Here is a 140,054-nt window from a genome sequence, read left to right on the forward strand (position 1 = left end):
TCGACCAAAATTTTATCCGTCTGCACATCACCCTAAAAGTTTTAATAGTCAAAAACATAATTCATTTCTCCCGAGTAATTTTGTTTTGGCAAATTATTTTTCTTTTTTCTAACAGAATATGGAGAAGATATTCATGTTTTTATGTTTTCTAAGAAAGCTTATGCCTTAAGCTATAGTTTCGTGTATTTGCATTTCTGGTAATTAGTTTTCATTTCATTATATTTAAATAATTCGATAAAAATTACTCTTGTGGTAGTTTGGCAAATTTTTTGGTGGGTGAGTTTTCCCATTTACTTAATATTGTCTGCTAGCTGCGGTAAGTTGGCCCATTATTTTCGTCAGCTTCTACTTTTCTCTTGACGGTCAACTTTCCCATAGTAGTGGTGGCGATTTTCCCCAAAAGTAAAGTGATGAATCCCTCATTATCACTATTTATGAGTAACTTTATAGCATATTTTTCTTAGCCACATTTGAGCTAAGATAATCAGCTTTCATTATTTTAAAATATTTCACCATTCTGGTAAAAATTACGGAATGCAGGACCAGGTGTGTAAAAAGTGAGCCAACTAACTCTGGTCTCCCCTATCATTCAATTTCCCATTAGTTTTATAACATAGATATTTTATCTTTATGACAGTCTAAAACAAAATATAAAATTTAAACCTCTTTTGTACACAAAATAGAGTTAAAAGAGAATTTTATTAAAGATTGAAATATTAAAAAGATTTCCTTATCCAAAGATTTGAACCTCTTACCTTGATTTGATTCTAGTAGGTCAAATTGTTGAATTACTATTTACTTACGTCAGAAATTCTTCAAAAGGGACAATAGTTTTATTAAAAATTAGTAAAAAAAATCCTCAGCTATGCAAGTTTGCACATTTCAGTACACTCAGGCATGCGGAACTACGAACACTTGTTCAGGCCCACACATATAGAGTTTCTTTCACCCGAAGCGCGCTAACCAATACACTCAAGGATGGTTTTAATATTTTTATTTCATCAATTATTGTTCACTAAAAAAAAACAGTACCTTATTTCTCTTTCAGAACTCACTAGATAAAAGTTTCACGGCACAGAGCAACTGAAATAAAATAAACATTTATTTAAAAAAGATTGTTGCGCATATCATTCAATTTTCCCATTAGTTTTATAACATATACAGTAGCTACACAAAGTTTCCGCACAGCTGAGAGAAGCTTATGGGAAAACGGGTATTTTGAAAATTCGCCAAAAATCGAGTTTTCGTTGGACGAAAACGATTTTTGGACAGGGGGTTCTTAGACTTAAGGTTTATAGCATATATTTTTTGGGTATTTTTTCGTTCACGCGAACGTCCCTTTTAAATTGGAAGTAAAAGTTTCCGCACAGTCGAGAGGGCCAATAGTAAATCGTACTACTTTGGCTCTCTTGTACTGGACGGAAAATAGGGCTAGGAGAGTTCTTTAGGGTTTAAAAAAAAGCATCATTAGCTCTACAACCTCATCTGCAATGTTGACCCCCATGCCATTTGAGAAATCACTTTAATTTCGATGTGAAAATGAAAAGTTTTCATTTCTCAGTTATTTTCCATTTTTTCCCCCCTCCCGTAGTTGCCGGTTTTCCAAATACCAAGTCTAAAAAAAAGGTCCTAGAGATGGCCTGTCTTTTTTCTCCCCCTGCCCCTAATATTTAAAATCTCGGTATTTGGAAAAACCGGCAACTACGGGAGGGGGGAAAAAAGGGAAAACCTGGAGTACAGCAGACACAGAACAGAAACATATTGTACTCGGTAATACAGAGTAAACACATGCATGTGACATACCTGTAATAAAGAAGAAAAACCGAATGTCTTTCTACAGAGTAAAAACAGACAAGTGACAAACATGGGAAACAGAGCTAAATCAGAAACAATTTTCTCAAGTAAAACACAGATCTGTTCCAGATCTGTGAAACAAACTTTTACCAAATCCTGTAAAACAGAGCAATTCCAGACCAATTTCATGTAAAACAGAGATGTAACAAGCCTGATACGGATCTGTTTCACAAGTATGTGCAACAGATCGGTTACAGGAATCTGTAACAGCTCTGTGTGCTACCTGGGATAATAATATATAAACTGTGCCTTAATATTCAAGCAGGATATTCAAATAGGTAGTTGCAGTCTGGATATCAAAACTAACAAGTACAGAACCAAACCACCAGCAAAGACGTGTATATAGAGGAGGAAGAGGATGTTATTTGGGTAGAAGAAGACATTATCGTGGTGTAAGAGATTGGACGAGTGCTAAATCAACGAGAGGCATACTCTGGAGTCAACAACAAATACATGCGATGCGTATTTGTTTATCATGAAAACCTTTATCAGCTGAACAACTGGATATAACACCAGTTGCTGTTTGACGGCTAATGTTCGAATTTGTATTTAGTTTTAAGCTATTCTTAAGTGTATAAAAGCCTTCCAAAGCCTTCCAGAAACCCTAAAAAAAGCCGTCCTCTGATTTAAGCAAATTGTTTAAAAATTATGAGTTATCTTTTTTATTTGAAAATGCCACCGCATCGTGCAGTAACACGATAGCAAAAAGATGAGAAGAATAGGAAGACTATGGAAAGAAAGTAACGAAGACACAGAGGCAAGGGAAGTGCGATCGGTGACTAAAAGGGAAAAAGCCAAGATCGCTCGTGAAGAGAAGCGTCGTGGCTCAATCCCGAAGAAAATCAGGAGGCCAAGAATTTGAAGGAACGTTAGGCTAGAGAGCCCGTCGTCTGACAACATCAGAGAGATCATCAGACATGACGAGAGAGCTTTGAGGTAGAGGTTAGATGTGGAGTGTAAAAGAGTTGCTCGTGCAAATGAGAGGAATCTAAACATCCCGCCGCGGTCAGCAACTCCTTCAACACTAACAAACTGAAGAAGAAAATCCTTCTCGGCTGTTAGCCGAGGCAGAGCGGCAAGCAGTTTTTCGTCAACAGGAAGCGGCTATTATTCTTTGAACAATGAACTGAAGAAAAGAATCTGATCGTCCAAGAGTTTCTTTGCTATTGATTCTGTGGAAGATCGCCTAACAAGGCAACAACATCAGGCAGGAATGGCAGCTGTTAGCAACCGAGAACCTCTTGAAGAATAATGACCTAGGTTTCAAGCGCAGGCATTGCGGAAGAAATCTCTACGGAAAGATAAATCGGGCGCAGAGGAGTCAGCTAGGCTTCGTGAAGAGCAGGCCATGTGGCAAAATTATCTGGGAAATGAGAAAATTGAAACAGAAAAAAAGTTAGACAACTAAAATGGACATTGATGCAAAATGATCGATTACGAAAACAGGAAACTGAAATAGAGACAGCAAATAGACAAATGGGAGAAAGTGTTCGTCATGAAGTTGCTCGTTCTCAAGCAACACCTGAGGAAAGACTTGTGGGCGCTATCACTGATAGATTTCTTCATCAGGTTAATATCTCCTTGAAGAAACTGAGACGGAAGCTCGCGTAATGAAAATCGAATGCAAGACTGATTACAGAGCTACTGAAAAGGACAACTAAGAGACGTGAAGAAAATAGGACGCGTGTGGAATTACAGGAAGTACTTCTTTACTCTGTATTTATTTCACAAATTTTGAACGAATTTTACATGTTTTAATTGCCTTGTACATTATAGCCCCGTGTCCCATACAGCCCCGGTCCAAGGAGTAAAGGAGTAGGCACTCCATACCTAGACAGGGATGCCATGCTCGGTCCGCTTGGCCAAAAAACGCCCAAAAAATTGAATGAAAAAAACCCCTTTCTCAAGGCTTTAGAGCTGAACGCCAGATCCCTCGCCATCTCGTGGGATAGCCAATGGCAATATTAATGAAGATTACACATATTTAGGTTTGGCATCTGTGTCACATATAACCGGGATTTACGAAATCGATTGTTCACTAACGTCATATTGCCATTAGCTATCCCACCAGATGGCGAGGGATCTGGCGTTCAGCTCTAAAGCCTTGAGAAAGGGGTTTTTTTCATTCAATTTTTTGGGCGTTTTTTGGCCAAGCGGACCGAGCATGGTATCCTCGTAGTCCCATAAGGCTGTACAAGAGTGCCTACTCCTTTACTCCTTGCCCGGTCCATCCATCATATGTCTTTTCGATTTTTTTGTAATTGTAGAATGGGGAAACCTTAGTGTTCCGAGTTTATTTTATTTATTATTTTATTTTATTCAATTTCTATAGCGCACTTTACATCTACATTATAAAATGACGCTTTAGGTAGAGTCACTCAAGGAAAATGTGCAATTTGGGTCACTTATAACATTTGCTGAACATTGTTGAACATTTTAAGTAATTCAATTTGTTATTTTGTTAAAGTTAAGGGGTATAAAAGAAAAAAAAGAAAAAAAAACGGCAAAATTTCCCGTCTCTGAACAAGAAGTTGTTACCACTAGAGAAACTCATCATTCGGAGAAAATTTTGAATTTTCTAAGTTGAATTTTAAGTTGAAAAACGAAATTTTTTAATTCCACTTTTTTCCGCTCCCATCCCTTTGTTTTCCCTTTGGCGCGAGAGAAAACAAAGGGATGGGAGCGGAAAAAAGGGGAACTATAAAATTTTGTTTTTTAACTTGAAATGAAACCAAGAAAACATCAATAAAAAAAATTGAAAATCAGACCTGAAAAAAAGCAAACGCAGTTCTATTTTTTTTTTTTAAGTCGCGTTTCGCTAGCCCTAGCCGTTCAACTGCAAAAAAGGCCAAAGTGGACTAATTTGCATAAGGTTTCCTCGGCTTTCCAAAGACTTTTAGAACGGGCCAAAAGTACTTTGAAAAATAGAAACAAAAATCAGAAAAAAATCAGAGGTGTTCTCACTACCTCTACCTATGTACACACCAAATTTGAAAGTATTTGGTTAAAAACTGTATTACTGAGAGGACTGCAAAAACAGCATTTTTGCATAAGGTCCTCTCGGCTTACGTAAAAAAGTTTTGTTGGGCCCCCGTACCTTTTATCCCCCCGGGGCCTTTCAATCTTTCTGATTTTGTTTTTGCCTCGCTTTGTCTGGTGGGTTTTCGATGGGGTGGGGTATGGTTGGGGGGTCGGATCGGATGGGTCAGACAAAGCGGGCGCCTGATGCTCTCTAGCAGATAAAAAATTCCAACGACTGCTGCGTTGCCGCGATGGATACAAATGTTAAAAGAGATGTTGAACAGCCCTATTATTAGCTGTAAGAGTTTTCATATCAACCCAATGATTTTTTTTTATCTTCAACATGTTAAAATTGAAAAGAAACATTCATCGAACATTGTCAAATTTGTTTAATTTATTTTTACGCGTGATGGTCATTTCAGGAGCAACAATAAACGATGTATTAAGCCAATTTATTATGAGAATGCTAATCTTTAGAACTTTGGGTAAAAATTTTCACTGAATTTAAATCAGAATTTCCACGTTATCTAGCGCCCATTGGTCCCAGTTAGATCCCCCGTGTTGTGGTTGCCACCATCGAAATTGGATAGTCGAAGAATTCATTTGCATGGGAACATTATAAATCATTCTTTGAGGCTATTTTAATTTGAACAACAGTTTGTAAGTCTCGAAAAAATTTTAAAAAAATTGATTTTTTGGTAGGCTAAATTACCTGGATGAAATTGCGTATTCCGTGAGAAGCAAGTAAAAGCCAATCTACACCATTGTAACTGTATTGAAGAAGTACGGTTCGATCAAAAATATCTGATCTGTTTGAAGGTTGAATCCTACACGAAGGGATCTGTTGTGGGGTTCCTATGCGGATTACGAAAGCTACACGCCTAACAAATAAACTATGATTATGCTTTTCAGTCCTTATTGTAAATAAAAATTGAGAATTCAGAGCAATATAAACACATATTATTGATGCAGTTCTAAAGCATTTTTGCGTTGTTATTATTGTTACTGTTATTTAGGCCTACATACCTTACGATACCGACGTCCATTGGTACAGTAGAAGCCATCCTTGTTCCACATCCATCGAAATGTAGATGATTTCCGTGAGCAAGAGGAATAAGAGATCCGCAACCAATTTTAATACTCCCTCCGTTGATGCTTTCCCACAAATTCGGTGGATTGACGATATCGTCGAAGTGATCCATTACAGGTAATAAAGAAACGGAGAGCACCGTATTTGAGCTCGCGCAGCTTAATAGTTTTTTTATAATTAGAATGTTGAAAAAAATATTTTTATCGGTGAATTAATTACGGTATAATAGCACAAAAGTTACCTAAAGCCTTCATAACCATTGTCGCATAAGCATCGTCCACGAAAACAGTCTCCATGGCCGTGACAATGAGACGGACACATTCGCCCAATATAAACATCTTTAATAGCCCACGTGTTTTTCTCTCCTCTTCCTATACCATTTTTTTTGGTTATCCAACGGAATTGCCACGTACTAGAAAATAAGAAAACATTAACCTATTACACTGAAAAATCTAATTTTGTAATAAAATTAACTTGGAAAACGGTATCGATTTCAATGGAATGATGACCCGTTGCCACGTTGGAAAATTATCAAACGTATAAGCAGTAGAACTGTGATACATTTGAGGATCACATAGCGAATTAGTTGAACTAGGAAAACAATTGGGTTTCGCCAAGGACCAATAAGGTTGTTCGTATCCTTGTCTCATTTCAAATCTTATTTGACTTCGATTGTTGTTAGCATGGCAAGGTATTAGTCCGCAAGAGGTTCTAATCTGATTAACACAATTCAAAAACACACTTAAAACTTGGATTTTTTAAGATATGTTTTAAGTGACTTATTTAGCCTAGTAACTATCACTTTATTTTATGAGTACCTTAAAGTAGACTGCGTAATTTTCTTTAACATGGACATGTCTACTTGTGATTCCTGCAATCCGATTATTTTCACTGGATATGAAATTCAATGAGCTTTCCACTTCAGGTGTGCCACAAATATTATTTGAAATGACGCCATTCGGATGAAATTGCCACTGGGTTTGATTTAGTGGTTCAGTACTTTAAAGTCATAATATCGTTAGTAATTTTCTTTTTGGATATTGCACAGTAGTATTATTATATTACATACCCGAATGTATCTAGGGAAAGTTTTCATGAATAATAAAAAAAATTTGAATGATTTAAGGTTAGATAATTAATTTTTATTATTTAATTAATTTCTAGTATAATACCATAGATTTCAGTCAATTGTTCTCTGGAATATTCGATGGCAATATTATCGATAAGCCACATTGGGGATTTTTTAATCATTTCAGCCTCAGTCCCAACAGGTTGCCACCACCGCAAAATAGAATGAGAATTTTGACAGTCTTCCGGAATAACCGCATGAACTGACGCGGGGTTTATGTAATGTTGAGGAAAGTAGTCTTGAATTAGAATCCATTTGAAACCTTAAGGCAATTCAATTTTATAAGCGTCCTGATTATAAAAATAAAATAAAAAAATTTTCTCCTCAAACCATTATCAGGTGAACACTGTAAAAATACGTTTTGTGTCATATCTTCATTGTCTCTTCGTCCTTTGTTCAACTGAAAGTTAAGAATAAACTCAACGTTTCGACCAAAAGTCAAATCAAGCGCCACAGTTTGCAGTAGTTTTATCCCAGGCCCTTGAAATAATCCTGCCGTCCCATCACCGAGTCGTTCATTAGGATGGACAATTTTTCCACCACTGAAAAATCTCCAATGCGGTTTTACTGTCGTCCCATTATTGAAGTCATCAGATAATGTTTGCTACAAAAATGAAAGAAGCGACTCTTATTATTTTAGTTAAATTCAATGTATGCACAATTTATTATTGTACCAATCCAACAAAAACTGGATTCTTAATGTCGGCTCCCATATCGAAATCATTAATTGCCCATGAAACAGAGACAGAAGATTTCGGATGCCTCCAACGAAATCGAGCAAATCTTAAAAAATATATATTATATAATGAAAAAAATATATGAATGATACGTATGAAAAAGATAAATAATGTTTTAAATGTAAAATTAAATTAACCTTGCTCCGGATATAAGTTCAAGTGAGTATTGGTAAGTCTGCCATTTATCAAGTTTCGGGAAAACGCTTGGTATTTGAGGACCCTGGCCTTTTTCACCTCGCACTTTTAGGGGATGAAATAACTTCCATGTGATGCCGTGATCATATGAAACTTCAAATCGAACGGGAAATTTAAGTGGAGTATTAGACAGCTCTACGGAATCAGATCCATGGCCGCAATCACCGACAATCAAATCAAATGATAATATGTGACCTTTAGCGCTCACAACCCAAAAGTCTGAAGTTTCCAGAATTGATTCTTCCACTGCATTGGATCTACCACGCATGATATGTCCTCGCTGACCACAAAAGGAATCCTGTTGTTCAACATTGATCTTTCTCCACCACAATTTTTGTCCGAAATGACCGTCCAGTGATTGTCTCATATGTGTAGGATTTACTGGCTCCTCAGGCTCTTCTGCTTGATAGTCCGGATCAAGATCGCGTGAAGGAATGTTTCTTTGTTTAAGAATTTCTAACGCAGTCAACGAGATATTCAAAGGACGGTCGATGATAAAGCTATCGATTGCCCAGTCTTCTGTCATCCGTCCTGCTGGTCCCAGTTGCCACCAACGTAGCTTCACTGCATTCGTTTGAGCTTCATCGGGCACAAAAAAGCTGACGAGCCTGTTTTAGCCAAAGTAATAGTTCAGATGCCTAAATCTTTGATGGCTGATTGCTCTTAAAGAAAAATGCGAAAAATACTCACTTTGAATCTTGAAATTGACTGAGAGAGATGGTCAAACCAGGCTGCCATTTAACACCTCCGTTCAACGAAAATTGGAACAGTAGTACTCCGTGGTTTGGGCTACTCTGCACTTTTCCACAGGCAGATCTCAAGTGAAATTGTACCACTATGACTTCGCGTAGATCCAGTTCAAGGGTTTCGGCGTATCGGTCACAAGCCTGCCGTGTTAAAATTCTTTGAAATTATTTCACACTCCCTTAATTCTCGTTTTTCTGCGTTTTTCATTATCCATTTGTAGCCAAATTTTTTCTCGTTACAACACTTGATTATACTTATTACAATTATTTGCAATAGTTATGTATTCAAATTTCTTATCCTCGATAAATTTACCTCGTGAAAATGCAAAGCTGGACCGGAGTCCAGATTTCCACAAAGAGACGATATAGACCCGCCGTTGATCCTCGACCACAGTATGCTTGAATTCCAACTGTTGTTGAATGTTTCCCGTACGCTTGAAAAAAGCTTGGTAGACGATATTTCACAGCTCTCTCCTACGAAAGAAAAATACAAACAGACGGTCTTGTGAGGTATTGATTTAGGGATGACTTACCAGTCCAATTGCGATGACACTGGCAGGATCCTTCCCAGCAGCGACCTCGTCCGTTACAGTGCCCACATGCAGCTCCGATATAAACCCAATGCAGTGTCCAGTCAACTGATTCATCGTCACTTATCCATCGGAAACGGATTACGCTGTAGTTTTTTTTTAAATTGAATTAATGAGATGTAAAATTGTTTGACTAATATAGAGGGGAAAGTCCCAATCTCAACACTTATAATACCCTTTATTTACTGGGATTGGTACAGTAATGGAACGTTGATATCCTGTGGCACGCGACAAGAGTTCCGTGTGGTATTCAAAAGCATTGCAATCGACTTCTTCTCCCGGCAGACATTCATCTGGGAGATTTCGCCAAACAAGTCCATAATTATCGGAATATTCCAGCCGCACTCCTGTGTGGCGGTACATTTAAATGAATTTGCATTCCAAAATTATGAACACCTTGTAAATTTAATCTGCAAGTATAAAACTTACGATTGCATGCATTGGGATGATCACATCCTGAGGATGTTGCGTATTGTAAATACATGTGATCAACTACTTTGATGTCTTTTGTCATAGCCATACTTTTGCCATTGGGATCTTTCAGAAAATAAAAGATTAAATGCCAAATTTAAAAGAAAATGTGCGACTAAATTACTGGGGAAATGAAGAGTTGAATTAGATGAGCCACAAGACGGTTCCAGTGTTCCTCCAGAGAAAAAAAGCCAATTGCTTCTAGTCATTTCAATCGATGTAAAGTCATCTTCTAAGGAGCTCTTGGCATAATATTCTCCTCCGATAAAAATCTGGTTGTCGCATTATTTTCTTTTACATTCTAGAATTATTTTGTAATGAATCTAATAATAACTGTTTGATTCTTTACCTCGTCAATAGCCCAGGTGGTGTGAAAGTTTCCGTTCCGTCCTCCCAATTGAGACCATTTCAACCGGGTGGCTAAGCTAAGCGCTCGGCTAGGAAGAGGCTGTTATTGAGGCCATGTTGGTGGTTAGAATATTTTCTGGTTTTTATTTGTTGTAATAAATTAACTGAACAAAATATAAAGTACCACTTGGTGAAGCTGTTGAATTGATAAGCCATCAAGTGGGAAAACTTCGAAGGTAGTCCATTCGATTCCACCATTAATAGAATAATCGAGGATCACGAAAGTTTCATCTTCCGAAGGTATTGATTCGGACGAGTCGAGATGAAATTGGACGAAACTATTCAATTGGGTTAGTATTTAAGATATTATCAAAAACTGATTTTAGGTAATATTTCTTTTTTTACTTCGCATTAGACAGATCAAGGTCGCGTGTTTCTAACATTCTGACTCCCACACGGTCCATGACGAAGACTCCTCCAATACCGATATTTCTTGATGATTGATCTCTGACTTCACCTCCTATTCGCCGAATCCAATTAAAATTTTCTAGCGGATCTTCTACAACCATTAGTAGAAAAATATTATGGAAGACGATAGATTTTAATCATTTTTCTTTACAGTCATTACCGGCAGTGATAAACGATTCGTGAAAGTCATGAGGATTGAGAGTCGAATGTGTCACCGTCTCACAGGCATCACCCTGATATCCGCCATCACATTCACAAGATCCTTCTTCCGTGCACCTGCCATGCCCGTTACATAGTTCTGGACATTGCGGACTCAGAATAACGTTGCGTATAGCCCATTGGGGAGTTAAATGTCCGTAAGTTCCATTCAAGTATCCCTGATACCATCTGAATCGTATCGCCCTGCAGGGGAAAAAAAAACAAACATTATTTTTTTATAGCACGAATCTACATTAAATCGCTTTCAATTTACTTGCTCGTTTCCAACTGCGAAAGCATAACGGTTTCCCTTTTCCATGCATTTGTTGTTTTGGAAGAATAGACAGTGGGCATTTGATGTGGCATCCGGTCGTAAGGATTCCAACTTGACTCGTTATCATTTACCACAAGGTGCCAATCTTGACCACCGTCGTTGGAATATTCCAAACGAATAGGATATTCTAGATTTGAGTCAGCTGTTCCACACCCAACATTTACCTGTTATTTTTTTTTTTAATATTTATTCCATGTGAAAAAAGTTAATATAGATATTGTCACAGCCTTATAACAAACTTAACTTATACCTCAAATTGAAGGACGGATTCTGGTGCAATCACGGCATCGCCCGTGAAGACTTGCTGCTCTCCTAATTCTCCATGGAAAACAAGAGCGTCATCTCTATAAAAACACGGGAAAATGTGATCGCGAGTCAAACGTAGTAAATTTACAAAATAAAAATGTCAACCTGGAACAAAACGACTGAACCTGACCACCAAACCAAGTCAGCCATGTAGAACTGTCGTTGCTAGGATTCTGGAAATTGTTCGTCATGATTACACCCAATGGAGTTGTGCTGTGCAGAACCAAACCGTCAATAGCCCATGTATCCCAGCCTTCTCCTGTTTGTCATATTCGGTACTCGTATTATTCATACTGCATGAAAAATTAAACAGATTGTCTATAGATAAATGACGACGTATACCAGCGTGAACGGGTTGCCACAATCGCAGGCGTGTACAGTTGGTTAAATCCGGAATACGCATCAAATTGATAATCAGGAGTTGTGGGTCTTGTTGCGGATGAACTTTGACTTCCTAATAATGTTTTTTATAGTTGCGTCAAATAAAATGTGCCTGAACTATGCAAAATTGAATTGAAACTGATTGAACATTTTATCATACTTGGATAAGAATCCAAGTAATTCCACCGTTAACTGAATGCTGTAATAAAAGTCGCTGGTGTGAGGGTTCCAGTGAATTGGCGTAACTTTCCAATTCCGCCCAGCAGTTAAACTTAATAGACATTTGAGCATAAGATGCTGCTGTCAAGTCCAAATCTATTGACTCAAAGTAGCGCAGTCCGTCCTACAAATAAATTTTTTTTTTTTTTTAAATCTTATTGCGTCTAAGTATAGCCTACAAGTGACACTAACCTTATGAAAAATAGCGGCCGGACCAGACATCAACACTCCGCATCCAGTTGAAATGCCTCCACCAGAAATTCGTACCAAATTGGAATCCCCGTCAAAATGGCTCGTAAGTCTCCGAGGAAGAGGTTCGATTGGAACACAATCCAAGTTACCATATCCGGCATCACAACTTTAACAACACATTATTATTAATCTGACTGATATATGTATTGCACAGAATACCTGCATTGTCCGTTTTTGCACGTTCCATGACCAGAACACATCCACGGACATGTGCCGCCAATGTAGACACGTCCAACACCCCACACGGTCGGCCCACGATCCTGTCCATTTTCGCTGATCCATCGGAAACGCGTCGATTCAGTTCTAAAAGAATTTAAACAAGAAAAGAAATTTTTTTTTTTTTTCAAATATTCGGAAGTCAGCTGATGAAGCTCCAGTCTCACATGGAACGCCGTGGTAAGTGGACGGTGATTCGAGATGCGTTGTTCTGCACATTTAAAAAATATCGACTGGGCGGATGGAGGTATTCACACTGTTGGCTCAGTTGGTGCAACATGTAGCATTCCAGTTCGACCAGGCTCCAATGACGACCCATGTCCGTGGAATATTCAAATCGGACCTCTACATTCCTCAAGGTGTGCTCTTCTGGTAATATCAGCTGAAACTGAGCGAAGGTAGGATCGGTGATTTCCATGTCCCATGTTTCCGCATACGACAAGGAAGATCCGTCCTCTAAATCAGCCGGTCCTAGCAAAGTGTCGACGGGATCGAGCGGCTCATGAAATACCAAGCCTTGCCAACCCATCCAATCCGTGATAGTGCCATCCTTCACACTACCATCAGTGCTGTCGCTGGACTGATGTTCTTGGACAGGTTCATCCGACTGATTCTCATATTCGAAAACGACTGGGTTGGTCATGTTCAAATTGACGAGTACGTCATCCAGGTACCACTGCAGACCGTCTAATTAAGGCATGGAACCGATTGTCAAATTGTTATTCATCTCGTATAATTATAAATCTGTAATCAATAAATGCCTCGGTTATTGGCGTTCGGGTAGGTGAGTTGCCACCATCGAATTTTGGTTCTTGCCGTTCTAGCGGAATCTGGCAAACTGAACCCTATCCTCTTCTCATCGATTTCCGAATTCAAGGGCCAGGTTTCCAGGGGGTTCCAGGTAAGTCCGTTGTCGTTACTGTAGTCAAGAACTAAAAGACTGGCAGCGGGTATCTCTACCGACAAAGATTTACGTTTGGCAGCCAGGCGACAGTTTTGCTTGTAAATGGAGACGCTAGTGACAGCCAAAGTGAACTGCACCATTCTGCAGAAGTTTTAACGCGTGATTTAATTCAATTTAGATTAGTTTCAGTGATATGATATTAGTTAAAAACAAATTATGGGCAAAAACCTCAAGTTTCTGGTATCAATTTCCAAAGTTTGTAAAGAGCGCGGCCCCCGACTTGCGAAGAAAACAACTCCATCTGTCGAGCCATCGCAGTAATTCGGCATCAATTTCCCGCCGACGATGCGACCCCAATAGGGACGCAATTTTGGTGAAGAATTCGTGTGTTCCTTGTAAACAAAAGTGTCGTAGAAACCGGCTATTTTAGTCTCTTTCGTCTCCGAACAGTCATCACCTGGTACGAAAGGTGAATTGGCTAATTTTTTTTCAGAAATAAAAAACAAATGAGCTAAATTCACCGTGACGTACCCGAATAGCCAGCCTCACAGGAGCACACCGAATTCCAACATCTGCCGTGTCCAGAACACGAGGACGGACATGGATTTCCGATATACAAGTTCTGTATTTGGAATCCACGAAGTGGATGGTGTTGTTGATCTCCGAGTCGGTGGTGCAACCAACGAAGAAGGATCGGCCTATGAATCGGTCAAATGTCAATATCCATGAAATTACGTACTAGCTATAATCAATGAAACGTTTACTTGTTGGCCATGGCTTCGCTAGTGCGGAAATGAAATCGATTTTCATTGGCATCCTCCGATGATGTGAAACTACGATAATCTAATCGGCTAGACTCGTAAAATCCAAGGCAGTTCGACCAGGTGTGAAGGCATTCCGGTTGAACCAACTGCCAATCCACTCCACCGTCGGCCGAGTACTCCAGAAGAATTTGTTCGGCAGTGTCGGGAAAAGTGGTCGAATCGACGGGCTGGACGACAACGTCGAACTGAATTGTATCCCCGACGTCGAGAAATAATTTTTGGGTTAGGGCGCCGTACCACGCGATCTTGCTGAGACAACTCGAGTCGAAGACTAGACAGGACGACTTGGGATCCGGATCATTTCGCACCAGCCAAAAGTCCGTGTTGTCAATCAATGGCGATTCCAGTTTACCAATGTCAAGCCCAGTCAATACATCCGCCTGTGACGAGCTGGCCAATCCGGCCACGCTCCACACGTTTCGATCCTTACCGTGGATGCCAGTTTGAACGAAGCGGATTTTAAACGGCGGCGGATGCGTTTGGGATCGTATGCTCTTGGACGGTAAGATTTCAATTTGTTCAAACTGAGGCTGCGAGAAAAATGGGCTGCGGTACTCGCGGAGCAGTTTCCAGTCGATCCCGTTCCAAGAGATTTCCATCTGAACAAAGACGTCGTGATGGGACCCAATTTGGGACGATTCGCAGAATCCTAACCGTAGGAAGAACATGACGACGATGCCCGGTGAGTAGCTGATTTCCTTCGTCTCCAAATAACGCATGCCGAGCCCGTCGAGCATGATATTGTGCGTTCCGCGCACCAGACATCCATCGCGATCCATCAGATAATCACGTCCGCCAATCGTCAATGCTAAGGACTGGTCGGAGGCTTTGAGCGTGGTGAGCGGAGAATCGGGTAGACAACTCTCGCCGCTGAACCCGTCGTCGCAAACGCATCCGGACAGGGCGCAGCGTCCGTTGCCGCGACAGAGCTCGGGGCATTCGTCGGGCCCCGCGTAAAAATAGTCGACGCCCAGCGCGCTGCGATCGGAGGGACGGCTTCCAGTCTGAGCGATGCGAAATCGAGTGGCTTCCGACCACGAAGCTGGCGGAAGTTTGATTCCGATCCTTCTCCAATCCTGCAAGAACGATACGTGTCGCCGGCTGTCGTCCAAATCGTTCCAGTGCTTGCCGCCGTCGACAGAGAACTGGACCACGATGCTGTTGTTGTTGAGTAGCGGAGTCGATAAACTGCAGCCAACCGCCAGCTCTAGCTGGATCACGGAAAATGGCTCAATCCGAACCGGATAGGTCTCTTCCCCCTCGTCGGCTTGAAGAACCATGACGCCGTCCCTGTTGCAGAACGATTCGGGCGTATGACGGCCGACGAAAGCATCCGCCGTAGTCGGAAAACTGATGTCGGAACTGCTGTTTCGGGTCAATGTCTGAGTCAAATTAGGACCGACGTAGAGATCGTCGACAGCCCAAACGTCCTTTGCGGGTCCGGAATGTTGAGCCTGCCAAATTCTGAACCGACAGCTCGGCCCTTGAGCTTCCGGCGTCAGTTGAATTCGGATTAAACGAGTTGATTCTTCTTTGGTTTGATAGGGCTCAATAAATTTGAGCAGAGTCCACGTTATGCCTCCGTTGCAAGAGGAGTGAACGTAGATGGTCTCGACTAGCCTGTCGGGTCCTGGGCAGTGCTGGTGTAGTTGACTTCCGGGTCCGTTCATTCTGAGAGCGAATCGCAAAATGTAACTCTCGGTGGTGTCGAGGTCGAGGGTCATCAATTGGCGACTACCAGGTTGATCGAAGACTGCCGCTAGTCCAGCTCCAACTTGTCCGCATCGGGCACTCAACTTGTGTCCAGAAAATCGAGCGAATGAATTCGAAATGCTCGTCTCGTCTTCAAAGTTGTCTCGCAAAGTTGGCGGAAGCTGCTGGACTGGATGCTGACACCATTCACCGTGATAGCCATCGTCGCAAGAGCAAAGGCCTTTTTCTATGCACGTTCCATGGCCGCTACACCCCATCAAGCATTCTTCAAGGTAGATGTCATCGACGGCCCAGTGCTTTACATTGAGACTAGACGTACTGCGACCCTTCTGGATGAAGCGGAAGCGCACGGATTCGGCCAGCGAAGCAAATGAAACGGGAAGAGTAATGCGATCCCACGGACGCGCTGCCATTTCTTGGCTAGACCAAGTCGTCTACAGTTACAAAGAAAACATTTCAAATTAGAGATATTTTACATTTTTTGTCCAGCCTAGTCATGAATGGGTTAGGTTGAATCACCTGGATAACATCTGATAGGGCACCAGTACACGTTGGAGGTAAACAAAGATTGTGCAGATTGTTCCAGCTGCTTCCCTGGTCGGTTGAATACTGGACTAGCACATGGAAATTGTTTTCTTCTTTATCAAGCTGGCGGGTATTATAACTTAGTGAGGAGGTGTTTCCGCCAGGTAGATCGCATGCCATATTCAAACGAAATTGCAAGATGTGTTGGATGGGTGACGGAAGCGTTGGAAGCAATTGAATGTCGTCCACGGACCAAGGCGATAACTCCTTTTCAGACGCTGGCTCACCCAGCAGTTGCCAGCAAATCTTTGCGTCTTTTTCTTGGGCTTCGTTAGGTATCGATATGGAAGGCGTAACAGGCACCTTGTAAAATTAATGGGACACATTTTCTACCGTATTATTTCTGATTAATAAAATGTTTTGAAAAAATTTATCCTACTTACATTGTCAAGGACAAGTCCTGACAGAATGACCAGTTTCTTTCTATGGCCGTCGAAACGCTCAATCCATACGTTCAGCTTAGATGGAGTACGCTTCGCCGATTTGGCAGCTGTTTTGGTATTTTTAGTTTGCTTTATTTCACACGAGTTAAAGGGCTTGAGGTGGAAGCGCAAATTGCCAGCTAAAGACAAATTGATCGGTGGGGAGCAAACCGAGAAAACGGAGCTGTTGGACGATTGCTGGAGAATCAAAATTTTTTTCTCATTTTCACAGCCGGCATCAGTCCGAGCATTCTGAAACTCCCAACTGGGAGATTAATGTACAACTAAGTTAGTATTTCAGTCAGACCAATCATGAAACAAATATAAACGTATACTGTTCGTCCAGGAGTAAAGCGTCAAAGTCAGCTCTCCATAGGATTTGGTCAGATGATATGGGGCTATCATTTGAAATGAGCTGCAAATCTCGAGTGGATGCCCAATTTGGGCCATGCTGGTTAGCATTGAACACCAACGCTCCACCTTTGCTATTTTTACAGCCACTCTGCATGAGGAGATAAAATTTAAAAAAAATTATTGCGAATTTTATTAGATGGGAATAACTGTACGTGGATCTTTCCGCCAGGTAAGGACAGCCAGTCGGCCGTGTTGAGGGGATCAAAGTCTGCGTGTAATTCGGAAGGTCGATCGGCCGTGTTGGTGACGATCACATCATCTACTCCAAAGCAAACAGTTTGGTTTTCGACTATTTCAACCGACCACCGCAAGCATGTCTCCGGTTGTCGAACAGGTGACAATAGAGGAAAAACGTAAGAAGCCAGTTCTCTGGTTTTGGGTAAACTATCAAATCAGAAAGTAAACAGAAAACAGAAATTAATCAACTAGGCAAGTTCAGAGGACGACGATGCATCAAGCGTAAATGAAATTTTTAACTTAGTTATGCCGTGCTTTACATTTATCCAGTATTATACTGATATTTATGGCCTATTATTATTCATAATATGTGTTATTTAAATTTACATGTGTACTTGTATCTATAATACTTATAATTCAGAAATTAAATAAGAAATACTGAAGACGGTGTTGGGAATGTGAGTTACCTGGCAATGGTTTGCAACGGTTTCCAGTTAGAACACTCTGTGTCATAAGGTGAAGCTAACTGACCATAGAAGATTGTGATTTTGGTATTCAACCCCATACTGGCTGTCATGTCTTGATCGCCAATAGTGCAGGACGTTTGTCCGATGGTGAAATGTAGAGTTCCGGCGCTAGTCAAATTCAGCGCAACAGTAGACACGTGAAATTCGGTAGTTTCTGCATTCGAATCGGGAGATTCTCCCGGCTTGTTGCACACCGTTGCCGACAATCCATGAAAAATCGGCTGACAACTATTGCTAACTTGAAATCCTTTAGATTCGGTCCTATTATATGATAATAAATAATGCAAATAATTTTTAAAAATGCCACAGTTTTTACATATGTGCTGTAGTATAAATATAGCAGTACCAAAGAGATGGGGTGAAATATCCGGTTTCGAAATCGTCACGGAAAATAACGCCTCCCTCCTGGTTCACGCCAGATAGCGTCACGCTCTCGGAGTCAAGTTCGTCTAAAGGATTCACTAGTTATCAAAAAATATATACAAATGGACAATTCTTGATGAATAGCATTACCGGAGTATTGTGGACATAGGTGAAAAATCCGTTCATCTTTTAACAGAATGGTTTCTTGGCGTGTAAATGTCCCTCTAATTTGACGATATTATAGAAATATTATTGATACATTTTTTTACATACGTCAAACTTGACTGCTATTATAGATAGTCTGCAATGTGAAATAAAAAAAAACAATCAATGGATTACACGAAATCAATGCAGCCCATGTCTTCTGGTGGTGCCATCCAACGGAAATCAACTCGGCGTTCATCGGTGGGTCGTCGTTTTGCGTAAGAATGCAAAATGGTGCACATTTTTCGTTGACGCTGAGAAGTCTTTTGTTATTGAGAAGAATGGAAAACTTCATAGATGGAATCAAACCAGCTTAATAGCAAGTTATTGTTAAATTACTTGTTTGACGATGGAGCCACTTGGAGTTGCAGAATAGACTCCCGTGATCATTGCTGAATCAAAATCCTCGAGTAATCTGACAGTAACTGTATAACATGAAATCGTTTTTATGCAAAAGCTATACGGTAATAGTAAATAAATTAAAAATTTTCATTCTGATGGACCAACAAATAATAACACAATGTATGGAGTGTAGAGCTCAAATATCATAGCTCGTTGCAAATTTAAAAAATTAAACATTCTTGTAGCTTAATAGTAAATATACCTTTGTATACTTGGCCACCAATATAGGAACGTGGGTTTCCACCCAGCTCCACCTGGGCGACTTTCATGGAAGACTCATTGCTGGGATCCCAATTGTCCGGCAATCGGTCAAACTGTTTGCAATTGAAAAAGAAAGGTGATGCGTCGACGGCATTAGATTGGCCGGCGATCAAATTCACAAAATCAAGTAGAGAGAAAAACAGCAAGCCACAAATCGGACGCATTGCCGCTATGTGGAGCCGTCTACGCACTGAACACCCCAGTTAGTTTTGAACGAAACGCGTTAACTCAACTAACCAAAGACAAGGGTAACAACTGCTTTTATGAGAGCCGAATAAGTTTGAAAATGAGGCGTGATGAAAACATCTAATATTATTCAGCATAAATATTTCTCGGTACTGAAGACTGATACACAGAAAGTCTGGGCGGATGAGTGTTTTATACGATATCGAATAGACTAGCCCCTTCCGGTGACGTCTAGTAGCCTAAATGTGACAGTACGTGTAACCTTTAAGCCGAACTCGTCAGTGTTTCAAATAATTTCACATTTCACAGTATGTTTTCCAAATAAATTAATTATACAGTAGAAGACTAATAGATTTATTTTGTATGCATCAACATTTAGCAATGGGTGGCCACTACAGTTTATATAATATCGTTTTGCCGTCTTTATTAGTAAGCCGCTCAGCCTAATGGCCTACCAACGTCATGCCGCTAAGCCTATCTGCCTATCTATCTTAATAATAAGCCAATTCTATAATACTAAGCCAAAGCCAGTATTATACGAATATAAGTCTCAGCACTCTATGTGTTGCTTAAACTCCAATAGATTACATGTGATTAATTACACACATTTTTCTGTATCAGTCTTTATTATAGTTTGAAAATGTGAATTTTTAACCAATTAAAATTTCATTTAAAAATTGATAATTTTCCCTGCATTTGAGCTTTCGTAGCCAAGTCAGCCAATCGTTCAGCTAAATCTTGATTGGCCAACTCGAGGTCACGCTTCTGTGATTCCAGCAAAGCTACACGAGCTGAAAGGGATGCGACTTCTTGCTTCAGCATTGATACATTACATGCTTCACTGAGGTCAACTTCTTGAGCATCAGTTCCTATAATAAAACCAAGTACGTATGACAAGTATTTATCAAACTTGCTCTAACAAAAAATTATGCTTTATACCTTCTGAGTGGGCTGGTGTCTCCACAACTTGTGCATCATCTGCCAAGACTTCCAAGCGTGTGTCAACTGGCAGAGATAAGCTGATAGCTGGTGTATTTGACAAATCTAAAATTACAACTATTAATATTGTTTGCTAACTATTTCAAGTTGTGTATAACTTTTAATATACTTGTTTCTCTCTTCCTTTTTTCAGGCTTTGGCAGGTTAGAGATTTTAATGAAGCGTTTGGCTCGCTGAGCCACTGCATCTCCTTTTGATTGTGGCTCAAGATTCTTGTTAGGAGCCCAATCGACATCCTTTTTCATCAGGTGATAACTTGGACCTCCTGTTAATCAATAGTGAATATATTTATATCTAACTATTTAAACTAAAAATATGTCTTGCCTGACTCAAAATGTGCACAACAAACTTTTATTTTAGGTGTTACACTACTTTCTGACAGATTCAATCGTTTCAGCCATTCATTCCTTCTCAATTGGGTTAATGGGTCGCAGGGTTTAACGATTGGGATTGAATAGAACTTAGGATTATTGTCTTTATCGTTTCTTTTATACTTGCGTCCACATCCAACTACACAACACACCCTCATTTCTCTGCATAAAACCAAAACAAGGTTTTACATTTAAATTTTTAGCCCAAAACAATTTTTTAGTCCTAGTAAATTATACATCAAATTAACGACCGATATCTTACCTAGAGCACTGTGTAATTTTTTTGAAGAAATATTCCGAATTAAAAACACTAGATTTTTTTTATTGAAGCCACTTAGATTTCTTATGGCCTTTGCCATGTAAACGGAAAAAACTACAAAACGCATGCGTTGCCAGATTTCTGGAAGTCGGATTTTCGCGATCTGAAAAAGCCCTATAAAGCGGGTGGCTTGCACCACCAACGCATTTGATTTTGTAATGCTACGTGATCATCTTTTTTAAGGAGGGGTGGCACGTTGTATAATTTTTTTTTAGCCTAATAATAGACGCACAACCCTACATAGCTATAACGAAATCGCCTTGTAGATAATGTAATATCTATAGCCTACTACATACCAATTCTACTCATATGTATTTATAAAAAGCCACTGATTTTCCTAAAGATCAATTTTAAATATCCCAGTGCACTTGTTCTTGGAAATGTTGCTTGCGCAATTTCTTCCATTAATTTCTATTCGACGAAATCCTAAAGCTGATCGATTTCTTGCTGGTTACGTACATTATTCTCATGTACCAGTAATTTGTGTATAAACACGTCCATAATAAGAAAATACCCACATTCTACTGCAGCGATGCTGTTGTATTAAAACATACATATACAATTTTACCTGCAGAAAATGTGTGTTCAATGACTAAAAATAAAAATTCTTTGATTTAAATTCCTGTTTTTGGATACACTATGTTGGGATTTTTAAAAATTTTAACATTCGCTGGTTGACAAAGTAATCACGACCCATGTCAATATGTTTCCTTCCGAAACAACATACGATCACAAGTAAATTGATAATGCCAAAATCAAGAATAAGAACAGTATGAATGGACAGTCCATAAGGAAGACAATGAAACAATAGATAAGCAGCAGTAGGGTGACGACCCAAATAGCCAGAAAGTCCATTATAGTATTTATCGTTTCTGCTATCGGGGGCATCCGCCGAGCGACGCCTGGGATAATGAAAAGACTCATTGGTGAGAGCATTTTTTTATTCACTGTAGAATTCACAACTGGTTCAGTAAATCTGAACTTGGTGTTATTGTATCTAATATATAAATTCAGAAATCAGTAAAATCATGTTTGATGAATTCATTTAGAATCAGTGAGTATTGAGTAAACTCACTTGGCTTAAAGTCCTTGATAATTCCGAACTAAAAAAAAGTATCACAGCTTCTGCTGGTGAGAATGAAATTTTGCTGATCCACACTTAACTGTAATTAGAGTTAATATTATTATTTTAACCAATTGAACTTAAAATGCTTTAGATACGTACAGTAGGCAATTTTAGTTTTAAGCTCTTGGGATATAGGCGCACGTTAAAACCCGTCAGTAAAAGTCGCAACTCACTGCTGAATGAATCTAAGGCCGTTCCTCATGAGTTATAAAACCCGATCAACGTTGACCCGATGTGGCCGATTGCTTCTACGAATTGGCATTTCCAGCTATTTAATGACCTTCATGGAACAACGTACGTCCCCACTTAAAAGAAAAATGCAATAATCGGATCAGAAGATTCACCGTTATTTCTTTTATTCCCTATTTTCTGGCAGTGTATTCACAAATCCTTGACGCGGTATATCGTGATTTCCAAGAAAATTCTTGGCACTGGCCAACGATCTACTGGAGTCAAAGAAACAATTAGTCAAACGTCGTCGACATATTTCACGAGTATTTTTTGTTTGTTTAAGGATTTGGATTAGAATTGTGTATGACTATGAAGTGTCATCCTCCATCAGTTATGCTGTACTTTGAAGACGGTCGTCAGTTATTAGAGCCATGCAGTTTGGAAATTAAGAAACAAAACAAAAATTAAAACGTTGCGGAGGTAATGGGATTCTGAAAAGTGCGGAGGGAAATATTATGTCATTGGGAAATGTTAGAGTGAGAGTTCTCCGGATGTTTCTAGTCCACCAGTACTGCTGCCGCTCTGTGATTTGTTGTCGTCTTCGCTATGGCTAGGGCGATTCTGGGTATGCGGTTCCTCGCGAATGGACAGTCGAGTCTTCATGTGGCGCGATAGGGGCGGAATGTGTTTTCGCGGCAGAATAAACGTCGACAGGTTGAACAAGTCCAAGAACACCTTGTAGCGATCACTGTGAGCGAGTTGAAAAGAATTAGTTAATCATTTTTTGAGTTTAAATGTGCGTGCGTGCACAATCACCTCAAAGTTGATCGCAGGTATTGATAGCCGCTTGATCCACCTGTCCCGATACGCTGAGACCCAATCATCCGCTGGACCAACATAACGTGATTGTCTGAGTTAAGCCAAAAAAATTAATTCCGTCAAATAAAAGAAAATCCAAGCAACTCATTTCTGAAAATGTTTGGGTTAACTTACAGCGCCATTTGGTAATTAGAGAATCGATATCCATCAAAATGCTGAGAAGTTGGTGCGGCTGATTGAAGCGCGGTTCGTCCCGGTAAAAAGTGATCATGATGGCTCCCTATAAAGTCCCAAGTTTTCAATGACATCAACTGACAAAAGTTCGTAAACTAAAAATGTTCACACACCTGAAGAGCCTTGTGGCTGAAACGCCTCTCCCCGCGCGCAACCAGAGCATTGTGAATGTCTACATCGAAGATGGAGTCGAAAAGCTCCTTCTTCTTCTGGCACTCGTTCAGCAAATGCACTTTCAACGGTTCATCCGTCGTCGCCTGATACACACGACCAAATAATTAATTTTAAAAGGCGATCCAAAATTGAATAATTGTGTTTTTAGGAAAATGAAATTAATTCATTATTTTCATTTTGTCCTTCAATCCGAATGCTTACCTCGGCTTCTTTTTGCTGATCTCTGATCAAAGCTTCAACAGTTTGTTGATATTGGGTCCAGAAATTACTGGGGTGCTCTTCGTCCAAACCAGGTGTCCTCTCCAGCCACTTTTGAACCAATTCGCAGAGTGAAGGTTCACTTTCCGATCGCTCCAGCTCGATCATGGCGGCTTTATCGTTACCAAATACTTTGATGTAATTTGATTGATTATAACGCACTCGATGTTCCTGAAATTAATGAAAATCAAAAAAAAAATTAATCTTTCAGCATGACAGCACCCGACGGGAAGATTGACATTTGTAAGTCTGAAGGATCAGCTGACGGCCGTTCTATATACCTGTCGTATTCCTAGTTTGTTCTCAAGCAGCCGGAACTGGAGGCTTTGGAAGCCTGAGCTGGGCGTTAAATATTCGCGGAATTCCATGAAATCCAGGGGCGTCATCGTCTCGAGAATCATTACTTGATCTCTCAGCAACTTCGCACCCAAGGAAAATAAATAGGCAAATACTTAAATATCTCCAAAATTTAACGAGCGAGCGATTTGTTGAGTTTTTTTTTTACCTTCCAGATGAGAACGATACGATTCATTCTCTTGAGGACTTCTAGCATTTTGCGTTCTTCAATTTCCTGTTGTCGTTAAATTGTTTAAACATTTGAGAAATATTGTACTATATTTAAGTATATATATACCTCGTTAGAAAACATTTCGCGGACTGAATCCAATTCGTACAGAATCTGCTTGAACCACAACTCGTAGGCTGGATGACAGAATTTAATTTAGTGAAATTAGATTGCGCTTGGTTAAATAAATCAAGCTTCCTTTACCTTGATGTGTAACGATGAAAAGGTGTTCGTCGTGAACGGTTTCACTGCCAAGCTGTTCACTCATCAGTCGTTGGCCGTCTAAGATCTTGTCCAACTGCAAATTCATTTGCCACATAATTGTGATTATTATTGTTTTCTGTGTTGAGTGATTAGGATAGGGATGTAACGTTTTCAATCAACCGTTTTATTATTTACCTGTAAGTATTCGCCGTACATCATCCCTGTAGAATGTTCGGCCATGTTGATTCCTTCCTGGGGATCAGTCGACCTGCTCAAATGGGGGCCACATAACAAAATTAAAAAATAAGAAGAAGAAGAAGAACAGAGAATTAGTATGGACACTGAAAGCATGCTTCTATTGATTTTTTTACGCGCCATTGATTAGTAACGAACTCATAAAAGGATAACAGCAGTCTAATATAATCACCTAAATCCGTTGTTCATTGGACATCCGTTGCCACTCATTTTGACAAAAATATGTCTGTTTCGCTTACCGAACCAAATCAAATAACTTGATATTTTAATGATATTTTTTTTTTCCGAACCCAAATTTTTGTGTGACTGGGGAATAAAAACTGGGGTGGAGAGCGTCAAAGTAAAAAAAAGAGCTAAGACACTGCGCGCAAAGGACTGACGAGGTCGACACCGATCGCCTCCGCTTTTTATATAAGAGAGCCCTGAGCTTTCCTGTTTGGCTATGGGCCCTCCTTTTTTTCCACTGGAATAGATAGAGAGGGGGGGGGGGGGGGGGTTCGGGTTGCTGGTGGGCTGGGTTTTTGACAGCCAACAGAAATACATAAGTACTGCTTCATACGCCATGGACGTGTCTTTTTATTAGCCGGCAAGACTCAAAATGCCACGCAAAATTATTTTAAAATTCCCTTTTTTTTTCGTTTTGTCGATTCTCTCAGTATCACATCATTGAACTTGTTCAAATTGATTTGCAACGCACTTGTTTCAACATGTTTATTATCTGTAACCCTTTCCCAATACCGGCAATACGTGACGTCCGCCCAGTACTTAATAGTTAGCATATCGACGTATTACCAAATGTCATTTGTCGGATCACTGACCGTCGCGCGACTCCTTCAATCCAACGGTGCTCGACTCGCCGGCACACGCGGCTTTTTCCCGGAAAATTCAAGAGCACCGGCACCTGCCGCCGGTAAGGTATTATTAATGAGGCGAGACTCCATTTTTAGCCCGTCAAACTGGTTTTTTTGTTTTGTTTTTTTGTTTTTGAAATAAAAGGCGAATGACGTTCTTTCTCTTTTTCTTTGCGTCATTTCAGAAGTTGGTTTCATCATTTTGTGTTTGTTCGCATCTTGTTTTTACACTGGCGACTTGGACAACAAGAAAGATAAGCATGGCTATAACTTTGAAGAGTTTTAAATTTCTTACGAGTTTTTTGTTTTTGTTTTTTAATGTTATTAAAATGCAAAAGATTAGTTGGTAATTGAAATAATCACGTGATTGAGGCGTGGTTCCACTCCCACGGCTGTTTCCAACTCCGATGTCCAATCAGGAGAGTTTAGAATGCTCCACTTCACGATTTCGCACCAAATGGTCGACGGGATACTCTTAGTCTTACGACGAAGATAGCGTCTAATTTGTGTGTGTCGTAAAAATTATTGCATCGCACTCGTGATAAAATAAAAACTGCCGATGCGCATAGATGAATATTGCAAGGATGAAATTGCTAATTTTAGAAAAGAAACGGGATTTTGGGGTTTATATCAAGATTGGCACCAGGTTACATTTTTGCGTCAATCAGCAGTCACCACCCAGATGTGATCGCAACTCATTATTGATGCACCAGCCGCTAATTTCTAAGACAAATATCCGGAAACCAGTGTTACGCATCATTTTGCGTTCCTATTGAAGATTATATAAGATGTCAGTCGTAACATTTTGACAAGCTGTTCCGGTATTCCTCAGCACTCTCGGCTTGCGTGCGGGCACAGTGTGATCACGTGAGCACGTCATACATATTCTTCTTACAACCCAAGTTCTTAGCCATATTCTGTAGCAACCTGATGGCAAAACAACCTGACGGTAACTACCTACCTACCCCAACGGGTGGGTGGCACGATGGCTATATGTACATACGTAATAACGCAGACGGAAACACCCAGACAGGTTATAGGGTGGCTATATGGCGATCTAGCGATATAGGTGTTGTATGTGCACCTCTATTGTATGCAATCCCCCCCCTCTTCCTTGTACACTCATAAGAGTTCCGTTGTGTGTATTTAGACGCTTGCATAGACGATCTATAGCGCCGTAATCATATCTTCCTTTCGACGGGCAGTACTAGTAAGTCTTCTGTGCTGCAGACTTCCACCAGAGCAGCTTAAACAAAAACAAAAAATGGGTTCTTTTTTTTAAAACATGTATTTCGTTTTTCTCTCTTTATAATGTACGGCATTTCGACGGCGCCACTCTTTTTTTTTCTTCATCTTTTTCTTCTTATATTGTACGTGACATCGAACACGAAGCGCATCGAGTTTTGTCGCATTCACATTCGCTCATTGTCGTTTCTTTGAGTCAATTTGCCCTTTTGTTTTTTGTTTTTATATAGGCGGAGTTATAGGCTGGTCGGCTGAAATACTTTCACCAGTGTTTATCTCTAAATCCGGCACGGTCGTGTACCACTGTACTCCGTGTCATGGAGTCCGACGGCTCGACAGATATAAATGGACACAAAAAGGCGGTTTCCATCGGATGGACAAACGCCAACTACTGTAACAAATCAAGTTGAATAGGTCAGCAGCTCAATAACCCAGCAGCAGCCATGCCAGCCCAGCGCGGAGCAGCGCAGCACGCAGTCCATATTAATAATATGGCCGAGTTGACGAGACTTGAATAAACAGTCGGATTTATTTCACAAAACGCGTGTTCGTGAAATTGTTGTTGGCCAGCAGAAATCCAGACTTCATCAGAAACGAGAAAGAAGGCAAAGAGATAACAACACGAACCCGAGACAAGCCCTCGTGAAATCAGCCTCACCATTGGTTGGTTGAGGACGTGCCATTAGGGCATGTCTTCTGGACAATCGCCCGTTGCCGGCCCAAATTTTTACGCAAAAGCAAATGAATAAATGATATGGCGACACAACCAGACACATGTATATTATATACACACACGATATTTACAGATAAAATGGAAATTAGCTCGGGGATTGAATATCTTTCCCCTCATTAATTCCACCTCCTGCGAGAAGAAGGGCTTCGTCTCGTCGTAGCTTGGTGGGCCAAATTTTTTCCGTTGCGACATCTATACACCACAAGAGACGCAATTTCTCCGTTTGTTTCTTCCACCAAAAAATGGGAAACCGGGAGCGAAAAACATTCTTTCGCCAGAAGAGACACAACATATGTATCTTGTCAACAAGGCTTCCAAATCGTGTACACACTTCTTGCAACTCTCCATAAAAAGAAAACAAGAAAACACAAAAAAAAAAAAAAAAAATACAGGTTGACCATTTCGGCTTTATTTATATGTTCCAGTTATCAAGTTTGGGTTTCTAACTGATGGTGCGTTGATGATATTTAGAAGGAAAATAAAATAAAAGATGAAATCAGCTCAGCTGATAAGATCAAAGTTCATTTGACAGATTGAAAGCGCGTTGATAAACTCTTAACATCGCCGGGTTTCCATCCGGTTGTTTGATCTCGTTGAAATGTTTCCATGGAAGGCGATGGAAGGTACGTTATTGGTTCATACAGGCAAAACTTGATCGTTGATCGAACGATGTCCTGGGATCATACAAGTACATAGCCTCAAAAAATCAACAAGGAAATGTTGAAAGTTGAAACACAACGATATCTTTTTGTATTGGGTTTGTGTTTATCCGCGACCTTATGTTTTAGTCTCGTCATTTTATTTGATTTGTTTGTTTTCATTTTTCTCAATACACAAAAATGTTTTTACCGCCGCCAGCTATACAGATATATTGCGTTCTATTCTTTGAAAGAAAACAGCGAAGTTGCGTAGGATATGCGCAGTTGCTCCAGCCTCGGCGCTTCATTAGCATGCATCGCCAAATCGCTAGCTGAAAAGAAATGCATTCGCAACTTCCAATTTTGACTTTCCACACATAAGTATAGCCTACATGGATTCGAGGTAATAGCGCGTAATTACATTGCTGGATAGCACAATCCAAAAAAGGCAATGTGCGCTAGAAATCTGTTCCAGGAATTGCACTTTTTTTTAAAATTTGAATCTTCTTTAATTTACAAATATTTTTCTGCGCCAAATATCAATCTGAATTTTCGTTATTGAAAATAATTTGTGTTCCGTGAAATTCGAAGTTTTATTTAGAGAACTTACTATTACATAATTCCTTGGCCTGGTTCGTTCATGTCTAGCGCGTCTAGCGGGACAGATTAACCCCATCTGCTGCTACTGTCCCCCCTACCCAGCTACTGTCACTTTCGTCGGAGAGTGTGTGAACCTTTAGTGATGCTTCGTTTTACTTCAGATTCGACTCGAGCGAAAGGGTTTCCCTTTATACAAGCAAGCAAAGCATTAAGTGTCACTGTGCAATGTCTAGTCTACCTTTTTCCCATGTCTCTATAGTCTAGATGTACATGTATAAAAAAAAGCTCATTGTTGCTCATGAGTTGTAATAATAACGCTCCATCGCTGTATATATAGTGTCACCGTAGTATATACTACATCACCAAGTATATGAAGACTGTTTGAAGGCTTCTTTTTCTCCCTCTCTTTCTTCCCAGCCAGTCTATATCTCTACTTTTAAGGCGTATCGCATTCTTTCCCTCTTGCATGGTTTATTTTTTGTTTTACTTTGGGCTGTCCACAATTCAAAGACGGAGAAAAAGAACGCCGTCCTATATTACGTATGTTATTAATTCCTACCCAGTCCAGCAAAAGTAAACGAATGATTTTTTTGGGATTTCCCCCCTATTTGCGTTGCGTAATGACTAATAAAATAGCGCTCCCAGGTAATGGAATATCTATATAAAGAAACCTTTTACTTTATAGACCAACATTTGTCTTGGATTAAATAGATATGATGATGAAATCTCGTAGACTTGTACGCATATACGGCATATACGGCGGTTTTCTGTTTGTTTGTTTGTTTTTTGGTTTCGGTTTCTATTGATCGTTTTTCGTTATTTTATTTTACTGCCCACTTTATTTTTTCCCCACAAAATTGCACTTATCAAAATTTGTTGAAATCAACGTATCTCAATAGCTGGAAGTAAAATTTACTACAAAAACACTACAAGTATTATAGCCTTCTTTGACGCCTAGTCTACTTGTATCCTTTATTGTTACAATTTTTACTGCCTACTAAGTAGTTCAAATTCATAAAGCGTTCAAGGGTGTATACGTAACTTAAAATACATCACCATTCAAAGCCTATGTTATGATGTTATGAGCGCCTATACCGTTTGTCGATACTATGGTACTTATATAATCATTGGAAATAAAGAAAATGTTTAGCCAAAAATTCAGGTTGTTGTCAGTTCTTTTACTGCGCGATGCTGATTGCAGACTTTTGTAGTTAAAAAAAAAATTAAAATGGCATTATTAACACCAATATTGATTATACCCCCCCGTCTTGTTTATATAGTTTAAGTGGTTTAAAATGATACCTTTCCCTTTGTATTAGGTGCGAAGCAACAAGCCAGTCGACCTACTGTGTAAGAGCTATTTGTCGACAGTTGGCCCATTTGGGCAGTCCTCTTGAATTATACATACACGGAAATGGCAAAAACCGGTACCGGGTAGCTAATCAAAATTAAATCAATTCCAAAATAAGGAAAAAAACAGGGTATACTTAGTTTGTAAATAAAATCATTCATTTGGTACAGATTTCTTACTCGGCATTAATTTCGGCAGAGGAATCCTTGTTTTTTTTTTTTTTTAGATTTGAAATGTGAGTTTGCGCAATGGCTATAGCAACGGGTCTGAATGACTCTTACAAGTTACAATGACTTCGCCAAGGACGTCATTTTATTTTCAATTAGGCAAATAAATGCACTAAATAAATTCAAAACATAATAATGAGTATACGTTAAGCAATTTAGGAATCAAGGGGTGGTCCAGTGCTTGGTCGGTCTTAAAAGGATACCAAAAGAGATAAAGGAGTGCTGAGATGAAATGTTTCCCCGAATCGCTCGACCTTCCATTTAACAGTTGCGCCAAATTTAACACTAACACTATAAGGCCATTTCAAGTTATTAGCAATAATATAGTATGACCCAAGACATTTTACTTCGCTTCTGTAATGATGTATGCTGTTCGCGCTTTCTTTTCGCGTTGTAAATTCTAAACGTATGTGAAAAGTTTTCATTTTTTTTTTAAGTTAACCCAACTATGGAATAATTGCGATAAAAATAGCTAAATATTTCGTTTTGCCCAACATGTATCACGAATCATATATGAAGTTGGTTCCACTTGAGGAAAGTTAAAGAAGTCATGAGCAGGTGTGGTTCAATCCCAAACTCAAGCTATCTACATCTACATATATTAGGCTCGGCCATGTGTATGACACCTTATTTATCTTGCGGGGCTGAAGGGAGTAAAACGCCTTATTCAAAAAGCTTAAAAAATTTAACCCACACAGAGTGGGTTACATAACCAATCGGATTCGCTTACATTTCAGGAAGAAGAAAAAAAATAATCGGGGAAAATAAGTTTTAGCCGGTTTTGACTTACTGTGTAAATAGTACCATATGCAAATGGGACCTTGTTACTTGTGTTCTGGCTTATAGGGCGTCTAACACTATTTTTTAATTGAATGTTTAAACTAAATCGGCCTGGGCCGTGCTATAAACTAGATAATCAATAAGATTCTCGGGGGGTAGTAATTTTGTAGTTTAATGATCGATCTAAATCAAGTTCGGAATCGAGAGTATTAGCGTGATGAAATAATGGTTTAACTGAACGATGGCTGCCATCGCCGTTAAAAATAAAATTGACAAGCATTGAATAACACTGGTGACAGCAGTGTGATGTACTGGATTAGCTATGTTGCATTTTTCAAGCCATTCCCTTGATAAAAGTATTGAATCTGGTTTTACATAAGACATTATTGGCTTTCGTATATGGTGTGTCATGCCGGCTCCACAAATCCAAATAGCAGAACAACTGAAAAAACTCAAAATTAAAACAAAAAAAAAAGTTATTATGAAGGCACACAAGTGGTTGAGTGAGTGAGAGGGGGAAAGTGGTCAAATAAGATAAAAGGCTATATGTTTAAGCGTCCTGTAGGAGGGTATAAATGCTTTCCACCGCTGAACAAGAGTATACAGAAAACAAAAGGTATACTTCTGGTGGATCTGAGAGATAATAAAGGAGGAGGGAGATGAACGAAAAAAAGCGCGGGAAAGAAGGAGAAATTCAAACGCGCTACAAATTCGAATTGAATTGAAAACGAGCAAAAAAATTTTAAAAAAGGAAGAATAAATGCGCGTTTTTTTTTATTAGAGTGAGCTCTGTCTCCTTCTACTGGACGAGAGGTTCGGCCTCCTCCTCGTCGATTTCTGGCATCAAGACTTTGTCGATAACGTGGATGACACCGTTCGTGTTCATCAAATCCGTTTTGATGACCGTGGCTTCCTTCACCTATAAAGCAATAGTAAAAATACAGAAAAGCATTACAGACAGTTCATTTTCCATTCGAATAAGGGAAATTTACTTTGAGGACTGTCTCAATCCGTTGAACTGCTAGTGTGCCAAACATCGATGGCAACTTGTAGATCAGATGCGGTCTGAAGGAGTCGGAGTTGAAGAGGCCCGGGACGACGTGATTGGCTACAATCTAATACACGGATGGAATTAGATAATGCAGATCAAACGGAGAGCGCCATCTTTTAGAGTTTTTCTGAGTTGAAAGCTAAAAACCCCAACCAAATAAAAGAAAAACAAAAAAAAAAAAACTGACCGTTTTCAATAAAGAGCGATTCTTCATGGCATTTGCAACCGCCGCCGTTCCTAATTCCTCGAAAGCGGCATCGGTGGGCACGAAGAATGTGGCCGATATGCCACCCGAAGCGAAATCAAGAGCGTCGCTGCCCGTCATCACCAATTCCATCGCTTGGAGGAACGTCCTGTATTGAGTTTGAGAAGAGAAGATTCAGAAAGGATGGTTTGGCTTTCGGCATTTAAAATGAATTTTCGAAGGTAGGTGTACTTAAAATTTCCTTCGCGTCGCAGTAAATCGCCAGCCGAAATGTTGGCCGGAATCATGACGCGGTTGATGATGTGAATGACGCCGTTCTGGCCTTCCATGTCGGCCTTCTCGATGACAGCGCATTCGACTCCGATGGCTTTGCGGTAGACGCTCAAACGGAGAGGATTCTCTTCGTCGAGGGACATGACGATCTAAAAAATTGTGAATTCAACCCGAAAAAAAAATATCTTTTAAAGATTGGTCAAAAAAGATGTCGGAAACATTAAATGATACCTCGCTATCCTTGATTTTGTTGGTGAGAACCCTGCCCTGGGTGGCGTGGTAGAGGATGGCCGCTTGAGCTTTTTCCTGACTTGAACGCATATCTTGTAGAACTGCATCCGGCAGAGCTGTAGACCAAAATAAAAATTAAATTTCATTTTCGAGAAAGCTAAAAAAATAGAGTTAAATCTGATGTACAGTAGAAAGCTGCTTCGGAAGGGATGAAGATGGTGTAGGCACCGAATTTCGAAAATGCCTCTTCCACTCCACCAATTTTGACCAGTTCCATGAAGGTAGTGAGTCTTTGCGACTCGGCCAGCTCAAGAAGATTTTTAGCTTTAATGGCATTCATAAAATTTTAGAAAGTGTCAAACGGTGATATTATTATGTCGTCAAACCTCGGTTGGGTAGGAGGACATCGTCGATCATGTGAACTAAACCGTTGGAACCGAGAACGAAATCATTGCGCATACGAGACCCTTCGACGCTGACGCCCTGCGAGTCGCATTCCAAGCGCAGTCGATTACCGGCGAACGTCCGCATGCTGTGATCGTCGATGATGGCCGTTGTGCATAACGGGTGCACCAGTACGTGGTTCTGCAACAAAGCTTTGTAACAGGGAAGAAGAGTATAAAGCGGAGAAAATACCGAAATCAAAAACACGTCATTTTTGTAAGGTTTCATTTGAGAAAAATTAATCAATCTTGATTTATCTTGATGCCAAATATTTCCCTTAATATTCCAAATTCTAATATCAATCCTATATTAATGTCAGTAAAATTCTATAATATCCGGTCTTTAAAAAAAGATTTAAAATAACGATTGTAGGAAGGTGATGTACTAGCATGCAAATCAGGGCACAAGCTGCTAATACGACCGTTACCCAATCGAGCTTCCTTATCCTTCATGATGGCATCGAGACGGGAAGCCGGAATTTTTTGGAAGGCCTCATCCGAGGGTGCCAGAATGGTGATGGCTGCATTTCCGGCGGACCGCAGTTTATTGAAGAAAGCTGATTCTTCCATGGCTTTGGCCAGAACCGAGAATCGGCCGTCCTATTCAAATGGGATTATTTTTTGTAATGAATTTTGCTGACGAGAATTTAAATTTGGATACCGATGTAACAATCTCCGAAACGTCTCGACTGAGGACTGCACCAGGGTCTAGCAGACTGTCGATGATGTGGACAACACCGTTGGTGGCTTCTTGATCCTTTCGCACTATCGTGCGGCAGTTGACGGTCAACATCTACACAAGTTTATCGAGCAAAGATGAACTCATAATTTTAACCACTGTTCGGGCTTTTAATTGACTTTGAATTGTGTCATATAAATATGATTTGTAATGGTTGTTTTCTATGACTTGCATGGTTTACTCACGCCGCTGGAATATTTGTTGATACGCAAGCGATTGCCGTTGTAGAGTGTCGGTATGGTCTGATCGGCCTGGAAGGTATCAGACGTCACTTTGCGATCGGAGACGTGGTAACGAAGGATCGGATTTTCGATGTTGCCGCGGAAGGAGTCGACACGGGCGCGCAATTCACGCGGTATGTTGGCGAAGGCTTCGTTGGTCGGAGCGAACAACGTAAATGCCTGGCGGTCAATGTTAAAGAGAGATGATCGACTGCTGATGCACACGAAATGCAAATTGAAAAATAATAATAAAAAAAAGGGGTACATACTCCTTCGCGGGCCCATTCTTTCTGCAGACCGGATTCTTCGACGTATTGAACGAAATCCGTGGCTCCCAGCTCGCGTGCCGTTTCCAAAATGTTCTTCAGTGGCTTCACTGTCGAATGAGATTGACGTTATTTTTGTTTCTTTCCCGTTTTTTCTTTTTTTTTTGCGAAATTTTTCTTGAAAATACGGAAATCAATTTCTTTCACACTCTCACATACCTCCTGCGCATCCTTCTTGACCCGGTACGCGATGGAAGCCTTCACAGCACTCGAAACGAAGTACCCTGTCAAAGTAATTTCGATCGACATTTAGAAACTATAAGTAAGGCATCAATTTCTTCATTTTGCATTTGAAACGCAAAACCTAAATGAACACAGACACACTGCTGTACAGACACTCAGACAGACATAATAATAAAAAAAACGGACTATTAAAATATTAAACCTAAAACGAAAATGAATAAATAAATACTATACTACATGAAAAAAGAAAAAAAAAAGAAAACAAGCACTAAACAAAAATAGAGTGCGGGTTACAAAAATATCGGCCACCGAGAATCGACGACAACGGGAACATTGCGAGATGAGCGCGCTGGGAGCCGAGGTAATCAGATCTAAACACATAAACCACCACCATGATAACCCTAGTTGAACGAACGCCATCAAGCAACGGATGAGATTGCTGCGTTCATCGTCATTTTTTTCTCGGCCCCTAAGCGTTCGCGGTTGCCGGACAGAACGCGCATCGTGATGGTGTACACAAGCTGCACTATATATAATGTTAAGGAAGAGTCACACGAACCCAAAACTTTGGACTAATAAAAAAAAAAGAAGAAGAAAACACATACACACCAAAAAAAAAGCGAGAAAATGTTGACATAGATATACGACTATATACACAAGAAGAGTTGGATAATACGCGTGCGTGAAGACTGAAGAGCCAAATAAGCCAAGCCAAGTCAAGCCAAGACAGATGATGACGACGAGACGAAACGGAATGGGAGAATATGGGAATAGGGGGAGGGGAGATTGGCTTACGTTTTCTGGCCACAGATCTTGCGGGGCAGATAGTATTTACACTCTGTCCAGATTTTCCATTTGCTTCCAGGCACTTCTTCCACCACGCAGGCGTTGGGTCTGTAAAAATCAAATGAAACATTTTTTTGGGGTCACATCATCGGCATACAATACACCAGTAAGTTCGAGATTGATCATCACCACCTTCTCATCCATCTCACTTACATAATCATCATCATCATATTTTAAATAAAAAAGACGCAAATTCTAAGGTTGTTCGCCCTTTTTTTTTCGAAGCAAGTTTTGTGATTTATTTATTTAGCTTTGACTCTCCGACTCCGATGACGCGGCGTAAAAAGCAAAAAAATCCCCCCTAGTGATGCAGCACTATGTTGTTTTTTGCGACGCGGCAAGTCACACGGACGACGAACGCTAACGACTCGGGCAGATTTTTCTACGCTGTCTTAATGAATATTGTGCGCAGATACTGGGAAAGCATATCAACATCCAAGCATGGAAGAGCAGTATAGTGTACAATTTACTTGACTATGAAAAGGAAAAAATCGTGACGTAAAAAAAAAATGTAAAAATGTAAATTTGTGTGTGTCGTGCATGGCTGGATTCAAAGAGGGCAAGTCCTTTAATATGGTGATAAAACAACATGGATGAATAACCCATTTGATAGATCAGCGACGGAGATGGATGAACGCGGTGCTGTAGTGATGAAAACTTCCGTACATGGTAGCAAGTGCGCGCCTGTTTGTCAGTCGTATTCAAAATAAAATGTTGTTTATGCGATCGAGATCACCAAACCGTCTAGGATGGGAAATTATACACGACAAGGGAGGTCTACAAGCTGTATAGAAGCTACAACCACAATAAAAACACTGTACATGGCTATCGTGTCGACGGATGGCCTGATCACCTCGCCGCGCACGAACGCGATGGACCTCACGGTAGCGTTTCCCAGCAGTGCTCTTTACCATATAAGCTGAACGGAGAATATTAGATCACGTGACGAATCTTTTGCCTTTCCGGCTCGCTGCAGCTGACCCACAAAAACCCTATTCCCTATTCAGCGTTCAATGAATCACCGCGCCTTTCAATTTAAAAATTTTACCAAGGAAATTGACGCATTTAGATGAATTTTCTATACATTAGCATCAGCAAAACTCAAATGAAGTTGAAATTTCCATAGGCGAAGCTGCAGGACGTCAACCCGGCTGGTGTTATCGACAGGAATGACGATGAACACGAATGCAAACCCAAAAAGAGTTTCACATTGTGACCTTGGCTGGTGTATGGCGATAATTATTCAGAACGGCAGTGCATTGTCCCCCCCGAAAGAACCGTCATCCGAAAAGAATCTGACCAAATAAGGCTCGAGTCCGCAGTCATCAATTGCAAATCCTCCGAGGACTAGCCCGTTTCCTAGTTGGGACGCAGTCGCCTTACTTAACGCTCTCGCCGCATGCCAATAAAAGCCAAAACTAGACGATCTCTGCTTACCCTTGCTGGCGTGCGAATCGGATGTGCCACGAAGGCAACTTGGACTTGTTGGCAGCATCCACCGTGAACCAGGAAGCGCAGCAGAGCAGGACGACAATCAACAGGGAGATGGCTTTCATCGTTCAATTGTTTTTCGCTGTTATTTTCGTTCCAAGTTGTAGCTGATCCACTGTGAGTACTAACTTTTCACGTCACGACGAAGCGCGAAGCTCGGCTTATCTTCTTTCCAAAATAAACAAGTCGAACGAGACGCAAAAAAACAAACAAAACGGGCTGGTTCGTTTTCTCTTCAGATGCCGACGAGATCCAACAATGCTGATCATGCAGCAGCTGAACTGACGCCACAGCTTCGACTGGCGAGGTGCTCTTCTCTCACTATAGTTTGGGCTGTCCATCAGTGCATCGGTGGACGTGGGAGGTAGGGCCTGATACGATTGCGTGAGCGTGAGTGGACCATCGAGTTTCGTCCCGCCTTGTTTGTGCGGTCGCCTTTTCTTGCCCTTTGAGCACGCCGTTTCCGATTTAAAAGCTATAATCAGGACACCATTTGCCATGCAGGGCATTATCGCTTCTTTCGATTTTTCGATTTATTTTATTTTGTACAGCATGAATTCTCCTCTTTAAAAGCCGACGATTCAGATTGCAGACGGTCGGGCATAGGGCCTAAATTGCAATGCACATCTTTTCGCATCTACAAGGTTAATGACTTTTTTCACCATCTAAACAGTTAATACATGTGAAAAGAAAGTGAAGAAAACCCCAACAAAAAATATGAAATTGACCTAAATCATTTAGGTTACGAAAGTTACATTTTAAATTCCTGTTTTCTGCAAAATTTTCATTTATTTTCAGCCAGGGCCACCACGTTATAATTAATCTTGACCATTTATGTGTAGTTTTGTGGAAAAAAAGAATTAAAAAATGTGACTTTCCTAAAATGGCAACGCATGTGGCCTAGGTATAAGCAGCTGAGGGTGGGTGGGTGGCTCGAACAAAATTGACACACAGGGTGAATCACAGCCTTGTGGCCGTAACTGAAGTAGGCTATGAACAAATTCCAAAATGCAAGAGTTATTGAGTTGTTAATGCATGGACTACTCTAACTAAAGGACGGGACTCTTCGGCATTTCCTATGTGGGCCATGTAAATTTTTTTCCCGAAAAATCGGAATCAGAATTTAAAAATAACTATTTCATTACTTAATGTTCCTATACCTAAAATTTAATTTTATAGAGATATTTTCAATTTAGTTTACGGAAAATTTGAAATAAGACAAAACACCGGTGCCATCTAGGAACCAAACCTCATAAGCTCTTGGAAGTCTGCAAGCAGATGCCCATTCGTGTATCCTAGAGAAAGAGACACCACTCTCTTATCTCTATTGCTTTGGCATAGCTGCCTAACTATCTTTTACCTTGTGTCTTATATTCTTGAGAGCTTAGGGTGCTTGGCTGCTAGATGGCACCGGCGTTTTGTCTTATTACCCCTACTCCTGAAAGTAAAATTAGAATACCTTATTAATTAATTTTTTTTACTAAGAATTATTAACACAGTTGGAATCAGCGAAAAAAATTGCAATTATTGATGTTTTCCATTAATTATCTCCTGAAAAAACCCCACCCGACTAGCTTTAATACGGCGAGATAGGCGAAGAGTCCCGTCCTTTAGTTAAAGTAGTCCATGGTTAATGACACTACACACTAGAGCCCAGACCCCAGAGACAAACAGAGATTCCTTACTTGTTTTTTCTGATCCTTCATTCGCAATATCAGCGGTTCCTTTCGTCGTACCCACGAACTATTCCAAAGGAAAAAAGTTGTAGCATTTTTTTAATTATTATTTTTTTTAAATAAAAAATAATTAAGAAATTAAAAACTACATAGCTACAATTGCTGAACACAAAATTATAAGTGCATACGGTAGGCACCAAAAGTATCCGGACACCCGAGAGAACCTTATGGGAAAACGCTGTTTTCGCAATGCGAAAAAGTACTAAAAGTTTCATTCCATTTGAATGAAATTTTTTTGTAGGTTCTCTCGGGTGGCAGGAACAGGGCTTATTTTTTTAGAATTTTAAAATAACGGAAAGGGTGGGCAAAGCTAATAATATTGGAAAATAGAATTCACTAGTCCCTTTCTAGTGAGAAACTCTATATATCTTCTACCTAATACATCGGATATAAAATTTATATATTATATATAATTGATATAGTCTATGCAGAATATATAAAAACAAAATGGACTCTAATTAATAATTTAACACGTCCAGTAGGCCTATTTATTTATTTTGATTATCTAAAAAATTAACATAAAAAGTGGTTAATTTCTTCAGATTAAGGTGCAATAACGTTAAAATAACACAGAGTACACGACAATGCGTACACGATTTAGACAATTTCTGTTGTTGTCTGCCGGCTCAAAATCGTGTACCGAGGTCCATAAGCCCCTCCCTTTACGGGGAGGAGTTGAGCAAATACACGGTAGTTGGCACGACAGAGACAGTATGCGTACACGGTGATGCGTACACGATATAGACTAGCCCCGCAACTTACGACAATGCGCACAACTGTGGCCTATAGCCGAACTAAATTTTTTGCTATGCTTGATTCTTAGCGTTTTGATTTTCCAGTGCCACAGAGCAGACGCATCTTCTTGTACAGTGTGATTAATACGATGTGATCAATTAACTCGTGGTAAACCCAATCCAAAGTCGGCTCCAAAGTCACCCACTCAACTTCAAAGCTGGGTGGATTGGTTCGTCAACACTTAAATGGAAGAGCCGATTTTTGGATTGGGTATACAACGAGTCAAGGACGGTTGGCACCCTAGCGGTGTTGTACCAAAGCGCAACAGCCGCTTCTGTCCAAACCCTACTCACCCGATAAAGGAGTGAACAACATCTATTGCGTTACGAATCATCAATCTTTCCCATTGTGTATTCATTCTGGACTCCAGATGTCGTTGTTTTGTGTTTAAGTCTTTCACTGGTTTGCCGACCGCTAGAGGGTTTGGAGGACGAGGAGGCACAGGGGAGTGGCCACCAACCCAGGTGTGGACTATCACTTCATTCCTAGATGCCATCATCCTGCATTCGGAGATAATCGGAAGATTTGATAACACTAACTTATCAGATAAGATCAGATTAAATATCTTTTTGGGCGAATCCTAAAAAATTTTCCTAAATCAAATTTTTTTTTGCTTATTTTAGTTTTAATTCACCAGTAAAATATTAATTTTAGATTTAACTTACAAAGTTCAATGCATAGAAACAGTCTTTGACAGAAATGTCAATTTCGAAGGTTACTCCACTTTTGGTTTCTTTTGGTTGCTCAACTTCAGTTTTGTCGAGTCACAATCCTTTCCCTTGAGCAAGAAATTTCATTAATCTTTTCTGGAAATTCTTTCTTGAGCTTAGAATCTGCAATTCTTTCACGGTAAATTTTCCACAAAACAGGGTTGACCATGTCCAACTTTCCAACAAGGATCAGTGGACACCATAGTTAGGACCTAATAATATGGGAGTTTCAGGTTGTAATGGATAAATAATTTGACCAAAGAGTAAAAACTTGCCTCAGCTTGCATTTCTCCAAATTATGAATGTCGCAACAGAATGCATACTCAGACGGTTCTTGCATTCCTAACTCTCCCTGGATCTCTGGATCGACATGACACTGTTGAAGGATCGACAGGATCGACAGGACACAGAGGGAATCTGAATATTTTATTGCGTTGTTACTTTCTTACCGATTCCGTAAAATACCCCATTGGCATCCATAATGTCCATGACACCTTTCACAGTCAGGACGCACATCTCGACTAATCAAAGAAAGAAAGACAAAAAACGAAAGCGCCGCGGGTTTGGCTCCACATCGACGTCAATGAGACTTATGACAAAACACAAAAAGATTTCAATTGACAGAAAGCTGGCGTAAATAATGTTCAATCGACGAGCAGCAGGTGACAGATCCGAGACGACGAAATCATAGATTACCTTGACCAAGGCTCCAAATGCTTTGGTCATGGTGGCTGCTGCGCCTACCGTGTTAGCTAAGTTGTGACGAATATCAGCCTTGAGGGAAAAAAAGTTACAATTTGAATTTTTGTAAAACTAATTTTAGGGTACTTACAATTTTGAAAAAAAGAGAATAGTCGGATGACTTTTGCGACGAGAGAGAGCGACTTTAAGACGAGAGCGACTTTAAGACCTTCGACTTCGACCTTTGACAGAAAATGAGATTGAGGAAGCTTGTGCTGAACTCGCGTGCCTCTTTTCTCCAATTTTCTCGGCGCCGTTCGTTTACTCTTCTCGGCTCTTGGATTGGCTCTCTTCAACTGGCTTCGTTGCCACGTAATTTTTGCAATTTTTATAACTAAGAGTCGTCTGCTATCCTTGCATCATTTGTTTTCGTTCTTTCATGTGCATGCAGTTACTCAGTTTTCTTGAAAAGTCTGCTAGAAACGGGTTGTAGCAAGACTTTGTTATCATAATTTTGTTGTATCTTCAACAAGTTAATAATGGGGAAAACCTCAAAAGATGAACGGGACGTATATTAAAGATTGGCTAATGATGATGGATGGAGGGCTCATTCGGCTTTCAATTAAACTACTGCAAATTGATGAAGAATTTCGTATATCCTAAGGTATGTTTAATGTGTATAGCTATTAGGTATTTAATATTGATTCTTGTTCTTTTAAAGGAGTTAAAAATGCAGTGGACCTCTGTGCAGCTCCAGGCAGTTGGAATTAAGTTTTAACCAGAAAGAAAACATAATAAAGATGAAAATGTTTCTGCTAAAATTTTCGCTATAGATTTGAAAGTGATGGCACCTTTACCTGGTGTCATTCAAAATCAAGGTGACATCACACAGTTATCTACAGCAGGCAGATTTGGCATATTTGGTTGTCTGTGATGGTGCACCAGATGGTATTTATAGCTTACTTCCTAGTTTACGAACTGAAGATTGGAGACTTTGGCCTTGCAACAAAGTTAGATTTTGATGGTGAATGGCAAAAGTAAGATTTACCTCTTTGTGGTCACTGTTTGTAAGCTTTGTTAAATGTTTTATCTACTTTACTTTCTATGGTAATCTGTGTGGCACTCCCAACTACATTGCACCCAAAGTTTTGTGCAAAAAATGTCACAGTTATGAAGTGGATCGTATCCACATCATATCCTCACATTAACCCATGTAAATAAAATATATTTACATACACATTACATAAAATAAAATTCATGAAGCACTGCAACATTGGTCAAACATTTTTCGCGTTTATTATTATTAAAAATAAAATAAAATTGCGTTATAGATCAGTTGCAGATGCTGCGTTGCAATCCGCTGAATATTCTAAGGATCTTGTGCCAATGTATGTTTTAACGTTGCAGGGATAGTAAAAAATGAGTTTTTGATAATTTAAGCATAGTTATACTTATGTAATCATTGAACTATGCAGGATTTCCGCAGTTTAGAATATTTTGCGTTTTTTAGTGATATTTTAAATATACAATTCATCCTAATTTACTTATGAAAATTAATAAAAGTATAGGCCTGGGATTTTGTTTAGTTTTTTCTTGTTTATTTGAGATTAGATGTAAACAAAAACATGGGTAATCTATGGGTGAAGAGATGTAGGCTTATTACGTATGTATTTTTCATGCTAGGTAAACTTATATAATGTCAAACTGATTAGTCAACTCCTCAATGAACAAAAAAAAAGATCATCAGCAGTTTGTAAGATAACAGCATGCAGGGAATGGTGAGTTATAGAAAATAAAATCAGTCACACAGCAAGTACAGTTATCACTGCTGAAGTTTATAACAGTGAATTTGCTTCTGCTGTTGAAACTTAATGTTGAAACTTGCTATGTGTTATGATTATGCATCTTCATCATTAGGTATTTCTAATATTTGTCTTTGTACTTGGACACTTCTTAAGATTGGATGAGATTAGGTTGGAACGGATAAATAATTTGTAGAAACTGAAAAGAAACTAGAGGAGTAGAAACTAACCTCCTTGTACTTTTTCAAGTTATGTATAACGTCACAACAGAACACATATTGAGAAGAATCTTTCATTCCTAGTTCTTGCAATAACTCTCGGTCTACACATTGTTGCACAAGTCTAGTTGAATGGCGATTCCTGATGGATTTCGCTGCCGGATGCACCTCTCCCGCCTGTCAAATTTTCGTAAAGATTACCTTTACTTAAGAAAATAGTTCAGTAATTAATTGATTTCAATAAAAAACGGTGAGCGAATGCGAATCGCCAAGAATTCATGGACGACCGGGATCACTGATAGCCTCCTCCTTGGCTCTGGGCATTTTGGTAACTTACATCATCGGAGCGTTTGTCGACTGGTACAACACTACAACTACAACATCACTTGTTCAAACATGATTTGATTGGACAATTTCCTGATGTGTTTGGGGCGGTTCATCAATTGTTGTTTTGGGAACTTTTTCTTTTTCATCCCTCTTTTCCACATCAGGGCGCAAGTTTCGGATTTTCAAGTAACTCTCCAAGTATGGCAAAAGGAATATTTTCAAAAAGCCAAACGAAATCAGGGCTGTAATGGTTTTTATGCACTTGTCCTCATCTGTCAGCAAAGCAATGATGGCACTGAGGTAAGATTAATTAGATTATTTTTCAATTCTGTTGACATTCCCCATTTTGAGATCAATTGCGATAGACGCGAGTAGCCTGCGACTTTAGACGAGCGAGTTGTTGCGACGATGCTTGGATTCTTGGCGGTTTACTGATCCTGTTCCTCTACGGTATCTTCATGATGCTCAAATATCCTGTCTGGCTCCTGTCAAACGGCCAGGAACATGAAGCTCGACGTTAACTTCAGCTCCTACGCGGAAAGTATTGTCAATTAACTTTTATGTTAAAACAATTAAATTAGAATAATTCTCATGACTCATTTTACAGAGAAACTAACGTCGAGGCGGAAATTGGGAGGATTAAGGAATACCAGGACGCATCGACAACAGCAACAATCGAAATAAATTGAAGACTTAACAATTTCGGGATGTTCTGACCACTGGATCGGTCGTCAAACCCCTGGGCATTTCACGGGGTATCATGCTATTCCAGCAGACCACTGGAATAATTTACAGTCAGCAATTTCCAAACGGCCGAGAGCACAATCGATAGTAGATACGCCACGACTATCGTCGACGCTGTCCAACAGGTTTTCACCGTCGTCTCGGGATTCTTAGTACGAACATTGACGGTAAATTCCTACAAAAAATAAATGCATTTTAATCGGCAAAATTGCAGTTGGACCAGTGGACCGGTGCGTAAGGCGGATGCTTTCCATCAGTTTCGCCGTGGCTTCTTCAGTGCATCTGGCGGCAACGGAGACATTTTTATACTTCTAACACAAACAGGGTGACAAAGAATCGACTAGATCCTTGAGATGGCTGCCAATCATCTGTTCTATCGTCTTCTTCATCACTTATTCTGACGGAATGAGTAACGTTCCCTTCATCATCATGGGCGAAATGATCCCAACGGAATACCGGGCTTTACTGAGAGCCATCGGCTCCTCCTTCCACTTGTTTTGCAACTTTTTTGCCGTCTTGTTCTTCTCAAACATGTTGAAAGCGATGGGCAAAGATGGGACTTTCTTCTTCTACACCGGGTGCACCCTGCTGAGCGCCATATTCGTCTAGTTCTTCACACCAAAACATCAAGACCATTTACCGTCTGGACGACGTAATCGCAACTGGTTGATAATAAGCTTGATATAAGTTTGAGATAAAGCTTGATTTAAGCTAATTGATATCAGTTGATATAGCTCCAAAACCCTCGAGTCCGGATATAAATAAGAGTCGTTATTATCACTATGCAAAAAATTCGATCCTAGATTAAATGCATGATTTTGGTGAAGGGATGATCCGGTTTGCTATAAAAAACGATGATAGAGCCTTTGCATTAATCTCTCCCAAATTTTGAATTGAAGCATGTTTACTTAACAGTCGCATCGAACGTTTCCAGTATAGTTTTATGATCTCGCTAACAAACCATCCCCAAATTTTTCAGACGAAAAAATCAGACAAAAGGGAAACTATTCAACACACCAGAGAGGTAGTCAAAATTTCGGCGTTTTGAATATTTATCTGCTGTTAATTGGTGACAAAGTTCCCGAAAAAACATTCACTTTTCCATTATTTTAGCATTGAGAAACATTGTGGATATTATATTTTCACCTGTTGTAACGATGGTGCACACAGTACGGGAGACCGGGGCTATGTGGGACAAGGGACTATTATGTACAAGGCAATTAAAATATGTACAATTCATCGAACAATTGTGAAAAATACAATGTATGTTAAATTACGTTTCATTTATCATATAAACTTTATTTCTTGAAATTGCGATTTATTTTTCTTGTTCTATGGGAAATTTAAAAAAATGGAAATCTTAAAAAATATTTAAGACGTTTAGTTTTTTATTTTATTGATACTGAAATAAATATTGTTGTAAAACCCAGATAGCTATTTGATAGCATTTTTATTCTAGTTTACGGTGGTATATTTTTTTTTGTAATGGGTTCCTAAATGTTCGAGAATTTAGTTTATTTAATGTTGTTTGGGTTCGGGTTTAACGGGACATGGAAAACGGGGTAAAACAGGTATTGCCAGATCAACGTTATTTCCAGAAAAGCGCCCCCTGGCAACAAAACAAAGGAAAAATGATCGAATCTACTTTTTTAATAGTATCTCCACTTCTACTCTATAAAATAAATAAAAGTACAGCACTTCTGAAAGGGAAATGAATTTCCTTTTCACCAGTGAACTATTAAATAAATGTAATTAAGCCGTTGCAGAGAAAAAGATGTTTAATTTTACCCCTGGCTCTGTTCCGCTTAACCCTAAATTTTTTGTTTTTTGGCATTTTTTTTTGGCATTTCATCACATAACTATTAAATGATTCAGGGAAAAAATTTAAAAAATGTAAATAAATGCCAGGGAATCACCCCTATACTTTTATTTTTCAAAATTATTATTTTTATTGAAGTGGAAGCGTAAAGAAAAAAAAATTTCTCACATAGCCCCGGTCTCCCCTAATTTTAGAATTGCTTGTATCTCGTTATTTTTTAAAATTTTGTCTTGCATTCCCCGATGTTCAAGGAAGGGATCAACAAAATTCATCATATGGTGCATTACGAGCAGATAATTAGAGAATAGGGACTACCCATGAGATTCTGTGTATGCGTTACGAAGCGTACAAAAATGTTGCAAAAAGGCTTGCGCAAGCTAATTTTAATTTTAAAATAACACTTCGTCTGTTGCTAACCAATTACAAATAATTAGCTGCAATTCAATGCTAGACGAAGGTCTTTTCAATATAAATAACATAACACTTGGACCATTGAAAACAAAATTGTCAAGTGAGATAATTGATTTTTACGTAGATGAAACAATTTTTACAAGCCACCCGCCACTTAAAGAGACCATTTTGGGGGCTATTTCAATTTTTTGGGAAATCATCGCTAGGGGTCCTAAAAATCAAAAAAATATTTGAGTTTTGTGTGAAATATTTCGCTTAGTCGATTGGTAAAAACCGCAATCGCCTAGCTTTTGTAGTTTGAGAATTTTTTGAAAAAATGGAGAGGGGGTAGCCAAAATTTTGACGTTTTTTCGGTTTTTATGCAGTAGTTTTCTCGTCAACTGCTGCACCTAAAAATAATCTAATTATTTTAAAATGATGAGAGCTCATCTCTTCAAAAATTTTTAATATTTTTTCAATAATTGGCTTTGAAGCCGAGATTGAGATTTTTTTAAAAATTTAAATAATGTATTTTTTCGTAAAATTTCAATTTTCTCCGCTTCCGTTTGCTTCTGTTTAGGGTTTGAAATATAGCGATAAGATAGAAAATTTTTCACTTTTATACGATTCATTTGTAATTGAAATCTTATTAAAGGGGTTAGGATATCGGAGTTTAAAGATTTTTTATTACAAATGCTTTACCGAAAATAATTTAGCTTCGATTAGAATTTTTTTACGCATCAATAACTCTTGAGTGTGTGATTCTCGTGTGAAATTTGCATATTGCCGGTGAGTGATGACAAGCAAACACGGTCAAAATTAGATAATTCCACTTACATCAACGAGAAAAGAATGAAATAATCACGGAGGTATATTTGAGTCCAAAATTGCTAGAGAAATGTGTAATTTAAGCATTGTTAATTATTTTTAAACGATCAATGCAACCAGTTGTAGTGCGATAATGTAGTTTGAAGATATTGTTCATTTACTTGCTCATCCAACAGGCGAACTGTTTTTACATCGAAACCAGCAACACTTCTCTGGGGAGTTCTCTATCTCAGTTGATTTCGTTTTCTTTCTTGCTTTAATTTTTTAAAGCATTTGGACAACGTTTTGCAACCATATTTTACTTTCTTTCCTTCTATTTCGTTTTCTTTTGAGATCTAGTTTAATCTTTTTTTCTGGTGCGTCTGCTAGAGTTTTGTGATTTGGGGGCGACTTTTTTTCTAAGGAACATTTTGAATAGACTGCAACACTTGCGAAAATGGCCTCAAATCATCTAAACTAATATGAGATTTCATGACCCCACCAGTGGTTGAATTCAAAGATGTTAAATTCAATGAAGTTCCATTGGTTCCTTTCACGGAAAGAGAAATTTCAAAAAATAATTCCATGAAATCTGTGATTGTAGAACAGAGGGAAAGCTTTCAAGTGTTGAACAGCAAAGTATTCACAGTATTTTTCGTTTCTTGATCATTAGCTGACAAAGAATTACTCAAAGCGATAAGAACTACACTATATAATTTAAATAGTTACTTAATAAACAGTGTGTAATGGGAGCAATCGCCATAAGACGATTAGCATCAAGAACGAGTTCATCCTTGGGATTGATTGCTAATGCATTCTTAAATTTCTTAACTACATTATAATAACATCGCATGACTAGACTATAAGACCTTAGGCTTTCTATGATATTAGAAAGCTGCCCAGTTATAACCTGCCAACATCCGTAGGTATATAAGCGCGACTCCATCGGAGATCACACACGCATTGCATACTATTCGCATCCCATGTATTATTGTGTAAGCATGTTACTGCTAGTACTCTAATACAAAGTGAATTCTTCCTACAATCGTCATCTTTAGTTAATCAGCTTTAACCCCCTGTAACGAACTGTTACAAGTGACCCTTTAAGAAAATTTCAAGTTCCCCTGGCCGGTCTGTAACAAATGTAGGATATCTTGTTTCTTTAATTTCATTTTTGTTCATTAGGATGAATTACTTGGAATCTGAAATTGATGTTACTTAAGTAAAAGTAGAAACAAAAGGGCCACTGGCTAGTTATAAAGTCCTGTCCCTACCAGCGGCATGGCCTTAGGGTGTGGGGGACAAAGGGCGGGATTCTTGAACAAAGAATTTCCTCCCATTTGGCCAACCCCATAGCCTAAGGCCTTGCCGCGAGTAGGGACAGGCAATGCGGCATATTTTTGGGGTGATCTAATATTTCTGAACGATAAGATAAAGACACATCCCGTTCACCTTATTTAAAATAAAAATGTCAGGGATATCATAAATTCATTTTTCTTTCAAAGGAAAAAAAAATGAAACTCGTAGCTTTATTCTAAGTCTACTTTAAAAATTCCCGCGCGAGAAACCATAAGGCCTATCTCCCGCGGGTTAAAACACCACTTTTGGACGGGGGTGATTCAATAATACATGGGTACTGTAGTTTCTACAACAAAACTGAAATTTGGGTACCATTAGCTATATTTGTGGTAAAAAAATAGATTTAAATTTAAGTATTTTAAGTGCAGACTGAAACATCTTGCGGTTCCTCCTATAAGAAGAAACAGACCCCCATATCACAAGAAGATATGGAATTTTTGTCCCTACTTTATTTAAAGTTCTGGTAAATGCAATGCAACTTCCGATTAGGAAGAAGAACCGGTTTACGAGACTAGATAAAATATTAACCTTCAGGTTTCTCTTTCAGTGTCAGCTTTGAACAGCTCCGCACTCCCAAAAACTACTACGAGGATCCCCCGCAGAATTGAAAACCAAACACATTAAAGATTTATCTTAATCTTAGTTGAAATCAGGGAAGCTCGCATTGGCTGGAGATTGATGTAGCTTATCTTTGAGCTGTTGAAGAAGAATGCTCCAAGAGCTTATTTGGCGAACAGTGCAGCCAACGAGGAAAAGGCAAAATAAACAGCGTTTTAGCAGCATCGAGCTATGGTCCGCTTGTCAGATCTCTGGAAAGAGCAACTCGTAGAAGACGAGGAAGTATTTCGTCACACACGCCCTGGTTGCCGAAGAGTGCCGAGCAAAAGCTAGGAAAACTGCCAAGAAGCTGTGTATTGATGAAAATACCGATTCCAATTTTGAACACTAAGACTCTTATTCAAAATTTCGTGTCTCTTAGTCTAAGAGACACTGAAATATTAGTGTTGTCTAATTTTTTATTATTATTTTGCGTATCCAGTACGTTTTTATCTTATTTTTGAATTACGAACATTCAATGTCGTCTTTGTGTTTAACGCTGTTGTGGTTTACGGTGTTAAAGGTGATGTCTAGAGGGGATCACCTCTTCCCCCTTTTTTTTGCTCTCCCCTCTATCCTTGCTCTGGAAAAGATTATGCCTAGAGGGGATAACGTCTTCCTCCGTTTTTTGCTCTTTCTTCAATTTTGCCCTGTCCTTGTTTTTTTTATGCTGAAGCAAACTTAGCAACCGAGGATTTTGAGATCGCTCAGAAGCGCCAAGCCTTCACCGCTAAGAAACGCAAAATTGACCTTCCATTAGCCATAAACTGTAACACGGCAGCAGTTGTAACGTCGCCAGCCTCCAAGCAGGTGGGTAAGAATTGCGTGCTACAGGCAGAATTACCTTGCACAGTCACTTTCACCTATATAGAATATAATGTTGACTTACATTGCAACAGGATGAAGTTCAATGGATACGCTCCATGCGCGTGATGGTGTCGAGGGTGGAAGTTATGCCACCCCGACAAGTCGCAGCATATTCAACAGATGAACACATCCCCAACAGTATTAAAGAAGTCACTGCCTATTCAACACCACAAGATGGAAGTGACGTGGAAAAATTGCGTGCTGAACTAGCAGAAATGAAAAAAAAGGGATTTTGATTAAGAGCACTAGAGGTAAGATTTAAATTTCTTTTATAAATTTTAATAACAAATAATATATATTTCTTTATTAAGATATCCAGGGTGAATTTCCTATCAAAACGACCCTAATTGAAAGTGTAGGTGCTACTCAAAAAGAAAGGGGTTTGTAAAAATGCTGGTGCCCTTATAAGTGGGCAGGTGGGCTCTATAGCCCGCTCTACATTGAGTTGCATAAATAAAACACCAATGGGAACGAAAAGGAGAGAATGTGAGGATCTATTCATTCCGTTGCCAGATGAAGATCTGCAAAAAATTAGAGGTAAAATATGTAAAATATATAAATGTGTATTAGGGTGTACAGTAAAATTTGGACATTTTTTTATTTATTCGGCATTCAAGATTTGGGTTAATAATGGTAAAATAAATAGCTACCGTAAGTCTTAGATTTCTAAAATAAAATAATCTTTCCCCACTCGCAAGTATAATTTTTGTGTTTTGTTGAAATTCATTTTTTTCAGATATTTTTGGTTAAAAACAGAATTAAAACCAAATAAATTTAAACGGCGCTTGGCCGTTCGTTAGCTACACCTATAAGGCAAGTTTACTTAAAATTTGAGATTTCCACCTCTTTTTTTATCTTTACGCACAGTAAAGGAAAAATAATTATATTTGGCTTAAAAGTACATTCGTATTGTTTTTGTGCTATTATATTATTTCCATTGCTTCTTTACTAATATTTAAGATACTGAAATTGGAACGGTGTTGTTCAACTAGCTGAGCAAGGGACTCTCTTTCTTTTATATCAAAGCAACTGTCTTTATAGTCGCCAATCAGCTTTATGCCCCTCTCTGCGCAATTGTTAGCTGTTATTAACGAGTCAACGAATTCCTTCGCCACTTGAAAGTCTTCAAAATGAATCCATGAATTACAAGGCACCAGCATCCATTCTTGGCGTTTGTTAAGTTTCAATAAATAAAATAAAAGCCATGACATACCGCAATGTTTATTGAGAACTTAGTTCCACCACGAAATGATAGGCGGCATTTCTTTTTTAAAAGGGTGGTCGGATTTTTATGGGAGTAACTGTACATCAACTGGAAATTTTTTGCAATAGAGATGCCAATCAGAAAAATCTGGAACCTTTTAAGTTATCGAGTTATTAATTCATTTATAGAGTTATGCCATTATTTTAATCTTCCTCCTCGCGATCCTTAAGTAATCGTGATAAGAATTTGCTCGGCCGGCAGAGCCAAATAAAGTCGAAGCCGTGCAATAGACACTTTCCCAGAATAAGTAAATCCCAACTAACAGTGAATCCTACTTCCAAGCACTTTGGAGAAAGGGGCACGGAATGACTCGTTTAAGCTACGGTGGCAAAGCATCTCATCCATTATTCGATTTAGGTGTGGCAAAAGCCGGAAAACACTAAGCCCAGTACGAACTAGGCTACCAAGCCCACTCAGCAGAGGGGGGAGTGTTCGACAACAAGCTATACATGCACTAATTTGACATTCAGAAAACTCTGACTCAACTGAAACGGCTACCAATTGAAAACGAAACCAAAATTTGCCGAAGCACACAGACGAGCAGTGATCGAGAAAGCCCTTTGAACCTGTTTCAGACATCCAACACCACAAGGAAGAAAAAGGTCCTCAACAAGAGGTAGAGAAACAAGATCAGCATTCGAGGTTATGAGCCAGTAGTGTATTCTTATGAAATATAATGGCCCAACAGCCCACAACTACACGATCCATATCACCCCGCTGTCACATCTATACTATTGTCTTAGGGGCCCCCGATAGGTCGCCTCCTAGATTCTCATTGTTATTTCGCTCTTATCGTCTTATCCCTTTTTTGTTGTGTATTATGATCAGTGTGTGTGAAATAGACGAGGATGCAAGACATAGATTTCGAATCACCATTTTAATCTTCTAATTAAATGTGAGTATGGTTTGACATACCACTCCACAACTACTCTAAACTTAAGGGGGTAACCCACCAAGACGCCCGATCACACCCAAAATAGTGGACGAAATACCAATTTTGCCATCCACTTCGGATGCTCAGAATCAGGCGTCTCCCGAAATACCAGCCCTAAACTTTGAATGCCTTGATATAGGTCCTAGACAATTGCTGGCTTACGAAGAGAGAATGGTTTAGAGAGCTCAATATCCGGTTGAAGGATGTCACTGAACACCTCCACGTTATAGTCTCTCAGAAGTCATGCAATCTTCCAGCAGCCTTGAAGCTTCTAAGATTTTATCCACTTGTGTAATTAATCTTCTTGAATGAAAAGACTCGAAAAAGTGGTCACTTTCTCAAGGTGTGTGTTCTTGGAAGGTTTCGTCTTCGCTCCTCTACTTCCCAGACCTTAAAAGATGATCAAGAAGCTACCCACAGTGTTCCAAAGCAGACTACAGGTGTGGGTCACCAACAAGCTAACTTCTGCTATGAAGATGATCTGTCAACAGAATGGTTTCAACATAGCTACTAAATCAAAAAAGTGAAGTGGCCTGGAATTTTCAACATGTTCACTGGTGCATTCTTGATCAACCCCTACCAGCTTACATCATTGTTTATCTTGGCTTCCTTAAAAACAAAAATGAGACTGCAGAGCGTAATGCTACTTCTGTGTTGGACAAGAAAATTTTGGAAATGGAAGAGAAGAGGCCAAAACAAGATAAATACCTTGGAAAGAAATACCCTTATCCAGCTTCTGTGATGACTCATGATTTCTCCTCCTCCTGGATCAAGTTTTTTGTGCAGACAGTCCAAAGATTACTTGATGCAAATCCATGGACCATCCAATATGAAGCAGATTGAGGAATCAGTGTTGGACTAAATAGGGGAGAACACAATTGAGAACTTAAGCACTCTAAAAGCTAGTAGTGCTTTCAATTAGGACTGGTATGAGTTTGAAAATTGAAGGGTCTACAAGAGGAAGAAGGTGATGGAGGCTGTTAGACCCGAAATTGTTGCAGAGGACTCAACACTTAGCATCCACTTATTCAAACCTGCCTTATCGAAAGTGGAGACACAGAAAGCAGAGAATGTTTGCTTGTTCAAGAAATCCCAGCATGGCGGCTTGCTCGAGATTTATGTGCTTGGAGTTGAAGAGAGGATTGCTCAGCAGGCCATAGAGACCATTACCATAGACATTTACAAAATGTTCCCATACAAGACCATGACAAATCCAAAGTTCAAAGGACGCAAGAATAACTGCCATGATAAGAAAGCAAAGAAGTCTGAACCAGTCATCAAGGCTGCAAAATCTGATGATGCGCAACAGTGGAATCAAGGTCCCTTTACAACAAAATTGGCTCTCATACTCATTGAGTTATGCTCTAATAATAAGAGGGATATCCATGTTTACAAGGAAGCTAATCATGATTGATCCACACTTGATGGAAATAGTGGTTAAAAATCCAAGACTTCTAGTGGGGCCTTAGAGATAGTGGTGCTAGTTGGCTAAATGGCCCTAAGTCGCAGTATATCAGAGTTGAAACTAGGATGATGCGTCCGATGATACGTCATTACACCTCAATTTTAATCCACTGCACAGTCATGAACTGAGAAATTTCACCAGTCTTAAGATGAGAAATAGATCAAGAAAGCGCCAGCTGACAGGAGACTGCAAAAAAAATACGGTTGTAATTGATGTTGCTGTTTCCTCAGATGACTCTGAGATTTCGACTAGTTACCATGCATCCACATTCCACGGAGTCACTGTTTCGAATGTAATACTAGCAGTCTAATACAAATTTGGAAGCATATTCCCTGAGATTGTTGGGATCTATGACTCAATCAAAACATCATCACTACTCTACTAGTGTCTGAATTTTAATCAGATTTCACCTTCTACAAGAATTTGAAATTGATCACAACTTTTTTAAATGGGTTACAATCACCAATTCGATAGGGGAGCAGGAATTCCTAGCTTCCAGACAGAAATTGGCTTCAAATCTCACCAACGTATTATCTGGTGGAGGAAATTTTAGCTTGAATTGGAGGAGCAGGGAATTTTTCCAGATTGGTCAGCTCCTTATTCACTATAATCTTCTTAGCTCAAATGTATATCCAGTGTTCCAGCTTAAGAAGAAGAGTTGATTAAGCTCAATGATCCTGGAAATGGGTAATTTTTAATGGATTTCCCTATCTTTGCGTGGCTGATTGGTTTTAAATACATCCTTTGGAAGGGTGTCACTTCAACTGATCTGGGGAGGACATAAAGATGGGTAATTGCAAGATTTCCCAACCATAAGACTGAAGAGAAGAAATAACTCACAATTGACACTACGGAGGAGACGACACTAGTGGAAGAAGGCTTTTGTTCACACCAGAGTTATACCTGGGGAGAAAGGAAGAAACATGGACGTCTTATTGAGAATATGAAGCTACCTACTGGCTGGAGTCAGCAGATCGATGCAAGCCCAATTGTCCTTTAGAGACCAGCCACCAACTCTAATGGTCCGACGAACCTACTAAACGAACCTTACTGTTGCAGTGTCTAATACTAAACCTGCAACAAACCCCCAACTAGAGTTAGGCAGCAATCCATTGACTTGTTGGATAAAAATGACGTATAGGTCTGCTAGGTGTTGTTGGGCCGACTCTTCCCAAGAAGATTCCTTTACAGACTGGGAATCGTGGCGCCATACAAAACACAAACACAACCACAAAACACTTTTGAACACTTTCATCATTTTGTGAATCGTCTATCCACGACGCACAAGTTGATGGAAACGCAACGAAAAAGAAACTAGCCAGAAAAGGGGTATACATTTTGTTTTGTTCTTTTTCTTTCTTTATCTCTTTTTATTTTCGTGTGTCTCGTTTGTTTGTTTTCTTGTTCCGTGAAGACCATCATTTTTGGAATGGAGATCTGCCTTTGATGCCTCCCGATCTTCAGGTTTGATTGCATTCTTCCCTAATAACCCTATACTAATCTTTAACTTACATCATCCCACCCATTCTGTCTTCCAAAAGTTTAATCCGAACTAACCGACAACTAAACCAAGGTGAGGCACTAATTCGCATGCCTCCTGGAATTATTTTTTTCCCTTTATGTTTTGCATGAAAACTTGCATGCATCCCAAACGTTTTTGAATGAATGCCGATCTTCTTGTGCTGTCTCAAGCAGAGAGCGTCTCGCCACCTTCCAGCAGTCTCTCGAGCGATCGAGTGGTATCGCCTTATTTATTGGACTTGGCCGGCGACAGTTGACGCTGATGATAGCTTTATTTATGCTGAGAGCTCCGAGACCCCCCTCTTCTCTATCTTTCTCCTCTTTTTCTTTTTTTGGGTGCAAAGCAGAAGAAGAGAGGAAAAAAGAACCTTTTTATAAAAAAGAAGAGTGGTTGTGTTTCAAAGTCTAAAGCGTAGGAACATACGTCTTTGTCAGGGAAAGATGGACGCATTGCAGTTTGGCCGGCCGAGTAAAGAAGATATTCTTTGTAGATAGACGTTCGCCAGGAAACGGAAACTTGTGACAGTTGTGTGATGCTCTGGGGCTAAAAGTTTTTGTTTCTCTCAAGACGACTGACCATATGACGGCTAGTTTGGCGTATTTATTGGCCTGTAACAACTCCGTTCTTAATCTATCAGACTCTTTGTCTGTAGGGATCCGTCTTCCTCCTTTGATAGACAGTGTGACTGGCACACTACCTCTCCCTCTAGTTGTCCTGTTTGCCTGACTTCGTGATACCATTGAAAAAATAGAGCACATAAGTGTTTTGGTATGCAAAATCTTGTTTATTTGTCCTACCGAATGCTTCTTCGGCCGTTAAGTAACACGGGAAAAGCCCAAATTAATAGAGGAAACAATCACTGAGTTGTGCTGTGTCCAGTTATGACTGGGCGGCTAAAAATAACAAACAAAAAAATTATTGACTTGACTTCTAGATGAACAGAGACAAAATATTTCAATTCTTATTGAAGATGATGCGTTCAGCATCGGCGTTAAGCTGTTCTGCTTTAAAGGGGTGTAGCTTAAACTCGACAGCGTCCACCTCGATCGGCTCCGGGTTTTGTTGGTCGACCGTGTCGGTTTTTGGAGAGTTCATAAGATCTTCTTCGTCCTTCTCCTCGTCCCCACTGAGGGAACCGAATAGCTAAAAGGAAAGTATGAAAAAGGGGGGACCCATACTTTCCTCTTCTCCTCTTTCTTCCCTCGGGCCAATTCTCTGTAGATTTGGTCGCGAAAAAAACAACAACAGGGGAAAACATTTTTTTTTATACAAGGAATGCAATCTGGAGACACAAATTGCTACACATACTAACCAAGATACGTAGCAATTCCCTGATACAAAAAAAAATTAAAAAAAAAATAACACACTGATTCACAAAATCCACTTTGTATTGGGAATCTCCACTTTCAGCCGATAAAGACAACCAAAACAACCAACGGCAATGGTGGACATCGAAACAATTGACTCGCGAAACCACGAGGTGAATAGCCTCTATAGTCATTCGTATTTCCATCTAAATTTAGGTACAGTATCTTGCAAGAAAACCTGACACTTTTGTCACCTGACAACGCTGACAAATCTGTCAGTTTTTTCTGCAAGATACTGTACGGTCTTCGTAGCAGACTAGCAGCCATTAGCCAGCCCATTGAGGAGAGTCACAGTTGATTTGCATGTGAAATGCTGACTGGGTTTTCCATCATGTAAGAGTCGAAAAAGGTGCTTATCCCCACTACTCACTTTCGCAACAAAACATTTTTTCTGTGGTAAAGTCAGTTAGTTCCGCAAAAGAATCATTTTTCCTCATTCAGGAACCGTTGTGCTTTCAATATTTATTAAGTTGCCCACTACAAGGTGTTATGCCTATAATTTGATGAAAAACTTTATATGCGACGTTTTACATTGGTAAACATTAGTTTATAATAAATATATATCATTTTTCACATGTAATTCATAAATATTTAAATCCAAATATATTATAACTATATATCAGGCTATACTATTATGTTTTGGAATCAAGCCAATTCAAATAAAAATAGCTATCAGTATCTTTCAGTTGATTACAAATCATCCATTTCTCAAAGGTGTGGTACTTTTTACCCCGAAGAAACTTCCTTATTATATTTGGAAGCTAATGTACATGATTTCGTCTTCTATGTTTCCTCTTCTCTTCACGAATTTCCGTATAAACAAGACTCTGATCAGTTGGATGAAAAAAATTTTGTGAATTAGATCTTGCAATTTTGCTTAGTTAGACAGTCTTTACAAACTGACGCCTTTTTTGCATCTATTGCCCCATAATCAATTTCGTAGGGGAGAGTGCAGTGTAATTTGCCTTTTCAGTTTTAACTCACACAAAGTCCATTCCTTCAGACTGATCTGTTCACTGAAATCTAAACGAGAAAAAAAAATACTAGTAGTAGTTATGATGAATTGTTGTGTGACCCCACATAAAACATCTATTTATATAAACTTTCTGTGCAACCAACTTAATGATAGGTTTGACAATGAGATGTTCTCCCCATTGATGATACACTGTTAAATATAGAAATATAGAAAATGTGAGCTATTGGTGTAGTTGTCAACATGTTTCTGTGATTCCACAAAAAATGTCCCCATTAAAGGGCAATAAAATAGCAATTCCAATTTGGAAAGTGATGAAAAGGAAGCTTGGAAGTTTTCACAGGGGAAATTAATGAATATCGAACTTTAAGTAAGACAATCATGTTCTAGAATTCCAAGCAGTAACATTATGTATAAAAATAAAGAAACTATAAAGGCATTAGAAACAGTAAAGAAACCTACAATTGTTATCGCATTGAATTTATTCCATAAAAACACAAAATAAAGTCATGACAACAAGAAATTCCGATATGGTGCAAGACAAAAATGCGATGCTAGTGACTTTTACCTACAATCAAAGTGACCCTTTTCCAATTTTCGTTTAATATGGAAAATATAAATATCCTTTAATGGGAATGTGAATTTTTATTGGAATGTGGTCGTTTTTCTTCGTGCTTAAGCTTGAGAAGATTATTTCTCAACATCTGAAAGAAAAGAATGGAATTTAGTGTTTTTATAATGTTAAGAAAATTTTTAGTTACTTGCTCGAGTTGTAATAGAAATAACTCGTCGACAAGGTCTTCGACATCATCCATGTTTTGCTTTTTAGCAGAGCCTTTTTGTTTTTGAACCGAAATGTCCTCTTTTTGGAATGGCTGGGCGGATACACCAACTAAATGAACTTGCAAGAGACAGACCAGTCTATGCAATTGGGGTAAATATTGTTACATCTTTGTTTTAGATAATTGTTTCATGATGTGCAATATTATTCCAGGTTTTGGATCCAGTTCGAGACCAATCTTCAGCACTGATCATTAGGAAGCCGAAAGGCAAATGGTTCAAGCCATTGAGGCTTGGTTAACTATGGTGTTGGGTCGAAGACATTTTGTTCTGGTCGGACACAGGTATAATGTAATATTGATGCAGTAATTCTAATAGTAATGTAATAATTGTATTTCACTAGTATGGGCGGTTACCTCGTTTCGGCTTACGCCCTAGAGCATCCCGAACGAGTTGCACACCTCATACTCGCAGACCCTTGGGGGTTTCCTGCTGAAGACAACCTTCCACTCTGGATGAGGCCAGTCAAATTCATCTCGGGGCTTTTTAACCCTATGATGGCTTCCCGATTGCCTGGTCGTTTAGGTTTGTTCACATAGCTTGTAGACTTGTGTAATTCAGCTTATGTTTATCTTACTTATAATCAATTTTGATCTTCTAAACAGGGCGATTTCTTTTGCGAAGAGTATCTGGCTATCTTGCCGAGAAGTTTATCGGAGCAGTCGACGATCCTTATGAGAATATTACTCAGTATCTTCGGTGTTGCAACTCTCAAATTCCAACGTAAGAACATTTAAAATAACAATAATTTCATTCAACAATTGGCTAAAAAGTTTTCTTTGACTTAATATTTTCAATTTCAGGGGAGAAACTTGCATGACCCAAACAATCGTAAGTAGTTCGTGTTTTCATTAAGATTTCCTTTCTAATAAACACTTGTTTTTTTAATTATTCGATGCATAGATGGCAAGGGGTGGTTATCAGCGTGCGAGAATCCCGATGGTAAATCCCCTCCAAGCACTAGAGCCAAACCCTCCCATCACGTCCATATATGGACCGAGGTCATGGATTGTGAGGGAGCCTGGATGGATTCTCAGGGAGAGTATGATCGGTGTCAACGTACATGTAAGCGTATGTTTTCATTTTTTTCAGTTCAATTTTTAAATAAAGAGGTCTTCATTCAGGTAATTGATGGTGCCGGCCATCACGTGTACGCCGACCAAAAAGACGAATTCAATGCACTTGTTTTGAGAAAATGCGAGGAGACGGACCCTGCCGGAGTCGGGCATCGCTAAACCCCAACCGCGAGCGCGCTCTCAGCTTTCCGCGCAGTCCCTCAAAGTGAGCGCGCCTCCAGCTTAAGCTCACCACGTAAATTCTCATCGTCAAAATTTTCTCTCCGTGCTTGTCGTGCATTTGCGTTTCCGCGTGTGCATTTGTGTGTGTGCATTTGTGTTGCAATTTTGTTTTGTGCATTGTGTGTGCGTGTGCATTGTGTTTGCATTTGTGTGTGCATTTGCACGTGTGCAATTGCGTGTGCAATGTGCGTGTGCTTTTGCAGTTCGTGTGTGCATTTGCGTTTCCGCGTTTCTTTCGTGCATTTCCGTGCAAATGCATTTGCATTTGCATGACGTGTCCTTAATGATAAAAAAGTTACCTGTTCGGGATGAGGATAATCCCGCATCATTCCTTTGAGTTGCTTGTGAAAGCGGATTTAAATTCGTGAAAGCGGATGTAAGTTAATTTAGAGTCACTTTTTTCTTTTTTTCTTTCTTTCCGGAATACAAAGTCATTTCTTCGTCCTGTTTGCATTCGCTCAAAGACTTGGGAGAAGGTGTTTCCGGCAAAGTTCACCTGTCGACTTACTCCTCGTCGCAAGACCCGGAAGCCGGAAAGTTTCTCGTCGCTGTAAGTTGTAACATACTATGTAAAAGTAACATACCCATGTTGTTTGTTAAGTGCTTTATTTCGTCTATAAATCAGAATATTTTGTTTGCAACTTTCAATGATTCAGCATGTGTGCCGGTACCCGGTCCCACTGTTTTAAAATTGGTATGATGTTGTCAAGCCTATTCACGGGGATTTTAGTGTTCAGCCTTTATATTATTTTTTTCAAGAAAATGGAAGAAGTAATTCGAATTTTTGGTTTTATTCTCACAGAACTTCTCGTTCCGGCCGTCCAAAGTCAGCCAATCACCAAACTAACTAACTCTTGGACCACCACTTGTCGGTCAGAGTCGGCCACAACCGGATGCTGCTCCTCCTGGACCACCACTTGCCGGTCGGAGTCGGCCACAACCGGCTTCTGTTCCTCCTGGACCACCTCAAGTTGGTCGACGTCAACTTCTAACATGTCATATGAATGTTCAATATGACATGTTCAATTTTCTGACTGAGAAAGTTCGAACTGCACCAATTGTCACAAGCGTAGTAATCCCCGGTGGATCAAGAACCAGAGTTATTGTTCCCAGTATGTTATTTAAAAAAAAATTGTTATTCGTGTTTTACATTGTTTCCTTTACATATATTCAGGTGACTCATTTGTGGCCACGTACATTGCCAACGACAATTACGTGGCTGATAATAAAAGGGAATGTGCGACGATTTTCTTCAATCACCTAATTGTTAAGGGTGTAATGACCCTAAACGGACAGAGAGGACAAAATTTCCAGGCATACGTCGAGAGCCTAAATGCTGGGACATGGGGCCACTTTTCTGTACATAATTCACGTTGTGCAGTCGAAAAAGCTCTATGCGTGGGAAATTTGTGGCACTCTCAAACAGGAGACACGGGGAGATACAATTGCTACCTGCGGTATCCCCGCAATGGCATAAGTAAAAATTTAAAAGTTTTTTTATAAGTTTTTTTAATTTCTATAGTTGTATTTTCCGCAAACGGAATGGCGTCCAGAAAAAAATAGTCAAGCTAACTAGCCTTTTTCGAATTTGCAAAGAAACTTTTCGCTGCTGGACTAATTCCAGCAGCTCGTCATTAATTGTTTTTTTTTTTTTTTTTTAATTTATAAAAATTTTGATTGTTTGAAAAACCAGAGCAGACACATCCGACGGGGCACAGTCGCACTCAGCATCACAGACAATCACGAATGCCAAATACATTTTTGATCACTTACAGACGCCAAGGAACACACTCTCTTTTTTTACATTGACATGTATACATGTTTTTGTAAACACGATTTTTTTCTTTACAGGGTGGATGGTGATCAATATTCTAGGGTGATATGAAAAAAAAAATTTTTCTTCGTAAGGCTCCTAAATTGACAAGTGGCTCCTGACAAATTCCCTCGGTAACCAACTTCACACACACACACACACAAAAACTTGAATAAATAAATAAAAAAATAACCCAAAAAAAGGAGAGAGGGGGACGAGGATATTGTACGAGTTAGGAGCCTACAATGATATTTACCCCAATCAAGAGAAACTCTAATATAGTTGGGGAGTTCTTATAAAGTTGGGCGTACCGTCTTTTTAACGGCAATGTGTGTGTGTGTATGTGTGTGTAATCTACCACCCTCCTCACTATAGCAGTACGTAGCTGCAAATAGCCTAGCAACTCCTAGAGAGAGAACCCCCCATCCCTCTGGAGAGTAATGGTTGGTTAATTTTGTGTGTTTGTGTGTTCCCCCCATCTGCGTCCCATTAGATTGAGAGCCAAGTTCATTAAGGATGCAATATGTAAGTAGTATAGAGTTTCCTTGCTACTCACCCCCAGTGCCCAGGAGCCGCCCATTGCATAGCAGCGGAGGAAAACACACGGTCGATTATTCAGCGGCTTTCTTGCGACCTCCACGGCCACCGCCTCGACCTCTGGTGGCAGCTGGGGCTCCTCTGTTTTTTTCCTGCTCGCCGCTGCTGCTCCTGAGCTGCTGGCCATCTTCTTCGATTCCTTCTTGACTTTGATCATGGCATCCAGCGATGGATCTTCGTTGTGCTCCTCATCGTCATCCTCGCCAGCCAATCCATCCTCATCTCCGTCCAGGGCTTCCAAATCGTCGGCCGTGTCTTTCAATCGACCCTTCTTCACTTGGCCGGCAGCGTACGGTGTCATGTGAGCTTCTTTGTTGTAAGCCCGGGTGAAGGCCGCCTTGACTTTGCCTTCGATTCCTGGAAAATCAACAGCAGCAAATAACCAGCGGAAAATAGAATCAGTGAAAAATAAGGGGGGGGGGAGGGGCTCTCGCCACCCAACAGCAACCCAAAAAGAACTAGGCAACCACTCTACTTGAAATGTTTTTTCTTCTTTACTCTCACCCCGAAACACAAAACACATCTGGTTTAGGAGAGCCTTGGATGGGTACATCGGAATCGAATCAACCTCCGCCAGAGTCCGTATAAGAGAGGAGGGAAAGATCAAATATTCCAATCGGGCTGATGGGGTCACTGCATAGCCATCAGAGACGCTCAGCCTGGAGAAGAGCGCGAGAAAATGGACTTTTTTTTACTCACAGGAGAAGAGGTACAGAGTGAACCACTTGGGAACCCTTAGTTAGGCCTTTATCTAGATCTTTTCTTCCCCCTTTTTTATCTTAATAAAACAAAAATATAGAAAAATCTATCGAGTGGCCTCTCTCTCGATCCTTTTGTGAAAAAGTTTAAAACATATTTCGTGGAAAATGTCCGGCAAAGGATCAAAAGGAGCCCCACTTCTTTGTGTGTAACTTCATTTGTAGATGGAAAGATATATATACCGGCCATGATGTCTGGTTTATGTGGCCATTGAGCCACCTCGAGGAGCGAGTCGAGATCCTCCCTCACCAGATCGTAGCTCTCCATCGCCCGGATAGCCTCGCTGACCCCGTCGGCCCCTGACCACTTCAAAGGTCCGACGATCAAATTGAGGACGTAGGGAAAGCTGGGAAAGGTAGTCGAGATTGACGGCCTGCTTCGATCCGGAAATCTTGAGACGCATGTGCGTCTGCCGCTCCTGCAGGAGACGGTCCATTTTGTTGGTGCGTGAATTCTTGCCCAGCCAACTGGGAAACACGATTTGAGAGCTGATGAAACCCTCCAGCATCAGCTGGCCGGGCACCACGCTGGCGAAGACGGCCTCCACCGGAAGCAGACTCCAAGCGTTCTGTGAGCGGATGACTTTCTTGATCAGGTCCGTCTGCAAAATGCAGTGGGCGGTGCGGCCCAGAAAGTCCAGCGTCTTGATGGCGCTGCCTTTGGCCGCCTGAGGCACGAAGCACGGATAATTCTCCTGGACGAACAAGGGACCGAAGCTGTAATCCTGGAAAAAGAGGCCCGTCTTGTCGTGGATGCTCATTCCTTTGTGCTCGTCGGCGGAGAAGACCTTCTTGACAACGTCCCACGGTCCCAGTTTGAGATCCTTCTTGCTCTTGGACGCCTCCAGTTTGGCGCTCTCGGTCGACAGGCTCTTCTTGGCCGAGGCCAGCATCGACAAGTGGTGAAGAATCTGGCGGACGTCCTGATTGGCTCCCATGATGATGATCTCGTCGAGAGCTCCCGGTTTCAAGCTGAGTTGAGTCCCTCTTTGAAGCAGATGCTCATCATGGTCCCGTGGATCTGCTCGATCTTCGGCTTGGTGAACTTTAAATCGTAGCAATAATTGGAGAGGCTCCTGATTTTCGGGTGCTGCCGGTCGTTGCAGATGCAAACGACCGGGATTTTCGACGTTTTGATCATGGCAATCAGCTCCTGGATCCCGCCGCGGTCCTCGTTACCCGCCATGCCGTCCACTTCGTCCATGACGAGCACCCGCTTGCGGCCGCCTTCAATCTGAGCCGAACCGTGAGCGTACGACGACAGCGACTGCGACGACAAGAGCTCCATCACGTGCTCGTGCAGCAGCCGCTTGCTTCGGGTATCCGAGGCGTTCATTTCCACCAGGTCGTAGCCCAGCTCCTTGGCCGCCAGATGGGTCGTCGTGTTTTTTTCCTGCATGGCAAAAAATGAATTCATGACTCGATTCTGAGATATTGTTGAATTACATAGTGAAAGACAACCAATTTCTGCCTAACTTGGTATAAATATTTTTTGTTTTAACTTTCTATTTATCTAAATATTGAATGGGAAATGCATTAACTTACAGTCATGATGGGTTCAAATACTAGCTGACTTTAAAAGTTGTTTCGATTCCGAATCCCCCTTTAAATTGATTTCAAATATAAATTAGGCCTTTGCATCATCGAAATTCAATTTTTAATTATTTTCGAAATTTAACGATGATTTGAAAACCAAAAACTACGATAAATAATTATGGTGATATTTGGTAGGGAATAGTTTATTTCGATTGATTGATTAATTGGAGTTCTTTGCTATCAGTATAATTACTAATTTTCTGTTTACTAGATTTGATGAATAACAAAGGCAAAACCGATAACCCCCTGGCATTTATTTGTTCCATATGAAAGGTGCTATTTATTAGCCGTCGAAGAGGTAGCGTGTGATTCACTAACATTTTAAAACAAGATAAAAGCTTTTATATGTTTCGTGATTTATTCGATTGTCAAGCATGCGTCAAATATCAAATTTACAAACATGACTGATAATTAAACTGATTTGTTGTTTCAGGTGAATAATAAGAGGGATACGGATCAAAAACAGTGTTGGAGTAAAATGTTTGATTTGTCATAGAAGTTGGATAGAAAGGAGGTGAGTACTCCTAGTTCTTCCAGTAGTAGGAGGATTAGTCTTGCTGCTGTGGTTGCTGATCCGTTCGGAATTCATTCTAGTTATTGAAATTGGACTGGGAACTAACGACGTCTTGTGGACAGCTGGTAGCAAGCCATTCGGATTGAAGTTGAGACGACAATGATGATTCGGACGTCGAGTAGTTGATTGGTTCCACGGGTGGAACTGCCGGAGGATCCGAATAGAATCCAGGAGTAGGAAGGACTTGAGGTGAGGCGTAAGTATCTGAAAATTTAAAACAAAAGACGCTAGTAAATTAATCACAGAAATTTTATCATCCAATAGAGATTAACCTGTCGACTTTGACGAAAAACGTAAGGCGTTGATCGACGATGGTGGCGATTTGTTTCACGAGTTGATGCCATGTACCATAATCGATTTCTCAGGGACGCCAATCAACTGGGAGATAAGGCGACGACCTTCTCGATTGGGAAATGGGATCCCTGGTGAACTCTGCGTCGAGTAGCGCTAACTGGACCTCGTCGTTAAAGTGGCGCTGACGACCTGATGCGGAAAAAGACTTCATAGTGGAAAAAACTGGATAATAATCTAAAAGTAAAAATTAATATTAAAACATTTCTTTCATCAATTAGTAATTACAGTCCAGAAAGCAAATTTACCAAAACTATCCATAGTTAAAGAGACAACGTTACTACTTGAGCACTTAAAATTAATTAAACTGAACTCAGATTCAAATCAGAGGATCAGTTTTTCACGGAATATTAACCATATTAACAAACGCTCAACAAAGTTCCAATAGTCGTTGGTGGCGAAGCTAGTGTCCATTCAAGAGCCCAAGACCTGAGGGGAAAGTCACTATTGGACTGCTTTACTCCACGCTTGAAAAAGTCCATCCCTTCGAGTAGGCTATTGATCTAACACAAGGACACCTGACTTTATTTTATTTTCAAGGACGGGATTAAAGTAACAAAAAGAAAGAGCTGACTGTAAACAGAATAATTGAAGGACTCCCAACCTAATAGGCCAATAAATAAGATATTCAAATCGGAGTTTTACCCGATACTAAACTTTTACCAGTATTTTAAGTTTATTCAGTAAAGCATAACAAAAATGCATAACTAAAATGCATTTTTCACGACCCATCTCTGACAAGACAACTCATAAAGAATTTCAAAAGTCTAAACCTGAAAAAGTTTGAATTTCTGGTTTTCAAAACGCCAGGGAGTGCCGTAAACCTCACAAAATCAACTTGATCTCGGTCGTTGACACGAAACCTACGGATTTCATGGGAAAAACGGTTAGTGCGACTGTCGACGACGGATATAAATAACTATAAAAAATCATTCTTTTTTTAAAAGGCTTCCACTTCAAGAACAAGAGGAAATTGAATTTTTTAACCAAAGGGTGGAGTGGCCGCAACGAATATCTCCAACAATAAGTTCTAGTTACTGCTGGACAACGTTATTTAGGTCTGAGTTCGCTGAACCACACCGGATAAATCCGGGAAAAAATTTTCCGGACCCCGAATTACCCAACAACAAACAGCTCAAGAAGAATGCTAGAGAGCAGAGATGGTTACATAACAAACGCAAAAAGAAGATTTAAGTAGATACTGAATCAATTTCAGAAAAGTTGGCTTCGAAATGAAACACAGGTATAAATGTAACATAAGGAAACAAATAAATTTTCCGGAACAAAATTTGTTTGTAGATTCTAAAAATCAATCCAACAGCAAGGAAAAAGTGGGCAATCCTGAAAATTGAAACTACAATATTGCCAACCTTCTTCTAATATTTCTAAACCAAATTCTTTGCATTTCCCCCTATGTTTAATTGTCGTTTGTGTAAGAAATCTAACAATTATGATGATGAATTTGGGAGATTGATTACGACGATGGAACCCCAAATTCTCAAACAGTATCTGAGAAAGACAACGAAAATGAGGAAAGTTTAGATGTGGATGATGAAGGTTTAGAAGGGGATGAGGAAAGTGTGGGAAGGAACTTAACGGTAAGACTGAGGAGACAAGAACGTAAGTGATGGTTAGATAACCAACTAAAGAAGAAAATGAAACTAAATACCGACACTCTGTCTGATTAGTTGGCTGAAAAATGTAACACAGGTAATTTGTAAACATAAACACAGAAATTTTCCCTGACAAAATTTTTTTATACATTCATAGATTCCATATGGTCCTTCGAACCGCTTTCCGGAACTAAAACCGAAAAATAATACTCACTCTTTGTTTTTTTTCTTTCAGTGGGGAATCCAGACTGCACCTGCGATAACCTGGCCGCTCAGTGGGCCGTAGCTATAGCGCTCATCAATGAGTCAGCGACAGTGTTTGTAGAAGCCCGTGACACTAAAGCGTGCTGGTAGCTTCTGAACAAGTTGTTTGAACTCCCCTTTTTTAGTTGCTTAAAATCCCGCCCCCGTACTGTCTCCAAGTGCGTTTGAGTGAAAGGAGAGAGGCGGCTGCCAGACAAAACAGGCAAATTCAGTACTTGCCTTCGCACTTGCAACAGGAATTAGTAAAGTGTAAAGAGATTTTGTGCAATAACGCTAATCTCGTAGAGGAATCTAAGGCCTCTGCTCGAACAGCAGTGAAAAGGAAGCTCTTGGTGCTGGGTGAAGCTGAATTTGCCATAGAGGAAGCCAAACTTGAACGCAAACGCCAGGCGCTCCAAGCCAAAAGGCGTAGAGCCGAGGAAACCCCAGTTCAGTTCAACTGTGTACAATACTCATACGCCCACACGGGAGTGGATTAAGAGAGCGCACTTGTGCTGGGAAGGGCTGCTGCCGGCCTGGGTGGAACCACCACCTCGTCCTCCACCGCGGGAGCCGCTCCCGGACGATCAACTACCGCCCAGTGCCCTAGCCCCTCATTTGCAGAGAATCTTGCCAATAGCAAGAAGATTCATCAACGCGGAGAAACTAGCCGACGCTCTCCGCCCAAGATTTTACAGCAACCGTCGCTACCCGCCAGTCCAGGAACCGTCCCCAAAACCGGTTCCACCACCTTTTCAGGCCCGATTGCCAGACGTAATCGAAGAGCCGGAACCAGTACCGGAGCCAATTCAGGCCCCGCTGCCCGACATCGTCCAATATCCACGGCCAGTACGAGTCCATCAGGAGCCTCAGGAGCAAGCAGCAGCAGCTGCAGCTCCAATTGAGCCTGCAGAAAATCATCTGGAGCACCAGGAGAAAGCAGCAGCAGCTGCAGCTCCAATTGAGACTGCACAAAATCATCTCAAGCCCCAGGAGCAAGCAGCAGCAGCTGCAGCTCCAATTGAGCCTGCACAAAATCATCTGGAGCCCCAGGAGCAAGCAGCAGCAGCTGCAGCTCCAATTGAGGCTGCACAAATTCATGTGGAGCCCCAGGAGCAAGCAGCCAGAGCGGGTGAACACGAAGAGGAGTCGGAAGAGGAGTCGGAAGAGGAGTCGGAAGAGGAGTCGGAAGAGTACGACGAGCTACAGCTTTGCCATCTAAGCTCGTTTGAGGGCTCATTAGACGACACCAGCTCCACGGACGAGGACAGGCGTGGCTTCCAAAGAGAGTTGGAAAGGAATCCAGCTCTCAGAGCAGCCTACGCAATTGGCGAAGAAGCGAGACGTCAACGCGGCCACTTTAACGCTCGTCCTGGCCACTTCTGGTCAAGAAAAAACACAAGAGGTAGGGAGACAAGGAGACCAGACAACTAAATAAACAAATTGTATTCTTTAATATGGCAGTGTTACACTCCTAAATACAATTGTTTAATGACCATGCTTTAGTTCTATACTCCTCTTTTTTTAAATTTTTTTTCCGATCCCTATACACCCCACCCCAAACAAAAACTTAGAATCGCGCCATTTTCACGACAGTTCACAGCGTTTCTTCAATTACCACTGTAACTGAGTCAATTTACTAAATTTCCTTAATTTAAAAACATAAAAAATATTACAACAAACAATACAAATGTTAGAAAAAAACTAATCCTTACATTTTTAGCACTTCTGGATGCCTTAATTACAGCCTCGACCCTCTGAACGAATTTTGTCCCGAATGTTCAGGTAAGAGAACAAAAATTTTACCAAAGATTTAACATAACTTTACTTTTTTTACACTTATTTAGATGAAGCAATTGAACCAGAAGTCTTCCATCCCCAAGTTGATCTGTCTGATTATGAATCAGACGACTTCTTTTCTGGCAAAAGTGAAAGCGAGTCAGATACTGAAAGTCAACAGCCTACAAACTAGGAATTAGTAATGTAGTAATACTGCTATAGTCCGTCATAGAATAATGTTTAACTGCAATTGCTCGATAGGGATTTATCGCCAAAAGACCCCTCCCAACCACCCATGCCCACCATATCCCACCCCACATTACCTACCTCCCATTCAAGTTTGGGTGGGGGGAATGACGTTTTTCTAGGGTTTCGATGGGCTTTTTTCTGGGTTTTCTACTCGATTTCTCTCTTTGCAAGGTGGCGTTGTTTCTCTCGGAGAGATAAGGATAAGTTTTTAGTTTTTATTTTTTTTTGGGGGGGGGGGGGTTAATAATGTTTTATGCGACTTGTTGGAATGCGACTGACGGTGTGGTAATGTATACCGACTTGTAGAGCAGATTATTTCACGATGCAACGTGAAGGTGCGCGCCTTGACTGGATCAAAGACTTCGGCGTAAAATAAACTGGGAAAATCCCTTTTTGTTTAGTTTGCGGTTTCTAGGTGCTGCTGTCGCATTACAAAACATGTTTAAAAACTACTTGTAATGTTAGGGATTGTCTTTCCGGCGGTGTTCTTCTGTAAAATCAAGTTCTACGGTCGCCATACCGTATATGTGCAACGCATAACAACGAGCGAATGATATGAACGTTCGAGGAAACCTAATGGTTCGTAAACAGTTGTAGCGGACTAAAGATCTAAACACCACTTTTTATTCTGGTATCTATTAATACATACATTGGGCCAACGTTCACCACAAACCTGACGAAAAAGCTATATTACTAATTTCAATATCCCAACGGTGAGTTCTCCAACTGAGAGTTTTTTGACGTGATTCATAACGCACTGGGAAGAAAGTTTGACGTTGAGCATTTGTGTGTGGAATTAAATTACTTGAATCATCTACCTGAACGACAACGAATGTGAAAATTGATCGCAACATCACACAATCTATTACTCTCACCTACAACATAGAGTTTTTTTTGTGTTACGCAAAGAGTGAAATAACGTATATGTCAACATAGTTCCACGACTCAATCATCTCACACCTCCAAGAGGCACAGCGCCATCATATTGCCTGTCGCCTGGTGGGTTATCCGGAATCAAGCAGCAATGGAAGCCCTATCGGGTTATTTTTACAGTCTTTTGCCCTAGTAAATTACGCAAACGCGCAATACGACAGCGTAATCGAATTGGAAGCAGTTGGGTAAAGGAGGAATGGGGGTTGGAGGACGCAGTAATGCCGTGATAGTCTTTAGCTAGGTTCTTTTGTTATTTTTGCTACATTTGTGACATCGTCACCTTAAAACCTGATCGATTAGAACTGGCCACGGTAGGAAAACACATTACAGGTAGTTAAATGTTACTACCTACCTTATCTAAAAAAAATGTAACACAATCCGTATTGCGAAAACCTTTAATTTTTTAATGGCAACAGCAGTTTCACATTTCGATCAGTTACTTCTACTTGACGAAATCCGTTAAACTGCAGTAACGGAAGAAGTTAAAAAAAGGATAGGCAAATGCATAGATATAGCACAAAATGCTTCGCGTTTATAGTCCAGACTAACAAGCTACATTTTATTTGCCTCAATTTATTTCGGAGCGGTCAGATTCTCGGCTGCCGTAAGTGTGTTGCTTGATGGTCCCGCTGTCAACGGTGAAAAGATAATGCTGCCGAACTGAAACAATGACACCGAGTAATTAAATGGACTCAACGTTGCAGTAGTAGTCGATGAGTACGCACTGTTTTATCTGTTTTTTGAACATTGGCTCACAATGTTTAAGCGGACGTACACAAGTGATTGCTTACCTAGACATAGCAATTGGTAATCATGTGTAACTCATAGCGGTTGTAAAAAGTATTTATTTCGCAGCGGTAAGCAGAGTTGTGCTTACCTTTTGAAACCACAAATCACCAGAGGTATCACCAAACGACTGACGAATGAGGTTACATATTTTCACCAGCGTGGGCTCGTCCAAGTTGGTGTAGCATAGTTGAACTAGTGCTTCAATGCAACTTTACGTTAACCTCTGATCTATCTTGTCCTCCGTGTGGCTGCAGATTTTTTTCAAAATATTAGCACTTAGATAGGTATGGGCTCCCTTTGATGTGGTTGAAGAAATAAACGAGACACAAGCCGTTATGCATTCGGGGAAAAAAGGGTTCATTGTATCGGAAATGAAACACACGACACTGTACATTATGTCGTCTAGGTAGTGGATAGTGCGGTGATCCACAACGAAACCTAGATGGGCGGCATTCCTCGAGAGTTTGAGTTGTTTTACTTGCCGGTTTTTCTACATGTTGACATGAGCCAATTAATAAATAGTGTTAGTCACAGCAGAGGAAAAGCAAGTTTTCCATTGTAATTGCTAATTGGTACGTAGCAATATGTTACCTTAGCGTGCTCTCTTGCAGTTAAAACGCTACTCACATGTATTATGGCCATCAATAATTTGGAGGTGTAGAAGGTGATGACACCGTCGTTGGGCGTCAGGAAAGGCAGATTTAGCGGAGACATAGAAGTAAGCATGCCGCTTAACGCAGAAACAATCGTGTGGTGATTTCGGACATATCTCTAAAAAAATATCGATTCCATTTCCTGTAAACAAGACACAAGATCCCTGCACAAGTGCTTCGACGGACAGAAAGCATTGGCGCAGATGCCTTTACTCATGAATGAAAAACAGAGTGTGTCCATGGGTGTGCGGTCAGAAACGTCACCGTCATCTAACGTCGGCCCGGCCGAGTCTGTAAATGAGCAGGTGATGTAGCCCAATTTGATGTGTCACAGTTAATATGTTGACCTGTCACTTGATCGAAGTTTGGTTCTTCTACGGGGAACATGATAAGGTCGTTCACCATTTTCGTGTGGTGTAGCACTACCACCAACAAATCAAGATAATTCGACCATTCAAAGGTGGTTAAACGAACGCTAAAGAGCTCGTAAGGAAGCTAATAGAAATCGCAGCTTACGTTGAGTAATTGACAAAAACCAGTACACTGTAGACAAAAACCACGCATTACGTGCAGCGTTTGGTTTCCGTAAAGCATTGAATAACCCACTACCGAGCAGCTCAGCGAGAGTCTCAAGTATTGCTTAGGCATGCAGAGATGAAGAGGGCTACTAAGGAACGAAAAAATATTGCGGTAACTCTATGTGTTTACGAGAAGGATTCTTCAATCGTCTCAAAATATTGTCATGTGATAAGTTTGCTGGTGACTAGCGTAGTAATGACGTTATTTTTATGTAACCTAACGTTGAAATATCAGCTGACTTGACGTTGGTTAGCTGACTACGTAGTTTAGCTGCCTAGACGAACCTACAGACGATTTACTTGGTTTTAAGACTTAGTTTTGAAGGAGAGTCTCGTTCTGCACATTGCTTGACATTGTTATTCTCTGACCTGTCTCACGACAAGCGGAATTGGATCGGATGATGAAGTTGAATTGGATCTATTTGACGGATCTAATTGAACTATGTTACGCTAGTCACCAAATAGTGTAATGAATGACCCAGAGATGTTTTACAGTAAAGACAATAAACCAGATTTTTTTTACAGTGGAAAAGAAAATATGAACGAAGAAGAATATGGCGAAGTAAATTAGGAGAATTTTGCAGTCGAAGGAACTGTTGAAAAAGAATCTGAAGTAACACAGGAAAAGGATAATGGTGTTGAAGAAGATAACGAAAAAAAGACCAAGTAAAAGAAAAAATACCCGGGAAAAAAAGTGGCGGGTCATAAAAAAAGAAGAAAGTTAAAGCTACCTGGATATTCAGAATCGGAAATGGACGGTTTTTCTAGCCAACTTCCATTGAAGATTATGATTTCATTGACAAATTAAGCGCCTCGGAGGACGAAGAAGAAGCTTCTCCCCCAGATCCAGATGTTTCACCTGTTCAAGTCAAGTGGCCCGATAAGGGGATTTTTGTGAAATTTTGTTCTTTTGATTTTTCAAACTTTTGTAAAAGAAAAGTTACGTTTTCCACTCGCCATTTTGACTAACTCGTTTCTTGTGAAATAAAATTTGTTGAAAAATTCCTTCCGCGCATGTTGTGTAACTTGTTTAAGGAATTTGCTTGATATTTCAGAAAAAAATGAAAAACGTAGCATTAGCTAATTTAAGCCACAACTGCACACACACCTGGAAATGCCACAGAACGGAAATTTTTTGAATTTTCCTTTGGATAATAAATACGTATCTTAAATTACCCAATAGTAATTTAGATTTTTAATACTTACATATGTAACAGTCATGTTTCAAGTGTAAATGAGTATACACTAGTGAGAGATGATCTGTCTATTGCATAGCTAATAGAGATATCGGTACAGATGTTGATGATGAGTTCTCTCTGTGGAGTCTGAGGAAAGACTTCACTTTTATATGCTGCAGAATATGTTGACGTGATTAATGGAAATAAAAGCAAAAGCTTTTACGTGATTTACATGTGATTGTCAGTACAAAATGATATTCTGCTAGTAAGAGTACATTTAGTTGCATAAAGTGTTAAGCAACAGTTACAAAAGTGTTGCGAACTCAATAAAGAATTTGCAAATCTCTCATCCATCGAATATGGGTCTGCATCAGAGAGTCATACACTGTCAATAAGGATAGTTATTATTAGGATAGTTATTATGAGATTTATTAGAAAGAATTAAAATAAAAAAAATGTTTGGGGAAAAGAGATATAAAGGGAGACAGACAAGGCCGAGAATGAAAAACAAACATGGGGGGGTTGACGCGAAGAATTTTGTTTAGAAATACTAGAAGATGGGGATACATTTTTTAGTTTAAATTCTTGGGATTACCCACATCGTCCTCGCTGTAGGATTCATCTTCAGAATATAAAAAAAAATTGTTCATACTCTCCAGGTCTTTTTATGTTCCACGTCATATGACGTGAGATTGAAATTGATCCTGTAATCAATACAGAAGCCTTGTTGAGATATAACCTTTTTTTATTTTTGCTCGTATTCCAACAGATTCACCGTTAATTGTTCCGCGAAGAAGTGCAGGATCTGTAGCTTTCTGTTTTTTTATGTGTTTGGTATTCAGATTTTTGTTTCAAAGCACATATATATTGTTGCAATACAGGAAATTATATTAAAGGTAATGCGAACTAAAAAGTAAAGAAACTGCAAATCTCTCATCCCTCGACTATGGGTCTGCAACAAAGAGTCATACACTTTCAGTAAGGATAGTTATTATTAGGATAGTTATTAGGGGATTTATTAGAAAGAATGAAAAGAAAAAATGTTTGGGGAAAAGAGATATAAAGGGAGACAGAAAAGGCAGAGGAGATTTCTTACACGAACGAAAAACAAACATAGGGGGGGATGCAAAGAATTTTGTTTATAAATATTAAAAGAGGGGGATACATTTTTTAGTTTAAATTTTTGGGATTGCCCACATCGTCCTCGCTGTGAGATTCATTTTCAGAATATGCAAAAAAAAAATTGTTCATGCTCTTCAGGTTTTTATTGTGTTCCACGTCATATGACGTGATATTGAAATTGATCCTGTAATCAATACAGAAGCCTTGTTGAGATACAAATCTATTTTTATTTTTGCTCGACTTCCAACAGATTCAACGGTAAGTTTTCTGAAAAGAAGTGCGGGATCTGTAGCTTTCTGTCTTTATGTGTTTGGTATTCAGATTTTTGGTTCAAAGCACATATGATATTGTTGAAATACAGGAAATTATATTAAAGGTAATGCGAACTAAAAAGTAAAGAAACTGCAAATCTCTAATCCCTCGACTATGGGTCTGCCACAGAGAGTTATACACTTTCAATAAGGATAGTTATTATTAGGATAGTTATTATGAAATGTATTAGGAAGAATGAAAACAAAAATATTTTGGGAAAAGAGGTATAAAGGGAGACAGACAAGGTAGAGAAGATTTCTTACACGAATGACACACAAACATAGGGGGGAAATGAAAAGAATTTTGTTGATAAATATTTGAAGAAGAGGAGAAATATTGTAGTTCAAATTTTTTTGGATAGCCCACATCGTCCTCACTGTAGGATTCATCTTCAAAATATGCAAAAAAAAATTGTGGAAAATTACTTGTTTTCCCTATACGGCATACAGTTATATTATCTGTGTTTAAACATCAATCGGACCACTAGCTTCCATTTCAATAACCATTACGTACAATACCATCAATACCTACGCACCTAGCACATCTGCCAACTGATTGCCAACTCATCTCTCAACGTGGGAACCATAACATTGATAAAAGTTCAATACCCTTTTTCCGTTGTGAAACATTAGAAAGAATTAAAAAATTAAGGAAAAAAAGACAAAAGGAAAACATTGAAGAAGGAAACATGGAAGAGGGGATTTTACAAAAAAACATAAGGGATGTAAAGAATTTTGTTTTTAAATATTTGAAAAAAGGGGACAGTTTTGTATTTTCAATTTTTCCATCGTCGTCCTCGCTGTTGGATTCATCTTTGCTGTCCAATTCATCTTCGGAGTCTACAAAACAAATTTGTTAGAGGAAATTACTTTGTTTTCTACAGTTACATTACCAGTGTTGCACTTGGCAGCTAACTCTTCTTGAAAATGTCCATCTCCAGCTTCCTTTTTCTTTTGCTGTGTATGTATTTATGTTTCGTGTTTGTTTTTTCTTCTGCAGCCTGTTCCTTCTCCTCCTGCTGTGTGCCTTCACTTTCCTCATCCTTGTCAGTCTCTTCTTTCTTTTCAGTTTTCTCATCTTCTTCGGAATTTTCCTCATCGTTGTTAGAGTTTGAGAGTCTGAGACTTGATCTAAAAAATCAAATTAAAATTAAATGCATTCGCAACACTAATATTTAAGATACTAGTTACATGCATTGGCAATTTGCCATGTTATGTTTCACTAATTGCTATTGATATTTCATTAAGTATTTCATTCTGATTGGTTTAATATGTCTGATGGATTGTTGCATCAGGGTAATCAATCTTATTGAATTTATCATCTAACTGGTCTGATTCTTCCCTGAAAACCAATTCTGGTTGTATTTGGTAAAATAAAGACGTGGTAAAAAGTGAAGGTAATATTTGTACTAATTGTGTGCTGATCATATTATTCTTTTACCAACTTGACAGCATTCAGCACATTTTTTACTGAGAGGGTCGAAGCTGTAATTGGAACATCCTGATATGCTATAAGGGTTAGTGTGATTTTAACATTTTAATTGTATTTATAAGTTACCTGCACGGCCATAAGTAATCCACGTTGTTTGTAAAATCCAGTAAGGGTAGTTAAACTGTAAATTTGTGTTAACAGTTATGGCAGAAACTGTCAAAGAAATAGCTGTAAACTGTTACGGCTATTAAGTGTCGTAGAAATGACGGGATTTTTTTTTCCTTGGTTGGCTAATGTATAGGGATCGGAAGAGTGAAACAACCGTTTTGAAAGTTTTCGACAGTTAGGAAGATTATGTCGTCTTTAAAGAATTAACGCTAGACAAATCTTTAAAGTAGACACGCTAGAAAATGAAGGTCAAAAATTACTAAAACGCGATGAAAGTTTTTAAGAATTTTCTCGAAAGTATTGGAAAACGGCAAAAACAGTTTGAAGTGTCGGGCTATCCTATCATTTTTGTATAATTTACAATAATGCAGTGTTGTATTTGACTAGAAAACTGAACGTTAAAAATTTTTAAAAAAATTATACTCGCATGTCATCTTTGGTAAAATATTTAAATCTAGTATAGAATCTGTTCAACAACTTTTTAAAACGTTGTTTTATTCGCGATACGTGACAGCCAGACGTGTGCATTTTTATTTCGTGGTCAACCGGTTAAATGATAAATTTTCAAAAATCGTAAAATGGTAACCACGTTTGATAAGCGGTTTAACCGGTTGACCAATAACCAACTGGTTAACCATTGCCGTCGTCGATCGGCGATGAGGATAAATATAAATATTGGTAATCTTTATTTTTATGTATCAGTTGTCGAGCTGCCCTTAATTGTATCGGAATACCACAATTAAATGAAACCTGATAAAATTTTCGATATCATTTCGGAAATTAAATTAAAAATTTAATCTATTGAAAGTAGATGTTTGAACCCGCAATGTCAATAAACTTAAATTTGACAATCCTTATATATGCTTCAAATTCAAATTATAACTTGCAATGCTGTATATTTCGTCTGCAAACTTAAACTCAATTTTGATTTTGTGAATGGTCGAGAAAAGAGCTCACAGATCTTGACTTAAAATTATCTTTAGTAATAAGTCTCATATACAGTACCCACCAAACTATTAGGTACACCCCCCTATTTTCAATGCATTCTTATGGCACTACGTGTCCTAGAAAAATGCAATAACTCTTGAACCGCTTGGGCTAGATTTTTTTCCTTTTTGCCCTGAGTAGATCTAATGATGATCTACATTTTTTCTACACATGAAGTTGTCGTAGGATTAACCCCCACGGCGCTACGGTATCGTTCAGTTTATTAGGTACACCCGTTTCCCCCCCATATGCGCCGTGTTAAATACGGCGTTTTCCAAAATTTACAAAAAATACTAAAAATCAAGCTAAAATCTTTTTCTTTGTGCCAAAAGATGCAGAATTCTTCACTCTATGCGAATATACAGAATAATTTACAATCAAACCAACTCAGAGAACCCTTCCCTATACCTCAAAGTTTTCCACTTCAAAATTTGGCAAAATTGGGCGCCCTCTGCTGGCGAAAGTGCAAGTTTGTTGAAAAAAGTACAAATTTTGAAGTGGAAAACTTTGAGGTATAGGGAAGGGTTCTCTGAGTTGGTTTGATTGTAAATTATTCTTTATATTCGTATAGAGTGAAGAATTCTGCATCTTTTGGCACAAAGAAAAAGATTTTAGCTTGATTTTTAGTATTTTTTGTAAATTTTGGAAAACGCCGTATTTAACACGGCGCATATGGGGGGAAAACGGGTGTACCTAATAAACTGAACGATACCGTAGCGCCGTGGGGGTTAATCCTACGACAACTTCATGTGTAGAAAAAATGTAGATCATCATTAGATCTACTCAGGGCCAAAAGGAAAAAAATCTAGCCCAAGCGGTTCAAGAGTTATTGCATTTTTTCTAGGACACGTAGTGCCATAAGAATGCATTGAAAATAGGGGGGTGTACCTAATAGTTTGGTGGGTACTGTATATCTTTGAACAGAGCCCCACAGTATACTTTTTTTCATAACAAGGAACAAAGAAGATAAATCCGAATTTCTAAGAAGTTTTTGTTTTGATAAAATCTGGGTTAAGGAGCGAATTAGTTTGTTACAGTTAAATAGTTTGTTTTTAAATACTTAATGGGATAACAGAATATATGAAGGAAGAATATATTTCACCGTGGATTCACGGCATTCTTGTGTCAAATAGTGCAATTACGCCGCGGAATTTTATACCTTTCGTTAACAAGTAACGAAGGCCTGATTATAACTTTCGTGGGGTTAATGGCGATTGGCGTCAATAAATAATTGTTTAATTAGTTCATTTTTTGTTTTTACATTTTCTTAAAAAATAATTTAATAGATTTTTTTAAAAGAACTTTCACAACAAATTTAAGTGCAAGTCTAGTTTTCTACGGTTTTCCAAAGCAAATGGCTGTTAGTTGGCTCAATCTCAATAATTGGCAAAGGAAATGTTTATTACTTTGATCGTTTTCAGGAATTTGTGTTTATGTTTAAGTTTGTTGCTAGAGTACCGTAGACACCACCGCGTAATAGCATGTTTCGACAGTAGAGCGCCGTGGATTCCACGGTGAAATATTCGCGACCATATATGAATGTATTTGGAACTTTCGTCTACAAAAAAATTTTTTAAGGGAAAATAACTTTTTTTTTTAAATAAATTTCCTGAGTTACATTTTCAGCCGTTTTTTGTGATCCAATCATCTCTCCTTATGTACTTGTCTCCTCAGCTGCTTTCTGTTTGGTCCTCCTTATGCTGTGTGTCTTCACTTCCCTCAAGTCCTTTTGTTATTTTTCTCAACCTTGTCGTTTCCTTGCTCATCCTTGTCATGCTCATCCTTTCCCCATTACCTTCGAAACCTGCCACATCCTCCTTTAGTAATTTCACCTGTTCGTTGGCTCCCTCAGTCACTGTCTCTTCATTCTTCATTAGATGTGTCGTACTCATCTCTGCTGTTGACAAATTCTGATGAAAACTCTAATCTAAAGAAATTTTTGAAAATAAATTTATTTTTGTACTAATAACTGTTGTTCTTTTACCCAAGTAAAAAATGTTGTGGTAAAATCAAGATTTTTTCTATACAAATACCATTGATGTAAGTTCAACATTTATTTAAGTTAAGTTCGATATCTCCTAATACTATTCTCTTTTTCTGGTGTGTAACATTTGTATTAGGGAGAAGGAAAATAAATACAAATAGTTGGGGAAAAAGAGGTAGAAAGCGAGATAGACAAGGCAGAGAGAAATTTTTGCACAAAAAACAGAAAAATAAACATGGAAAACTAAAAAAAGTTATTGAAAAATTTACCGTTTGCTGCTGTTGTGCAATTTGAGGAATTCAAGTTTTCTCCTGAAACTTGTGTGTTTTGGCGAAATATATAAGCTCGCACTTTTCCACATTGATAAAGGAGCTTGTACATCCTAAGGTAGGCATCTTTTACTGCCTTTTCCTTGATTTGATCAATCGATGTCACCTTATATTCTGTAGAAAAAAAAGAAAGAAATTATTACAAAAAACATAAAAAAGCAAAAAAAAAATTAAGACTTACTTAATCCAAAAATTTCCACCAGTAGGAGGATCTCCGTTTTCTTCCAGCCTTTGTTTTGTATATAGTTATCCAGGGTCGGCTGTACTACGTGGAATAAGTGTAATACCCCACCCCCTGGAAGTAGGGCCTTTCGGATGGAATTTTGGTATTGAGCAAAATTATGTCCGTTTTCATAACACTTATGGAATTGGTAGCTAGTTCCCAGTTGCTGTGTAAAAAACACAAAAAGCCTATGGCTGTATGTGTTTTCTCCCCTCGACATTTCGCTTGGAAAAAAATAAAACAACTGTCGAATGAAAATTAAAAATTGATGAATGATTAAAAATGGAAAAAAAACACATCGACAGTATTGAATAAAGTTCAAATTGAATTTTTTTTTTATTTCGCAATATTGTAATTTCAATTTTTTTAAGAAGTTTTCCAACGTCGTCCACCTCTATCTCTTGCTATAAATTGTGTTGCCTTCATCTAAACATCTACTTCTTATTCTATACTGGCGGACTTAAATATGAAAAAAGTAAAGATGTCTAGCTAAGATAGTCGCTCAGATTGTTTATTCATGCCGAGTTGTTTCAACTCTCGTTAAGTTGTGAATCCCAGCTCAATTTTTTTTGCCACAAGCAATACTTCCTGGTTTTCAAGATTAATCTCCATTATTTGACTAGTAGTCTTTGCATCAATGTCTAATTTTGCTATTCGTTTCAACAAATATCTCAAAACAGAATAACAGATTTCGTATAACAAGGGACTGAGAAGTTTGGAGGTTTGGAATCTTTTTAAAAAGGGTTTGACTTCGTTTGACATTGATGAAAAAAAATAAACTTTGGTGATTAGAAGGGAATCGCTTTTGAATGCGAACTCCAAGTTCTTTTAATTCTCACTTGCTTTCTTAATTTTTTTTCCACAAATTTCTTGAGAAATCAAAATCTCAAGTAAGCGAGTTGTATCCGATCCATTTTGATAAAATGCGTGTCGTCTGACCGGTGAGCTGGGCTATCTTTAAGGACATAGTAGGCAGATTTTAACCTCTGTTTGACGTTCCATGTTACCTTAGTGTGTCCAGTTTGAAACGCTCCGCGAATGACGTGCAGTTCACAGCAACCTAGTTCAAGTAAATCTGCCGCCTCAGGGTCGATGGAAAGAAGGTCGTCTTTCGATCGACGCAAAAATGCCCAATTTACGTTAGGGCCATCCATAGACACTTGCAAAATCTAACCCACAGAAAGGCCGGGCAGACCTTCTTTGAACTTCGACAGCAAGTTCCTGGCACTGGCTTTTTGAAGTTGGATTGAAAAACTGTGTTACCACCTCTCCGTTGTCTTCGTTCTTGATGTAGTAATAAACAGCTAAATCAATTTGTCCGCTCATTTGTGTTTCTTTGTCATTTTTTGCAACTTTTTTTAACGATCCATCAAAACCAATGACAAAGAGACTTGGCCAAGTCTCTGGCCTGGTTTGGCCAAAACATCTTGAAGATATTCTCTAAAGAATGGGGCCAACCCGAAGTTGATCAGATAAGCAATTTTTGTTGGTGCAATCTTCTTTCGCTGGCCGGGAGCATACTGGCCAGAAGCCCTGGTGACCAATCTGCTGAGTTGAACGAACTGTGGATACCTGTGGGATACCACTGTTTTCATAGCCCATAGTAACTCGGCCTTAGTAACGGCGTCAGCGATGATAAAGGGAAAAAGACGTTCTTTGGTTAATAGTTTATTACCATTTTCGTTGATTCGCGAAGGAGATGAAACTTCGCTTCGTTGGCCATCAAGCGTAATAATAGCTGTTGTTGACGGAACTTCGGTATCCTCTTGCTGTGAATTAAAAACACATTGGAAATTGGCGTTTTCATTTTGAGAAGAATTTGAGCTTTTTTCTCTTAAGTTCTATGACGTTCTTGTATTTTTGTTATTCTCGTGGCTTACCAAGGCACCTCTGCCCATGTTGCTCAGACTAAATGTTGTGTTGCATGGATGACAACAAGTATTGTTAGAGTTCTTCGGTTCTTCTCTTACCCATGAAGATTTTGGGGCCAGTTCTTTTGAAAAAAAGTTTGTTTTTCTGGGTTTTTTTTTCTGTTAAAATGGCTTTACTATTTAAATAAAAACTTATTACTTTTGCTTTCGGTTGACTTGCACAAATTAAACAAAAGACACCTACCTGCCCTGATACCCCTAAAAATAGACATTTCCTGTGAAAGCAAAAGTAAACTAATAGTGCACTGGCTCATAGTTATATATGCTAAGATTAAGTTGAGTCCTAACATACAAAAATGATAATCAGAATAATATAACTTACATTCTCTCCTTTATACTAGGCTACTGCTCAGAGTTTTACATTTCTATTTCTTAGTTAACCGTGGTTTGAATGGATTAACCTGTATAAAATATTGAAATCAGGGAAAAACTTAATGAGCATTCAGGTAATCCTATAATGAATTTTGTTAAGTCTTTTTATTATAAAGTTTTGAATCTCGAAAAGTAATCTCAAATTATAAGTTATCAATATGTTTGAAGTTTAAACAAAAATTTTATGACAAATCCTGAGAAAATCGGGACTAAAAATCGTGAAAAATAGGATTGCCATGGAAGGGACAAGGAAAGAGGAAGTAAAGGGATCAGAGTGATTTTGTGCATGTTGGCCAGCATTATTTTTTGCATTTTCCCATCGGAATTCCACTACTAAGGTATTTTTTCCCTTCACAATTTATAAAAAGCATCCATTTCTGACATGAAACCCTTCTCTTGGACATCTTTGTACTCATCACGTGAGGGGATAAGCACAGGAGAAGATCACATATCTTCAAATAATAGAAAAAATCCAGTATTTTTTCTTAAAATTTTTCATTTCATATCTTTCATCTGCTCTTGATAAAATTTTATCAAATCCCAGACTATGGTCCGAAGAGGAATTTTGTAGGTACACCGAAAGAAACTAACACATCGCCATTGATTTTCATCAAGGGAACATGGCTGCTGCTGCTGCTGCTACTGCAGGCCAAACAATAATCGAATTGGCCGAAATGAATCGAATCGCGGAGGAGTCGCCCGTAACAAACCAGCCTGGAACGAGTGAGGCGACAGAAGCCCCGCCAACACCGCCGGCGGGCCCGAGCAGCCGAAACGAGGCGGCCGCTGCCTCGCAGGCCCCGCTGGACCCTGTAAACAGAACCACAGAAGCAGGGTATCAGGGCAATCAGTCAGCCACACCGGTTGTGGGCATGTTTCAGCGTTTTAAGCAAGTATTTAGGTGAAAGTCTTTTATATTTATTCCTTATTTTTATTTTTTTTTTCCTTTTAGGGTATCAGGGCAATCAGTCAGCCACACCGGTTGTGGGCATGTTTCAGCGTTTTAAGCAAGTATTTAGGTGAAAGTCTTTTATATTTATTCCTTATTTTTTTTTCCAGAAATGGATTTCAGAAATTTACAACATGCAAACGTCGCTCAAGGAGAAGCTCCGTCTCTCGTTGTTCCAGCGTGAGATCTCATCAATCAAGCAGAGCCAGCGTACGCCGCCCATCGACAAGGGGAAATAAAGTAATTATCATCGTCCATAATATTTCATTCTATTATTGGTTACAAGGGGAAGAGGAAGCAATCCATTGACTTATTGGATAAAAATGACGTATAGGTCTGCTGGGTGTTATTGGGCTGACTCTTCCCAAGAAGATTCCTTTACAGACTAGGAATCACGGCGCCATACAAAACACAAACACAACCACAAAACACTTATCTTCCTCAATAGCAAGTTGAACAATTCTCTCACGAGGACAAAAATATCTCTCAACCCTCCATGCTGGAACTTCTTGAATATGCAGACATGCATGGAACCTTGTTCTTCAACCTTGTGTAAAGCAAAATTCAGAAATCGGATTATTGTAGTGCAAGCATAACCTGAGATCAAAGGTCTGAGAGCTTCTGCAGCTTTTCTTCTGCTATAATTCCTTTCTGGATCATACACTTGTAGCAGCTCTCTTCAAAAGCACTGCTTGCTTTCAATATTCTTAGTTGTTCCAAGGTGTAAGAGCCCAGGTTGTCCAGAATGCTGATCTCAAGTTACTCCATCACTGATGCACCACGCAGTTTCTTCAAAGTCTTTATTGAGTTTCTGCACAAGTACTTTACCTAGCTTGGAGAGAATTCATGGGTTCTATAATCTTCTACAGGAGGGTCCTTTTGTCCTAAGTAATCCCTTCTTTCAGGCTTCAGTTCTTCCATCTCAACTATCTTCTTGTATGACTCAGATAGTCCATTCTTTTCTGTAGCCTAATTCTTATTCTTTAGGTGACTTAGATAAAAGAGGGATGTCAATTGAAAAGGGCTTTCTAAAAACCTTACTGTAAACATAATGAAAATGTTCCCCCGTTTCATCTAAGTTCCATGGATGACCAACTCAAATCCTCTGTTTTTTCTCTAATCTCCATTGCTGATAACAGTTTCTTGGTGATCCATGATTGCAATCTGCTTCTGATGATGGCAGGGATATTTTCAAGCATCTTGTGAGGCTCAGGAAGCAGGGGGTTAGAAACCAATTCTTCCATGAACAAATCATAACATTATCAATCTTGATAATGTTATGACAATTCAACTCGATATTCAACTCGAGTTTTATCATTCATGAAAACCAGCATTGATATGAAAATCATTCTTGAAGCATCTTGGCCAATTTGAGAGCTGAAACCATTCTTGAGTTCATATTTTGATTCTTTCAAGAAGGAAGAGATTCTATAAAACTTAATCCAGTAAGATGTAATTGTTTACATCATTGATTCACAACGAAAGAGGGTTTTAAGTTGATGATATAACTGATGTGAGTTCTATCCAGGATATGACACCATTGGTTTTAGTTTCTTTTAACACTGTTGATCCTCTAAATGGTTCCCCAACTAGATCCTTATTGTAGACAAACACTGTAAAGAACAAGTTACCCACAGAATTGGTTGGTCTGATCAGTAAGTAAGCATCGTGGTGTCTCAATTTCTTTAGGATCATTTTGAAAGCGCTCAATGTTTCCTCTAGCTTATGGACATCTCAGTGGCAATGGCAGTAACAAAGCCTGACCATACTCCTAAAGAGCTTGCAATCCATTCTTCAGCATGAAACATCCATTCTTTCCCTACTGAAGGCACATGAATGGAGAAGGCATTGTTGATCATCTTCATAACTGGTGGTTTCTCAGTGGACTGGACTCTAGAAGGTCACCACAAGGGTGTTGTTGCAAGTTCACAGGCTCGATCAATGTCATCAGTGAAGACGTTGAGTGGCAATGATATCTTTGTTTGACTCTTGTATGCCTACACTTCTATCTTGCTATTATCATCTGGCTTGATTACTCCAATCTTCATCAACTATATTTTGTGGTCTTGTTGTAGAACTACAGAAACTCTGTGGGACGACATTTTATGCGGGCAATTCTTTTTGAAGTTGTCTGGTTCCATTAATTGCAATATCAATCAGAATTTGTTCATCTTCCTGAAGAAACAAAGTTGGTTCATTCTTAACAGACTGGATTGCTGAGAGTAGAGAGTGGTTTGAGGTTGCCATCTTGGATAGGCCTTTCTCCCAGTTTGGTGCAACCTCAAACCAAAAACATTGACATTGTCCATAAGAAAAGTGTACGAATGGAAAGACAAAGGGAGAGGGAAAATAGTTACCGACCCCTTTCTTCCCCACTCTATTCTCCCCTTTTTAACCTCAATCGTACCTTTTTCTTGTGGACAATGAACAAGGAAAATAACTATCCGATAACAATCTAAATCTCATCAGGTACCGACGCGGGGCCCTGGCGAGTGACTCTTGTCTGCTGGCCTGGTCTTGAAACCCCTCAAAACACCATCGCTTTCAACATTATCTTGATTCCTGTTTCTGATTTTGTATGTGAGAAAGAGGGGAAGGTGAGGTGGGCGTGGACCAAGACGTCCGTTGAAAGACAAGTGAAAGAAATTCACGTAGATAACTGAATCAAGGCAACATCGTTCCGGCTGGCCCTCAACTTCTGTTTTTTCTTTTTTCTAGTACTAGCCTACAAACAATGGCGACCGGAGACGAAGTCATCGAGATGGACCCAATACAGCCATTAGCCCCGATTACATCACATGAGAACGCCGACACCCCACCGACGCCGCCCACGCCGGCCCCGCGCAGAGAAAAGGAGGTTTGCCACCACCCCGCCACCGCCATCCACGTCGGCCCCGCGCCAAGCCAATAAATCTGCCGCAACCCCGCGAACGGGCCGTTTCCGCGATTTGATGTACGTATCTGAATACTCTTTATTTTTTATTTTGGTTTTGTGCTTCTTTCTATTCATCATCGTTTCATTCCATTTTTTTTCTTCTTCCCTTTTACTTATTTTTGGGGTGTTGTTACACTTTTGGGATATGTGTGTGGGTATTTTTTTGACAGTCCGACATCATCAAGTCTAAGCGATAACGACCGACCGTTTTTTTGTTCGTTCGTTTCCTTTTTTAACATGAAAATGATGTCACAATATGAAAGAGAGAGAGAAAGACGGCCGATGTCCAACGTTATGATTTCAATGATGTGGTGAGGGTCCCCTCGGTTATAGAGCGGCGACCAATTCGTTGTGTGTCGTGACGTAACCGCTTTTAAGCTCCTCCCCACGCTCAACACTCTTACGAGCGTAAGAGGAGCTTAAAACACCCTTTTACGCTACAGTACACATTCTTCCGTCACACCAGATGGCGCTACGCTACGCTTTGCTCCGTAACGCTGCGTTAATGGCAGTATGAAAGCACCTTAAAACCTTACTTAAACTAACTTACATTACTTTACATTACTTAACCGATTCCTACTGAAATGACTTTAATCAAATCTATGTGGATCAATCGCGAAATAAATTATGTAAGATCTGTATTAAATTTACTTCTTTTTTCGTGTTTGTTTAGAACGTAAAACACAGCAAGCAGTTGACTGCAAAAATTTATCTGCTATACAGACAGACTCAGAGTTAGTTCTTTAATTCAATATTCAAGTTTATTCTAGTCGTAAAGTCGATTTAAAAAATGCCCAAACAGAAGACAAATTAAAAAAAACAGTCAATATGAAATAACTGTTACTGATAGTCAGGATGACACTAATTCTGAGAATCTAAAAAAGAAAAGGGACGATAGGGCTAAAATTTTAACTCAATCTGTAAAATCCAAATTGATTGATTTGATCCAAATCCAAATTGATTTAATTGATTCTGCTGGAAGAAAATTATGACCATCTCTTAGTCCAGAAAGATGATTTTGAGGTAAGTTAACACGTAAAGCATACAAACCTCTTTGAAATTCCTATTCGCTCTCTCTTGTTGTAATGCCAACAAAGATTTTTAAAGAGAGCCAGTAAAATGTCATTTCTTACTTTTTGATTAAAATGTTTCAAAGATTTATGTGCGCTTCAAAAATTTTAATGATCAAGAGATCAAGAGTTTTTTTTGATGTAAGTTAACACTAGTAAAAGCATACAAAACTCTTTGAAATTTATATTCGCTCTCTCTTGTTGTAATGCCAACATTGATTTTTAAAGAGAGCAAGTAAAATGTCAGTCTCTAACTTTTTGATTAAAAAGTTTTAAAGATTTATGTACGGTTCAAAAATGTTAATGATCAACACTAAAAAGATTCAATTTATTTACGGATGAATTAAAAAACACAAAATTGAATCTGGCCGAAACAACCATGAATTTTGTAATAAATATTTAAAAACTTAACAAAATAACTATACATTTCATTTCATTTTTAGTCTCAGCATACGGAAGCCTGCTAATTGGAAATTAGAGAATTGAAAAAAATTATAATTATATGCTAAAATTTTTTATCAATACAAATACATTAACTTTTAAAATTTATAGAAATAATTCAATTGGAGGAAAGGAATGTTATCGTAGATAATGCAGGAAATGAAGAAAATGGTAATAGCCAGCTCTTAGTTTCATAATAAATTAATAATAATCCTTTTTTTAGATTCAATAAATGATACCAGTTCTCAGCATGGATTAAACAACAACAAAACACGAGACGACACAAATGACGAGGATGACGAAGATGAAGAAGAGTCTGAAAGTGAAAATGAGGATAAAGAAGGGAAGGTATTAACCTACGACAAATAAATTAAATTTTGAAATATTAAATTATTAAGTTTTTATTTACATTTCAGAAATACCCTAACACAACAAAATTGAACTCACCATCAGATTCATTTATGAATGCCATCCAGGAAAAAATTGATGAGTTATTGAAAGATCAATCTGTCACCATTCAAAATGTGAGTGAATTTAAAATATACAACATGTACAAGTTCGTAGGAGACGTTATGAGCCACATTTTCACACAAGATTACTTGAGAAGTAAGAAATAATTTACATTTCTATACTACTACTAAACTATACTCAAACTATACTTTTACTAAATCAATATTAACAATGGATGGCTCGCAAAAAACCTCTCGTGGAGGGGCGAAAGGAGCTACACCAAGAAAAGTAATGAATTCGAAGCATGTGGACAAAATCTTAATTATTTATTTAAAATTTATCCCAGAAAACATCTACAGTACCAAATAAAATTTTTCTTTAGAAATAGCTAACGCTTCCTGGAAAAACATAAACTCAAATGAAGGCAAACCAGCTTCAAAAGAGGAAATCAGCCAATCTGCAAACTCATCCATCAGTTCTTTCCTTAATAACAAATTTAATAGAAAGAAAAAAATAGAAACAAATCTGTTTTTGCCAAACGGTTATCTCTTAAATCTCTATTGCATTCAAAATAATGTAATGTAATGAAAATAAACAACGACTGGCTGATAAATTAACTCAACTTTACTAGACTCAAAGTTATACATACACAGATCTTTTTAATGCACTGGCACCTGTTAACTTTGATTTGACGTTGTAGGTTTCAAAGAAAAACTTCTGAAAGAGACTGGAGAAAGCAACTTAAGATGAATGTGCTATAGCCTACTAGGTAATTAAATACGTATAAGGCGAACTGTCAAACTGATTTTGAAGCCCGTAAAAGTGAAGTGGCCAAAAGGGTTGGCGTTCATCAGATGGATGACCCTCAATTCGCCACTTGATCGCAATAACCACTATGAATCAAAGCTCGGTGTACCACGTGTGACTGAACTGCTTGCGGCAGCCAAATGGCGGGGAATTCTCTTTCTGACCATGACTTCTTTACCGGGTCTGTAAGCCCCCCCCCTCCAGCAAACTCTATTCCGCCTCCTCACTTCCGCTAGGTAAAATCATCTAGTGATTAAACTAATAACTTCATTCAACTATTTTCACCACTTTCTTACCAGATAGGTAGGGACATCACTTTGTTCTTTTTTCTTTGTTAATATTTAATAAGCAATTGGTAGCTAATGTTAATTAAAGTAGACCTGAAATATTTTTATTCAATCATTTAGTCTTAAATATAAATGTAAAATGCATAGTGTTAGTTATAATATTAATTATTCGGCTTTTACTTTTACTCAAGCAACCTCCCTACGACAATTTGATCCGAGGTCCGAATGGTGCTTTCACGTTCACTGGTGTTGAACTATAACTTGATTTCTTGGATGTCGAATAAATTCAATTATACGTAGGCCAATATTGAACATTAAGTTAACTTAATTTACATTAATTTTTTTATTATAATTATGTGGAAATGGACTGAAAAAATACACAGGTTTCGTTTGCTTCTGATTAACCAATCTCTTGTCGAGAAATACGGCATGCATGGGGCTGCTCATTACATTACCAACTCACTACCCAAGAGGCAAATTATAGAAAATTTATTTGCTGCGATAATCCAAACAAATAGTTAAACTTTTAATAATGCTTGTCATAGGATGTTGACAGTAAAACGTCTACTTTTTACTTAACTGCCGATCGAGTAGCTAAAAATGATCCAACGTCCTTTATATGGACCGAAGGAATGAAACTTATTTTGCCAAGGTCTTGAAGAAAAAAATCGTTTATTCTCTTTCATCGGTCCATTTCAACCTTAAACGTAAACTTTCTGCCTATCTCCTTTTATCACTTTTCCTTCCAATTGCGTTATCGATGTTGTTTTTATGATTTCAGGTTTGGTTGCTGATTTTCATCAGCCTTTTCCCTGTCATTGGCGTGATGACTTTTTTACGTGGCTCTACAAACATCTTCATTGGAATAACGATGCCACCAGGGGCACCAATTCCTTTTGATTGTTTACTACTATCTCTAGTTCCCACACGATTTCCTTGATTAACACCCTGACGAATCAAGGTAAACGATTTTTTGCGATATTTTCCCATTATGTCTACTTGAATGTTTTTCCGCTAGTACGCTGATGCTAATTTTCTTAACTTTAAATAGGGGGTAGAGAAGCATTTAATCGCACCTCATTTCGGGTCCTGACTGGAGTTTGGGTGCTGAAACCAACCATAAACTCATTTGAAGATTTGGCCGCAAGCAAAGAATTATAGTTATTCGAAAAATAGTTATTCGAGGTGATACGTCTTTGGGAGAACAAATCATGGTAAAATTATTTTCCTTATTCCTAATTAACTCCCCTCAACCTGATCCTTAACTAATATTTATAGACGAATTAGAGAGCAACATCCGGTGTTTACAATAATATTGCATTACATTACAATGGTCGCTACGCTTATCCTTATGTAAATGGGAATTAATCTCATTCCTTTGTCTACTTTGACCTTTTTCTGTTCCATTATAGCTTCACTCTTTATGCTTCGCCTTTATCAGTTCTCAATATGAGAAAGATGGGGAGTGTAGGTTTAAATTATCGAAGGTTTTACCCGTTTCGATTGGATATACTTCGTTGTTTTTCAAAAAAGGAACTTCCTTTACTAAAGATATGAGCAAAGGGTATGACATCATTTAAGCGCATTTAAATATTTTAATCGATTTAGTTTGTGTTTTACTTACTTTCTAATAACTCGTGCATAGACTGATGGAACTTTGGGAGAGCGGTATCGTCCGTTTTTGGGTTAACAACATCCCTTCTCATTCAAAGGCGCGAAAATGTTTGGCCGACACTAAACGTGAAGTCACCGGACTAGTCCCCATTAAATGATCTTACTTGATTAGCGCTTTATTTATCCTGGGCAACGGACTTGGATTGGCAGCGGTGAATTTCTAATTGGAAATGATCATCACAAAATTTCGCCCTTAATGCAAAAGACATAACCAACTTTTAATTATTCTTTTTCGGTGTTTACTTGGCACTTAAGGATACAACGTAACTTAACACATTTTCTTACCTTTGATATTGTTGTCGATTTGTTGGGACATCGCTGGATAATTAAGTTCTCCACTATTCATGTCGTAACTGTGACGAGAGAACTAAGCAATATCCGTTTTAATCTGCACTTACTAATCATTAAACATGTCAACAACCTGATATGTTTTTTATTATCGTGATTCCGGTGAATTTAGACCTATCCTTGGGTAAAATTCACTGTTATCAAGGAAACCAGCTTCTTTTATTGTTTTGAAATATTCAATGATGTGAAAACAACATTTAATTAAGCAGATAACATGCATTGTAGAGTTCAATTAATTGGCTGAGTAAAAAAGTGGGTATAACTGTAAGTGGGTGATGAAAAGTAACTAATATATATCCGATAGGAAGAAAGAAACGGTTGTTAACAAGCAATCCACCACTCAACCGCACCAAATCCATGGACCCCCCCTTTTTTTCCCCATTCCGCTATGAGACCTAGAAATCTGAAATAATTCAGGCAAATCCAGTTTTTTACTCCGGATTCACCTGTGTTTGCAGAATTTGAATATTCCCTGCCGTTCGGGAGATATTTAATGTTAAAGTTTGAGTTTTTTTCAAATTTTTACAATTTTAGGGGGTCTTTGGCATCGCTTTTTGGGTAAATGCTAACCTTTAAAAAAAACAAATTCAACCAAAAGTTTTCTCGGCCATTCCTTAATACCAATCCAAAAGGAATTTACATTCCGAATTAGATTGGCCGAGTTATTCCCAATCTAGTAAAGTGTAATTTTGACCAGTTTCCCACCCAGCCTAGTCGCCATTTTTTATCACTCTCCCTCGCGTTCCTGGCGGATGACAGCCGAAGCATACGAGTTCTCTACACCTCGGGCTTCATTGGCCACTAGACTATGAATATGAAAGGGCCCCACAGTATGTCCCCCGGTCTAAAGTGAAGGCCAGGAAAGCGTAGCTGCGTCTGTCATCCGCTAGAAACGCGATCCCCTCCCCCTTTCTGACGGCTGGAGCTGCTACCCCTTCCTGACGGCTGGAGCAACCTAACCCGTTCCTGACGGCTGGTTGACTACCCCCAACAGAGGCGCTGCGGCCTGATTGTTTTTAATTTGTTTCGTTTGACGTTTGTGTCAGTATACTTTCGTTCGTTCGTGTAGTGAAAGTGATATGTGAATAGTGCTTTGTGATTTGGATTATTTTGGATTACCTGTTTTCTTCGACATACACACGTTGAATTGTGAGTAATATTCTAGTTTTTATTTCATAATGTTGTAATTTTGGGACAAATGTAATTAATGCCCTATATTTATTTACATGATGGGGGCGTGAATATAACACACACGTAGCTGTCAATATAGACGCCATTATAGGAAATCATTGTATACTTACAAAGCGGACATAACAAACTTATGGAGCTCTGGGTTTTTCATAGGATTTCTGAAATAAAAAGGAAAAGATTAGTCTTTATTGGTATAATAGGATTGTCGGTAATAAGTGAAATCACTCTAGATAGCCGCGGGATGAATTCATTAGCTCGTGTTCATAATTTAGCGGGAACTTTTAATATCAAGCGCCCCTAGCGGCGTAACAGTATGAATAACTCAGTATTTTTATTATTAATTGAATGAAGTAATATTACAAAACACTTTGTATTTGAACATTAAAGCAAGCCAAAAAATATTTATATACAGCATGCAAATCAAGGAACATGCAAATATTTAAAATAACACATTATGAATGGTGCATAGTGGTTACAGTCAGCCGTCACAGCGCCCCTGGCGGCCTGACGGTTGGTACACCCAGCCGTCCGAAAGGGGGAGGGTAACCGTCAACTGTAGACTGTGTAGAGAGGCCCAACCGTCAGTCGTCACAGCGCCCCTAGCGGCCTGGAAAGGAGGTACACCCAGCCGTCAGAAAGGGGGAGGGTTGCTCCAGCCGTCAGAAAGGGGGAGGGTACCCCAGCCGTCAGCCGTCAGAGCGCCACTAGCGGCCTGACGGTGCAATAGTGCAAACCTTCATTCGAGCTCCGTCAGCCTGACGGTGCAATAGCGCAAAACCTCATTCGAGCACCGTCAGCCCGACGGTGCAATTGACCTTACTTTACTTGTAAACATGTGGAACGGTACAAGCAGATAAGCGTTAAAAATTTATGCAATCGCCTACAACGGGCTTTTTTTTGTTCTTGATGTTTCAATTTCTAACCGGTCGAAACGGCAATTTTCAAGAGTTGGTCCATGAAAACTTGAAAACTTACTTCATCCGTCAGAACTTCCTGCAATTAATAAAAACATGATTACAATTTTGTTATAATTATTCCCCTGACACAGAAGAAGCAAAGAAAGATGATACAAGAAGAAGAAAAAAAGATGCTACAAGTAAGAGTATCAATAATAATAATAATAAAGAAAAAATTGATTGGGAAACCAACCGATTTGTCGGGCCCCCACTGCAAAACCGTCGCCCCAATCCACTCCATCCAAAACTGTAGCGACAGTTTCCATCATTCTGCTCATAGGAGCAGCCTTTATTTTATTCTTCCGACGATCCAGCAAGGCTAAGGGCTCTGGCTTCACAAGATAACAATAAATATTCTTGAACTTAAACAATATAATGATTTTTTTCAACCAAAGCCAAAGGTGATCCCCGATAAAGGAATCATCAACTGCAAACATTTTTTATTCGATAAATAAATTAGAGCACTTACTTCTCTTTCTTATTAAATTAATTTTATGTTTCAATTTCTAACCGGTCGAAACGGCAATTTTCAAGAGTTGGTCCATGAAAACTTGAAAACTTACTTTATCCGTCAGAACTTCCTGCAATTAATAAGAACATGATTAAAATTTGGTTATAATTATTCCCCAGACACAGAAGAAGAAAATAACGATGATACAAGTAGAAGAAAAAAAGATGCTACAAGTAATATCAATAATAATAATAATAAAGAAAAAATTGATTGGGAAACCAACCGATTTGTCGGGCCCCCACTGCAAAACCGTCGCCCCAATCCACTCCATCCAAAACTGTAGCACCAGTTTCCATCATTCTGCTCATAGGAGCAGCCTTTATTTTATTCTTCTGACGATCCAGCAAGGCTAAGGGCTCTGGCTTCACAAGATAACAATAAATATTCTTGAACTTAAACAATAGAATGATTTTTTTCAACCAAAGCCAAAGGTGATCCCCGATAAAGGAATCATCAACTGCAAACATTTTTTATTCGGTAAATAAATTAGAGTACTTACTTCTCTTTCTCATTAACTTAATTTTATGTTTCAATTTCTAACCGGTCGAAACGGCAATTTTCAAGAGTTGGTTCATGAAAACTTGAAAACTTACTTCATCCGTCAGAACTTCCTGCAATTAATAAAGTTTTTTTTAGATGTTGTTTAACAGTAAACACATACACATATTTCCAGAATTTAATTTACCGATGGTCTAAATTCTCTAAAAGCACATCTTATAAATAATTAAAATTCGTTTGAGCTCTGAGGTGTTGCGTTAGCCGACTCCACATTGAGGACAAGGTCTTCGAATGTTTGACAACGCTCTGCTTTCAAACGATTAATTTCTTCTTGAGCCAAAGTCAACTGGTTTTTCAATTTGCGAATTTGATCAGCATAGTTATAAATTATTAATTATGATTAAAATTTTGTTATAATAATTCCCCTGACACAGAAGAAACAAAGAAAGATGATACAAGAAGAAGAAAAAAAGATGCTACAAGTAAGAGTATCAATAATAATAATAATAAAGAAAAAATTTATTGGGAAACCAACCGATTTTTCGGGCCCCCACTGCAAAACCGTCGCCCCAATCCACTCCATCCAAAACTGTAGCGCCAGTTTCCATCATTCTGCTCATAGGAGCAGCCTTTATTTTATTCTTCCGACGATCCAGCAAGGCTAAGGGCTCTGGCTTCACAAGATAACAATAAATATTCTTGAACTTAAACAATAGAATTATTTTTTTCAACCAAAGCCAAAGGTGATCCCCGATAAAGGAATCATCAACTGCAAACATTTTTTATTCGATAAATAAATTAGAGCACTTACTTTTCTTTCTCATTAAATTAATTTTATTGATTATTTAGCTTTTAGTTTGTTGGAAGCATGCTGTTTTTACGGCTTTAAGATTTTAAATAAATCACTCTTCTTAATAATGAAGTTCTTGACGGACGACCCGCCTCATATCTATGTACCTTCTTTTAGCCTATCTTTAACCGGCATAGAATTGCACCGTATTTTCGTTTGAGTCTCCGCTGAATATGTCGAGGTTTATTTCAATTGCGGGAATATGAAGCTGCTCTATTTCATCCTCAATTTCTGGGACTTCTGGGAGCTCTCCATTGTAATCAATGTTCTAAGTGAAATAAAGTGTGCACGTAAAGACACCAATACGACATGAGCTTAATAATACCTGGTCGAGTTCAGTGAAGTATAAATGATTTTGTTGCGCCCTTTTCTGCAACCGTCTAAAAAACTTGTAGTAAACAGTCTTGTCGGTGATAAATTCCCACGTGCTGTTCGAAGTCCATGCCGAATCCAGCTACCAACAAATTCATCGATAAATATTGGATAACGGGAAGGGATATGAAATGTAGGCAAAGAATATCCTCCTCATTGTCAGGATCCAATAACTGTCTTCGTTCCAGTCTCCGAAATATAAAATTTATTTTTTTAAAGCTTATAGCTACAATGTATTGTATTGTATGTATTGTTTATCAGACTGAATTAACATGATTAATGATTGGAATACATGTATCACACCATTGTAGAAATCAACCCATAAGCGCTCAATTCTTGTATTATGAACTGAACGTCCTGTTAATATGCTGCCCCGGTTCATCCACGGTGTGTAAGCATGAATTGGGCAACTTTCACGTTTTCCCCACCATGAAGATCAGTACTATATACAACACACATAAATAATAAGTAAAAACCAAGTTGTAATGGCAGCTTACCGCAAACGGGATAGGAGTCCGTATTTCCTGACCACAGTGATAGATCCATTTAATACCGTTCGTGATCTGTTATTGTTTGAAACAGTCATGAAGTAAATTAAGCGTGAATATCCATCCACCGCTCCGTGAATTATGAACCTTCACCTCAATACAATATAAAAATTAATAAAGTGCGTCCGAGAGAAATGGTATTATTGCTTACCGAACTAGTTAATGGTTTCCATCTAAATGAATAACGGACAGTGGAGCTCGGACATAATACACCCGACGCATGATTCTTCGGGGTTGGAAAAAAATGTCCGACTATTGATTTTATTGCAGCACAAACTCTAGCCCGTTGTACATTAAAACCATAACTTCTTAATCTACTTCGAACTGAAACTTCCCCAATTTCACTATTTTCGGTGCAAATTTGTCTCACCAAAGACTCCAGATCCACCGTAGAAATTAAACTATAGTGGTCACGAACTGTTATTCCGCATTACGCCATTCGATAACGAAGGAATCTTACTGTCATTTGCAATTCTTCCGCTACTTCGGAAACTGTGTAAACCTCATCTGAGAATTGTGAATGAGATGATCTATCATCGAAAGCGGATTCATTTTATTACCAATGAAGTCTTCTACTGTTTCCCGAAATAACTCCATTCCAGAATGTAGTCATGTAACGTATGCGAGCGAAAACTAGGGAAAACCTATCAGTTTTGGGTGTTATGTAAGATTTAATTTGGTGTGGGTGTGTCTCATAAACATTAATTTTTCAAAGTATGAGAGACATAACTTTCATATTTTATAGGGATAACTAGTAACGTTAGCACTCCAGGGCCAGTCATCAGTTGGCCTAGTGTAAATTAGGCTCGTTATGTAAATTCCCTTGCCCTTGCTGTTTCCCTTGCCCGTTGATCCCTTGCCCGCAAGCGATATCCTTTGTTGTAGCTTTTAGGAAACCTTTTGGTTCAACTGTCGAGCAAGGTCAGTCTTAGCCCTGGCGATGGTGACCCTTTTGCAGGTAGTAGCCCGTCAGCCAATCACAGCGTGCGCTCACACGGACTGACAAATGAACAGACAGATACACACACAAAATCTCCCCATTTTCGGACTTTGCGCTTTATTGACAAGGAATAATAAAAGTGAGGAAGGAAAAGTACATTTTTCGCAAAATCTTTGTGTTCATTACCCTCCCTACCACCCCAATGTTAGATTTAAATTGGTGTGTGTGTATCTCGTAAACTTCCACTTTTTGAAGTATGAGAGACATAAATTTTAAAATTGATATTGATTAAAATGAAAATGAGGTAGGGAAAGTAAATTTTTCGTCAATCATTGTGTTCATTTCCCATCAAAGCTATGTTTTTTTTATTGTTTAAGCGTGTCGACCTTATAAAAAGGCTGGTATGTCTCAAGTTCACGAGACTCTTGGTTGACGCCATGACAGGCGTGGAGGTTAACGTATTTTGTCCGGTTTGTTTAGATGCTTTCCAGGCGGAACTCATACCAAAATTTCTAAATTACGGGCACCGCGTGTGTCTCACATGCGCTACGGTACTATTATATAACAATTATTATTTCAAATGTGTCGTATGATTTTTTATATTTCTAAGGGATGCACAATCGACTCCTGAGGGCGTTAACATGCCCGTTATGCCGCCCTGAAACCGAGATCGAAGAACCAGGCAGTCTCCTTTCAATGTAGAATTTGTTCGCCTGTTGGCAGAGGCTCTAGTGAAACGCACAGAAAACAACTGAAATTCTTAATCTGAAGTTTCAAATAGCTGATTTACTAAAAAGTGTTACGCTCTTATGGAAACAAATTTTGTCGTTCCATCTTCGGAATCTTCAAGGAGCTGGGGCTTCCTTCTTTGACTTTTACGATGCTGTAGGAGGGCAATCGGGTTCGACTGCAAGGTAATCGGGTTCGTCTTTTAGGAATTATGACTACGACCAATCAATCAAATCCACCAGCCGGTGCATCGGTGGCTTCTCAGACGAAAAAGAATCAAAGAGGCGTGAGTAGTGAAAGAAAACTAATCGTAAACCAAAGTAAAGTTAAATGTTTTTTTAGGCTATCGATCTACATCGTCAGAGTATTCTTCCGACACGGATTAAAAATAATTAAAAAAAAAACAAGTGAAAGGACTTATTTTCAAGTTGAAAAAAAAAATGAAATCCTGATAGGCGGGCCCATATTCATCTTAAGTCAGCAAAGAATTTGTGTTTCAAGTTCAGCTATGCAAAAAATGCAGCCACATAAAGGTAAAGTGTCTTCATTAATTTTAAAAACATTTAATCTTAACGTTCTTATTTGCTTTCAGAGGGCCATGAGGTAACCGTTAAAGACTTATTTCTTTTTTCCACGAAAGATGTATTGAAAATGCCAAATTCCACAGAGAAAACTAGGATGAAGGAAATGTGGTCTAGGGTATAGGTTTGACTTTCGCTTTCCACTCAACGCATCCAGTGCGGATGTAAGACAGATCCTAAAGTTGGAGTTCCCTCGACTCAGCGAGGCACCTGTCTTTTACGTCTGTGCTAAAGGGACTAGGAATTAAAATCATCTCACCATAAAAAACTACTTGGTACCCAGTGGCCAGGAAATTAGGGTAATTTGGTTTATGTTTATCAATATTCTTCTTTTTACATTTTAATAATTTTTCATAACTTAATAACGTTTAAACGCAGCGAATGTTTAGGTTTGCTGCCACTATCTGTCATCTGGTTTCACTTACGTTTATTTTTTTAAATTTTTTATGCTGTCATCAATTTTATTCTCACTTTACTCGAAAATAGATTACCTTCGCCAAATTTAAAGCTTAAAAAACCTGTTACGTGCGAGTCTCTTTTTAACAAGCGATCTCCCACTTAACCACACCAAAATACCCTTTTTCAGAGGTCGTTTTCGGATTGTAACCCGGAAAAGGACTCAAAACATCTGGTCTAGGTCTATTCTACTCAGAATCGCTAGGCAATTCTAAAGAAATAAACGCAAAATTTTTATCTTGTATCGTTCCCGAGATAATCGGGATTGAAAATCATGAAATATCACGAAAACCCAAAGTCTCCCTCCGACTACATTGCTTTCAGCCGTATATTCGGCTTCTACAAAAAAACGAATGGTTAAAAAATGTAGCCCTTTTATCCCTCTTTCAGAATCCAAAAGGATTTTTAATAATTATTTAAGATGTCCGATATATCATGATTTTTGTGATACCCCCATTTTGACACATTTTTCAGGCATTTTATTCGGCAATGCCTTGTACAATATTAAAGTTCTATGATTGATGTCAGAGTGCACGAAGTGCAAAATTGCAAGTTTTGTCATATGTTTCATATATTATTGATACGAGTAAATTATAACCATTGCTTTTGCAATATTCACTCAGTCCTAGTTTTGTGCAATGTGCAAGTTAGATGATTGATTTCCTAGTGCCAGAAGTGAAATTCGTTGTGTTTATTCTCAGCACAGCACTAGTAAGTTTATCTGCCGTATGTTTAAGATGTTTTGTGTATGAGTAAATTCTAATCATTTTTTATAGATAATCTTAACCGTAGTCTTGTGCAAAGCTTTTATAAAAAAAATTAACAGCACTTAGATATGCCTCATGGATAATTACGGCATATCTTTTTCTTTCAGAGGAGATTTTTTTGGTAGGCTAACGAGAATCATCTGCTGGAGGACGTCCATCAACGGAGGATATAGAGGTTGATCGAGTGCTGTAGGCTTCACTGGCGCTGATTTTCCTTCGGGAGCTCCTTTTTTTCCATCAACAACCACCCATTCACGTCCAGCTTCAGATTTTCTATACCCTCTTAACTGTTATTAGTGTTTTGGTTTGTCCTTCCCACATTTCAATACAAACAATAAACCAATTTGCATAGTTTCGTGAATTTTAATGGAATCTGGGGGGGGGGGGGGGCAAGTAGGAATAAGATCAAATTTGGAACGGGATATGGATAAAAAACAGCGATCCAGATAACGTTTTGGTGACTTCCCAAGGTTGTCTCAATTCCGACATCGTACGGAGTGACATTGGGATAGAAAACGCCCGTCCAATCGCCGTCGGCTTGGGACGTTCAACTCGGACGAATTGAATCGGTTTCTTCCATCCTATGGATATAGATGTGTCACCAGGGTAGTAGTTTTTGTAGGTGACTTTTAAAAATGCAATCGGTCTTCGGATTTTGGTTCCAAACTGTACTTAGCCGAAAAAACACTAGAGGGTAAAATCTCATACTTTGTGATTATCCCTTTCATGCAATCTGTGCAATCCTTCAAGACGGAATCCCGAGTCTTGACTAGATACTACAAATGTAATAAATGATTTCATCATAAACTTCATCACTGTTCCATGGATCCTCCATCACACTTACTTACACACTTACTCCTCCATAACGGACCGACAGCTCTTACAGTAGTTTCTCTTTAATGATCCTCCAATTTGGACAACTTCCTTCCCGCAAGACTTAATTTTTATAAGAAGGCATTTTTTGTAGGAGACTACCGGACACAAAGATTTTTGGCGTTGTCGACGTTACCGCATACGAACTGCATCTTTTTGAAATTGTACATTGACAGAATACTAAAAATGTGCAGCCAATAATGTACCCTCGGTGTTACGTCTATGCCACGGACTATTCCGAAAAATGTGTATTAAAAAATAAAAATGAGCATAAGTATGAGAAGAATTCTTAATAATTTAAATTTTTCCTCGAGAGAATCTTGATTTAGCCTTCCTGTAAGGACAGAGGTGTATCCTACGCTGGACATTTTATCCGCCAAATCACACTTAGAACTGTAACACGCCATACTGCATGGTTGACCAGGAATCAAACATATTTAGAGTCTTTCCTTAAATCTGATTAAAGTCATCCATTTTACATACGGAACAGGTTTTCGGCGTTGCCGGAGAATGGCGTTTTTTCGCAACCAGCCATAGGAAAAGCCATTTTGATGGCATCGGCGTTTCTGAAAAGAGACTTGCACGAAGAGAAAATCCTCCCAAGGTGTCAAAAATATTCAAACCCCTTAATATCTCTTTGAGTGGTTCTGTGAAAAAGTTGAAAATATCAAATCATTTTTCGTATCCTCTAGCGAAATTCATGAAAATGGAGAGCAGCTAGAAAATAGATTCAAGTCATACACTCTTTCGTCCATTTAAATTCATATTCTTTAGAAGCCCGTGATGTATATATTTCGATGTCTCACAAATTATTTTTTTTAAATAATCCACCACAACTTGAACTTATTGATTTTTTTACGTCGTTATCGGTTCTCATATCCTTTGTTTGTACAACGGATTCTGGTATCTGGAAAAGGTGTTTGATCGAAATGAACATGAATTCGGATTTAATGTTCATTTTTTTCGCCATTGGGTGAACAAACACACCAAGGATTCAACATGAACTTCGACAGAGAACGGACTATTCTACAATCTCGATGTTCTTTCAAACGGATCCTCTAGCAGAGAAAAATGGAGCATAGACCAAATTTGCCAGCCCAACCCCTTTTCAACTCGTTTCTGGGTTTTCGCTTAAAGCTTCCGAGATCGGCCATAGATCCGTTCTCGGATTTTCAGAAAAACAACAACATTTTCCGCCATTTTAGGCTGCTAAGCTGTTGCAAGTGTTTTAGACGACCAGTCATGGAAACAATTAAAAACTAATTTCCTACTGTTCACACAAATTTGAATATAAATTGCAATCTATTCCTACTTAAAATTGAATAGAAAAATGCCTAATAGTTTCCGAGCTGCAAAACAATTATTAAAGGATGCTGCAGCCTCTGCTGCATTACCTGAAGAGAAATCTGTGACATGGGATTTGGGGAAACGATGGGATTGCATGAATGCAATTGAGACACTTCAACAAAAACTGAGTAAGATGGCAGTTCATTCAGTTCTGATAATGGTTGCAGAAAATCCCTTAAAAAAACCTACCAGAAAAAATGTGTACTACAGGAGACTTTGTTGAACTTTGCCACAACAGTCCAAAAGGAAAAGCATTTGCTTTCGAGTGCCTAAACTTTACTCCCAAATGTAAGTTATATATTTGTTGTCATTATATGGATAAGTATTCATTTTGATTGGTTCGCAGGGTCAAGTGATACCAATTACCAAAATAAAAGTAAAAGATCGCATTCAACCATAATGACAAGTACTAGTTTAGCTGGTTCAAATCCTAGTTCCAACACAACATTGACAACGTCAAATGTGCAACTTTCAATGGAACCCCAAACAACTGGTTCTGGTTCAAGTCCTAGTTCCAGTAGGACATTGACAATGTCAAATTTGCAATTTCCAATGGAACCCCAAACACCTGGAGCTGGTTCAAGTCCGGGTTCCAACACAACATTGGCAACGTCAAATGTGTTACTTCAAATGCAATCCAAAACACTTGGAGCTGGTTCAAGTCCCAGTTGCAGTGCGACATTGACAATGTCAAATTTCCAACTCCAAATGGAAACCCACACAGCCGTTTGTGAACCAAGTCAAAGTTGTGGAGATGGGCTGCCCAACATCAAGGACGTGTTCAGAACGCTGTCAGTGATCACCAAAATTCACATATGGCTTCAGACCTACTTATACGCCCCCCGCTTGGTATCACCGGTTACCATTCGCGCCCAAATCACAGCCTCCGCTTTAACGACTACACTTTTCAGAAACACGCCAAGCACTAGCTCATCAATGGGCCCAGAGAACCAACTAGAATCCCGTAGCCCACCTCGCAATAATCCTTGTGGTAGTGAATCCCAACTCCCTCCTGTGATCGTGAAAATAACGGATGACAAACCAAGCTTCAAGAACATGCATATAGCAGAACGGAAAAGAATCCAAGCCGAGATCATAGAAATCGCAAAAGACTCTTCGATCTTAATGGGAGTTGACTTGGCCATCCACGCTCACGACAAGGACCAACAAGCCATCTTCCTTGAATTGAAATCTTTACAAGTTAGACCAGTGCTTTACTACTCTCTCCCCAATAGCTCATTCACCTACAGAACCAGAGTAATCTTCGTGGTCCCTATAAAAGATTCGACAGAAGAACCAAGAGGCCCTAGTAGACCAGAATGTGACCCACGTGAAACGCCTAAACATGAGAGGAAGACCGGACGTGATAGGAGAGACAATAATCCTTACGTTTTCTTCCCCCCTACCGGACAGAGTAAAGATGGCGTCGATGAGCTATCAGGTAAACATTTCAGTGCCCAACCCATACAGGTGCTACAAGTGCTGGCGGTTAGGACACACCTCCCAATTTTGCGGATCCAACAACAACCACTGCAGGAAGTGTGGAAGGCCGCACCCTGACAACGTAGAATGCACCACGAGATGCGTCAATTGCGTCAGCCACACCCATGAATCTGACTTCAACAAATGTCCAACCTTCCTGGAAATGAAGAAGATACTAAAGATGGCCTATTTGGAAGGGATCACCGTGGGAGAAGCCCGCACATGAGTCACCAACCGCTACAACGCATCATCAAGACGCTTGGTCCTACTTGTTCGCCCGGACCCCCAGCCATCGCAGGAGCTCAACCTGCTGAAGCTAAAGTTGCAAGCGGTGCAGTCTGAGCTAAAGATATTAAGGGAATCGACCATACCCGAGATCAACGAGAAGATAGGGAACTCAACCGAGGACCTGGCCAAAACGAATGACAGGTTCGACCGCTTCGACAAAAGGTTCGATAACGTGATCATGAAGCAAGAGGAAAATGCCGGTTCCCTAGCCACAAGATATGAAAAACTAGACGGGTTTATGAGTGCAATGATGACCACCTTCGGCCTAAAGTCTAACCCCTCAATCACGCTCAACAACCCCTACTGAACACGAAGCTCCCATCTAACCCAAACTGATCGGTAAACACGGCACATTCAGCCCTCCTAAGGCAAGAAGATGTCATGCTAAACTCTCCGATCCCCCCCATCAACATCATCTTACTTCAGACTATCCGATCAGGAAGACATGGAACACTCCGCCAGTAACTATGATTAATCCGACTACTGAAAATTTCAAGTGCCTACAGTGGAATGTAAGAGGCCTCACTAAATCATAATTAATAGAATTCCGCCATTATCTATCCTTTGTTAGGATAGTAGCCCTAATTAGAGAAACACACTGGAACAACGGTTTCGCCCCTAAGTTCAAGTCCCACCACATCCTCAGGAAGGCCCGCCCCAATAGACTTGGTGGAGGAGTAACTATATTAATTAGAAAATCTTTACAGTTCTCTTCGATTACCTACAACCCACCTGACACCATTGAAGCAATTGGTGCCTGCATTCTCTTCAGGAACAACCAACACATTGATTTCGCCTCTATGTACATACCCAGAGCCAACTGCGAGACCGAAGAGATTGAGGCCATGCTAGGCAGAAGCAACCCATACTTTCTTGGTGGTGACTTCAACGGACACCACCCACTATGATAATCTAACGCCACTGTGAACAAGGCCAGCAAATCCGTCTACGAAGCCCTGATCAACGACCAAGACGCCTGCCTCATCACCCCACCCAACCTTGGAACTCACCTGGACCCAGTGTCTGGGAAAGCATCCACTATCGACCTCACCATCACCGCAGCATCCATTAGGAACCTACATGGGTAGCGACCACCTACACATCATCATCACTCTGAACGCCAGTGTAGTGCACTACGCAAGCCGTCCGATAGCCTGGGCTATTAATGAGGAGAAGTGGCCTGCCTGGAACAAACGATTAGAAGAACTTCTCAAATCCCAGAACTTCATCGAAATCACAGATCCTTCTACGGCGACAACGGTGTTTACCGACGGCCTCGAGGCCAGCAATGAACAATCATTTAGGAGAACCAGCCCAAGCTGCAGAGTATCACATAAAGGCCCAGCCCGCCCGTGGTGGTACGAAGAATGTATGACAGCGGTAAAGGAAGCAAGCCGAGCCTTAAGGAAATGGAGGGACTCCCCAAAAGCTACAACAAAACGGAGAGAATGGATAAAAGCCGAAACCAGGAAAAGAAGAACCATCATCACGTCCAAAAAGAATGCATGCTCAGCCTTCATTGCTAACCTGGGCCCAAACGACCAACCAAAAATGTGGGCCTTTGTCAGGAACATGGTTGGGAACGGATCCGACGCCTCTGCCACCGGCAAGGTCCTCTCTGCTGACAATAGGCACTTTGAGGTAGCAATAAGAAACAAAATCCGATCGCGGAATGCTGATCCCCTGAACGACGCCTTCACGCCGGAAGAACTCGACTAATTCATGACGAAATCAAAAAGTAATGCGACAGGGCCCGACCTGATCCAGAACAAGATGACAAGGAATCTGTCTAAACCCAACAAAACATCCCTTCTACACCTTTTCAACACGCTTTTGACTAACACCTACGTCCCGGCACAGTGAAAAGCTGCAGTGGTTATCCCCCTACTAAAAAAAAAGGCAAGCCAGTAGACGACCCCAACTCCTACCGACCAGTTTCACTCACCTTCTGCCTAGAAAAAACCTTTGAAAGACTGATGGCTAATCGACTAGACTGGTTTTTTCTTGAATCCAAATGAATCATTAATACAGCCCATGCAGGATTCCGGAGAGGATGCAGCACAACAAACCAGATCGCCTAAGTGGACGCCAACATTAAGTAGAGCTTCAACTAAAAACGCTCGACAGTGGCCACATTCCTCGACATAAACAAAGCCTATGACACGGTTTGCATCCAAGGCTTGCTTTTCAAGATGGCTAATAAAGGGATCGCTGGTGCGTTCCTAGGATGGATTAAGGAGTTCCTAACCGGACGTGGTATGAGTGTCAGGATCAGAAGCATAACCTCCATTCCAGCCCCGGTAGAAAACGGAGTACCCCCATGGCACGGTACTGAGCCCAAACATGTTCAACATCATGTAAATCGACTTCCCATCCTCCACCCCAGAGACGAAGATATTACTCTACGTCGACGATGTGCTTCTCTACTCGATGGTGAAGCGCCCATCTGACGCCGAAGTGACCCTACAGCCAGCCCTAGACAAAGTCCGAAGATGGGGAAGGAAATGGAAGTTCAGGTTCGCCCCGAATAAAAACGCGATGTCGGTGTTCACGAGAGCCTATAAACCCGGGAATGATCCTCTTCTTTATCTGAATGGCCATCGAATTCCCTCTCAACCCACATTTAAATTCCTGGGATTCTGGTTCGACTCCAAGCTGCTGTGGAAATCACACATCGATCACGTAACCAACCGTTGCCTCAACCTTAAAAACCTGTTCTCTATTCTGACTAGATCAAAGCTGACCAAACAACTCAAACACTCGTTCTCCTATACAAAAGCCTCGCCAGAAGCCTGATGGACATTGGGGCTATAGCCTACGGCAGCGCCAGCAAAACGAACTTGGAAAGAGTGGACGTAGTGGGGCGCGCTATACTAAGGAACATACTGGGAGTGAAACGATCTACCCTAGTAGAAATGTTGTATGTGGAAACAGGGACGGAATCACTCAGCTGGAGAACCAAACTGCTCACCCGTAAATACCTGACAAACCTAATCTACAAACCTTATACCCCAATGCAGTCCAGCTCGCTACTACAACCACCCAATGGAAACCTAGAAGCATCCCAGGCTTAATTAAGGAATTGGACTTCGTAAAATTTCTGGGCACCCCTTTTCTCACACCAACTCCAACTCCTCATCTACCTACAAATATCCACCACCCAGCAGACCACCCGACTACAAAACCTCATAGTTCCCCCTCAACAAAGAACAAGCCATGGCATGCAGGCACCGGACAACAAACCTCTTCAACTCCCTCAGCAGCAGTGCACCGGTGACATCCATCAGGGCCTACACCGATGGATCCAAATCATCATCCTCCGAGATCACGACATGCGCTATCTTTGTCCCCACCCTAAACAATGAACATGCCTGGACGCTAACGAAAGGCTCCAGCAATTTCATGGCGAAAGTCACAGCCATATAACATGCCCTTAAACTAATTTACGACATGGACTACTGCCCACCAGAAACCATATATATAGTGACTCCAGTTCAGCCATCACTGCCATCTCATCGAATTCCCTATCGGAAAATCAAGCGGTTACAGCCACCCGGGAAATAATTGCCAGCCTCAAATCAAATGGCAAACGAACAAGACTGACATGGATCCCTAGTCACACTGGTATAGAAGGGAATGAAAGGGTGGACAGACTGGCAGCTATGGAATGCAACACCCAGGACGGAGAGAGAGTCAACAACAGCCTTTCCCCCAAAGAAATGGTCTCAATAGTAAGGGCCAACTGGGCCACCAACCTCCTCCGTAACCAGCAGACTTGCAAAAAAAGTTGCATACAGATGAGATCAAGGTTAGGCACCATCATATGGCACCAACACGCAAACAGGAAAGTAGCAATATGCCTGCACAGACTCCGCTCAGGGCACAACCAACTCAATGCGTTCAGCCACAGGATAGACCCGGAAGCCGACCCAAGCTGCCGTTTGGGATGCGCAGCCATCGAAAACACCCGCCACATACTAGAATCCTGCCCAAGAAATGAAGAATTCCGCCTTTAAATCCGCCCACGTTCATTTTGGCTGGGTGAAGATGGACAAAAAAAAAATGAAAAAAAAATGAATTATTTTGCCGTGAACTGAAAAAAAAAATACATTTTTCAGTTTTTCTTTAATTGCGCCTTTATTTGTTATAAGAATTTTATGAGACCTTAACCAATCGACGTAAAATTAAATTTTACGTTAATATAACACATTTTATTTCATTTTTAAGAAATATTTGTATCGGAATTTGAAAAATAGAAACCTAAAATGGTTGAACTTTAAAAAATCATATTAAATCAGTCGGAAAATTTGACGAACGGCGAATAATTTACCGAGAAACAAGAGATATGTTTACATAACATTTCAAAAAATTGGGAGGGTATTTTTTGATAATCGTGGGATATATTGAAGTTTATAATCATAAATTCTTGTGTTTTGTGCGTGTTTTTCATCCCCCCGAGCTATTTCGTTCTCTTTTGGTCGGCCATTTTAGAAGGGGGAGCCCCCTTGGGGAATTTCAAAATGGAAAATCCTCCCCCTTCCTTTTTGGAAGAGGGAGCCCCCTTCAAAAATCATATATATATTACCACGGGGTTCGAAACCTGGTCCTTGGTTTCCAGGTGCACCTCTGCACCTATTCCTAAATGACGCCTTAACCCATACACACTCTCGTCCCCTTTTATTAATGTAAAAAGAAAATGTTTTAAATAATTTTAAATTTCAGTGGATCATCATCGGTCTGAAATCTTGTGTATCGATGATGAATCGTTGCTGGTTAACTTTTTCTTTACAGACGTCGTGAAAAATAAAAGCGACGAATTAAAAAAGATGAGCACAAAAAGCCCAAACTGTTTTGGAAATAGTCGATGACATTGAACTGGATCTGTTACTGGCAATTTGTGCAGATTAAGAGAAACTTTTCTTTAATTTGTCTTTATTTCTATGTTTTCCCCCTACTTTAACCGAATTTGAATGACTTTCAGTTGTCCCTTTCGATTTGTTTGCCACTTTACTTTATTCCGTTGTTGAAATTTTTCGCGGTTCTCTATTCAAGCAAATTAAGATTTAAAGTTCCATCACCATTCAAAGAATCGAAAGAATCGACAAGTTGACATTCGCAAATTCAACTGGCGCCTGGTAAAAACAATCTGAACCTCAATTGAAATGACTGGCAACGCGAGTACTTCCGGTGAGTCTTCTGGATGAGGAAAATCAAAAACATTCCAACAAAGGAAGGGGAAAATCAAAAAGTAGATCCCACTCACCAGCATAATAATAAGCTGCTGCCTCTGTATCGAACGCGACGTGATTGGCTAATCTAATACACGGATGGAATTAGATAATGCAGATCAAACGTACAGCGCCATCTTTTAGAGTTTTTCTGAGCTGAAAGCTAAAAACCCCAACCGAATAAAAGAAAAAAAACTGGCCGTTTTCAATAAAGAGCGATTCTTCATGGCATTTTCAGCCGCCGCCGTTCCTAATTCCTCGAAAGCGGCATCGGTGGGCACGAAGAATGTGGCCGATATGCCACCGGAAGCAAAATCAAGAGCGTCGCTGCCCGTTCCACCAATTCCATCGCTTGGAGGAACGTCCTGCATTGAGTTTGAGAAGAGAAGATTCAGAAAGGATGGTTTGGCTTTCGGCATTTAAGATGAATTTTCGAAGGTAGGTGTACTTAAAATTTCCTTCGCGTCGCAGTAAATCGCCGGCCGAAATGTTGGCCGGAATCATGACATGGCCCGTTCTGGCCTTCCATGTCGGCCTTCTCGATGACAGCGCATTCCACTCCGATGGCTTTGCGGTAGACGCTCAAACGGAGAGGATTCTCTTCGTCGAGGGACATGACGATCTGAAAAATTGGGAATTCAATATTTGTTGATACGCAAGCGATTGCCGTTGTAGAGCGTCGGTATGGTCTGATCGGCCTGGAAGGTATCGGACGTCACTTTGCGATCGGAGACGTGGTAACGAAGGATCGGATTTTCGATGTTGCCGCGGAAGGAGTCGACGCGGGCGCGCAATTCACGCGGTATGTTGGCGAAGGCTTCGTTGGTCGGAGCGAACAACGTAAATGCCTGGCGGTCAATGTTAAAGAGAGATAATCGACTGCTGATGCACACGAAATGCAAATTGAAAAATAATAATAAAAAAAGGGGTACATACTCCTTCGCGGGCCCATTCTTTCTGCAGACCGGATTCTTCGACGTATTGAACGAAATCCGTGGCTCCCAGCTCGCGTGCCGTTTCCAAAATGTTCTTCAGTGGCTTCACTGTCGAATGAGATTGACGTTATTTTTGTTTCTTTCCCGTTTTTTCTTTTTTTTTTGCGAAATTTTTCTTGAAAATACGGAAATCAATTTCTTTCACATTCTCACATACCTCCTGCGCATCCTTCTTGACCCGGTACGCGATGGAAGCCTTCACAGCACTCGAAACGAAGTACCCTGTCAAAGTAATTTCGATCGACATTTAGAAACTATAAGTAAGGCATCAATTTCTTCATTTTGCATTTGAAACGCAAAACCTAAATGAACACAGACACACTGCTGTACAGACACTCAGACAGACATAATAATAAAAAAAACGGAATATTAAAATATTAAACCTAAAACGAAAATGAATAAATAAATACTATACTACATGAAAAAAGAAAAAAAAAAGAAAACAAGCACTAAACAAAAATAGAGTGCGGGTTACAAAAATATCGGCCACCGAGAATCGACGACAACGGGAACATTGCGAGATGAGCGCGCTGGGAGCCGAGGTAATCAGATCTAAACACATAAACCACCACCATGATAACCCTAGTTGAACGAACGCCATCAAGCAACGGATGAGATTGCTGCGTTCATCGTCATTTTTTCCTCGGCCCCTAAGCGTTCGCGGTTGCCGGACAGAACGCGCATCGTGATGGTGTACACAAGCTGCACTATATTTAATGTTAAGGAAGAGTCACACGAACCCAAAACTTTCAACTAATAAAAAAAAAAGAAGAAGAAAACACATACACACAAAAAAAAAGCGAGAAAATGTTGACATAGATATACGACTATATACACAAGAAGAGTTGGATAATACGCGTGCGTGAAGACTGAAGAGCCAAATAAGCCAAGCCAAGTCAAGCCAAGACAGATGATGACGACGGGACGAAACGGAATGGGAGAATATGAGAATAGGGGGAGGGGAGATTGGCTTACGTTTTCTGGCCACAGATCTTGCGGGGCAGATAGTATTTACACTCTGTCCAGATTTTCCATTTGCTTCCAGGCACTTCTTCCACCACGCAGGCGTTGGGTCTGTAAAAATCAAATGAAACATTTTTTGGGGTCACATCATCGGCATACAATAAACCAGTAAGTTCGAGATTGATCATCACCACCTTCTCATCCATCTCACTTACATAATCATCATCATCATATTTAAAATAAAAAAGACGCAAATTCTAAGGTTGTTCGCCTTTTTTTTTTCGAAGCAAGTTTTGTGATTTATTTATTTAGCTTTGACTCTCCGACTCCGATGACGCGGCGTAAAAAGCAAAAAAATCCCCCCTAGTGATGCAGCACTATGTTGTTTTTTGCGACGCGGCAAGTCACACGGACGACGAACGCTAACGACTCGGGCAGATTTTTCTACGCTGAAGTCTTAATGAATATTGTGCGCAGATAGGCTACTGGGATAGGATGCCAACAGCCGAGCATGGCAGAGCAGTATAGTGTACAATTTACTTGACTATGAAAAGGAAAAAATCGTGACGTAAAAAAAAAAATGTTAAAATGTAAATTTGTGTGTGTCGTGCATGGCTGGATTCAAAGAGGGCAAGTCCTTTAATATGGTGATAAAACAACATGGATGAATAACCCATTTGATAGATCAGCGACGGAGATGGATGAACGCGGTGCTGTAGTGATGAAAACTTCCGTACATGGTAGCAAGTGCGCGCCTGTTTGTCAGTCGTATTCAAAATAAAATGTTGTTTATGCGATCGAGATCACCAAACCGTCTAGGATGGGAAATTATACACGACAAGGGAGGTCTACAAGCTGTATAGAAGCTACAACCACAATAACAACACTGTACATGGCTATCGTGTCGACGGATGGCCTGATCACCTCGCCGCGCACGAACGCGATGGACCTCACGGTAGCGTTTCCCAGCAGTGCTCTTTACCATATAAGCTGAACGGAGAATATTAGATCACGTGACGAATCTTTTGCCTTTGCCTTTCCGGCTCGCTGCAGCTGACCCACAAAAACCCTATTCTCTATTCAGCGTTCAATGAATCACCGCGCCATTCAATTTAAAAATTTTACCAACAAAATTGACGCATTTAGATGAATTTTCTATACATTAGCATCAGCAAAACTCAAATGAAGTTGAAATTTCCATAGGCGAAGCTGCAGGACGTCAACCCGGCTGGTGTTATCGACAGGAATGACGATGAACACACGAATGCAAACCCAAAAAGAGTTTCACATTGTGACCTTGGCTGGTGTATGGCGATAATTATTCAGAACGGCAGTGCATTGTCCCCCCCGAAAGAACCGTCATCCGAAAAGAATCTGACCAAATAAGGCTCGAGTCCGCAGTCATCAATTGCAAATCCTCCGAGGACTAGCCCGTTTCCTAGTTGGGACGCAGTCGTCTTACTTGACGCTCTCGCCGCATGCCAATAAAAGCCAAAACTAGACGATCTCTGCTTACCCTTGCTGGCGTGCGAATCGGATGTGCCACGAAGGCAACTTGGACTTGTTGGCAGCATCCACCGTGAACCAGGAAGCGCAGCAGAGCAGGACGACAATCAACAGGGAGATGGCTTTCATCGTTCAATTGTTTTTCGCTGTTATTTTCGTTCCAAGTTGTAGCTGATCCACTGTGAGTACTAACTTTTCACGTCACGACGAAGCGCGAAGCTCGGCTTATCTTCTTTCCAAAATAAACAAGTCGAACGAGACGCAAAAAAACAAACAAAACGGGCTGGTTCGTTTTCTCTTCAGATGCCGACGAGATCCAACAATGCTGATCATGCAGCAGCTGAACTGACGCCACAGCTTCGACTGGCGAGGTGCTCTTCTCTCACTATAGTTTGGGCTGTCCATCAGTGCATCGGTGGACGTGGGAGGTAGGGCCTGATACGATTGCGTGAGCGTGAGTGGACCATCGAGTTTCGTCCCGCCTTGTTTGTGCGGTCGCCTTTTCTTGCCCTTTGAGCACGCCGTTTCCGATTTAAAAGCTATAATCAGGACACCATTTGCCATGCAGGGCATTATCGCTTCTTTCGATTTTTCGATTTATTTAATTTTGTACAGCATGAATTCTCCTCTTTAAAAGCCGACGATTCAGATTGCAGACGGTCGGGCATAGGGCCTAAATTGCAATGCACATCTTTTCGCATCTACAAGGTTAATGACTTTTTTTCACCATCTAAACTGTTAATACATGTGAAAAGAAAGTGAAGAAAACCCCAACAAAAAATATGAAATTGACCTAAATGAAGTGTTTTCAGAACTTTTGTGTTAAATTTCTCAAACCCACAATGATGTAGGCCGTAGAATGATTTATCCACGCATTGGAAAAAAGAAATCTGAATAGCAACAATCAGCTTGCTGCATTTCTTCTTTAATGGATATCAAATCTATTCCAATACCTTAATCTATCTCAATACAAAAATATACTTAAGAGTTTTCACACACATTCGCTTCATTGAAGCGCAATTTTTATTACTTCTAATGATCAAATCAATAACCAAATAGAAAGAAAAAAAGCAATGCTTGGTAGGGGGAATATGCTAGATGAAGAATGGGAATGACGGGACCAGTTGTGTAGATGTGTCCTAATAGACGTGCACCATTCCATAGATAAATCTGTAAATTAATTTTGTTAAGGATTTCCTAATTTGAGGTTATTATAAACACTAGGCATAGATTTTTGTTATTTTAAAAGGATACGTCCAGAAAAGAACATATGTCTGAAATTGATTAAAAAAAAAACATTAATACTTTGACAGGTATGAAAATTATATAAAATTGATTACAATTAGGCCACCACTTAATCCACTAGATAGAAGTGAACTTCTACTAGTAAAATATTTCTCCCAATGTGGTCCTGCTTTCAGCAATAGAAGAAGCTGTAATAACAAACAAGTTAAATAATGTTATTTCCCCCTAGTAACAATTAGTTTTATTACTTACCCATATAGAAACCGCACAAAATATGTAAAATGCAAAGCCGTATAGACTTGTAAGGCCTAAAATCCCAGCAGTACCTCCTCCTAAAGCAGCTAATATACAAACAACAGTCAGTAAACAAATATTTTAAAAAGCAATATGAAGTTCATAAAAATCTGTAGTTATTACCCATAGATGTTCGACAGTATTCAACTACCATTGCATTATTTCTGATTGAACCCTCACTGAATGCCATTATCTCTGAAATATAATAGCATATTTCAAAATCAAAACAATTAGAACACAAACCAAGAAATGCTGAAAAAATGATACCTAATAATAAACCAATCACTTAAGAACCTAGTTGAAATTGTAATAAAATAAACGTGCCTCCGTTACTCTTTTCCACTGTTCGAGACTTATTTTTCGATGCCATTATGAAAGATTATTACTTGTATGCGAATAAAACTGTTTAATTAATTATCAACACAAATAATGAAATTAAGCCGGTTTAAAAGTTTACATTGACAATATAGCAAATTCCAAAATGCAAGAGTTATTGAGTTGTTAATGACACTACACGGATGCTAGAGCCCAGACCCCAGAGACAAACAGAGATTCCTCACTCTTTTTTTCTGATCCTGCATTCGCGATAGTAGCGGTTCCTTTCGTCTTACCCACGAACTATTCCAAAGGAAAAAAGTTGTAGCATATTTTAAATTATTTTTTAAGTAAAAAATAATTAAGAAATTAAAAACTACACAGCTACAATTGCTGGACACAAAATTATAAGTGCATACGGTAGGCACCAAAAGTATCCGGACACCCCAGAGAACCTTATGGGAAAACGCAGTTTTCGCAATGCGAAAAAGTACTAAAATTTTCATTCCATTTGGATAAAAATTTTTTGTGTAGGTTCTCTCGGGTGCCAGGAACAGGGCTTATTTTTTAGAATTTTAAAATAACGGAAAGGGTGGGCAAAGCTAATAATATTGGAAAATAGAATTCACTAGTCCCTTTCTAGTGAGAAACTCTATATATCTTCTACCTAATACATCGGATATAAAACTTAAATATGATATATAATGGATATGGTCTATACAGAATATATAAACAAAATGAACTCTAATTAATAATTTAACACGTCCAGTAGGTAGCGATGTGGTCCGGACGTTTTCTAGCGGTTTTTTTTAATGGTTTTTTTAGATGGGTTTTTCTTCTTCCGTGGGTTGGAGCGGGTTGGGCCAACAGAGTAAATGAGTTTGGCCTGGGCCGACCCATGGGTCAAAATTTTTTTACCGGCCGGGTAACGGCCCGGGTAAAAAATCGGCTCAAACACACTTTTTTTTTACAAACTTTAAAAAATTCCCTAAATTTCTTAATGATCTTCTTCTTCCAACAGTAACACGTCAATTCTATCTTCTGAACACCCCTGAACGCCCTTTTCTACCACTTATCCTACTTTTCATGCTACGAAATTCTCGTAGAACATTTGGCGGCAATATTTTTAGGTCTTTCTTGAGGCCGCAGGCATAGAGAATAACGAGCTTCTATATGTGACTACTAGATGGCCCGCGGACCCGGGGGTTCAACCCGTCGTCCGCCCCGTTAAAAAAAATGCCTCGGTGGGTCGAGTCGGGTTGTTTTTTTTTTTGTTCAGCCCGGGCGGTGGCCCGGGTTTTCATCGGCCGGGCCACAGCCCTACCAGTAGGCCTATTTATTTATTTTGATTATCTAAAAAAATTTACATAAAAAGTGGTTAATTTCTTCAAATAAAGGTGCAATAACGTTAAAATAACATAGAGCACACGACAATGCGTACACGATTTAGACAATTTCTGTTATTGTCTGCCGGCTCAAAATCGTGTACCGAGGTCCATAAGCCCCTCCTTCTACGGGGAGGAGTTGAGCAAATACACGGTAGTTGACACGACAGAGACAGTATGCGTACACGGTGATGCGTACACGATATAGACTAGCCCCGCAACTTACGACAATGTGCACAACTGTGGCCTATAGCCGAACTAAATTTTTTGCTATGCTTGATTCTTAGCGTTTTAATTTTCCTGTGCCACAAAGCAGACGCATCTTCTTGTACAGTGTGATTAATACGACGTGATAAATTAACTCGTGGTAAACCCAATCCAAAGTCGGCTCCAAAGTCACCCACTCAACTTCAAAGTTGGGTGGATTGGTTCGTCAACACTTAAATGGAAGAGCCAATTTTTGGATTGGGTATACAACGAGTCAAGGACGGTTGGAACCCTAGCGGTGTTGTAACATACCAAAGCGCAACAGCCGCTTCTGTCCAAACCCTACTCACCCGATAAAGGAGTGAACAACATCTATTGCGTTACGAATCATCAATCTTTCCCATTGTGTATTCATTCTGGACTCCAGATGTCGTTGTTTTGTGTTTAAGTCTTTCACTGGTTTGCCGACCGCTAGAGGGTTTGAAGGACGAGGAGGCACAGGGGAGTGGCCACCAACCCAGGTGTGGACTATCACTTCATTCCTAGATGCCAACATCCTGCATTCGGAGATAATCGGAAGATTTGATAACACTATCTTATCAGATAAGATCAGATTAAATATCTTTTTTGGCGAATCCTAAAAAATTTTCCTAAATCAAATTTTTTTTTGCTTATTTTAGTTTTAATTCATCAGTAAAATATGGGGGGTCTCAGGTTGTAATGGATAAATAATTTGACATTGGTTCAAGATGCACTCTTTTCCACACTGAAAACTCATTATATTCTCATGAACAAGAACAAACATAGCACATACAAACATAGCACATAAATCAATGTTACACATTGCGAATTTTCTGAATCGTATGAGTCGTTGTGGACATATTGAAGATTATGACACATTTGACATATTGAAGAGGGAGGAACAAGAAACGGAGACTATCCGACAATGGAGGAGGTCGCGTTGTGACGTCGGGAATCGTCACCGATTACGTGTCCATGAAGTCCATGACACCTTGGACAGTGAGGACGCACAACTCCACAAATCCAAGGAAGAAGGACATGACATGAAAAAAGCGGTTGTTTCGCTGGCGATCGATGTCAATGATGCTTATGATCAGGCACAAAACGATTTCAATCGCCAGCAAGCTGGCGTAAATGATGTTGAGGTGTCGCGCAGCAGGTGATGCGAGGAAGAAGAGGAAGTTTCGTTCATCCGACAATGGAGGAGGTCGTGTTGTGACGTCGGGAATCGTCACCGATGACATAAAATACCCCATTGGTGTCCATGATGTCCATGACACCACGGACGGTGAGGACACATAGTTCGACAAATCCAAGAAAAAATGCTATCACATGGAAAAATCGGTTGTTGGCTTGGCGGTCTATATCGATAACGCTTATGATCAAACATAAGACGATCTCTGTTGCCAGCAAGCTGGCGTAAATCACGTTGAGATCGCGGGCAGCAGGTGTTAATTCCGTGGCGATGAAGTCGTAGATTACTTTAATCAAAGCACCAAAGGCTTTCGCCATGGCGGCTGCTGCGCCAATCGTGACGGCCAAGTTGTTCTGAATTTCAGCCTAGAGGATAAAAAAAAGTTAAAAGTTGAATTTAGGGTTAAAAGTTAAAATGAATTAGTTAAAACTAATTTTAGGGTTACCATTTCGAAAAAAACTTGCGTTGTGACTTTCGTCACGGATTCCGTAGAAGACCCCATTGGCGTCCATGATGTCCATGATCGAACTATTTGTTTGTTTTTTAAGACAATTCTGTAAAAAACTGAAAAACAAACAGAACTTTTGAGAATTTTCGACTCATTTTTCGCAATCTGGCAAATGCAACAAAAAACCCGGGACATTCCCGATTGCAGACTGCAATTTACTAATTTAGCGAACGACACATGAAATTGATAGGTGTTTCGTCTCGTGTTTTAAATTACTTTTTAGAGTGAGAAATATTAGAAATAGTAGATAAATCTTCAAGGAGATAGTTTATGCTCTTTGCAATGAATATTCTACTATTGGGTGGCTCAAAACAAAAAAATCGCCGTTCGGATTTTTTTATAGGAAACTGTTTATATCGAACGATCTTTGACAGTCCAGTCATTTTTTTCCAGGCCAGCTGCCAGGAGCAGGCAGAAGCCAATGAAAGGCATGTACAGGATTCGTTCAGCCACGACGAAGCCGACGTAGTAGAAGAGATTAGAGGCTGGAAGGAATGGCGAGACGAGCAAGGACAATGCTGTTGCAGTCAGCTATTGGTTTTTTTTTGCAGACACCCGCATTGTTGTTGGATAGTTTACAGCCATTTGCCCACCAGGACGGCCAGTCCTGCGTAAAAGAGGAAAGTTGCAAAGTTTCTGGGGTCGCTCAGTCGGCTGATGAGCGGAACAGCATCCATAGACAAGTCGAAGCTAAGCCATGCTGGCCAGAGAAGTAACCCAAAATTGAAGGCCACAGGCAGGTGGAGAAAGGTTAAGGTGCGGGTCAGTAGCGAGGCATCGCGCGAAACGGGATTGTCGGCGGCCGCGAACCAAGAAAGTGATGCCGTAGTGCCACCCAGCATGTACATTCGGACTCATATCTGGACGGCCCAAACGGCTCCCAGCAGGGCCAGGCTTATACCGTTTAAATCGGCTTAACGGGCTCTATCAAATAGCGATAAGTTTGATTGGAGATTCCGTGCCACTATAGGCCACTTCCCAACAAATTTAATAGTGGACCAAACTTTAGATAGTGCACTTTTATTTTTTTTTTCGTTGCATATTTGTTTTACTCTCTCTATAAAGCCAACCCAAAACAGAAAGTGCGTTTCAACATCCCACCGAAAATGCCTCACAAACGTTGCTGACAGCAGAAACAACTTTTGATTCGGCAATGACAACCAGAAACTCAACAGTATAGCTTTGACTGCGAACACATTATTCCGGACAACAGGCAGCTATCGCCAGACTGAAAATTTTGTTTCTTTGATTAGCACATACCCACTAACAGAATCTTTATAGGATTCGCTACTTTTCTAGTAGAATTCACATACCTTTTTTTGAGTGAACAACAATTGTTACACATAATAGACAAGAGTGAGACATTAATGTCTCAAAATACTAGTGGGCAGATTTACGCAGTCGTAATAGCAAGAGGTCTGTTTATTTATCTTTTTCATGTGCAAAATGTTGTTCATTCATATATTATTTTCTGATAGGGATGTTAACCGTAATGAGGACTATTTTTCTACTGTGATACCTGCTCGGTTGACAGGAAAACAGAGTTCAGTTATTTTCCTGTCTCAAAAGTATCAACGAAATATATTTTTTTCGTTTGATTTAGCACGTCTTCAGAGTAATTTAAAATACTTGGCAACAGGTACCTCAGAATATAAGTTGATGGAAATAATTTTTTTCATATCCATTGATTTGGGAAGGGAAACAAGCAAAGACAAGTAATCAATATATCCTACAAAGACATTTCCTATGATTGTTTTATTATATATTTTCATGGAAGAGGAACGACACACAAACAAATATTTCACAAAGAAGCCGAGCAAACGAGTGAATCGGAAATTCCATGTCCACTTGGTCTGCAATTAAAAGATTTATGGATAATAATTAGAGTTTTATTTGTTTGTGTGTTTTCGTTTGTGATTTCGATTCTATGTAGAAAATATAATTATAGATATCGATAATCCAAATTGTACATGCAAAATTAACTTTGTTGCTAGAGGAGTGATCTTGGTGTTGGTAGAGCGACTCAGCCCCATCAAGTCTTTCACGGTATCCAAACATGACCATGAATTCGGTTGTACCATAATACAAAATATGGTATGAAAAAATGGTAATACAAAGAACCACATCGCAATCGAGAAATTAAAGTCCATTATTTAAACTTGAATGGTGAGTTGTCGAAATTTTACAAATGTTACAAGTGCTGGTTGTTGTCTTTTCGGCATGTGCAATAATTTCCTACACATCAGTTAGAGATTAATTCTTACACTTATTGACAGGTGAATGTGACATGAATGTTGGCACCTGTTATGGGTTATGCCCTCGTTCCCCCATGCCCATGCTCAAGACCAAAATGCCAATTCCTATAGACTGACCATGTCCATTGCGGATTTGGGAATGGATTACTTGACCAGCCAAAAAGTGAATATAACTGTTAATTAACCAATTGAAAACTACCATCGTTAGGTAAACATTGTGTTTTTCGTGTTTTTTTAGGGTCTCAAAAGTGCATATGCCATTCCGGTTTCGATTTTGTGGACAACGTCTCTGGCATTTTCAAGTTGCCAGCCTCTGAAATTTTCTCTTCTCGGATGGAATTAACGTAATCTCGTTGAAAATTAGCGCAAGGGGTGAAAAATCATTTCCGGTGACGGCCAAGTTCAGTGCACAGTGCCATAATCATTACCAAGCCGTCGATTGCGACAGATACCCTTAATGCGCCAACCCACTCCATCCAAATTTGTAGCGCCGGTTTCCATCATTCTTCTCATCGGAGTGGCCTTTATTTTACTTCCAACGATCCAGCAGAGCTAAGGGCTCTGGCTTCACAAGATAACAATTAATATTCTTGAACTTAAACAATAGAATGATTTTTTTTAACCATAAGTCAAAGGTGATCCCTGATAAAGGAATCATCAACTGCAAAAATTTTTTATTCGATAAATAAATTAGAGCACTTACTTCTCTTTCTCATTAAATTAATTTTATTGATTATTGAGCTTTTAGTATGTTGGAAGCATGCTGTTTGTACGGCAAAGATTTAAAATAAATCACTCTTCTTAATAATGAAGTTCTTGACGGACATCCCGACTCATATCTATGTACCTTCTTTTAGCTATCTTTAACCGGCATAGAATTGCGCCGTACTTTCGTTTGAGCCTCCGCTGAATTGCTCTATCGAGGTTAGTTTCAATTGCAGGAATTTGAAGCTGCTCTATGTCATCCTCAATTTCTGGGACTTCTGAGAGCTCTCCATTGTAATCAATGTTCTAAGTGAAATAAAGTGTGCACGTAAAGACGCCAATACGACATGAGCTTAATAATACCTGGTCGAGTTCAGTGAAGTATAAATGATTTTGTTGCGCCCTTTTCTGCAACCGTCTCAAACCTGTAGTAAAAAGTCTTGTAGGTGATAAATTCCCACGTACTGTTCGAAGTCCATGCCCGAATCCAGCTACCAACAAATTCATCGATAAATGTATGGCTAACGGGAAGGAATATGAAATGTAGGCAAAAGATATCCTCCTCATTGTCAGGATCCAATAACTGTCTTCGTTCCAGTCTCCGAAATATAAAATTTATTTTTTTAAAGCTTATAGCTACTGATGTTATTGTTTATCAGACTGAATTTACATGAACAATGATTGGAATACATGTATCACACCATTGAGAAAATCAACCCATAAGCGCCCAATTCTTTGATTATGAACTGAACGTCCCGTTAATGTGCTGCCCCGGTTCGTCCACGGTGTGTAAGCATGAATTGGGCAACTTTCACGTTTTTCCCACCATGAAGATCGGTACTATATACAACACACATAAATAATAAGTAAAAACCAGGTTGTAATGGCAGCTTACCGCAAACGGGATGGGAGTCCGTATTTCCTGACCACAGTGATAAATCCATTTAATACCGTTTGTGATCTGTTATTGTTTGAAACAGTCATGAAGTAAATTAAGCGTGAATATCCATCCAACGCTTCGTGAATTATGAACCTCCACCTCAATACAATATAAAAATTAATAAAGTACGTCCAAAAGAAATGGTATTATTGCTTACCGAACTAGTTTATGGTTTCCATCTAAATGAATAACGGACAGTGGAGCTCGGACATAATACACCCGACGCATGATTATTTGGGGTTGTACAAAATGTCCGACTATTGAATCTATTGCAGCACAAACTCTAGCCCGTTTTACATTAAAACCATAGCTTCTTAATCTACTTCGAACTGAAACTTTCCCAATTGCACTATTTTCGGTGCAAATTTGTCTCACCAAAGACTCCAGATCCGCCGTAGAAATTAAACTATTGAGGTCACGAACTGTTCATTTCCCTTGCCCGTTGATCCCTTGTCCGCAAGCGATATCCTTTGTTGTAGCTTTTAGGCAACCTTTTGGTTAAACTGTCGAGCAAGGTCAGTCTTAGCCCCAGTGATGGCGACCCTTTCGCAGGTAGTAGCCCGTCAGCCAATCACAGCGTGCGCTCACACGGACTGACAAATGAACAGACAGATACACACACGTTTGTGTGTGTGTACTTGTTTCACAAGTATGTGAAACAGATCGGTTACAGGAGTCTGTAACAGCTCTGTGTGCTACCTGGGAACTCTCCCCCTTTTCGGCCTTTGCGCTTTATTGACAAGGAATAATAAAAGTGAGGAAGGGAAAGTAAATTTTTCGCAAAGTCTTTGTGTTCATTACCCTCCCTACCACCCCAATGTTAGATTTAAATTGGTGTGTGTGTATCTCGTAAACTTACACTTTTTGAAGTATGAGAGACATAAATTTTAAAGTTGATATTGATTAAAATGAAAATGAGGTAGGGAAAGTAAATTTTCCGTCAATCATTGTGTTCATCACCCATCAAAGCCTTTTTTTTATTGTTTAAGCTTGTCGACCTTATAAAAAGGCTGGTATGTCTCAAGTTCACGAGACTCTTGGTTGACGCCATGACGGGCGCGGAAGTTAACGTATTTTGTCCGGTTTGTTTAGATGCTTTCCAGGCAGAACTCATACCAAAATTTCTAAAGTGCGGGCACAGCGTGTGTCTCACATGCGCTACGGTACTTACATATAACAATTATTATTTTAAATGTGTCGTATGATTTATTATATTTCTAAGGGATGCACAATCGACTCCTGAGGGCGTTAACATGCCCGTTATGCCGCCCTGAAACCGAGATCGAAGAACCAGGCAGTCTCACTTAAATGTAGAATTTGTTCGCCTGTTGGCAGAGGCTCTAGTGAAACGCACAGAAAAAAAACTGAAATTCTTAATCTGAAGTTTCAAATAGCTGATTTACTAAAAAGTGTTACGATCTGCATGGAAACAAATTTTGTCGTTCCATCTTCGGAGTCTTCAAGAGCTGGGGCTTCCTTCTTTTACTTTTACGATGCTGTAGGAAGGCAATCGGGTTCGACTGCAAGGCAATTGGATCGACTGCAAGGCGAGCGGGCTCGACTGCGAGGAATTATGACTACGACCAACCGTCCACCAGCCGGGGCATCGGTGGCTTCTCAAACGAAAAAGAATCAAAGAAGCGTGAGTAGTGAAAGAAAACTAATCGTAAACCAAAGTAAAGTTAAATGTTTTTTTTTGCTATCGAACTACGTCGTCAGAGTATTCTTCCGACACGGATTTCAAAAAAATAATAAAAAACAAGTGAAAAGGACTCATTTTCAAGTTGAAAAAAAGAAATCCTGATAAGCGGACCCATATTCATCTTAAGTCAGCAAAGAATTTGTGTTCAAGTTCTTCATGCAAATAATGCAGCCACACAAAGGTAAAGTGTCTTCATTAATTTTAAAAACATTTAATCTTAACGTTCTTATTTGCTTTCAGAGGGCCATGAGGTAACCATCAAAGACTTATTTCTTTTTTCCACGAAAGATGTATTGAAAATGCAAAATTCCACAGAGAAAACTAGGATGAGGGAAATGTGGTCTAGGGTATGGGTTTGAATTTCGCTCACTCAACGCTTCCAGTGCGGATGTAAGACAAAAACCTAAAGTTGGAGTTCCCTCGACTCAGCGAGGCACTTGCCTTTTACGTCTGTGCTAAAGGGACTGGAAATTCGAATCATCTCACCATAAAAAACTATTCGGTACCCAGTGGCCAGGAAATTAGGGTAATTTGGTTTATGTTTATCAATATTCTGCTTTTTACATTTTAATAATTTTTCATAACATTATAACGTTTAAACGCAGTGAATGTCAGGCAAACTCATCTGCTCTGGTCCCAATTGGGGAAAATATTACACGTGAACAGCAGCCACCAGAGCATGAGAAAATAATTCTCTGCAAAACCTGCAATTAACGAGTTTCTTTCCGGCGCTACACATCACGAAAATTGATAACTTTTCTTGTAATCAATTAAAATCGAATAAAAACATTATTTCTATGTTTATTGTAGTAAGAATGATGACAATCGGGGAAAATAATTAAAGAGACGAGCTTACTAACCAAATACTGTTCCTTTTTTTACCATTCTGGATAACATCCAATCATGCTCCGGAGTACTTGGGTAAATATCGTGACTGCTGCCACCACGCGTAGCGTTAATGAACTATGCAATAAGCGTTTTTAGGTTTGCTGCCACTATCTGTCATCTGGTTTCACTTACGTTTATTTTTTTTTGTATTTGTTATGCTGTCATCACTCTTATTCTCACTTTACTCGAAAATAGATTACCTTCGCCAAATTTAAAGCTTAAAAAACCTGTTACGTGCGAGTCTCTTTTTAACAAGCGATCTCCCACTTAACCGCAACAAAATACCCCCTTTTTGCGGAGTTCGTTTTCGGATTGTAATCCGGAAAAGGACTTTAAAAATCTGGTCTAGGTCTATTCTGCTCAGAATCGCAAGGCAATTCTAACGAAATAAAGTTCGAATTTTTATCTTGTATCGTTCCCGAGATAATCGGGATTGAAAATCATGAAATATCACGAAAACCCAAAGTTTCCCTCCGACTAAATTGCTTTTAGCCGTATATTCGGCTTCCACAAAAAAACGAATTATTACAAAATATAGCCCTTACATCCCTCTTTCAGAATCCAAAAGGATTTTTGATAATTCTTTAAGATGCCCGATATATCATGATTTTCGTGATACCCCCATTTTGACACATTTTTCAGGCATTTATTCGGCATTGCCTTGTACAATGTTAAAGTTCTATGATTGATGTCAGAGTGCACGAAGTGCAAATTTGAAAGTTTTGTCATATGTTTCACATATTATTGATACGAGTAAATTATAACCATTGCTTTTGATATATTCACTCAGCCCTAGTTTTGTGCAATCTGCAAGTTAGGTGATTGATGTCCTAGTGACAGAAGTGAAATTCGTTGTGTTTATTCTCAGCACAGCACTAGTAAGTTTATCTGCCATATGTTTAAGATGTTTTATGTATGAGTAAATTCTAATCATTTTTTATAGATTATCTTAGCCGTAGTCTTGAGCAAAGCTTTTCTAAAAAAAATTAACAGCACTCTAGATATGCCTCATGGATAATTACGGCATATCTTTTTCTTCCAGAGGAGATTTTTTTGGTTGGCTAACGAGAATCATCTGCTGGAGGACGTCCATCAACGGAGGATATGGAGGTGGATCGAGTGCTGTTTGCTTCACTGGCGCTGATTTTCCTTCGGGAGCTCCTTTTTTTCCATCAACAACCACCCATTCACGTCCAGCTTCAGATTTTCTATTCCCACTTAACTGTCATTAGTGTTTTGGTTTGTCCTTCCCACATTTCAGTACAAACAAAAAACCAATTTGCATAGTTTCGTGAATTTTAATGGAATCTGGAGGGGGGGGGGCAAGTAGGAATATGATAGAATTTGGAACGGGATATGGATAAAAAACAGCGATCCAGATAACGTTTTGGTGACTTCCCAAGGTTGTCTCAATTCCGACGTCGTACAAAGTGACATTGGGATGGAAAACGCCCGTCCTATCGCCGTTGGCTTGGGACGTTCAACTTGGACGAATTGAATCGGTTTCTTCCATCCTATGGATATAGATATGTCACCAGGGTAGTAGTTTTGGTAGGTGGCTTTTAAAAATGCAATCGGTCTTCGGATTTTTTTTCCAAACTGTACTTAGCTGAAAAAACACTAGAGGGTAAATTATCATACTTTGTGATTATCCCTTTCATGTAATCTGTGCAATCCTTCAAGACGGAATCCCGAGTCTTGACTAGATACTACAAATGTAATAAATGATTTCATCATAAACTTCATCACTGTTCCATGGATCCCCCATCACACTTACTTACACACTTACTCCTCCATAACGTACCGACAGCTCTTACAGTAGTTTCTCTTTAATGATTCTCCAATTTGGACAACTTCCTTCCCACAAGACTTACTTTTAATGAGAACGCATTCTTTGTAGGAGACTACCGGACACAAAGATTTTTGGCGTTGTCGACGTTACCGCATACGAACTGCATCTTTGTGAAATTATACATTGACAGAATACTAAAAATGTGCAGCCAAGAATGTACCCTCGGTGTTTCTCCTATGCCGCGGACTATTCCAAAAAACGCGTATTATAAAATAAAAATAAGCATAAGTATGAGAAGAATTCTTAATAATTTAAATTTTTCCTCGAGAAAATCTTGATTTAGCTCTCCTGTAAGGACAGAGGTGAATCCTACACTGGTCATTTTATCCGTCAAATCACACTTAGAACTGAAACACGCCAAACTGCATGGTTGACCAGGAATTAAACATATTAAGAGTATTTCCTTAAATCTGATAACAGTCATCCACTTTACATACGAAGCAGGTTTTCGACGTTGCCGGAGAATGGCATTTTGTCGCAACCAGCCATAGGAAAAGCCCTTGCGATGGCATTGGCGTTTCTGTAAAGAGACTTGCACGAAGAGCAAATCCTCCCAAGGTGTCAAAAATATTCAAACCCCTTAATATCTCTTTGAGTGGTTCTGTGAAAAAGTTGAAAATATCAAATCATTTTTCGTATCCTCTAGCGAAATTCATGAAAATGGAGTGCAGCTAGAAAATATATTTAAGTCATACACTCTTTCGTCCATTTAAATTCATATTCTTTAGAAACCCGTGATGTCTATATTTTAATGTCTCACCAATTATTTTTTGTAAATAATCCACCACAACTTGAACTTATTGATTTCTTTAACCTCGTTATCGGTTCCCATATCCCTTGTTTGTACAACGGATTCTGGCTAAGGTGTTTGATCGAAATGAACATGAATTCGAATTTAATGTTCATTTTTTCGCCATTGGGTGAACAAGCACACCAAGGATTCAACATGCACTTCGACGGAGAACGGACTATGCTCAAATCTAGATGTTCGTTAAAACGGATCCTCTAGCAGAGAAAAACGGAGCATAAACCGATCTGGCCAGCCCAACTAGTTTTCAACTCTTTTCTGGGTTTTCGCTTAAATCTTCCGAGATCGGCCATAGATTCGTTCTCGGATTTTCAGAAAAACAACAACATTTTCCGCCATTTTCGGCTGCTAAGCTGTTGCAAGTGTTTTAGACGACCAGTCTTCTAGACGACCAGTTTTTAAACTATTAAAAACTAATTTCCTACTGTTCACACAAATTTGAATGTAAATTGTAATCTATTCCTACTTAAAATTGAATGGAAAAATGCCTAATAGTGTTCGAGCTGCTAAACAATTATTAAAGGATGCTGCAGCCTCTGCTGCATTACCTGAAGAGAAATCTGTGAAATGGGATTTGGGAAAACGATGGGATTGCATGAATGCAATTGAGAAAATTCAACAAAAACTGAGTAAGATGGCAGTTCATTCAGTTCTGATAATGGTTGCAGAAAATCCCTTAAAATCAACTACCAGAAAAATTTGTACTACAGGAGACTTTGTTGAACTTTGCCACAACAGTCCAAAAGGAAAAGCATTTGCTGTCGAGTGCCTAAACTTTACTCCCAAATGTAAGTCATATATTTGTTGTCATTATATGGATAAGTATTCATTTTGATTTGTATCGCAGGGTCTAGTGATTCAAATTACCAAAATAGAAGAAAAAGATCGCATTCATCCAGCATGACAAGTACTAGTTTAGCTGGTTCAAATCCTAGTTCCAACACAACATTGACAACATCATATGTGCAACTTCAAATGGAACCCCAAAACAACTGGAGCTGGTTCAAATCCCAGTTGCAGTACGGCATTGACAATGTCAAATTTGCAACTCCAATTGGAAACCCACACAGCTGTTTGTGAACCAAGGCAAAGTTGTGGAGATGGGCTGCCCAACATACTTACTATCTCCGATGACTTACATTCTGATTTACAAGTAATTAAAGTGCATGTACAAATGTCATACTAAATTAATATAATTCGTTTATTTATCAAATTGTAGATGCAAGAAATGGATCCAACTTCCAGAAATGGTCCTATTCCTGGTTGCAGCACAATCTCAAATTTGCTGTCATGTCAAGTCATGACAACCAACATGCCTGTTGCTGGTCCAAGTGGTATTAGCCACTTTTTTTTATAAATCATAGATGCAAGAATTGGAAAGGTTTCGTCATCCCAACAAACCGTTCACTTATCGGTTAAATAGTCAGCATAAGGCTGATTACACCAAGGGGCCTGTTAGAGAAGGTATCTTAAACTAGTTTTCTATGTAAAAAAAATATTTATAAAAACCCATTAAAATACTATCTCTATTTAGATCCCCAAAACACCAGGGGAAGTAAATTGGAGGCATTTTCGGATTATTTGACGGATCATCGCCCGGTGTCTGCTTCCATGTACGCTCTAGTTCGCAACGCTATCGCTCTGTTGGTCGGTGGACAGGGCTCATTGCATAACATTGCTGGGAATTTGTACCAATCGCAATTAATCAAAAGAACATTTGGAAAGAAAGCGATGAAGCCACAATTAGTGGCTGATTTGATTTCATACATCATGCCTAAATTATTAGGTGAGGAAAATTCTTGAGTCACCGTTAGTCACATTTCTGGCTATTGCTTCGTCTAATCTTCTTCATTAATATAACTAAATTTTCAGGTGAGGAAAATTCTGGTGTCTCTGCGAGCCAACCCACACAGCACACCTCCCTCCTGGGATCCTCCGAAAAGGCTCTTAGCCTCCCAAAGATTATGGTAGTAGAGGCAGGAGGCACTGGGGAAGGTTGCGGGAATGTCAGTATATATTATTTCTGCGTGTGGGTTTTTTTCTTTCGACTTCTCCAAAGAAGTTATTCAGGAGGTCTTCAGGACTGCTGATTTATTTTCAACAAACTCTTTATTTTAAGAAAGGCGGATCACAATGACCTAGCTTTAGAATATTTCATCCAGGTACATTAAAACAAGTTAGCAGTTGAAATCATGTATAAATAATACAAAAAGAAATATAATAAGCAAATTTACTCGAATTTACTAAAATTTGTTAAAATGAGAGTTGAAAAATGCATTTGTATCAATAAACTAAAAACATTATACCGTGCCATTTATACGTAACGCAAAAAAGCTACAGTGTAGGCAAGATTAAAACGACTGCACATTTTTTCTTCCCACACTTTAACTAAATTTTAATTTGCCGAAAAATCTCTATTGAATTAGTTGCAGTCATAATGGCTGCAATGTTACACACCCTTAAAACATTTCTATCTCGTTAACCAGTTAGTTAATATATCAATGAGTCAATAAAGAGTACATTACTCGTGTGTCAAGCATGAGTACATAACTAAACAACTTACAAATCAAACGTAAATAATGAAGAATATAATTACGTGAAAATATGTTAACTTCTACAGAACAACAATGGTGTAGTGATTAGCAAGCTCGATTGCGATGCGAAAAGATGCAGGTTCGATCCCGGGAAGCGACGAATCTTTTATCGAGTCTTTTGTCTTATGAGGAGCTTCTAAGATGTACTGAGGAACTTCTAAGATGTACAGAGGAAGCTACCAGGCAGCTGTCAGGTGACCAAAAAGAAGGTTTTAAGAGAAATCTAGGGACTCAATAGGAAAGACTGGGGAGAAAACTAAGAGGATCTAAGGAGGTCCCGAGGAACCAAATGTGCTGTGTGGGAAATTACTGACGGTTCTACTGAAAGAATCATGTACACTTACAAATTTAAAACTACCAGTAAAGAGAATCTAGGTATAAAATTTCTTTACACGTAACTTAAAAAGTTTCAAATTCTTTAAATAATTACTTTATTTATTCTTTATTGCAGAAATAATTGCTGGAAGCGGAAAGAAAAACATTCTTCCGAAGAAAACACGGGTGGGTCGTGCCAGTACTGTCAGATCCCTACCACTGTCTCCTCCTATTACTCCGTCTCCTATCCATACCTCTCCCTTTCCGGAATTGCCAGTTCGGACTGCGGAACCAACAGTTTAAGAATTGGCAATGGTTGTGGAACCATCGGTCTCTGATTTGCTGACGGATATTTTGGAAGAGAACGTGTATGATGTTTATCTTCTTGGAGAAGAAACGAACAACGATCGCAGTTTAAGGACACTAGAGGTTGCTACGCAGGGAACTGCTGATTCTGAGCCATCAGTAAAAACTTATTGGTTTTCAGTCCCGAACAATTGGAGCGATGCTGAATTAAAGAAAATCGCATTTGAAAGCTTGCAAGCAATTAGTTAAACATCATTGGTCCCTTGTTTATTTAATTGTTAGCGTTGCATCATTTATATTCCACTTGGGGAATATTGCTTAACTCGGCGATCTCGAATTAACCAAAATTATTTCTTAATATCAAATGCCTTGTTTATTTTTTTATAGTATAATAATTATCTAAGGGAAATAATGGTAGTCAACTCAACTGATAAAACAACATATAAATTGATTAAATTTAATCGAAATACATAATTGAAAACCCCTCGATTTCCCATACGGCACCTGGTGCACTCTGATTACCTGACATTCATAAAAAGTTTTGTTAGAGATATTAATTTTCTTATTATGTGCGGTAGCCTATAGGAGTATGTGGATCAGCGGGAATATTCGTTCTGCGGTAATTTCAGATATATGCGTATGAAATGGATAATTTTTGAATCGATATTTGGATTCAGCTTTAAAAAAACTGTTTGGTATTTAATGTGATTAGTGAAGTGTTGTTTGTGTAACGTATGGAGAAGCAGTAAGATGAATTTAAAAACGGACATAATCTGTGTTAATCATATTAGTTTCACGTGACTACATGTGGAGTGCAAGGCTTATCTAGCATGAGACGGGCAAATTCATTCAACAAATAGTACAGATAAGGTCAGATATAGACAGAAAAGTACATAGCCGATTGCTACCAGTGAATAGACGGGAATAACTCCCAGCGTACTGCCTGAAGCCTCATCTCACCCGCACAACTAGTGACAACTGACTAAGGAAATGAGCCAGAGAGACTGAGCTCTAGAAGGAGTGAGCCAACAATAGTCCTACTGAATAGCCTGGCATTGACTGAAGAAGAACTGCATTGGGTGGGATTTTATGCTAGTTAAGACAGAGTCAATCGACAATTGCACATTATTCAATAAAAGTCAACCTGTGTTAAGGGTAGCCCCAAGTAAGTTGACAATTGGAATCACCACTTGTCAATACTATTATGGGGTAGGCCTAACACAATGGGAAAGTACACATTTACACACGATTCTAAAGTACCTAAAGTATTAGTAATAACTAATACTATGGCCTTCGTGGGTAATTATTGGTACCAGGGGGCGTCTGGTTGCAGCATCAGCAGCTAGGCAGAGCAACGCTTCGTTACATTTGATAAGAATTCGATCTATTGGAAAGATCCGTTCTTCATGAACTGATATCACCTTAACAGTTATCATCAGTTACGAAAGCTGTTTACGAATAAAATCATATTTAAATTGACGTCTGCGCTGTTTTTGGTGACCTGTTTTGCAATTGAGAGACTTCTAAGTGTAGTTGATTTTCCAAGCAGTTTTTTGGGTTGTTCTACGGAACTTTCTGGTTCTTTCAGTCTCTCTAGTCCTCTCCTTGTACATAAATATGATCTAAGTCAACATTTTCCAACTGATTCTCGTTTTAAAGGATTATTACTCTCACCAAGTGGTGTACAAAGTCATCGTAAAATTTGTTTAGTTAAAAGCCAGAACTGTTATGAAAATCAATTATTCATAGGTCTTGGTAACGAATGTTTTACAGCCTGGAAAACAAACGGATCCCCAAGATTACCACAGCTCATGGAAATTACATTGGTCAGCTTTCTGAATTGATGGTTTTTGCTTCGAGATCTTTAATACGACTAGTTTTTTTGTTCATTCGAATAGATCATGTTCCGATACCAGCGGGGCGTGGGTAACAGGCCACGGTTACTCAACCAGATTGAATACGGCTTTATAGTAAGACAACCAGAACAAAAGAAATTAGACGATGCTGTTGATGATTCTGTTTATGCGTTACAGCCTAAGTAAAAACATACTGGGTAGCACTAAAATAAAATAATAGTTTTACTTTCTTCCAATATTTAGATATAAAGAAGAGAACTTGAGAGGTCGCTCTCAACCTTCGTAGTGAAAGGACGTGTTCAGAACGTTCAGAACCTACTTATACGCCCCCCCCCCCGCTTGGTATCCGGTTACCATTCGCGCCCAAATAACAGCCTCCGCTTTAACGCACACCCTTGCCAGAAACACGCCAAGCACTAGCTTATCAATGGGCCCAGAGAACCAACTAGAATCCCGTAGCCCACCTCGCAAAAATCCTTGTGGTATTGAATCCAAACGTGAAAATAACGGATGACAAACCAAGCTTCAAGAACATGCATATAGCAGAACGGAAAAGGATCCAAGCCGAGATTATAGAAATCGCCAAAGACTCTTCGATCTTAATGGGAGTTGACTTGGCCATCCACGCTCACGACAAGGACCAACAAGCCATCTTCCTTGAATTGAAATCTTTACAGGGTAGACCAGTGCGTTGCTCTCTCCCCAATAGCTCATTCGCCTACAGAATCAAAGTAATCTTCGTGGTCCCTATAAAATATTCGACATAAAAACTAAGAGGCCCTAGCAGACCAGAATGTGACCCACGTGAAACGCCTACCCATGAGAGGAAGACCGGGCGCGATGTCAGAGACAATAATCCTTACGTTTTCTTCCCCCCTACCAGACAGAGTAAAGATGGCGTCGATGAGCTATCAGGTAAACATTTCAGTGCCCAACCCATACAGGTGCTACAAGTGCTGGCGGTTAGGACACACCTCCCAATTTTGCGGATCCAACAACAACCACAGCAAGAAGAGTTGAAGGCTGCACCCTGACAACGTAGAATGCACCACGAGATGCGTCAATTGCGGCAGCCACACTTATGAATCTGACTGCAACGAATGTCCAGCCTTCTTGGAAATGAAGAAGATACTAAAGATGGCCTATTTGAAAGGAATCACCATGGGAGAAGCCAGCACAAGAGTCACCAACCACTACAACGCATCATCAAGACGCTTGGTCCCGCTTGTCCACCCGGACCCCCAGCCATCGCAGGAGCTCAACCTGCTGAAGGTACAGTTTCAAGCAATGCAGTCTGAGCTAAAGATATTAAGGGAATCGACCATCCCCAAGATTAACGAGAAGATAGGGAACATAACCGAGGACCTGGCCAAAACGAATGACAGGTTCGACCGCTTTGACAAAAGTTTGGATAACGTGATCATGAAGCAAGAGGAAAATTCCGGTTCCCTAGCCACAAGATTTGACAAACTAGACGGGTGTATGACTGCAATGATTTCCATCTTCGGCCTAAAGTCTAACCCCTCGATTACCCACAACCCACCTGACACCATTGAAGCAATTTGTGCCTGCATTCTCTTCAGGAACAACCAACACATTGATTTCGCCTCTATCTACATACCCAGAGCTAACTGCGAGACCGAAGAGATTGAGGCCATGCTAGACAGAAGCAACCCATACTTTCTTGGTAGTGACTTCAACGAATACCACCCACTATGATAATCTAACGCCACTGTGAACAAGGCCGGCAAATCCGTCTACGAAGCCCTGATCAACGACCAAGACGCCTGTCTCATCACCCCACCCAACCTTGGAACTCGCCTGGACCCAGTGTCTGGGAAAGCATCCACTATTGACCTCACCATCACCGCAGCATTCATTAGGACCCTACATGAGTAGCGACCACCTACCCATCATCATCACTCTGAACGCCAGTGTAGTGCACTACGCAAGCTGTCCAATAGCCTGGGCTATTAATGAGGAGAAGTGGCCTGCCTGGAACAAACGATTAGAAGAACTTCTCGAATTCAAGAACTTCATTGAAATCACAGATCCGGCTACGGCGACAACGGTGTTCACCGACGGCCTCAAGGCCAGCAATGAACAATTATTTAAGAGAACCAGCCCAAGCTGCAGAGTATCGTATTAAGGCCCAGCTCGCCCGTGGTGGGACGAAGAATGTAAGACAGCGGTAAAGGAAGCAAGCCGAGCCTTTAGGGAATGGAGGGACTCCCCAAAATCTACAACAAAACGGGAAGAATGGAGAAAAGCCGAAGCCAGGAAAAGAAGAACCATCATCAGGACCAAAAAGAATGCATGGTCAGCCTTCATTGCTAACCTGGGCCCAAACGACCAACAAAAAATGTGGGCCTTTGTCAGGAACATGGTTGGGAACGGATCCCACGGCTCTGCCACCGGCCAGGCCCTCTCTGCTGACAATAGGCACTTTGAGGTAGCAATAAGAAACAAAATCCGATCGCGTACTACTGATCCCCTGAACGACGCCTTCACGCCGGAAGAACTCGACAAAGTCATGCCGAAATCAAAAAGTAATGCGACAGGGCCCGACCTGATCCGGAACAAGATGACAAGGAATCTGTCTAAACCCAACAAAACATCCCTTCTACACCTTTTCAACACGCTTTTGACTAACACCTACGTCCCGGCACAGTGAAAATCCGCAGTGGTTATCCCCCTACTAAAAAAAAGGCAAGCCAGTAGACGACCCCAACTCCTACCGACCAGTTTCACTTACCTCCTGCCTAGGAAAAACCTTTGAAAGACTGATGGCTAACCGACTAGACTGGTTTGTTGAATCCAAAGGAATCATTAGTACAGCCCATGCAGAATTCCGGAGAGGATGCAGCACAACCGACCAGACCGCCCAACTGGACGCCAGCATTAAGTAGAGCTTCAACTAAAAACGCTCGACAGTGGCCACATTCCTCAACATAAACAAAGTCTACGACACGGTTTGGATCCAAGGCTTGCTTTTCAAGATGGCTAAAAAAGGAATCGCTGGTGCGTTCCTAGGATGGATTAAGGAGTTCCTAACCGGACGTGGTATTAGTGTCAGGATCAGAAGCATAACCTCCATTCCAGCCCCGGTAGAAAACGGAGTACCCAAAGGCACGGTACTGAGCCCAAACCTGTTCAACATTATGTAAATCGACTTCCCATCCTCCACCCCAGAGACGAAGATATTACTCTACGCCGACGATATGTGACGATATGATATTACTCTACGCTGCTGAAGCTTCTCTACTCGATGGTGAAGCGCCCATCGGACGCCGAAGTGACCCTACAGCCAGCCCAAGACAAAGTCCGAAGATGGGGAAGGAAATGGAAGTTCAGGTTCGCCCCGGATAAAAACGCGATGGTGGTGTTCACGAGAGCCTATAAACCCGGGAATGATCCTCTTCTCTATCTGAATGGCCATCGAATTCCCTCTCAACCCACATTTAAATTCCTGGGATTCTGGTTCGACTCCAAGCTGCTGTGGAAATCACACATCGATCACGTAACCAACCGTTGCCTCAACCTTAAAAAACTGTTCTCTATTCTGACTAAATCAAAGCTGACCCAACCACTCAAATAATCGTTCTCCTATACAAAAGCCTCGCCAGAAGCCTGATGGACATTGTGGCTATAGCCTACGGCAGCGCCAGCAAAACGAACTTGGAAAGAGTGGACGTAGTGGGGCGCGCTATACTAAGGAACATACTGGGAGTGAAACGATCTACCCTAGTAGAAATGTTGTATGTGGAAACAGGGACGGAATCACTCAGCTGGAGAACCAAACTGCTCACCCGTAAATACCTGATAAACCTAATCTACAAATCTAATACCCCAATGCATAAGCCGTTCGTCCAGCTCGCCACTACAACCACCCAATGGAAACCTAGAAGCACTCCAGGATTAATTAAGGAATTGGACTTCGTCAATTTTCTGGACACCCCTTTTCTCACACCAACTCCAACTCCCATCCACCTACAAATATCCACCACCCAGCAGACCACCCGACTACAAAACCTCATAGTTCCCCCTCAACAAAGAACAAGCCATGGCATGCAGGCACCAGACAACAAACCTCTTCAACTCCCTCAGCAGCAGTGCACCGGTGACATCCATCAGGGCCTACACCGATGGATCCAAATCATCATCCTCCGAGATCATGACGTGCGCTATCTTTTTCCCCACCCTAAACAATGAACATGCCTGGACGCTAACGAAAGGCTCCAGCATTTTCATGGTGAAAGTCACAGCCATATAACATGCCCTGAAACTAATTTACGACATGGACGACTGCCCCCCAGAAACCATCATATACAGTGACTCCAGTTCTGCCATCACTGCCATCTCATCGAATTCCCTATCGGAAAACGAAGCGGTTACAGCCACCTGGGAAATAATTGCCAGCCTCAAATCAAATTGCACTCGAACAAGACTGACATGGATCCCTAGTCACACTGGTATAGAAGATAATGAAAGGGCGGACAGACTGGCAGCTATGGAATGCAACACCCAGGACGGAGAGAGAGTCAACAACAGCCTTTCCCCAAAGAAATGGTCTCAATAGTAAGGGCCAACTGGGCCACCAACCTCCTCCGTAACCAGCAGACTTGCAAAAAAAGTTGCATACAGATGAGATCCAGGTTAGGCACCATCATATGGCACCAATAAGCAAAAAGGAAAGTAGCTATACGCCTGCACAGACTCCACTCAGGGCACAACTGACTCAATGCGTTCAGCCACAGGATAGACCCGGAAGCCGACCCAAGCTGCCGCTTCGGATGCGCAGCCATCGGAAAAACCCGCCACATACTAGAATCCTGCCCAAGAAATGAAGAATTCCGCCTTAAAATCCGCCAGTTCTTTTCGGACAGGAACCTCGAACTAAACGCTAATACCATGCTCGGCCTCAACCCAGCAATCGACATGGATTCCCAGTTCAAAATCCGGAACCTAGTACCTAACGCAATCCGCCCTGATTAACATAATCTAACAAGCCATATGTAACCGACGGTGGGAGGGATTTTAAAAGCGTTTACGAACGCCACAGGATCATAATGGGGACCAGTCACTTTTCGTCGTTCTACGACGAGAACTGAGAAATTGTCGCTCACCTGTAGGACCGTCCCTCTTTTTTTTAATGAAAATTTGGCGCGATACGTGCAGTAAGGGATGATAGGTAGGGAATTTCATAGTGGCCGCCGCTTAACGAACCCTTCCTCCATTCTTTAGCGGATTCGGCTGTTGGCGCCGAGACTAGGGAGGTGTAGCCCCTACACAGACTACGAATTTAAAGACTGAAGGGTCATTCCACGCGAAATCTGCCGATCGATGGCGCAGTCAAAATTGGGATTCCGTTCATTTTTTTTGGAGGGGGGGGGCTGGATGAAGATGGGCCAAAAAAATTATCCTGGAATTTTCAGAATTATTGCTTTAATAGTTTAGGAGATATTAAAATTTTAATTTATTTTTTTGTTATTTTGCCATGAACTGAAAAAAAAATACATTTTTCAGTTTTTCTTTAATTGCGCCTTTATTTGTTATTAAAATTTTATGAGACCTTAACTTTGTTTCATTTTTTTTTTAAATTTTATTTCATTTTTAAGAAATATTTTTATCGGAATTTAAAAAATAGAAATCTAAAATGGTTACACTTTAAAAAATCATATTAAATCAGTCGGAAAGTTAGACGAACGGCAAATAATTTACCGAGAAACAAGAGATATGTTTACATAACATTTCAAAAAATCGGGAGGGTATTTTTTGATAATCGTGAGATATATTGAAGTTTATAATCATAAATTCTTGTGTTTTGTGCGTGTTTTTCATCCCCCCCCCCGAGCTATTTCGCTCTCTTTCGGTCGGCCATTTTAGAAGGGGAAGTCCCCTTGGGGAATTTCAAAATGGAAAATCCTCCCCCTTCCTTTTTGGAAGGAGCCCCTTTCAAAAATCATATATATATTACCACGGGGTTCGACTCCTGGTCCCTGGTTTCCAGGTGCACCTCTGCACCTATTCCTAAATGACGCCTTAACCCCTTTCATTAATGTAAAAAGAGATTTTTTTTTTAAATTTCAGTTGATATCATCGGTCTGAAATCTTGTGTATCGATGATGAATCGTTGCTGGTTAACTTTTTTTACAGACGTCGTGAAAAATAAAAGCGACAAATTAAAAAAGATATGCACAAAAAGCCCAAACTGTTCTGGAAATAGTCAATGACCATTGAACTGGATCTGTTACCGGCAATTTGTGCAGATTAAGAGAAACTTTTCTTTAATTTGTATTTATTTCTATGTTTTCCCCCTATTTTAACCGAATTTGAATGACTTTCAGTTGTCCATTTCGATTTGTTTGCCAATTTACTTTATTCTGTTGTTGAAATTTTTCGCGGTTCTCTATTCAAGCAAATGAGGATCACCATTCAAAGAATCGAAAGGATCGACAAGTTGACATTCGCAAATTCAACTGGCGCCTGGTAAAAACAATCTGATCCTCAATTGAAATGACTGGCAACGCGAGTACTTCCGGTGAGTCTTCCGGATGAGGAAAATCAAAAACATTCCAACAAAGGAAGGGGAAAATCAAAAAGTAGATCCCACTCACCAGCATAATAATAAGCTGCTGCCTCTGTATCGAACGCGACGAGTTGTCAGGAGTTGTCCACTCTAAAATGATTAGGAAAGGTGGTTGTTCTTTCCATCGGCCGTCGACATCTCCATTCACGTATCCAGGCAAAACACCACTGAACTAAACTGGGGTTAAAATAAAAATGATTTAGTAAAATAGTTGGGCTAATTAAAAACATTTGAACTATCTGCTCAGAGTAAACAAAGGACACAAACCAAAGAAAAATTACCGATGTAAAAACCAACTGATACAATCGGTTTCAGCTGGTAGAGAGATGTGCTTTCTTTAATGTCGAGTCAACTCTATTCAGTTAGACTTAAATGATCCCGACTGTTTAGCGTTTTGCGTCTGTAGAAGCGCCAGATTAAAAGGAAAAACGCCGCAACATAAACAATGGACGTTGAATAAATAACTATAAACGGAGGCATCAAAACTCCAAGGCCTTGAATTGTCGTTAAATGATTAATTTGATCATCAATTCGCAGACAACGGCGTCCAGATGGCGTCGATAAAAATTCGAATTGACCAATGGGAACGCGCGGAGTCGGATGGACCCACTGGGGCATGCCCGTTTAAGACTTGATAAACTCGTTTTATTCAATGATAAACATAATCAATCTCGTGAAATTGATTGAAATAGTTGGGTTTAAATGTGTTGACGCCATTCGATCATTGTTTAAACGTTTTCCTCCAACGGGAAAATTTCTACAATGAATAAAATGGTCCGTTTGGCACTTGCTACTCAAAGAAACGGATCGGTCGTTGATTTATAAGCAGCACCAATCATCGCAACATATATTCGTATATTCTAATTTTTAGTGATTTATTTGCAAAAGTAAGAAGATGGGAAAGACAAAAAAGCAACTTGCAGTGAGCAACTCCCAGTCGGAGCCTCAGAAGTGACTCAGAAGAATGGTGGAGTGACGAAAGCAAAAAAGACTCTTCTGAATAAAGGACTTGTCAATCCACGATCCATAAATTCTGTCCAACGAGCGATAAATCCTGTACAACGACCCATATAAATCGTCCAACAACGCTTACTGACGGCGATACAGTTAGTCCCCTATTTCCCCTTGGCGGGACCAGTCAAAATACGAACATTGAAAACTGCATACATCCAATTTCATGTTCTGAACCTCTCGCTATTGGGTAGGCACCAGTTCGTGTGCGGGAAGGGGAAGGGGAAAGGAAATGTAACGGATCGAGACGTAGATATGCAGCTGTTATTGAGAGTGATCAAGTTAAAAAAACCTCGCCGACACTCTCGGATTCTTGTCCGTACCCTTGTCCAAAAGCGACGTCAACAAAGTCATCTGAGTCAAGAACAAAACAGCCCATGTTAATCTCAACGAAATAGACCAGACTTGTCAGACGGACCTGCCCGCCTTGGTACTTGTCAACAGGAGCGTCAATCAACCGGACATCGCCAAAGAGAT

General features: G+C 39.7%; 9 protein-coding genes, 3 long non-coding RNA genes and 1 pseudogene across 14 annotated transcripts; 6 read left to right on the top strand and 7 right to left on the bottom strand.

Moving 5' to 3' along the window:
• Positions 1-5,291: 5,291 nt before the first annotated feature.
• On the bottom strand, positions 5,292-19,554 carry LOC124349256 (reelin-like). Its single transcript, XM_046799719.1, has 43 exons — positions 19,293-19,554; positions 19,028-19,113; positions 18,824-18,951; positions 18,635-18,708; positions 18,468-18,570; positions 18,062-18,382; positions 17,570-17,801; positions 17,339-17,505; positions 16,965-17,268; positions 16,516-16,884; positions 14,224-16,430; positions 13,991-14,157; positions 13,688-13,916; positions 13,317-13,600; positions 12,723-13,242; positions 12,499-12,642; positions 12,280-12,445; positions 12,029-12,211; positions 11,830-11,941; positions 11,593-11,746; positions 11,432-11,525; positions 11,122-11,345; positions 10,810-11,051; positions 10,587-10,740; positions 10,366-10,519; positions 10,183-10,281; positions 9,958-10,105; positions 9,792-9,899; positions 9,538-9,709; positions 9,306-9,448; positions 9,086-9,246; positions 8,717-8,913; positions 7,969-8,634; positions 7,769-7,877; positions 7,425-7,698; positions 7,138-7,356; positions 7,035-7,044; positions 6,784-6,964; positions 6,440-6,681; positions 6,207-6,377; positions 5,902-6,123; positions 5,588-5,756; positions 5,292-5,511 (listed from the first exon to the last, which is right to left on the bottom strand). Exons 1-43 carry the CDS (start codon positions 19,513-19,515, stop codon positions 5,380-5,382), a joined length of 10,464 nt encoding a protein of 3,487 aa, XP_046655675.1. The 5' UTR covers positions 19,516-19,554; the 3' UTR covers positions 5,292-5,379.
• Positions 18,556-19,182, top strand: LOC124349260. Its single transcript, XR_006920257.1, has 2 exons — positions 18,556-18,653; positions 18,781-19,182. It is a non-coding gene; the product is annotated as an uncharacterized LOC124349260 (long non-coding RNA).
• A 596-nt stretch (positions 19,555-20,150) lies between the features above and the next one.
• Positions 20,151-21,462, bottom strand: LOC124349258. Of its 2 annotated transcripts, XM_046799721.1 has the most exons (5): positions 21,170-21,460; positions 20,861-21,069; positions 20,646-20,801; positions 20,477-20,581; positions 20,151-20,406 (listed from the first exon to the last, which is right to left on the bottom strand). In XM_046799721.1, exons 2-5 carry the CDS (start codon positions 21,063-21,065, stop codon positions 20,204-20,206), a joined length of 669 nt encoding a protein of 222 aa, XP_046655677.1. In that variant the 5' UTR covers positions 21,066-21,069; positions 21,170-21,460; the 3' UTR covers positions 20,151-20,203. The 2 variants fall into 2 exon arrangements, with proteins under 2 accessions (XP_046655677.1, XP_046655678.1); XM_046799722.1 differs by lacking the exon at positions 20,861-21,069 and having other exon boundaries at positions 21,170-21,462.
• Positions 21,463-22,856: 1,394 nt separating this feature from the next.
• LOC124349257 (tryptophan 2,3-dioxygenase-like) lies at positions 22,857-25,425 on the bottom strand. Its single transcript, XM_046799720.1, has 11 exons — positions 25,205-25,425; positions 24,973-25,045; positions 24,778-24,871; positions 24,643-24,710; positions 24,514-24,579; positions 24,290-24,427; positions 23,952-24,179; positions 23,690-23,833; positions 23,517-23,622; positions 23,340-23,433; positions 22,857-23,271 (listed from the first exon to the last, which is right to left on the bottom strand). The coding sequence occupies exons 1-11, from the start codon at positions 25,240-25,242 to the stop codon at positions 23,055-23,057; spliced, it is 1,266 nt and encodes a 421-aa protein (XP_046655676.1). The 5' UTR covers positions 25,243-25,425; the 3' UTR covers positions 22,857-23,054.
• A 6,311-nt stretch (positions 25,426-31,736) lies between these two features.
• Positions 31,737-37,782, bottom strand: LOC124349233 (periostin-like). The gene is made up of 14 exons (XM_046799673.1): positions 37,413-37,782; positions 35,925-36,023; positions 35,106-35,170; positions 34,890-34,996; positions 34,585-34,800; positions 34,322-34,453; positions 34,089-34,260; positions 33,604-33,813; positions 33,404-33,541; positions 33,218-33,333; positions 32,945-33,135; positions 32,696-32,861; positions 32,450-32,572; positions 31,737-32,376 (listed from the first exon to the last, which is right to left on the bottom strand). Exons 1-14 carry the CDS (start codon positions 37,529-37,531, stop codon positions 32,257-32,259), a joined length of 1,974 nt encoding a protein of 657 aa, XP_046655629.1. The 5' UTR covers positions 37,532-37,782; the 3' UTR covers positions 31,737-32,256.
• On the top strand, positions 36,187-37,657 carry LOC124349237. The gene is made up of 2 exons (XR_006920252.1): positions 36,187-36,859; positions 37,102-37,657. It is a non-coding gene; the product is annotated as an uncharacterized LOC124349237 (long non-coding RNA).
• A 4,140-nt stretch (positions 37,783-41,922) lies between the features above and the next one.
• On the top strand, positions 41,923-42,620 carry LOC124349236. The gene is made up of 3 exons (XR_006920251.1): positions 41,923-42,052; positions 42,110-42,425; positions 42,535-42,620. It is a non-coding gene; the product is annotated as an uncharacterized LOC124349236 (long non-coding RNA).
• Positions 42,621-58,896: 16,276 nt separating this feature from the next.
• LOC124348735 (1-acylglycerol-3-phosphate O-acyltransferase ABHD5-like) lies at positions 58,897-59,918 on the top strand. Its single transcript, XM_046799007.1, has 6 exons — positions 58,897-58,967; positions 59,027-59,208; positions 59,289-59,406; positions 59,487-59,514; positions 59,587-59,748; positions 59,808-59,918. The coding sequence occupies exons 1-6, from the start codon at positions 58,897-58,899 to the stop codon at positions 59,916-59,918; spliced, it is 672 nt and encodes a 223-aa protein (XP_046654963.1).
• Positions 59,919-60,808: 890 nt separating this feature from the next.
• LOC124348736 lies at positions 60,809-64,700 on the bottom strand (annotated as a pseudogene).
• Positions 64,701-87,012: 22,312 nt separating this feature from the next.
• On the top strand, positions 87,013-88,556 carry LOC124348737 (putative uncharacterized protein DDB_G0274435). Its single transcript, XM_046799009.1, has 5 exons — positions 87,013-87,057; positions 87,102-87,162; positions 88,051-88,110; positions 88,163-88,287; positions 88,356-88,556. The coding sequence occupies exons 1-5, from the start codon at positions 87,013-87,015 to the stop codon at positions 88,554-88,556; spliced, it is 492 nt and encodes a 163-aa protein (XP_046654965.1).
• Positions 88,557-90,354: 1,798 nt separating this feature from the next.
• LOC124348738 lies at positions 90,355-91,531 on the top strand. Its single transcript, XM_046799010.1, has 4 exons — positions 90,355-90,366; positions 90,771-90,836; positions 90,896-91,047; positions 91,129-91,531. Exons 1-4 carry the CDS (start codon positions 90,355-90,357, stop codon positions 91,253-91,255), a joined length of 357 nt encoding a protein of 118 aa, XP_046654966.1. The 3' UTR covers positions 91,256-91,531.
• A 16,603-nt stretch (positions 91,532-108,134) lies between these two features.
• LOC124349234 (transforming growth factor-beta-induced protein ig-h3-like) lies at positions 108,135-112,968 on the bottom strand. The gene is made up of 6 exons (XM_046799674.1): positions 112,597-112,968; positions 111,093-111,191; positions 110,275-110,339; positions 110,059-110,165; positions 109,571-109,970; positions 108,135-109,487 (listed from the first exon to the last, which is right to left on the bottom strand). Exons 1-5 carry the CDS (start codon positions 112,713-112,715, stop codon positions 109,761-109,763), a joined length of 600 nt encoding a protein of 199 aa, XP_046655630.1. The 5' UTR covers positions 112,716-112,968; the 3' UTR covers positions 108,135-109,487; positions 109,571-109,760.
• A 606-nt stretch (positions 112,969-113,574) lies between these two features.
• LOC124349235 (ER membrane protein complex subunit 6-like) lies at positions 113,575-114,676 on the bottom strand. 2 transcript variants are annotated; one of them, XM_046799676.1, is made up of 6 exons: positions 114,393-114,676; positions 114,249-114,320; positions 114,084-114,172; positions 113,927-114,019; positions 113,841-113,860; positions 113,575-113,756 (listed from the first exon to the last, which is right to left on the bottom strand). In XM_046799676.1, exons 2-6 carry the CDS (start codon positions 114,313-114,315, stop codon positions 113,726-113,728), a joined length of 300 nt encoding a protein of 99 aa, XP_046655632.1. In that variant the 5' UTR covers positions 114,316-114,320; positions 114,393-114,676; the 3' UTR covers positions 113,575-113,725. The 2 variants fall into 2 exon arrangements, with proteins under 2 accessions (XP_046655632.1, XP_046655631.1); XM_046799675.1 differs by having other exon boundaries at positions 114,450-114,675.
• Positions 114,677-140,054: the final 25,378 nt, after the last annotated feature.

Source organism: Daphnia pulicaria, chromosome 7 (assembly GCF_021234035.1).
Source record: "Daphnia pulicaria isolate SC F1-1A chromosome 7, SC_F0-13Bv2, whole genome shotgun sequence".
Taxonomy (NCBI): domain Eukaryota; kingdom Metazoa; phylum Arthropoda; class Branchiopoda; order Diplostraca; family Daphniidae; genus Daphnia; species Daphnia pulicaria.

Coding starts and splice junctions, on each gene's coding strand:
- LOC124349256 (XM_046799719.1), bottom strand. CDS start 19,515: ATGCGTCCGATTTGTGGCTTGCTGTTTTTCTCTCTACTTGATTTTGTG. Junction 10,520..10,586: donor CTTGATCTGTCTAATGCGAA/GTAAAAAAAGAA, acceptor CCAATTGAATAG/TTTCGTCCAATTTCATCTCG. Junction 7,878..7,968: donor GAACTTATATCCGGAGCAAG/GTTAATTTAATT, acceptor ATATTTTTTAAG/ATTTGCTCGATTTCGTTGGA.
- LOC124349258 (XM_046799721.1), bottom strand. CDS start 21,065: ATGAGGGTGTGTTGTGTAGTTGGATGTGGACGCAAGTATAAAAGAAAC. Junction 20,802..20,860: donor TTGTGCACATTTTGAGTCAG/GCAAGACATATT, acceptor ATTGATTAACAG/GAGGTCCAAGTTATCACCTG. Junction 20,582..20,645: donor AAAAAGGAAGAGAGAAACAA/GTATATTAAAAG, acceptor TTGTAATTTTAG/ATTTGTCAAATACACCAGCT.
- LOC124349257 (XM_046799720.1), bottom strand. CDS start 25,242: ATGAGTGGCAACGGATGTCCAATGAACAACGGATTTAG. Junction 24,180..24,289: donor ACAAACTAGGAATACGACAG/GTATATAGAACG, acceptor CATTAATTTCAG/GAACATCGAGTGCGTTATAA. Junction 23,623..23,689: donor TCAGCCACAAGGCTCTTCAG/GTGTGTGAACAT, acceptor GGGACTTTATAG/GGAGCCATCATGATCACTTT.
- LOC124349233 (XM_046799673.1), bottom strand. CDS start 37,531: ATGAAAGCCATCTCCCTGTTGATTGTCGTCCTGCTCTGCTGCGCTTCC. Junction 34,261..34,321: donor TTTCGGAGATTGTTACATCG/GTATCCAAATTT, acceptor CCATTTGAATAG/GACGGCCGATTCTCGGTTCT. Junction 33,334..33,403: donor TTCCGAAGCAGCTTTCTACT/GTACATCAGATT, acceptor TTTGGTCTACAG/CTCTGCCGGATGCAGTTCTA.
- LOC124348735 (XM_046799007.1), top strand. CDS start 58,897: ATGGTTCAAGCCATTGAGGCTTGGTTAACTATGGTGTTGGGTCGAAGA. Junction 58,968..59,026: donor TTTGTTCTGGTCGGACACAG/GTATAATGTAAT, acceptor GTATTTCACTAG/TATGGGCGGTTACCTCGTTT. Junction 59,407..59,486: donor TGCAACTCTCAAATTCCAAC/GTAAGAACATTT, acceptor TTTCAATTTCAG/GGGAGAAACTTGCATGACCC.
- LOC124348737 (XM_046799009.1), top strand. CDS start 87,013: ATGACTTTAATCAAATCTATGTGGATCAATCGCGAAATAAATTAT. Junction 87,058..87,101: donor TCAATCGCGAAATAAATTAT/GTAAGATCTGTA, acceptor GTGTTTGTTTAG/AACGTAAAACACAGCAAGCA. Junction 88,111..88,162: donor TGCAGGAAATGAAGAAAATG/GTAATAGCCAGC, acceptor TCCTTTTTTTAG/ATTCAATAAATGATACCAGT.
- LOC124348738 (XM_046799010.1), top strand. Junction 90,837..90,895: donor GTCGCTACGCTTATCCTTAT/GTAAATGGGAAT, acceptor GTTCCATTATAG/CTTCACTCTTTATGCTTCGC. Junction 91,048..91,128: donor ACTAAAGATATGAGCAAAGG/GTATGACATCAT, acceptor ACTCGTGCATAG/ACTGATGGAACTTTGGGAGA.
- LOC124349234 (XM_046799674.1), bottom strand. CDS start 112,715: ATGAAAGCCATCTCCCTGTTGATTGTCGTCCTGCTCTGCTGCGCTTCC. Junction 110,340..111,092: donor AAGATCTGTGGCCAGAAAAC/GTAAGCCAATCT, acceptor TTACTTTGACAG/GGTACTTCGTTTCGAGTGCT. Junction 109,971..110,058: donor AAGAATGGGCCCGCGAAGGA/GTATGTACCCCT, acceptor ATTGACCGCCAG/GCATTTACGTTGTTCGCTCC.
- LOC124349235 (XM_046799675.1), bottom strand. CDS start 114,495: ATGGCATCGAAAAATAAGTCTCGAACAGTGGAAAAGAGTAACGGAG. Junction 114,020..114,083: donor TTTGTGCGGTTTCTATATGG/GTAAGTAATAAA, acceptor TTGTTATTACAG/CTTCTTCTATTGCTGAAAGC. Junction 113,861..113,926: donor GATTAAGTGGTGGCCTAATT/GTAATCAATTTT, acceptor AATCAATTTCAG/ACATATGTTCTTTTCTGGAC.